Below are 130,714 nucleotides of genomic sequence, written 5' to 3'. Positions count from 1 at the left end.
GGTATTTGTGGATGAGGCTCTTTATCTTCTCAGATAGTAAAGCTGCACATTCCTCTTGGCAAAAAGCCTCCAGTTCCTGTAAATTCTTGGGCTGTCTTGCATGAACTGCAGGATTGAGATCTCTCCAGAGTGGCTCAATGATATTGAGGTCAGGAGACTGAGATGGCCACTCCAGAACTTTCATTTTATTCTGCTATAGCCAATGACAGGTCAATTCGGCCATGTGTTTTGGATCATTGTCATGTTGGAATGTCCAAGTATGTCCCATGCGCAGGTTCCTGGCTGATGAATGCAAATGTTTCTCCAGTATTTTTTGATAACGTACTGCATTCATCTTGCCAACAATTTTGACCAAATTTTCTGTGCCTTTGCAGCTCATCATAGGTTTTGTTGACTCCTCTCCAAATGTAGCATTTATGACTTTGTGCCAGAAGGTTTGAGGCTGATCTCTGTGCTGTTTGGAGTATTGTAAGTGGGATACTTTGTGGCATTCACGGTGAGCTTTGTCATAGAAGACCTTCAGTGACTGGGTCCCCCTTAATGTGGGGGTCCACTCCCCTGGACCTGTATAGCACCCAGTAGGAAAGCACCTTGGTCAGAACAGACACTGCATAGGGTTCCATTACACAGGCTCCAGCGCCATAAGGTCCCATTACAGACAAAACCTTGAGGAATCTTCTCTCCTTCCAATAAGGCTCAGGTACCATCCATGAGGTTTATATACCCCTGGTAGAATGAGCTCTCACCCTAAAAAGGGAGGAGCTTTATGTTTCAGACCATAGGCCTGAATGATCAACTGACAGACCCAATCGGCAATGAACGCTTTGGAAGCTGCTTGCCCCTTCTTGGGTCCTTTTGGTAAAACAAACAAAAAGGAGTCTGAGCCTTGGCTCTCCACAGATCTAGATAAATAAACCTTTGACTGCCTGGACAACGTCCAATGAATGCAGTAGTCTCTCTTTCATCGAGTGATAATTTATTTAAATGAAAGGCCAACACCACCTTTGGCAAAAAGGATAGAAAAGGTCGTAACACGACACTGTCGTACTGAAGGATCAAGTATGGTTCCCTGAACGAATGGGCTGCCAACTCTGACACCCTTCTAGCCGCTGTGATAGCCAACAGGAAGGCTAGCTTGCGTGACAGCAAGTCTAATGGAATTAACTTGATAGGTTCAAATGGTTGTTTCTGTAACACAGACAGCACTATTTCAAGTCCCAAGCACAAATAGGTGACCTAATGGGGGGAAGTAAACGAGTTGCCCCCTGCAAAAAAAAAGTTTCAGATCAGTAAATGGGAGGCTAAAGGCCTTTTGGAAGAATACCGACAGGGCCGAAACTTGACCTCTGATTGTACTCAAAGCCAATTTGATTTCCACAGCTGACTGTAGAAAAGAGAGAATTCTTCCAATCATGTATTTTCGAGGATGCCATTTTCTGGCTTCACACCAAGCAATATAAGCCCACGTACACACGGTCGGAGATTTCCGCAACCAAATCCGTCGGATTTTGCCCGTTGGATTTTGTCCGAAACTGTTGCATACACACGGTCGGGCCAAGTTGGCGAAAAATCCAATCTTTCAGAACGTGATGACGTAATTTCGTTACGATGGGACTACGTTCAGGCTAGTAGCCAATAGCTTTGATGTAGGAATTTGATCTGAGCATGCGTGGCACTTGGTCCGATCAAAATTCTCTACACATGATCGGAATATGTCCGACCGGCCCAGTTGGTCGGGAAATATTTCCAACATGTTGGAAAATTGGGTCCGATGGAGATTCAGACGGAATCAATCCGATGCATACCACACACAGTCGGATTATCTGACGACGCGGTCTGATAAGACGCATTCCGACGGATTCTCCGACTGTGTGTACGTGGCATATGTCTTCCAGACCTTATGATAAATTTTAGAAGTGACCGCTTTTCTAGCATTTACTATGGTAGACACTAAATGGTTCCGAGATGCCACGGTCCTTCAGCACCCTGGCTCCAATAGCCATCATCATATTTAGAGACTGTAAATTGGGGTGGAATATAGGCCCCTTATCTGACGCACCTGAACCTTCAGGGCACAGATCCTTACAGGTGGCAAGAATACTCTTGCTTGAACCGTATCTAGGATCAGACCTAAATACTGGTTTCAAGGCTGACTTTTCGGTATTTATGATCCAGCCTAAGCTTTTCAAATACCGCACTGTGCATAATATGTTACATTACAAGCTCTATCTGTTCTAGAGCCTGTAATGAGTGATCTCTGAGTAGGAGGTCATCCAGATACCCAAGCACTAGGAACCCTTGGGCCCTTAAAAGACCCAGCACTGGTGCTAGGACCTTTGTGAACACCCAGGGGGCTGTAGCCAGCCCGAAGGGTAGAGCCACAAACTGAAAATGACGTTCCTCTACTTCAAAATGTAGGAACCTCGGATGAGGCTGAAAGATATAAGATGCGCATTTGCACATGCCTATCAATGAAAGCTAGAAAGCCTCCCCTCTGGAGTGAGGCTACTGAGCCGAGAGACTCCACCCAAAAGGACAGTATCTGTAGATACTTGTTCAGGGATCTTAGGTCGCAAATGGACCTTGTGTCCCAGTTTGGTTTCTGAACCGTAAACAGGTTTGAGTCAAACCCTGTGCCTCTTTCGGATACCGGAACCTCTACAATCACTCATTGATGTACTAGATGATGTAGTGCCTGAACCAATACGTTTCTTTTTGGAGGATCCAAGGGAATTCTGGATCTTGAAAACCTCTGAGGGGGAACCCCCCACAACTCCAGTTTGTAACCGCAAGATATAAATTGAGGTGACCCACTCATCCTGAATTATAGTTCCCCAAATGTCTGAAAAAGTGCAGCAGCCTTACCCCCCCACTCAAAGTGGGGGCATTCCCTCAAAAGTAGGGCTTGGTGCTGAATTTAGCAGAATCTTGGACCCAGGGCATCTGGCCCTGGCCCTGCGGCTTGCCCCTGGCGCCCTGTTGGCGGCAGAACTGCCTTGACGCTGAGACATTGGAGGAAGCAGTTCCTGAGGTTTTAAATGAGTGACGTCTGGTGCTTTTCTTCACAGGAAGTAGAGAACTTTTGGATACATTTGTCCAAATGATCACCTAATAAATGTTCCCTATGAAAAGGTAAATCTGCCAATAACTTTTTACAAGGAAACTCGGCTGACCAGTTCTTAAGCCACAAGAGTCTGTACAGACAAGACGTCTGTACAGACTTGGGGAGGAACAAAAATCCTGTCTGGATGTTCCCAATCAGCATACACCACCTTTGGAACGGGGGTGTAGGGGAAAAGTTTGAGCAGCCTGAAGAGACCTCAAGGATCCCAAAGAGGACCAGGGGGCTCAGTAACCTCTAGAAGATGCAACTTAAAGGCAGAACGAACCATTTCGGTCAGAGTCAGGATAAAAAACCTCTGCGACTGAGAGGCAGACATCAACTGGATATCTTGTCTAGATTGCTTGAAAGCAGACTCATCTGCAGGGCCCGCCCCAGAATCCTGAGCTTTAAGCTCTTCCCCATCCTCAACCCATTCCTGCTCCAGACTAGGAGCCTCTGGGGAGGTGGATCTGTCACGCTTCCTGCTACCCTGCAGGATGGAGGCAATCATGCCGGTGTCTTGTCAATTAGGGTCCTCCATCAGATGCTGTCCTCTGCGTACTGCAGTACACAGGAGCACAGATTCCGAAAATTGCCGAGGACGAACGGCGCCTGCGCCGTGAGTCCAGGTTCTATCCCCACTATCCAAGTGGACATAGAGTTAGAATAAAAAAGAGCCGAGCGCAGCGAGGCCGAGCCCGAGCCCGAAGCGTGGCGAGCGAAGCTCGCCCGCGAGGGGCCCTCTAAAATTCTAAACCCTATGTCCGCTTGGATAGTGGGGCTACCTCCTCCACTCACGGCGCAGGCGCCGTTCAGCTTCGGAGATTTTCCGAAGCTTCGTCTGCTCCGTACTGCGCATGCGCAGTACGGAACGGACACATATCGATGGCCGGACTCTATTAGGCAGAACACCGGCAATCCTGTACTCTAATCCGGCTAGGGCCAAAGACAGTTCATCCTTAGTGATAAAGGGTGAAGCAGCAGCATTGACTGTAGGCACAATACCAGATAGGCGCTGCAGCACAGATTGCCTGGAAGCCTCTGGTCTTTCAGGGGATATGACTAGGTTCATCAGGGAATAATGACGACATCAGTGTGCCCTTCCCTGTAGCATTATGCCGCGTACACACGACCGGACTTTGACAGACTAGGACCGACGGAACGAATCCGCTGGACAATTCGATCTTGTGTGGGCTTCATCGGACCTTTGTCATCTAAAAAAAAAAAAAAAAAAAAATCAGACAGACTTTAGATTTAAAACACGTTTCAAATCTTTCCGACAGATTCGAGTCCAGTTGAAAAATCAGTTCGTCTGTATGCTAGTCCGACGAACGAAAACTGATGCTAGGGCAGCTATTGGCTATGAACTTCCTTATTCTAGACCAGTCATACGTCATCACGTTCGAATCCATCGGACTTTGGTGTGCTTGTGTGTGGCCAAGTCCGTTCGGAAAGTCCGTCGGGAAGACTACCGGACCTAGTCCGTCCAAAAGTCTGGTCGTGTGTACGTGGCATTAGTCTTTTTTGAAGACATTTACCAGCCACAAAAAGAGTACTTGGGTGTTAGCTCTCCAAGCCGCTTATTTAACAATCCTGCTAAGCACCTTTAGCCTGCCAAGCAATACTTAGTGACTCGGGTAAGGAAAAAAAATGAACCACTGCAAGTGTCTGTTCAGACCCTGCTCTGTGTCCCACAGCTGCCTTCTGGAAGCACAGCATGCTTGGCCTACACAACTTAAATAAGCTGATGTGTGCGACAGAACGTTCTGTGCGTGCATGGTCCCGGCGAACGGGCGTGGCTGTATTCGTGTATGACACAAATCCTTGTGCACCCAGATAAAAGGCTACTGCGCATGTGCAGTGCCGCTGCGTGTGCCATGGCTGCCAAACTGCTAACTGAGCATAGCAGCACTCTTGCAAATGCCTGTGCACCCTGGTGAGCCAAGGTAAAATGGCGCACCTTTGTGCGCCATCATACAGGTAAAAAAACAGCCAGACACAAAAAAATGGTACACCTTACAAACACCCACAGCTAGCCCAAAACTCCCCCCTCTGGTCACCGCACAAAGGTGTCCAGCCTATAGCTAGCTTGACTGATTGTTACAATTACTGGGACACCCCACAATAATAAGTAAAGGGGTTTCACTTATCCGTCCAGGCACAAGGAAGCTTAGAAACCAAGAGCCCAATCTTCACCCTTCACAGCGGGTTCCTCGCACTTGAGGACCTTCAAGGACTGGGTACCCTTTTCATGTTTAGGGTCCACTTCCTTGGACCTGTACAGCACCTTGCAGGAATGCCTTAGCGCTGTGGTGTCTAGGATTGCACTTTGCAGGGTCCAGCACCCAGAGGCTGCATTACAGGCAAAACCTTGCAGGCTTGGGTACCATTTATGTAAGCATATAAAGCCTGTATCAAAATGGATCCAATCGGTCAAGCCCTTGATTCATTTAAGAACAGTTTGTGGGACTAGAGACCTGGAGCTCAGGAGAGCTCAAACAAATCGTGCCATCCACCTTGCAGACACTGGAAAAAAAAACTAAAGTGCTTCCTTTGTGGGAGGGTTTATATAGGGTATTTCTTCCTGTCTAAAGACCTTTGGTCTACCACTGTCCATTCACCTGGAGATGGAGTATAACCCAGCACGTAATGAATATTAGCCTGACTCTGTGTCCCATGATGTATGAAAAAATAAAGGTCTTTTTACCTACCATATGCCTCATTCGAATGGCTCCTCCTTCCAAGCAACCATTCCCTGATGCCTTTTCGCTTTCATTCTCCAGCAGGTGGTCGCAACTGTGACATCAGCAAGTTTTGTGTTGCGAGGATGCCAAGGGCCTGCCCACAACCCAAACTGTTGTAGTGAAGAGGTGAGTGGGGAAGCAAGGAGTAAGGCAAGTTAGTCTTTTTTTATTATTTTATAGCACCCTAAGGATTTATTTCGAGCAGTGCATGGGAAGTCCCACTGGAAGGATACTTTTGTTAGTGGCTTGGAGTTGTTATTATTATCATTCACGATTTATATAGCGCCAACAGTTTATGCAGTGCTTTACAATGTATAGGGGGGACAACACAATTACAGTACAATACAAAAAGGTACAGATAGTCAGATTACAATCTGTCTTATCAACTTTAAAAATGTTGGAGAAAATAAGGTTGGCATTGTGTGTGGTACCACTGCCCCATTGTCTTCATACATTTTTGTGTTTATCAGACCTCACTATTATCACACCCTGCATGCACTGTTGCCAGTAAATACCAGCTTAGGCTGGGTTCACATATGTGCACATTTGTTGTGGGTTTCCCTGCATCCAATTTGCATGACATGCGAGTGTGCCCGGCTTGCAATGGATCTGGTTCACATAGGTCTGCGGCTGCCGCAATCTGCATTCCAAAAGGATCCTGTGCATCTTTGGGTCTGGTCCAGGTGCAAATTCAGGCAAAAATTCAGACCTGAATCACAGGACCCCCGGGAACCGCAGCCACGTATATGTGAATCCAGCCTTAGGGGATAAAGATTGTAGACACTCAATTTATGCTTATCTGCAATAGTGGCCAAAAAAAAAAAAAAAGGAGCATGTGTAAAGACACACCTTTTTGACCTGTGTATTAGATCTTGTAACATATAAAGTAATTTTATTGCACACTCATAATACCTGTTATCTTTCATCTGGAGTTGGCCAATACCAGTTTTATTGGCCACAACTTCCTGATGTTCCTCATCTTCAGTGGTATCGCTATGGGGGTGCGAACCACACCCAGATGACACCCACCAGAGGGGTGCCACCATGCTACTCTTGGGCACCTGCCCTACCCCACATATCCCCCGGGTACTGTATCGTTACCACAATAAACCGATCACTCTGTTTTTGTCCATCTATGAATGGCAGCCGCAGGCAGGAAAAGTGGCAGCTGGTGCATACCTACCCTCTCATTGGGGCATTGCACCAGGGGGATTAAGCTGGGGATGGCCTTCTACTGGGTGGTTGACAATTGGGGGGATACCCACTGGAGGTACAGTGCCTTGTAAAAGTATTCGGCCCCCTTGAACTTTTCAACCTTTTGCCACATTTCAGGCTTCAAAACATAAAGATATAACATTTTTATTTTTTGTGAAGAATCACCAACAAGTGGGACACAATTGTGAAGTGGAACGAAATCTATTGGATAATTTAAACTTTTAGCAAATAAAAAAAACTGAAAAGTGGTGTGTGCAAAATTATTCGGCCCCTTTACTTTCAGTGCAGCATTTGATATGGCCGTGGTATTAGGGAAAAGGGGAATCTCCTAGCTGATGTTTTAGAGACCTTTAAAAACTGGGGGGGGGGGGGGGTTAGAATCAAAACTACTACAGGCGGTCCCCTAGTTACATAAGGAAGGAGACAACAGGAAGCGAGAGGAAATCTCCCCCTAGGAAGGGAAATTCACTCCTGTAAAAGGTTAGGATAGGAAAAGGGTACCTCCACTGATGCTTTATCACAAAGGATTGTTTCCACAACAACACAACATTTTCCCAATCCAATTGTCATTGGGACAGGAAGGGAGGTGAAATTTTCTGAATAGGGGCATAGACCGCAAAATCTCCCCTTTGGCCTTTTTTTTTTTTAGACATGCTTTGAAATTTTAAATACAATGGATGTTAATTACCTCACCTAATACATGAAGATGCATTATTGATGCATTTGCATGGCATTAAATAACACTACCTCCTCTCTGTTGGCTTTGTAATGTATATAGATTCATGTACCATCATCTTGGTTAGTAATGTTTTCTAAATTACATAGTATGGTTGAATAAAGACACCAGTCCATCCAGTTCAACCCGAGTGAGTGTCTACAATTGTCCCCATCCCTGTACATTGCACACTCACATCGGTCCCTACCCTCAAGGAGCACACAATCCAAGGTCCCCATTCATATGCTAGGGCCAATTTTGGACAGAAGCCAATTAACCTACTAGCATGTCTTTGGAGTGTGGGAGGAAACCGGAGTACCCAGAGGAAACCCACGCAGGCACAGGGAGAACATGCAAACTCCAGGCAGGTAGTGTCGTGGTTCGGATGCATAAATGCATCTCAAATGTTACCATCCACCATAGGGGCATTTGAAGTGTGTTTACATTGACATTAATGGAGGTATTTGCAGACCGGTAAAGAAAGCAGAACTCTACATGCTGGATACATTTTGGCATGACGCAAAGAGATCACTGGTGCCTTGGCATTGCCAAGTGGTACTGAACCCAGAACTATCTAGGTACATCAGATGGGAGTTCAATCAACCACAGCTCAAGGAACTCCTAGCAATCTCTGGAGGAACCCTAGGATTCCATAGAACTCTGGTTGAAAATGGTTGGTCTAAAAGGACATACTCACACTTGAGCATCCCACGTTTTTGGGCTTGAGCATTGTTTTAGCCAACGGAAAGCTGGCTACTAGAAGGATGAGACGGTTAGTAGGTGCTAAAAACATGTTACACGCATTTTTTTGAGATGTTCTCATTTAAAGAGAAGTTCTGCCGCCCACAGAAAAAATGAAAAGTCAGCAGCTACAAACACTGCAGCTGACCTTTAATATTCGGACACTTACATGTCCAGGGTTCCCACTAGGGATGCACCGAAATTTCGGCCGAAAATGGCCCTTTCGGCAAAAAGCCGAAAGAGAATTTCCGCCGATACTGGTGCCGAAAATGGGGCAGGGCTTGCTGGGCTTGGCCCGGCCCCCGGTGCCGCCCATCACGGGGGTGTCATTCTGTCTTTAGCTCTCCTCCTCCCCCCTCACCTATGCTGCAGTCAGCCTGTGGGGTCTCGCTCTAAAGTCCCCCTCTCCACAGTGGTGGCTGCATAAGTCTCCTCAGCCGATGTGTAAATCGGCTGTGCAGGAGCTGGGCACGATGTTTACTGTGAAAGCGAAAGCAAAAGCGAGGCGTCTAGCAGTGTGTGCTGTGCTCTCTGCCTCCCCTTAGAGTACAGTACCCAGCATGGAGATTAATGTACAGAGCTGCAGCTGCCAATTTAAAAAAAACTGTGTGTGTGTGTGTGTGTGTATATATATATATATATATATATATATATATATATATATACATATACACACACACACACACACACACATACACATACATACACACACACACATACATACACACACACACACGTGTGTGTGTGTTTATATGCACTGGTGAGGCACAGGCAGGCTACATGGTGGGCACTGGTAGGCTGCATTGATCTCCTGTACCATGCCTGCAGTCTCTGACCATCTCCTGTAGCATGTCCCCAGTCTCTGACCATCTCCTGTATAAAAATATTTTTTAAAAATAGTCAATGTCGGTATCGATTACGGTTTTCGGGATCAAGGAAGATTTATTTTCGGTATCGGTTTTGGCACCAAAAAACCCATTCGGTGCATCCCTAGTTCCCACGATGTCTGCACACAAAGCTGATTTTCGAGTTGGCATTTGGGTGCTACCACTGCTATACAGCGTAAGGGAAACCAGCATTTAAGTCTTTTAGCTTCCCAGTCGGTTCCCTACTGCGCATGCGTGAAGCACGCTGCACTTTCTAACTGGCCCAGCGGCAGAGGTAGGAGGAGAGGGGGCTGAAAGTCTAAGGGGCAGTGCCATCTCATGGAAGGGTACCTGTCAAAAACCTCTCCCCAAGGTTCCGCTTTTGGGTGGAACTCCGCTTTAAGTATTTTGGGGTCAAAAATAACACCATCACGCCCCAAAGAAGCTCCTGTACTTTTTCTGAGGTTGAGCAGCAGTAGGCATCATTCACACTCGTTTCTTGTAAAACAGTTTATCCTGACAGGAGTAAATCAGCGTTTTTTTTATTTTTTTTTAAACCAGTTTAGCAGTTTACCAGGGTTTGGAGTTTGGGTGTTTATTTAATTAGGTCAGAATTTTAACTTTATTCTGCCCATTGAAATAAACACTGAAGTGCTAAAGGGGCCTAGCAGTTTTTACGGTCAAAATTTGACTAATGGAAACGTGATTTTAGGTTGTTCAAAAATACTTCTAAACGGTTAGAAATGTCCATGTGTGCACATGGACACATAGAACATCATTAGGGAAGTTCAAGGGCAGGAAAAAAAAAAAGGAGGGGCGCTTGAACTCACAAAAACGTGATTTTAAAAACAGAAGCAGTGTGCATGAGGCCTTAGGTGTAAGCAGAGACAATAGAATATCACAGCAATCTGTTGAGTGTTGAAGTGCTTCTGAAAATCATTTGAATTGCTCAAAGTGGTAGTTCTGGCACTTCTGTATACTTGTAAACAACATTTTTTCTGATGAAATTCCACTGTAGCCTTGTTTGGGTGTAATAAAGACAATTTATATTTTGCCACAGAATTCCATAGGATGATATATGTAGAATGTACACAAGTCCACACTTTGCTTTGAAAAATAAATATATATTACTTGAAGGTAGGGTTTTTTTGTACACTTCCCAAATAAATAGGTTGGCAATTTGTTAGTATTGACAGTTTTTTCTTTCTATCCTGTACACTAGTTAAAATATTTCTGGTCTGGATCCTCCTGGACGATGCAGAATTCGTGTACTGGTGTCCTATCACTTGCTTCCCAACAGCTCCTCTCACAGGTGAAAATGAGAACTGTCCCAAACTCTAACAGCAAGTCTAAAAGAATAAAAAAAACAAAAAAACAAAAACAAAAAACAAACACACCTTTGATAAATCACACTCAGGTACAGACAGACAAAACACAGTTGATGAACAATGTCACTAGATTAGCTTACCAGTTTTAGCTCCCTGTAGCATTGTTACAAGACCTGGCATTAACTGGAACTCAAATATTCTTCTGCCCCCACATCGTGGACATGGCTGAGGCTGGGGTGTGGCATCCAAGGGGCTTATACATAAAGGCTGGCCATTCCAAGAGTATCTGTAGATGGGAGGTTTATAAAAAAAAAAAAAAAAAAAAAAAAAAAAAAACGCATCTAGTATTTGGAAAAACAAGCGAGTAGACTTTTAAAAGAGGTTATTCAGGTACCTCAGTTTTTGCCTGCCTCTAGGCCACATTTATATGCTGCTACTACTGCTAACCAGCTATTAAGTTTTGCTTTAGTGATGGTTTTTAGTTTTGCATAAATTATTATTGTTTTGTTTATTCAAACTTATATGCCGAAAAAAATATAAAAGCAATGAATGAATGAAATACTTATATAGCGCACAATGCGAACTGAATCGCCTCTACACCTGCCATCACAATAAAAGCCCAACTCCATAAATAAAAATAAAATAAAAAAAATCTACCCTTGCAGCACCCCCTATCCCACCTCCCCCTTCTCCCAGGACACTTAAAGGGTTGTAAAAGTAAAAACGAGGGGGGGGGGGGGAATGGGGATTAGATCTTAATGTTAATCCCTTACCCACCCAAAATGTTTGTAACACCAAATTATGTTTTTAGGGGCTGCTTGTTGTGAGGCTAGTACCTTTGTTAAGTGAAAAATGGTTTTATAAACGAGTAGGGTGTGCTGTTTATCACTATCATAAATTGCAATATCATAAATGACCACTAGATGTCACTAGTGGATTACATGGGTTAAAGTGATTGTAAATAACAATCATACTTACCTCCACTGTGCAGCTCGTTTTGCACAGAGTGGCCCCGAACCTCGTCTTCTGGGGTCCCCCATCGGCTCTTGCGGCTCCTCCCCACATCAGATAACCCCCTAGGAGAAGCGCTCTCCCGAGGGTGGTTACCTTGTGTGTGCGTCCCAAGTCCAGAATTTGCATCCATATACACAAATGCCACACTCGTCCCCGCCTCCCCGCATCATTGGATTTGCTTGACAGCAGCGGGAGCCAATGGCTGCTCTGCTATCAATCTATCCAAACAGGACATGAGACACCGGCTGGTGTGCTTGTTCCCGTTGTGCAAATTTCAGGGCTCAGGGGCGCTGCTGCATTAAAAAAAAAAAATTAACTTTAAAGCGGGATTCCACCCTAAAGTGGAACCTCCGCTGATCGGATCCCTCCCCCCCTCCGGTGTCACAATTGACACCTTTCAGGGGGGAGGGGGGTGGAGATACCTGTCAAAGACAGGTATTTTCACCCACTTCCGGGCATAGACTCCCGTGGGAGTCTACGCCATTTCCTGCCCTGCCGCGCTGTCTGCTGGGACACACACGGGTCCCAGTGACAGCGCGGAGATTTCCTATTGCACGGCGCGGCTCGCGCATGCGCAGTAGGGAACCGGGAAGTGAAGCCGTTTCGCTTCACTTCCTGATTCCCTCACCTAGAATGGTGACTACAGCAGCCGAGAGATCGATCGGCCTCGGCATCGCTGGAACCCGGGACAAGTGAGTGTCCATTTATTAAAAGTCAGCAGCTGTAGTATTTATAGCTGCTGGCTTTTATTATTTTTTTTTGGTGGAATCCCTCTTTAATGCAATAAGGTGAAAAACAGTGAGGGTTTACAACCCCTTTAAATACCATTAAAGGGGAAAATATAGTGCACTCATATAAACAAACAACTCTAAAGTGCTTGTAAACAGATCTACATAAAAAGACCACCAGATATCTCCAGTGAATTTCAAAAAATTTTTAAAAAATTTGTGTCCAAAAGTTTCCTTTAAATGATTTCCAATGGTGCATAAGATTCCATTGATCCAACAGCAAAGTGACTTCTTCCACCAACACCTGTCACACAGCCTACTCACCAAATTTATATAACCCCCATTACATGAGTCAGAAACAGCAGATTGACAAAAGTTTACACCCGGTGTTCATCTCCGCAACTCAGCAAGGAAAGCTCTAAAAGGCAAATTGGATCAAAAGCCACCGAATCTGCGGACATGATGCAATTTGACAGGTCTATATATCGCATGACAAACTTCCCCCTATTGTCGGTAATGGAACTGTTCAAATCAGTGCAAAGCCGACTTTGAGGTGCAGCACCGATTTAACAGAGAAGTGCCTGCATGAAGTTGCACAGATGTCAGCCAAGTCGCACTGACGTGCAGCTTTAAAATCATGCGCTTTCAAAAGAAGTCGCACGGATTTCTAAGTCAGATTTGGTGTGAATGGCGGCTAAGAAATTTCTGTCTGCTGCTTCCTTCCTCTGTTATCGGCATGAATCACTTCTTAAAAGGTTTTTTTTTTTTTTTTTGACACCACTACTCACTGGGTATATGTACGGGTTTACAACCACATTAAGGAACATTTAACCCTTGAATTTAAGAGGGCACTGCAAGGGTCTAATCACTTGGAGATAGGCTTTAAAATCTGACCTCATTGTGCCCCTTGTATTGTTTCCACAATACCTGGTTTGATTTAAAAGGCAAAGTTTTACAAGTTCCTTGTGTTCTCTGGATTTGAGGTCAGTACTGCAACTTCATGTGCAAAAATACTACCCCCATCTAAGGCTATGTGGCCCTGGAATTTGTGGCCATTTCAAAAGGTGAATAACCTGAGAATTTGTTGTTGGCAAGGAGCGATCTTCTTTAGGAACTTGTAGAACATGAGGTCTCGACTCTCCAGGTCACTCTTCTCATATTTCTCACCCACTCCTTTCACGTCAAAGCTGCAGAACAACAAGAACATGACATAACTCAATTCTTATGACAAAGAGGGCAATCTGTGACAAAGACCTTAAGCACCGAACTGTATGCCGTCTACCGGGTGCTCTGGCAAACTGAATATTGGCATGCATAAAAAATAAAATAAAAAAAGTTAACTCCAGAGATAAAACGATAATTCTCCCGCTCTACAAGACTCTGGTCCACCTGGAGTATGTTGTCCAATTCTGGGCACCGGTCCTCAGGAAGGATGTACTGGAAATGCGTAAGCTACAGAGCCTCGCCAAGGCACCCCGGTATCTGTAGTCCTATCACTAGCTTATGAGTGACTCCATAGTGGAAGCACATGCAGGCTGGTCGGCAAGTTGGAATTTTTCCCTTGGATTTATCCTTTGCCTTGTTTATAGCCATTTGCCCGCCAATGCAGTTTATAGGCCAAAGGGTGCCATTTAAGGTTGCATTAGGGCAGGGCTTGACAATTTTGAATCTAGGAGACCGCTTTTAAAAAAAAAAAAAAAAAAAAAAAAAAAAAAAAAGTTAGGAGCCAGGTTTTTTTTAACCCTTTGCCTACTGGTCACACACTTTTTTTTGACAGATAGAGCTTTATTCTGGTGGTATTAAATCACTGGGGTTTTAATTTGTTTTCTAAATACTGTACATGAAAAAAAGACCAAAAAAAATAAAAAATTCTGTTATACAATTTTGCAATCTTTCTTCTTCACTAGTGTGCAGTGATGAGGCTGCTTTGATAAGGAAGCCTTGATGGGCACTGATAGATACTGATGAGGCTGCACTGATAGGTGGACACACCGGCTGTCCAGACCCAACTCACAGCAGGAGCCCATCCCGGGGGGACCAGAGGGCCCAGGGGATCCCACAGAGGTGGTGTCTGGCTCGGGCTATTGCTGAGCCTCTTCAGTTCCTGCTCCAGGGAGTCTCCCCGGACACTTCTATTTAGATGTGCAGAAGATTCAAACCTCCCTCTTGCTCCCAGCGGGAGGGAAGAGAGCCGCACAGGGGACACTTCCTGTCAGGGGCTACACGCCACCCGTTAGCTCTCCTCCTTCCCTGACACACCCTTCCTACTACCCTACAGCCCCGCATCTGCCCTAATCCAACCCTCTTCTCCTTTCACCTGGCTTCACAGCGCTGCCCCTCCCCACCCTCAGCATTAGAAAACCCACATTATACCTGTCGACCGCCTAGCAATGGTGTGCTCAGCTGCGCCCCCCCCCCCCATTCTAGCCGCTGAGGCTGACAACAGCCCAGGTGCCAGGCCGCATTTTCTATTCACCATGGTGACCTGGCGCTTGGGATTTGTTGAGCCCTGCATGGGTCATCAGTAGGTCATACCCACTATATATGCACTATACAGTTCCTGAGGGTAGCTGAGGTCTGTAGATCATAAGGAAAGGGAAAAAAGGATCTGGGGCACTGGAAAAAAAAGATTGATATATCTAATAAAATCTAATAACTGGAAATTTACACAGTATAGATATTAAAAAAAACTATTTTTTTGGCCGAATTCAGACCTGAAAATGAACCAAAAGATGCACAGGGCTCCTGTGCAAATCGCACCGGAGCCGCTGCGGAGATTTGTGAACTGGCTTCCTAGAGAGCCGGTCACAATCTCCTGCTGTGCAAATTAGATGCAAGGAAACCAGCATCTTATTAGCACTAGTGTGAACCCAGCCTAAAGGGGAAGTTCTGCTTTGTGTCCTCCTCCTCCTCTGCCACATTATGATTTTTTTCTATGGGGGAGCGGGGATCCCCAGTTTTGATAGTTACCCGCTTCCAGTGATCCAAGTTCAGCCCCACCCCCCTGCCCGCAGCTGTCTTGGACACATTAGAAGACCACAGGATCATTTACACAGTGCAGCTCACGCATGTGCAACAGGAAGCCGGCTGTGAATCCACAAGGAGTCAGTGTCAGCTTCCCTTAGTAAACATGGTGGGCAAGGGACCCGAAAATCGGCAAAGAACCGGCCCATCTGAGGATGGTGCTGGATCCCTGGACAGGTCCTTTTATTTAAAAAGTCAGCAGCTAGAGTATTTGAAGCTGCTGACTTTTCAGAAGTATGTTTTTTTTTTGTTTTTTTGTTTTTTTAAGAATCATACTTACCTAGGTGGATGCAGCATCAGTCCAATGCTGCATCTGTTCCCCTGCGCCTCTAACACTGAACACCGCCGATTAGTCAGTTCTCACAGCTCTGTGAGCAGAGAGCTCACTGCTCCCTCCTGGCTCACTGGAGCGCTGGGCTGCGGAGAGGCTATTTTTATTTATTTATTTTTTGTTTGGTTTAATATTAAGACTGAAAAAATTTAAACTGCTGTTAAGATGGTATAGCAGTGATTCTCAACCAGGGTTCCTCCAGAGGTTGCCAGGGGTTCCTTCAGCATTGGGCAATTTCTGCCTCTCAGATAAGTTCCCACTGACACCATTGATCTTTTTAGCCATCTGTAAGGAGGCAATTCTTCCCACTGACCATCACACTAATATATCACAAGTTGTAGATTTCAAAATTTTTAGCAGGGGTTCCCCTGAGACCGGAGAACTATTTCAAGGGTTCCTCTGTGTTGAAAAGGTTGAGAAAGGCTGGTATAGACGTTGGTTTCCCACTGGAAAGATTTAATCTTTCCATCTGTCCTGGTGTGAAACAAGAAGAAAGGTTGATGCCAAATTAAAGATTTTACAATTTTTGCTGGAACAGTCAAGAAAGGGGAAAAAAAATAAAATAAAATCTAATGGTACAACCATCTAAAATGGGACTTCCACTTACTTTATGTTGTGTCTCCAGGACAGGAAATGAAAGGAAATCTCCAAAAACAGGAAGCATAAAAAATAACCTGTTAACAGTTTTACCCCATCCAAAACTTAAAAAAAAAAAAGTTGGCTAGAGATTTTAAATGCACAAAAATGTGCGTCACCTCTCCGACTGCTCCACGAAGGATGCCTCTCTTTTCTCATATTCCTGTAGTAACCGACGGGCATGATGCAGATCTGCGTCCCATTCACACTCTTCCTCTTCTGCCACTGCCATATAATATGACCGAAAGATGTCACTAGAGTCACTAGACTGTACCGTCTGAGACGCATCAGAGAGTGAAAGGTTCTGGAGCTGAGATGTCCAGTCTGTGGATGGCACTTCTGTGGGTTCACTTGCTCCATGTGATACTGCAGGTGCCATCAGAGATTCAGCTTCATTGTCATCCATTCCCCAGTTGTCAGCCTCGTCACACCAATCCGTAGTGACCATCTTGTTTTCCTGGACAAGGAAATGTAATTGTAACTATAGGAGCCGTACAGCATAAGTTGTAGCAAAAAAATGAAGCTCTTGAATACCTGCTGTGATGAGACCTCTGTGACTTGTGGATTAGGTCCTTCGAGGCTTTGGGATCGGAAGGCCACCCAACTACGTGCAAAAGAAAAAGAAAGACCGAATAATAACAAAAGGAAAAAAGTGTCAGAGTAATAAAAGAAAAAAAAAAAAAAAAAATGGAAGCATTACAGTTAATATAAATAGCTTCATAGTTTCATAGTTAGTAAGGTTGAATAAAGACACCAGTCCATCCAGTTCAACCTGAGTGAGTGTCTACAATTGCCCCTGTACATTGCACACTCACATTGGTCCCTACCCTCAAAGAGCCTACAATCCAAGGTCCCCATTCATATACTAGGGCCAATTTTGGACAGAAGCCAATAAACCTACCTGCATGTCTTTGGATTGTGGGAGGAAACCGGAGTACCCGGAGGAAACCCACGCAGGCACAGGGAGAACATGCAAACTCCAGGCAGGTAGTGTCGTGGTTGGGATTTGAACCAGCGACCCTTTTTACTGCTAGGTGAGAGTGCTAACCACTACACCACTGTGCCGCCCAATTTGTATTTTGTAGTTGATTTGTATTTTAAACATAAACCAACAAAGGGGTCTTAGTGCTGGTTCACACTACAGCGACTTGGGATCTGACTTTTCGCTGGACATAAAATTCCATTATAGTTATTGAGAGCTGTCTTAATGTACACTACTATGGTCATTTCATAGTTACATAGTAGGTGAGGTTGGAGAAAAAAAAAAAAAAGACACAAGTCCAACCTATGTGTGTGATTATATGTCAGTATTACATTGTACATCCCTGTATGTTGCAGTCGTTTAGGTGCTTATCTAATAGCTTCTTGAAACCATCTATGCCCCCAGCTGAGACCACCATCTGTGGAAGGGAATTCCACATCCTTGCCGCTCTTACAGTAAAGAACCCTTTATGTAGTTTAAGGTTAAACCTCTTCTTCTAATTTTAGTGAGTGATCACGAGTTTTGTTAAACTCCCTTCTGCAAAAAAGTTTTATCCCTATTGTGGGGTCACCAGTACAGCATTTGTATATTGAAATCATATCCCCTCTCAAACGTCTCTTCGAGAGAGAATAAGTTCAGCCAAACTATAACAGAGCAGGCAAGCATAACATGTTTGTAAATGAAAAAATGTTTTTATTTTTATTTTATTTTTTTAAATAGAGAAATAAAAATCAATCACTTGAATTCTGAATACAAAAAGGTTCAGTAATTCAAAGAAAATTAGCCAGTATTTTTAGTAAACGTTAAAGGCTAAGTTCACCTTTTGGGAAAAAAAATAAAAGTTAAATTATGCACATATATTTTTGCAGAAAAAACAAAAACACACACACTTGTGCATTTTTTTTTTTCTCTCCTGAGCCTACAAAGCATTGCACCAATGATCAGTGGATCACAGATGCAACGTCAGAATCCTGCAAACAAGCCCTGCAGCTTTCAGCCCGCGCCTCTGAGATAGGCTGACGGTTTACAAGTTGCAGGGCTTGTGAATGAACTATGAGCGTTCATTTGCCATGTAGTTGCCCACCCCATTCATTTGCATGCAGTTCATTGAGAATTACAAGCAGCCAGCTGCAAATGAATGACGCAGCAGCGTGGGGGCGGAGCCCTGCAATTTTCAAAATGTGACAGCAGGTGCGGGAAGTACCCCCCGCCACAGGGAGGGGAAGAACTCTTGGGTGCGTGGGGCAAATCTGGAGCATGTTGCATGTTACATCCGAATTAGACTGTAACATGCTCTGATAAATGAACTTCTTTAAAATTTGAGATGCTGCACGCTTTACCAAGTAGATCACATTCATTTATAAAAGAACAACTTAAAAATACATTATTTGTAGCTTCCGCATAAAGCAGGCCATACACCATATTGATTTTCAAACAAATGTTTAGTACATTCGACTTGAAGAATGGCCTTCGAAAATACTTCAAAATGTAATTCGCTTTTAACATTCCATCTTGGAATGAATGGACTTTCTAAACAAAAACCACATTCACTGTCGGAAAATTTTCATCCTGCTCCTTCCAATTTTCTGATCACTGTGGTCAAAAATGAACATAGATTTTGACCACACTCACGATTAGAAAGATCGAACGAACGTTCTTAAAACACATATTGAATGATGTTCTACTAGTGTAAAACCAGCATCTCTAAGCCCAGGGTAACCTACCAGCATCCACCTAAAACCGGGTTATGGTTTTGGCTGTATTTAGAATTTAATATTCTGTAACATAGATCCGAGTGTGTTGCAGAATAATATAAAACGGATTTGTAAAGAAGGGCTTTTAAGCTCCTTTCACACTTGCGGATAGGGGGACAGTAAAAACAGGTGGTTAATCTGGCCTTTTAACCACCTTCCCACCGCCAACCTACAAGTGGACATTGCTGCATTGTGTACCAATTTAAGTGGCGCCATGTCAACACTACATGCATGCCAAGTATGACAGGCAGTACCAGCTGTCAAACTTTCCCATGTAGGTAAATGGGGCAATGCCACAACATCAAGTGTTTGCAGTACATAAAATAAAAAAAAAAAAAATAAAATAAAATAAAACCAAACACACACACGCACGCAAAACAACAAAAAACAGAAGCATTACCTACTAAATTCCTTACACTGTCCACTGCGCTTCACATTTCAGGGGGACAGTAGCCCCCCTTCAAGTGTGAAAGAAGCAGGATATGGTTTTAAAATGCATAGCTAGTGAAATAATGGCCAGACAGTGAAGAAAGTTGACACAATTCTGGGCAGAAACATGAACACTAGGGATGCACCGATACCGAGTATTTTCATAAGTACTCGTGAAAATGCTCCGATACCCAAAACAGATACTTTGCAGTGCGATTTGCATCCATTCAAGATGAATGGACGCACATCGCATTCGATTTGAACAGGAATGTAGTGCGATCCCCGTCTGAATCGCATGCGGTTTAGCACAATGCTCCTGTGTGAACCCAGGCTGAAATCACCATGACAAGCCTGGGTTCACACAGGAGAAGTGCAGGAAACCCCATGCAATTCGGACAGGAATCGCACCGCATTCCGGTTTAAATTGCATAAGATTCTTTGCAGTGTGATTTGAGCCCATTCATTTTATATTGGAGCAAATCTCACCTTAAAGTAGTGGTATTCAGTATCGGCAAGCACTTGATCGAGGGTATTGGTACTTAAAGTAAAAACACTATAAAATAATGCTCCCTTTTGGATAAAGCAGGGAGGAGGACTTGTTTTCAAGGTTTCATCGTGCCACCAAGACCCCTTTCACACCGAGGCAGTTTTCATTTGTTTTAATGCTAGAAATAGCGCCTGGAAACTGCCTCCCATGCCACCCGAGTGCTTCACACTTGCAATGAATGGGCAGCACTTCCGAAGCGTCTGAAAAGCGATTCAGAAGTGTCTCAACACAGGTGTTTTTAACCCCCTTCTTTTGGGATTAAAAGTAGCCCACTAGCGGCCAAAAAGCATCGCTTAAACAGCACTAAAGCAAGTGCCACTTTAGTGCCAACGCACAGGCAGCCCCAGAGTAATATTTGTTTTAAAAAAGGTATTACCTTTCAGGTTTCCCCCAGCAGGACTTCTTTCTGCATGCAAATACATGGATGACACGGTGGAAGAGAGAGCCCTCCAGGGGGCAGTATACCTGTACAACATGGCACAGGGGAGCGGAGCACAGAGGACAAGCAGGAAAGGAGAGCGTCACATGTGGCGGTGGGTCCTGTCAAAGAATCAAAATGACACGTGGTGACTGTCAAATACATTTTATAATCCCCTTTATTAAAACAAAGGTTTTTTTCAAACTGGACTGAATAATGTCTGATAATGCTGCACACGGATACATTACCTCTACCTGTATAGAAGTCATGACGTCGTCCCACTCTCATCCCCAATCTAAGTAAAGAGCGAAACACACAGCTCTTTACCCATGTGATCAGCTGCGTCCAATCACAGCCGATCACATGTAAACCAGAAAATTCCGGTTATCGGCTTTCCAAACATTGACAGCGTGTGAGGTGAGGCGAGCCAATCAGTGGCATTTCATCTCAAAAGGAGACCTGTACAGATAATCAGTGCCCCGATTATCAGTGCAGCCCCAACAGTGCCCAGTCATGCCAATCAGTGCTGCATATTAGTGCCTCCTCATCAGCGAACGAGAAAAAATATTTACTTACAACAGAAACGAATAATTTTTTTTATCGAAATTAATAAATAAACCTAGTGGTGATTAAATACCACCAAAAGAAAGCTATATCTGTCTAAAAAAAGTTATGATAAAAAGGTCATTTGAGTACAGCGTTACATGACCATGCAATTGTCAAAGTGTGACAGCTCTGAAAGCTAAAAACTGGTCTGGGCAGGAAGAGGGTGAAAGTGCCCTGTATTGACGTGGTTAAATACCAGTGTGCATAAGCCCTTAAAGCGGTAGTAAACCCGCGGCCGCTTTTTTTTTCTACCCCTTTAAGGCAAAAGGCATAATGAGCTAGTATGCACCGCATACTAGCTCATTATGAAATACCTTAGAACGAGGCATCGGTATCTCACCTGGTCCACGCCAAGGGAGCTGACATGTTGCCTCGGTGTGTCTTCCAGGTATCGCAGCTCCAGCGCTATGAGACTTCTTTCTGGCAGGGTCCGTCTGCCGGGCTTTCAGCCGAGAATCTCCTGTGCGCATGCGCCGCTGTAGTCAGTGGCTCATTGCGAGGGGAATATCGGTTTAGGAGCTTTTTTTTTTACCTACAGGAAAGCCTTATTATAGGCTTACCTGTAAATAAAAGTTAACATTTTGACTATACAACCGCTTTAACCAGTTCCCGACCGGCGCACGCCGATGTAAGTCGGCAGAATGACACGGGCAGGCATATTGGCGTACAGGTACGTCCATTTTTAAATGCTGGTTGGGATCCCCGTGAGTCCGGTTGCGGGTCCCGTGGACTCGATCGCCGCGGGGATACCTGCGATCGTCTCACGGGGTGGCTGAACGAGGAGATACCGTTGTAAACAGCATCTCCCTGTTCTGCCTAGCAACAAGTGACGCTGATCTCTGCTCCATGTGATTGGAGCAGAGATCAGTGTTCACTAACACAAAGCCCAGCCCCCCCACAGTTAGTAACACGCCCCTAGGAACACTTAACCTCTACCCTGCCACCCCCCTGGTTAACCCCATTCAGTGTCATTTACACAGGAATCACTGCATTTGTATAGCATTGATTGCTGTATAAATGACAATGGTCCAAAAAATGTGTCAAAAATGTCAGATACAAAAAAAACTAAATAAAAACGCTGATCACCGCCATTACTACCAAAAATATATAGAAGAATGCGTATCGTATATTTTTTTTTAAATATATTTTTTGGGGGATATTTATTATAACAAAAAGTAAAAAATTATGTGTTTTTTTTCAATATTGTCGCTCTATTTTTGTTTGTTTATAGGGCAAAAAATAAAAACCGCAGGGGTGATCAAATACCACCAAAAGAAAGCTCTATTTGTGGGGGGGAAAAAAAAAAAAAAGACGTCAATTTTGTTTGGGAGCCGCATCGCATGACCGCGCAATTGTCAGTTAAAGCGACGCAGTGCCGAATTGCAAAAAGTGGTCTGGTCTTAAGCCAGCAAAATGGTCCGGTCTGAAAGTGGTTAAGGGCCGGTTCACACTGATCCGACATGTGCTCTGACTTCCACAGCACAAGTCGCATGACATAACAAAATCAATTCCCTATGACAACCATCTTAACTGGTGAGTCAGTCAGACTTTGAAGATGCTTCCTGCACTACTTTAGTCTTAATTGGGCACAATTTCAGCCCATTGATTTGAATGGAAGTTGGGATCATCATCTTAAAATGATTCGATTTGTAGCATGTGTTGAGAATCTTGAGAGGGAACACCACGCCAAAAGACGGTGTGGACTTTGAGCCCCCACCCCAAGTTGACGCGGACAAGGGCCTCTTCCCAGCAACCATGGGCGGTGGTTGTGGGGGTCTGCAGGCGGGGGACTCATCAGAATCTGGAAGCCCCCAGATCCTGCACCCCCTCCCCCCCCATGTGAGTATGGGGTAGATTGTACCCCTATGAAAAGCAGCATAGTGTAAATGAAAAACAAGAGATGTTTTTGACAAGGCTTTTATTAAAAGTGAAGAATGTCCCCCATTATAGCTTCAACAGATCTTCTTTCTCTGGTTCCACCACTGCTGTGTTCTTCCTCTGGTCTTCTCCACGACGTTGGCTTCTGCCTTTGTGTCATCTTCCATGTCTGACAGTTCTTATATAGCCACGGAGCACGGCTGTCTGGTGACGTTGCCATAAGTCTCTGCCCCTTGTAACATCATGTAGCGTCACAAGGGGCGGAGTGTCAAGGCGATGCCACCGGATGGCCATGCCCAAGTGGCAGACATTTGAGATGACAGAAAGGTGGGAGCCAGCATCGCAGAAGGACAGGGTTGGCGGTGAAGAAGAAAGCACCGGAAGAGAAGAACACAACCGGAGGAATAACACAGGGGTGGTGTAACCAGAGAAAGACAACATGTTGGAGCTATGATGGGGGGGGGGGGGGGGGGGGGGGGGAAGACATATGTCACTTTTAATAAAATAACTTGTCTCTGGTTTTTATATACATTACACTTTTTTTTTAAGTGAATACCCCATACTTATTCACATAGGGGGTCCAGGATATGGGGGTTTTAAAGGGGGGCATCCGGATTCCGAAAACCCCCTGCTCGCAGACCCCCACGACAACCGCTCAGTTTGGAAGAGGCCGTTGTCCCCATCAACATGGGGACAAGGTGCAGAGTCCCTTCTGCCCCCAAGCACCCCCTACATGTTGAGGGCATGTGGCCTAGTATGGTCCAGGAAAGAGGGCGGGAGCGCTCCCTTGTCCCCCCCTTCACATCCCCCCTTTTTATGACCTGCCAGACTGCATTCACACTTTCTAACGGCTGAGAAAATAGACTAATAACATTATTTTTTTTCCCCCCATTAGCATAAAATAAATTTATGTGCCGTTTCAATAGATACCCAGCCCTTAGAATTTTACCAGCCCTTTCATTATCTTTTGATAGAAGAAGGGATCACTCACCGGCAGCCCGCCTATCTTGCTGACATCCCAGGAGGAAGATTTACCGTCTAAAGCTGCATCTTTAAATCCCAGGAGGACTCTCTGCTCACTGGAGAGCGCCATCACTTCAGACATCAGTAAAGCCTCATTTACCAAAAATCTGTGCCATCCATTTATCAGCCGGGAAACAGAATCACACTGCAGGAAAATCACATAATTATGAGATGACCAAAGCAACAGCTATATTAATTTATACCACAAAAACATTACAGACATACTATATAATGATACACTGCAATGGTCACTAAATCTCAGATTCATCATTTTCTACAAAAAAAAAAAAACATGTCTATAGTACGTGAAGCCCAACTTTATGCAATGTAGAATAAAAACTTCTGTCTGATTGCTGTGCAACCAGATTGGGGTGCTAATAGATTTGTTCACACCGATGCGATCCGATTCCTGTCTGAATCCACAGTTCGCACTATGAACCGATCTGGGGGTGTCAATAAGTTTGTATTGACACCCGCAGAGGTTCGCAGATGACAGTGTCAACTGCCTGCGAGAGAGATGCGATGCAGGAACCGGAGCTGGAATCGCACTGGTTCCCATATTGCAAGAGTTTGAACCCAGACTAATGCATTCTAGGGCCCCTTTCACATGGGCGTGTTCGTGCACGCACTCTGCTTTGCTTTGCTTAGCAGGGATCGTTCCGTTGATCCCCACTAAACAGACGGATGACAGGTCTGTCTCCACTCACTGTGCAGGGACGGACGTGTCACAGCCCCGCTCTCCTCTATAGGGGAATTGGATATATAAAAAAATAAAAAAATAAAAATAAAAAAAAAACCGACTGCCTGTCCATTTTCATCCAATCCGATCAACCAGACAGATGGAAAATAGGGTTTCCATCCGTCTGGATTTAGCAGATCGGGTGTCAGCAGACATGTCCCCCCTAACACCCGTCGCTCCATAGACCTGCATTCAGAAAAAAAAAAAATGCACAGCAGGACTTTTTCAGCCAACTTTCACCAAATCATGTGGTTTTTCTGCTCTTTACCGCCACCTTTGGTCAACCTCTGTATTGTTGTCTGATCTTCTGCATTGGTTCTGAGCATGCCGTTTGTACTTTGTACAAAAGTCCTATGGTTTTCTGTACACACGATCAGACTTTGCTCCATCGGATTTTTGTTGCCAAAAAGTTTGTGCGTTCGCACAGCCAACAAAAGACAGATGAAAACCAAAAAAGTTTGTCCGATGGAGCGTACACACGGTCGGATGTTGCTCCAAAACAGCTAATTTGCATGGTTGTTGTCAAAAAGTCTGATCGTGTGTATGGGCCTTAAGGGAAACAGGCAGTGGAGCCTTACAGCTTCACTGCCCATTTCCTACTGCGTATGCACGAGTCGCGCAGCACTTTGTGAATGGGGCGTGCTGTGTTCTGGAACACACAGTGCCCCATTACCCAGAAGATGACGCTCGGAGGAGAGAAGACCAAAGATGTCGGCGGAGTAGGAAGAGGCAGATTAGGACGATTAGCAACAGGCATTTCTGGTAAGTTTAAAAAAAAAAAAAGTAATTTTTTTTCAGATTTTTTGCAACATTTTAATGTACTTTGGTTTTTCAGGGTGGCCCTCCACTTTAAATATGCAACTATTATTGAAATACTGCTTGGTGATCCTACCAGAAAAGTCCCTATGCAGGCACTTCCTGTTACCGGATGACAACACAACAGGAATGAGCTCAGGCATGTGCAGATCCTTTTCAGAACACACCTGAGTAATCCCACCAGGAAGCTGTCAGTCTACTGGGCTACTCATAAGCAGCTCAGGCATTCCCTGCACCACAGCCCTTTGTATATGTGCGGCTGTAGGACAGGGAATGTCTCTCTGACCTACGATTGGCCCATTAGCCACTTCAATACTTAGGAAGTCATACGACGTCCTTGACATTGAGTGGGGATATCTGAAGGATGCCTGCAGCTACAGGCACCATTCAGATATTCTTTCCAGCAGGCGATTATGTGCATAATAATGATTATAGCGGCAGTTCCACCGATTGATCATTATTATAGGTGACGAGAGGGGATGTCCCCCTCTGGCCGCCATCCGGTGCTTCTCTGGGCTCTCCCTTGCCATTGGGGGCCCGGAGAAAGAATCGGCCAGCGCCGGATGTCGACAATAGAGATTTCCAGTGACCAGATGGTCACCAGTCAACTCTATGACCGTCGGAGACCCAGGCGTGAAATTATGATGTCACACCCAGGTTCCCGTAAGTGCGACGGTCAGTATGAGATCAGTGAATTTCTTTTCTCGATCTCATGCTTTCCAGCCTGGAGGAGAGATGTGGGGTCTTACTGACCCTGCATCTCTCCATAAAGAGGACCTGTCACAATAGATTCCCATTACAAGGGATGTTTACTTTGTAACATCATCTTTCACATTATACAAATAAATTGGGCTAACTTTACTGTTTTGCTATTTTTTAACGAAACCGTTTATTTTCCTAATAAAAAGGTGTTTGAAAAATGATTGCGCAAATATCGTGCAAGATAAAACGTTGCAATGACCGCCATTTTATTCCCTAAGGTGTCTGCTAAAAAAAAATAAAAAAAAAAAACACACACACCACAACATATAATGTTTAGGGGTTCTGAGTAATGGTCTAGCAAAATAATGAGGATTGTTAGGCCTCTTTCACGCGAACGATCCATTCAGGTCCGCCTGTCAGTTTTTTTAGGCGGACCTGAACGGATGCTCCATAGACCTCTATTGAGCATCGGATGTCAGTGTTGACATGTCCACTGACAGCCGACCCGAAAAAGCGTGACGGAGGAAAAACCTACTTTGCTATCAATCTGAGGATCGGATCGGGTGACTCTGCGGTCTGTCCTCATCCGATCTCCCATAGGGGAGAGCAGTGCTTTGACAGGTCTGTCCCTGCACAGTGTGCAGAAACGGACCTGTCATCTTCCTGCTCGTTGAGGATTGATGGAGCAATCCCCGCTGAGCAAGCGGATGTTCACGGGGAGGATCATCACGGATCCGTCCCGTGTGAAAGGACACTTACATGTAGGAGAATAGGGCCAGTAATGAAGTTGTTAGAGAGACAGCTTTCTGCCAGGATCACTCAGGTGTGTTCTGAACAGGATCTGCACATGTTTGAGCTCATTCCTATTTACCAGCAGTGATGAGCTCAGGTGTGACTGACCCCACCCCACTGGGCTACCTTGCCAGACCTAACTGCCAATCATAGGTGGAAGAGGCATTCCCTACATATAAATGCCCCCCACCGCTTATGATTGGCTGTTGGCAGCTTCCTGGCAGGATTGCTCAGGTGAGTTTATCTGAACACACCCGAGTTCCTCTCTAGTACCTGCTATGCTCTGTATTGTCACCATGGTAAGAGCTCTTAAACCAATTAAAGTAAAAAGCAGCCATGCTGATGCACACCACACAGGCACGTTCCAATATTGTCACTATCAGAAAAACTATCCTGAGAGATGACAGAAAGTGGCTGCATGAGATCAGCAGTACTAATTATCCTGGAGTTAACAATTGTTTATAACACAGAGGGGCCGATTTACTAAAACTGCTGAATCTGGTGCAGCTCTGTATAGAAACCAATCAGCTTCCAGGTTTTAGCCCCCGTTCATATTGGCGCCATTTGACCAGTGGCAGTTGGTGCTCAATTGTTGGGAGGCAAGGATGAGCTCCGGCGTGTTCGCAAAGCCCGCCAGGAAGTCGGCACTGTGCTGATCACAGGCAGTGAGACATTGTCCCGATGCGCGGCTGCAGAGATCGAGAAATGCCTCGCAGTGCCGACTTCCTGGCGGGTTTTGCACGTGGACTGTGCGAACACGCCGAAGCTCATCCTTATTGGGGGGGGGGCGCAAACAAACTGAAAAATTCTTTAAAAATTATTAAAACTCATCAGTTGCAGCCTCACTGTGCCCCATCAAATGCCCACTGTCTACCTGGCACTTATCCTGTCTCGGTGGTGGGTCAGGCATGCGGGTGACGGCAGCAAGACCTTACAGCGGGTCAGACAGAGGCTCCTGTGTCCTCCATGCGTCTCCTCCCCTCTTCCTTATAGGCATCCAACTGCAGTGCCTGTCCTTTGAGCCATTTAGGCGACAGGTAACAGACCCACGCACCAGATTGGACTCCGAGCGCAATGCTTTGTGCCACGAGTCCACTTTTTTTTTTTAAGCCTGCTAGAGCCTATGGCTCTAATCGGGTGCTTCAAAAACACCCCCCCCCCCCCGCCACTGTAATTCAGGTGCCCAAAAAGGGTCTGGACGCTTGAATAGAGGGTGGCAGCCATGGATAGATTCATGCAATGCATGAATCTATCCATTAGTCATAGGGTAGGGGGGGGTTGGTTGGAGAGAGGGGGCGGCGCCCATGCACCCTTAATAAACGCACCGCCACTGGATTTGACCAGCCAAATGGCATATCAAATCAGAGCCTATTACCGGCAATAGGAGCATCCCAATTGGTGGGGCGTTGACTTTGCAGCACTGCACCGATTCTCAAAAGTAGTTCCTGCACTACTTTTAGCGACTTTGGGGGCGATTTCAATAGACATCCGGGCATGAACCCGCACAGATGTCCTTCAAATCGCCCCCCAAGACGGACTGAAAAGCAGCTTTGAAATCGTGCGAGTTCAGCGGAATTCACGCGATTTCAAAGCCGTGTTCAGTGTGAACGAGGGCCAATCGTCAATTAATTACGCAAGCTGAAGTTAGAGGCTGATTGGCTACCATTTACAGCACAATCAGTTTAGTAAATCTCCCCCTACACTTTAGCAAACTGTCACAAGCCTATCACAGACACATGACAGGTCAAATCTGACTTTTATTTTAAATGCAGAGCTGTAGACCGATTACCTGAACTTCCACCTCCTTATGAGATCAGCTGCAGCTTCCATCTAGCATGACCTGTGAGCAGGCCTCATCCTTACCATGTGCAGTGTGCAGCGAGTTACACAAACTTCACAGTGCCACCTAACCTTCCGCCTACCACTACCAGCCGCCTCCTGATTGGTGAGCAGCTGACAGCTCTTCCAGCCTGCTTCTTTATTGACACAAAACTGGCCTATCCAGTGTGTCACCCTCAGACCAATCAGCGAGCAGTATGTAAATCCTTTCCCGCTTTTCACACGCGCTGGGCCCGGGGAAGTAGGCGGAGCCTCTTCTATTGACCCTTTCCCTGCTGTTGTGTACAGAAAGGAGGGAGAGCTGAGTGCAGAGAATCCTCGTGTGTGTGTACCGATCGGGCAATACAATCCACCCCCACAGACACAGCAATGATTATTTCTAATACAACAATACATTGAATAGTGTTTTAAACCCAGCACATACCTTACAATCTGATTGTACAATCAACTAATAACTAGTGCCTGATTGGATCTATTAGGGAGGTCCTCATATTCTATAGACTGAGTAGATCCAAGCTTGGTTGTACAATTAGATTATCGCATGTATGGCGACCAAAAAATGATCAATTTATTTTCCAATCGATTTGATTGGAATAATCAATCGATAGTCCACAACCTAATAGGAAAGACATCATTGGGATATTGATCACTTCTTCGTTTCCACCATGTAACCTCATAATCTGATCGATTGAAATCCAATCATTTTTATAAATACACTATCTCAGTGCAGCTTCTAATAATTGATCCATAGTCAACAACCAATAGGTGAAATAGAATTGAAATTTACCATCATAAGGTATCAATGACTTCTCTGTTTCTACCATCTAACCTAATAATCTGATCAATCAAAATCCAATCATTTCATGAAAAAAAACAAAAAACGTTCTCAGTGCAGCTGCCAATAATCAATAGTGTTCTGCCCTGGCTGATCGACTCAGATTGATGGAATCCGATCTAGATGAAGTGGATCAGAGGGGAAGTTATGGTTGCAGATTTGATCGTTTTGATCCGATCACACATAGATGAGATAATTGAAGTGTGTATGAGCGCCATTAGGTGTGGCCTTGTATCCAGCTGATTTCTGATATCTATACACAAATGGTGTGCCTTTAATTTCTAGTTTAATCTGAAGGGGTTATTTTACAAGGTGATCGTTTACAATCGCTTCAAACTTCCGTATACATTTTTCTGTGAAAATCTAGCCAGTTTTTCCCTACAGAGTTGTTGATAGATCCAAGGCTAGCCATACACACTACAATCTGTGTCGCTTTTTCCTTTACCATTTTCCTTTGTTATATGAGGACGAACCTTTCCAATCCAATCAATATCTATCCAATTGCAGAGGCCCATTTATTACATGGTTGTTGGCAGATATAAAGGAGATTGCATAGCGTATGGCTAGAATATAGGAGATTGTACAATCAGATTGGAACATGTATTGTGACCCTAAAGGCTGCTTCACTCCACATGCAGCACAGTGTTTGGGGTTGTTTTCTGCATTAAAAATGCATGGACAGGAGGTTTCCTGGTTTTCAGGGACAAAGTTCACACCAGTGCAGTTAAAAGTAGAACATGCTGCATTTTTTTCTGCATGGAACTGCACTGGAACATGGCACAACGCATAAAGAATGCGCCGGAAAAAAAACGTATAAATAATGCGCCGAAACATTTTACAGCAAAAAATAAATAAAAAAATAAACAGGACACTTTGGGGGGGGGGGGGGGGAATGCACTGGAACACATTGAAAACGCATCAAAAATGTGTTACAAACGTACTGGAATGCATCAAAAATGTGCATGCAGAAACACAGCCGGAATGCACTCACAGCTAGGCAACTTGAATCGCATGCAGTTTGCCGACATTCTGCCCACGATTTGGTAAAATATTGTTAAAAAATATTGCATTTGCAATGCCATCGCTACATAATGGCACCCCAATCTTGGTGCGACTTTTGCCACGATGAATTGCGCTGCAATCGCAGCAAAATCACAACCTGTGAAGCTTGTTGCTCAAAAAGGAACTGGAGCTGCTTTTAGGGCGACAGCTCCACGCTTTGACGTGATTGCCGCGCAATTTATCGGGCAGCAAAATCCCACCGCGATTGGGGTACCATTGAGAAGTAATGGTAATTGCAGGCAGAATGGCGGTGATCCCACCTGCGATTCAAGGTGCCTAGGTGTGAATGCAGCCTAAAGCTGGCTTCACATATGTCCAGCTGCGGTTTGCAGTGCGGGGCAGTTCTCTTTACAGGTTCTGGTGCGATTAGCCCAGGTTCACACTGCTGCGGGATTGAAATCATGCGAGTTGCGATTTCATTCCCGCATGTCAGCTTTCCTGCACAGATGTCTATTGAAATCGCACCTGAAATCGCCAAAAGTAGTACAGAAACTACTATTGGAAATTGGTGCAGCTCCTCAAACTTGGCGTTGCACCAATTTGGATGGTTCCATTGTGGGCAATAGCCACTGATTTTGCATGCGATTTGACAACTGCCAGCAATGGCACTGTCCGAATCTGTGCGACACTACATTTGCAGCGCCGCACCGATTCCCGAAGGTAGTTTCTGTACTACTTTTGGTGACTTCGGGGTGCGATTTCCATAGATGTCTGTGCAGCAACCCGCACAGATGTCTCTGAAATCGCAAAAAGGGTTTGCAATGGCATAGTTCACAGCAGTGCAGTCAGTTCCAGAAAAAGAAAAATGCTGCATTTTTCCTGCACTGGATTACTAGAATGTGGTAAATCACAGGAATGCACTGGATTAAAAATGCATTTAAAACGCACTGGACCCCAGCACAGTGAGAAAAAAGAAGAAAAAAAGCATCTGGATTGCATCCAGAAACGCATCAAAAACACACCAAAATCACAACACATTTGTTAAAAACATGCATGCAGAAATGCTCCTGGAACAGATATGTAGTGCGTTTTTGTGGTGTGACCCAACCCTAAAATCATACCAAAAACTCACCTCCCCATTGAAATACATTGAGGACCAGGTCACATCACAAAAACGCACTGCACTTCTGTTCTGGGTGCTTTTCTGCATGTGTGTTTTAAACACAATTTTGATGCATTCCAGCGCGTTTTTGTTGAGTTTCCAGGGGCAATCCAGATGCTTTCTTTTTTCTATTTTTTTTTCACTGTACTCTGCTTTTTTGATGTGTTCTGGTGCGTTTTTGATGCATTTTACTGTGTTCCAGTACAGAGCAGGAAAAATGCAGCATCTACTTTTTTTTCCTGGAACTGGCCGCACTGTTGTCAACTATGCCACTGGAAACCATATAGCCTACTTTTTTTGATGCAGAAAAAAAACACACTGGACTGCATGTGGTGTGAACTGGCCCTAAAACTGTACTAAAAACGCACATCCCCATTGAAATACATTGAGGGCCGGTTCACACTACGAAAACTCACTCCAGATCTGTTCCAGATGCATTTCAGCATGCACGTTTTAACACATATGTCTGAACTCGCTTTGGATTTGCACAGAAAAAGGTGCAGGGACTTGTTTTTTCCCAGCACAAGAAACGGATTGCATTGGGTGTTCTCACCTATGCAATCCGATTCCTGTGCGAGTTCGCACTGCGATCTGTGAACCGATCTGGGGGTGTCAATACCGGGTCCCACTGCTGCGATTCTACTGCAGGTTCCCGCATCGCATTTCTCCCGGCGGCAGTTCACACTTCCCTGTGCGAACTGCTGGGAGTGTCACATAGAAGTTAATGACACCCCCAAATCAGTTCGCATATCGCAGTGCGATATGCAAACTCGGACAGGAATCGGATCGCATGGTGTGAACACCCATTCTACTGCGGACCAAAGAAAGGGTCCTGTCCGAATGCAATGTGAGTACTATCTGTATGGCTGAAATCGCATCGCACAGATATCGCATGTGATTTGCACTGCAGTGCGGTGCAAATCACATCCGATCTCGGACATCGCAGCAGTGGGAACCCTGCCTACTATCTGTATGGCTGAAATCGCATTGCACAGATATCGCATGTGATTTGCACTGCAGTGCGGTGTGAATCACATCCAATCTCAGACATCGCAGCAGTGGGAACCCTGCCTACTATCTGTATGGCTGAAATCGCATCGCACAGATATCGTATGTGATTTGCACTGCTGTGCGGTGTGAATCACACCCAATCTCGGACATCGCAGCAGTGGGAACCCTGCCTACTATCTGTATGGCTGAAATCGCATCGCACAGATATCGTATGTGATTTGCACTGCTGTGCGGTGTGAATCACATCCAATCTCGGACATCGCAGCAGTGGGAACCCTGCCTACTATCTGTATGGCTGAAATCGCATCGCACAGATATCGTATGTGATTTGCACTGCTGTGCGGTGTGAATCACATCCAATCTCGGACATCGCAGCAGTGGGAACCCTGCCTACTATCTGTATGGCTGAAATCGCATCGCACAGATATCGCATGTGATTTGCACTGCAGTGCGGTGCGAATCACATCCGGTCTCGGACATCACAGCAGTGGGAACCCTGCCTAACATTGTATTGACACCCGCAGCAGTTCGCAGAGGGCAGTGTGAACTGCCTATGGGAGAGATGCAATGCAGGAATCGGCGCTGTAATCACGCTGGTTCCCGCATCGGACCATTGTGAACCCAGGCTGAAAATTGCATCCAAAACGCTACCGCGGTTGTGTTCTTTTTTTTCCTTAAGTCCATAATTCATAGGTGTTTGCTGATGTCAGGCAACCAGCAAACACACTGGAAACGCATCAAAAACGCATACGCGGTTTTACAACGGAGCAGTGTGAATGCTTTAGAAGCCAACCAAAAAAAGAGATCTCTTGTTTTGGTTGCTTTCCTGGATTGGTTGTAGAATGTTCTGCAGAATCTTGCTGCGATCGCTGGTTTTGGTTTCCATTGACTACTGACATAGAAATCGGCGTACAGAATTAAAATGGGTTGAACGCTGTAGGTGACATGCGTCTTCTAAGTATTAGAATTGAGTGTTTATGGAAGAAGCTGTCCCCTGGCAGTGTGAGAGTTAAGTGGGCGGAGCAGGAGTGTCACTGGTCGGGTGTGAGCTGCATGCAAGGACGGAAGAGGTTACCCTCTGCTGGGAATTGGGAAGACAGGTAAACAAGGGGTTAAATGAGTGTATATTGGGTGCGGGGTGTCCGCTGGGTGTAGACAGGGGGGATTCTGTGACCGCCGTGATTGTGCGATTTCCTTCCTGTGCGGTGCAGCTCATAGTATTATTATGTAGCCGGTGTGTAGGGATCGCCCCCTTTTAGTCCCATCTAGCACTTTGTACGATCGGTGCTCCTGTAGGACCAGAAGTTCCAGAAAGTTGAGTTTTGTATATGAGGAATGTGATTGGTTGTCACCAATGAGAGCGAGGATCTGCGATCATGACTCAGGGATCCTCATACACACCATGACTTCGAGGAACAATCCCACCACTGTTATGCCCCATACACACTATCAGATTTTCTGCAGAGTTTTTCCTTCAGATTTACCAAAACCATGTAGTGCAAGGGCCTGCCTGATTACATATACAATGAAACTCCTAAGGTTTGACCTCCTATTATATGGTTTTGGTAAATCTGAAGGAAAGAATTAGCAGAAAATCTGATGGTGTGTATGGGGCACCTCTGAGACGGAGGATCGGCTCTATACATCTATGGCTCAGATTTCCCGTCCAGGTAGGTCATTGTATAAAACTCACGTCAACCTACAGTATACCTTGTCATAGGGTGTGGATTGTGTCATCTCACAGGTAAAGGTGATCCAATCGTCTCTAAGTCCTCATTCACACTTGTGCAACTTGTCATGCGACTTTGCCCCCCCCAAGTTGCACCCCATGTTTCCCTGTGAGGACCATTCGTATCTGTGCGACTTCAGAGGGGTTCCTGCACTACTGTGGTCTGACTTTAATGCGACTTGAGGTCCAAAGACTTCAGTGTACCATGGGTGCTCAACCTGTGGCCCTCCAGCTGTTGTGGAACTACAAGTCCCATCATGCCTCTGTGTTTAGGAGTCATGCTTGTAACTGTCAGTGGCTTGCAATGTCTCTTGGGACTTGTAGTTCTGCTTCAGCTGGAGGGCCGCAGGTTGAGCGTCCGTGATTGTAAACCTGCAAAAGTCACATGAAAGTGAAGAAAATTGATCGACCGATTTGAATTCTGTGTGCAGAATAGCTGACTGTTAGGGGGGAGCGAGCTCAGTCCCCCCCCCCATGTGGAGGGCATGTGGCCTGGTATAGTTCAGGAAGGGGGGTGCTCACTCCTCTGATCCCCTTTCCTGATCTGTCAGGCCGCATGCTTGGTTAAAAATCTAAGATGGATTTTGGGGGTTCCCCTTAAAATCGGGTCTGGTATGCATGAAGGGGACCCCACTGCGTTTTTTTTTTATTGCCAGCATTCTTTTTTTTTTTACATTCAGCTGTCAGGGAGTAACCCCGCTGACAGCTGATGAGTCATCGGTTGTTAAGTACGTGGCGGCCGACTTCCCATCCCGCTTCTTAGCAACTAGCTATTCTTCACACAGAATTCGAATCGGTCGATCAATTTTCGACTGATTCAAATTCCAATCGTTTTGAAAATTTGGAATTCTTTAGAAAATAAAGAAACAGAACACATTTTTACATTCTTCATAAGTTGCACTCATCCAAAGTTGCGTCAAAATTGCATCAATGTCCAATCGAGTCGCATGGTAAAGTCGCAATGGAAATCGCACAATTTTTATGTTGCACAAGTGTGAATGAGGCCTAAAGCTAGCCATATACTATACAATGTGATTGTACAATCTCAAACAGCTATTTAATGTAAGGATCTGTGCAATTGGATAGAAGGTGCACGGATTGTAAAAAATGTTCTCATACCACATAGTTTGGTCAGTGGTCTCCAAACTGTGTCCTGTGGGCTGGATGTGATCCTATGCTTGACTCTATCTGTCCCTCGGAGCTTTATTCTCCCCACTGATACCAATAATGGGGCACTATTCCCCCACTGACACCAATGATGGGACACTATTCCCCCACTGACTCCAACGATGAGGCACTATTCCCCCCACTGACACCAATGATGGGGCACTATTCCCCCACTGACACCAATGATGAGGCACTATTCCTTCCACTGACACCAATGATGGGGCACTATTCCTCCCACTGACTCCAATAATGGGGCACTATTCCTCCCACTGACTCCAATAATGGGGCACTATTCCTCCCACTGACACCAATGATGGGGCACTATTCCACCCACTGAAACCAACGATGAGGCACTATTCCTCCCACTGACACCAATGATGGGGCACTATTCCTCCCACTGACACCAATGATGGGGCACTATTCCTCCCACTGACACTAATGATGAGGCACTATTCCTCCCACTGAAACCAACGATGGGGCACTATTCTTCCCACTGACTTCGAAATGGGGCACTATTCCGCCCACTGACTCCAATGATGGGGCACTATTCCTCCCACTGACATTTTCTACTCCCAACTGGCCCCCCCAAAGTGTGAAGGACAGTAAACTGACCCTTTAGGATTGGAGACCTCTTGGTTAAACTAGATTGTACAATCAGATTGTAGTGTATATGGCCACCCTTGGGTCTCATTCACACAGGTACTGACACCTATAATCTGTGAATGGGCTGAGTGTTTATGTGGCATGAGCTGCTAGGTGCTGCAGGCAGACAGCCCATTCAAGTCAATGGGGATGCAGCAGCCGTGCATCCTAAATTTGCAGCCATGCAGGTAAGCAGATCCACTCACTTACACCCACACAGCTGTCAGATTGGGAGGAGCTGTGCCCATGCAGCCGCTGCATCCCCATTGACCTGAATGGGCTGTCGGCACGCAGCACCTGCATGGCCCATTCATGCTGTACAGGTGTCAGTAGCTGTGGGAATGAGGCCTAAATCACCGACAGAGCAAGTATGAAGGTCTAAGACTTCCCCCGTCTTATGTGATTGGCGCGATTGTTCAAGGTCCATGTCTCAGAAAGTAGAGACAGCCCAGCGCCGGAATTTCCATACAGAGGTCAGCGTGCCTATTTTAGACAGAACTCCCTGAAAGCTCAATCCAGATCCAGAGTTGGAGCTCATAGCCCTCGTTCACATTGAGCGCGGCTTTGAAATCGATGCCATTTCACCTAAAATTGCGTGATTTCAAAGCCACATCTCAGTGCGACTTTGAAGACATCTGTGCGGCTTCATGCAATGATGTCTATTGAAGTCGCACCTGAAATCACCAAAAGTAGTGCATATGCCACATTTTCAAATCGATGCGGCACTGCAAAGCCGGCAACGTATCAATTTGAACACTGTCATTGCCGGAAATAGGATGCGACTTGTTATTCGATTTGACCTGTCAAATCACATGACAAATCGCTCCAATGTAAAGGGCTTATGAAAAAAAAAAAAGCCAAGATACTTACCTCTATGTTGCAGCTGTCAGGTCTAATATAATGAGAACCGAGCGGTCGCATGACCGCTGATCGCTCAATTCCCTGTCAGTCACCTGGTCTCTGCTCTTCCAATGCCCACTGAAGCACCACAATGTGGAAGAGATGGGAGCAGCTGAGTCATTGAGCAGCAGAACCAACTGTTGATCAGGAAGCTGAGGGGATCTCGACAATATTGTCAGGATTATTCCAGAGCCTGGAGCTGCTCCACCACATCAGCAATAGCTCGCTATCAGCTAACTCTGGGTTACAAAAGCTGGCCATATATGGATCAAAATTCAGCTTTAAAGCCTGGTACACACTACTAGTGATTTTTCAGAAAAAAAACTGCCAGCTCCGGTCGTTGTACTAACAATCCGATGTTAGTACAGTGATCTCCCCCCCAGCTGAGCTATTGTGTTTTGATAGGAGGATGGTCCCCCTGCCAGAACACTCCGGTCATCGATCTCTGCCATAAGCTGAGAGTGCTGTTTGGGAGCCGGTTGGCAGACCTTTTTCATTCATGAGCCGCCCATTCATTAGGACACCACTCCTTAAACCATGCGTCCGGCCCCTAATCTAAATGTAGGGCACCGGACGCATTGATTCCAATGGAGTTTTTTTTTTTTTAAGCACATGATTAGAGCCTGAGGCTCTAAATGGTTTAAAAAAAGGGTGAACCCGGGGCACAGAGCACTGCACCCCGAGCCCACCCACTTGCGTGACATTAGTGGATTTAATCTTTGCTACACACTGCCAGAATTAATTGCTTAGCTAGATCCAACTCCAATGATCCTAAAAGCCTACATGTACATGGACACACAGGCTTTTATGGTGATGAGTTTAGGAGCTTTGCCAAAAAAAAAAAACATGCAAATTCAAGTTACTGCAGTGTACATGAAGCCTAAAGAGGACGAATTGATTCACATCTAAGCATGTGCAGTTGATGCGTTTTTATAGCATGTTTTCCGGTGCGTTTTGCATTTTTGATGCATTTCACGTTTTTTGGGAAGTCGAGGTGTCTGTTGCCATGCAGGAAAACACACCAAAAACACATGAACATACATGTTGTGGCAATTCCATGGAAGTCTATGGAGCCAAAAACACACCGTGCTGTGTGTAAAAAGTTCCAAAAAAACGCATTGCAGGAAACTGCATAGATGTGAAGTAGACCCAAAGGAAATATGGTGAAATAAATTGCGGTGTTTATTTGTGGATCTACAAATGCACAAAAAAAAAAATGCAGATGTGATGATGAAATGTGAACCTTAGGGACTTGTTAACCGCTTCAGCCCTGGAAGATTTTACCCTCTTCCTGACCAGAGCACTTTTTGCGATTCAGCACTGCGTCTCTTTAACTGACAATTGTGCGGTCGTGTGACGTTGCATCCAAACAAAATTGACGTCCTTTTTTTCCCACAAATAGAGCTTTCTTTTGGTGGTATTTGATTACCTCTGCGGTTTTTATTTTTTGCGCTATAAACAAAAAAACGAGTGACAATTTTGAAAAAAAACACAATATTTTTTATTTTTGCTTTAATATCCCTGAAAAATATATATAAAAATTTATTTTTTCTTCAGTTTAGGCTGATGTGTATTCTTCTACAAAAAAAAAAAAAAAATCGCAATAAGCGTATATTGATTGGTTTGTGCAAAAGTTATAGAGTCTACAAAATAGGGGATCGTTTTTTTTTATTATTATTATTTTTTTTACTAGTAATGGTGGCGATCTGCGATTTTTATCGGGACTGCGACATTATGGCGGACAATTTTGATACATTTTTGGGACCACTGGCATTTTTACAGCGATCGGTGCTATAAAATTGCATTCATTACTGTAAAAATGTCACTGGCAGTTAACCACTAGGGGGCAGTGATGGGGTTAAGTGTATCCTAGTACAAGTTCTAACTGAAGGGGGAAGGGGACTGTGTAGGGGAGATGACAGATTGTCTGTTCATACTCTGTAGACGTGGGCGAGCAGGGGGTGCACATGCAACCCCTAGTGGCGATTCGCACAGCCGAGCCATTTTGCCGCAGTACAACTACGGCGGCTGTTCGGTATGCGGTTAAAGTAAATTTACTTACCTGATCCTCTGCTCCATCGCATTGCTAGACTGGTCCCTGCTCTTCTCCCCCATGCTCCAGCGTTCTAAGGCTACTTTCACACTGGGGTGGGGGTGTGTTAGCGGTAAAGCGTCGCTAGTTTTAGAATGGGTTAAAAGCTCCCGATGTGCCTGCCCATTTATTTCAATAAGCAGGGCATTTTGCCCCAAAAATGCACTTGCAGGACTTTTTTTCCTGTCCCACAAGTGCACCACCCCAGTGTGAAAACACTCGGGAGGCATGAGAGGCGCTTTTCAGGTACTATTTCTATTGCTAAAACGCCTGAAAAGCTCCTCAATGTGAAAGAGGTCTAATGCTGGCCATACATTATACAATTTTCTTCTATAGATTTCCTTTAGATTTACCAAAACCATATAATATGAGGTCAAATCGAAACACTTTCAATTTGTGTGCAATCAAACAGGCCCTTGTACCACACAGTTGAAGGTAAATCTAAAGGAAATTGAATAAGAAAATTGTATGGTGTATGGCCAGCTTAAGGTACTGACACCATCATGATTAATGCTGGGTCCATAGCAGGAGTCGACCAGTCCATAAGGGGCGCAGGGGGGAACCATCCCCCTAGTTTGCATGTGAGCCTCCAGACTGATACGTTTCTATGAGTTTTTTTTTTTTTTTTTTTGCAAGCCACATGATTAGAGCCTTAAAGGATCACTGATAGCATTTTTTTTTAGTTTTGGATATAGTGGAAAGGGGTTAGAACACCTGTCAGTTTTTATTGCTGTCTGTGCTCCTTTAAGGAGATTCAAGGCTAATGTGTGTGTTGTGCACTGTCACCTAATCCTAACTATAGTGAATGGCTGCTGCTATCACTATATGTGTGTTCCCACATAGGATTCAAGTATAATATTAGTGATGTGATAGCGCTGCTCAATATTCCTAAATAGACAAACATACATACATACAGTGCCTTGCAAAAGTATTCACCCCCTTGGCTTTTTTTTTTGTTTTGTTGCCTCACAACTTGGAATTAACATGGATTGTTCGAGGATTTTCATCATTTAATTTACAGAACATTCCCACAACCACAACTTTGAAGATTTTTTTATTATTATTATTATTGTGAGGCAAACAACAAATAGGACAACATAACAGAAAAAGTTAATGTGCATAAAATATTCACCCCCCCCGCCCTAAAGTCAATACTCCTTTTTTTGCCCATCCCTCCTTGCAAAACTGCTCTAGCTCCTTCAAGTTGGATGGTTTGCATGTGAACAGCAATCTAAGTCTGACCACAGATTTTCTATTGGATTGAGGTCTGGGCTTTGACTAGGCCATTCCAACACATTTACATGTTTCCCCTTAAACCATTCAAGTGCTGCTTTAGCAGTGTGTTTGGGGTCATTGTCCTGCTGGAAGGTGAACCTTCGTCCAACCTCTAATCACAGAGTGGTACAGGTTTTGCTCAAGAATGTCCCTGTATTTAGCACCATCCATCTTTCCCTCAGCTCTGACCAGTTTCTCAGTCCCGACTGCTGAAAAACATCCCCACAGCAGGATGCTGCCACCACCATGTTTCACAGTGGGGATGGTGTTCTTTGGGTGATGTGATGTGTTGGGTTTGCTCCAGACATAACTTTTCTTTGATGGCCTAAAAGTTAAATTTTAGTCTCATCAGACCAGAGCACCTTCCTCCATACATTTTGGAAGTCTTCCACATGTCTTTTCGCAAACTCAAAACGTGCCATTTTGTTTTTTGCTAAAAGTAATGGCTTTCTTCTGGCCACTCTGCCATAAAGCCCAACTCTATGGAACGTACGGTTTATTGTCGTCCTATGTACAGATACTCCAGTTTCTGCTGTGGAACTCCTCCAGGGTTACCTTAGGTCTCTGTGCTGACTCTGATTAATGCCCTCCTTGCCCGGTCCATGAGTTTTGGTGTGCGGCTGTCTCTTGGCAGGTTTGCTGTTGTGCCATGTTCTTTCTATTTGGTTATGATAGATTTGATGGTGCTCCTAGGGATCATCAAAGAATTGGATATTTTTTAAAGCCTAACCCTGACTTGTACTTCTCAACAACATTGTCCCTTACTTGTTTGGAGAGTTCCTTGATCTTTATGGCAGTGTTTGGTTAGTGGTGCCTCTTGCTTAGGTGTTGCAGCCTCTGGAGCCTTTCAAAAAGTTGTGCATATGTAATGACAGATCATGTGACACTTAGACTGCACACAGGTGGACATCATTTCACTAATTATGTGACTTCTGAAGATAATTGGTTGCACCAGAGCTTTTTATGGGCTTCATAACAAAGGGGGTGAATACATCCGCACATGCCAACTATCATTTTTTTATTTCTGAAAAATAGTTTTATGTATATATTTTGTAATTTTACTTCACCAACTTAGACTATTGTGTTCTGATCCATCGTATAGAATTCAGATTAAAAAAACATTGAACTAAAGGCTGTAACAAAATAGGTAAAAAAGCCAAGGGGGTTGAATACTTTTGCAAGGCACTGTATAGTTCATCTGGAAAGTATTCATAGCGCTTCACTTTTTCCCCATTTTGTTATGTTACAGCCTACAAAATGGATTAAATACATTATTTTCCTCAACATTCTCCAAACAATACCCCACAATGACAACAAAGAAGTTTGAGGGAAATCTTTGTAAATTTATTAAAAATGAAAAACGAAAAAAAATCCCATGTATATAAGTATTCGCAGCCTTTGGCATGACGCTCAAAATTGAGCTCACGTGCCTCCTGTTTCCACTGATCATCCTTGAGATGTTTGTACAACTTGATTGAAGTCCATCTGTGATATATTCAGTTGATTGGACATGATTTGGAAAGGCACACACCTGTCTATAGAAGGTCCCACAGTTAACAGTGCATGTCAGAGCACAAACCAAGCCATGAAGTCCAAGGAATTGTCTGTAGACCTCTTGAGAGAGGATTGTATCAAGGCACAGATCTGGGGAAGCGTACAGAAAACGTCTGCAGCATTTAAGGTCACAATCAGCACAGTGTCCTACATCATCCGTAAATGGTAGAAGTTTGGAAGCACCACAGTGGGCCACCCAGCCAAAGTGAGCGATTAGGGGAGAAGGGCCTAAGTCAGGGAGGTGACCAAGAACCCGATGGTCACTCTGACAGAGCTCCTGTGTTTCTCTGTAGAGAGCGAGGAGAACCTTCCAGAAGAACAACCATCTCTACAGCACTCCACCAATCAGGCTTGTATGGTAGCGGGGCTATACGGAAGCCACTACTCAGTAAAAGACACATGACAGCCCACTTGGAGTCTATCAAAAGGCACCTGAAGGACTCTCAGACCATGAGAAAGAAAATTCTCTGGTCTGAAACAAAGATTGAACTCTTTGGCCTGAATAGCAAGCGTCAAGCCTGGAGGAAACCAGGCAATGCTTAATCACCTGGCCAATATCTATATATCCCTATAGTGAAGCATGGTGGTGGTAGCATCATACTGTGGGGAGACTAGTCAGGATTGAGGGGAAAACGAATGCAGCAATGTACAGAGACATTCTTGATGAAAACCTGTTCCAGAGTGCTCTGGACCTCAGACTGGGGTGAAGGTTCATCTTCCAACAGGACAACGACCCTAAGCACACAGCCAAGATAACAAAGGAGTAGCTACAGGACAACTCTGTGAATGTCCTTGAGTGGCCCAGCCAGAGCCCAGACTTGAACCAGATTGAACATTTCTGGAGAGATCGGAAACTGGCTGTGCACCGACTCTCCCCATCCAACCTGATGGAGCTGGAGATTTCCTGCAAAGAAGAATGGGAGAAACTTCCCAAAAATAGGTGTGCCAAGCTTGTAGCATCATACTCAAAAAGACTTGAGGCTGTAATTAGTGCCAAAGGTGCTTCAATAAAGTATTGAGCAAAGGCTGTGAATATTTATGTACATGGGATTTTTCTATTTTATTTTTTTTCTTTTTATTTCATTTTAAAAGATTTAAAACACACTTTTTTCACATTGTCATTATGGGGTAATGTTTGTAGAATTTTGAGGAAAATAATGAATTGAATCTATTTTAGAATAAGGCTATAACAAAATTTGGAAAAAGTGAAGCGCTGTGAATCCTTTCTGGATGAACTGTATGTGCATAGAAAGTAATGGAAAAAAAAGTCCCAAAGGTAGTCCGCACAACCTGGTGCTCAAACAATAGTGCGTCTTCATATAAGTAACAACTGTGCATGTAATGCCGCGTACACACGATCGGAAATTCGGCCAGCAAAAGACCGATGAGATTTTTTGGTAGGAAAATGCAATCGTATGTATGTATGCTCCATCAGACTTTTGCTGGCCAAATTTCGGCCAGCAAAAGATTGAGAGCATGTTCTAAATTTTTCGGTTGGAAAAAGTTCCTATGTAAAAATCTGTTTGTGTGTATGCAATTCCGACACGCAAAAACTTCTGCATGCTCAAATTCAACTACGTGATGGAAGCTATTAGCTACTGGCTATTGAACTTCCTTTCTCTAGTCCTGTCGTATGTGTTGTACCGCGTTCCTGGCGGTCGGAATTTGGTGTGAGCGTGTGTACGCAAGGCAGCTTCAGTGAAATCCCGTTGGAATTCCGTCGGGAAAACCATCAGAGCATTTTCTGACCAAAATTCCGATCGCGTGTACGGGACATAACTCTTTAAATCTTCTCAGTGCTCCAACGTACCTTGTGAAAAGCGCGCTTACCTTCATATAAGCCCCAAAGTTGGGCCAACTCCCTGTTCTATACTGCCTACTTGGCCTTACTTTTGGGGCTTATATGAAGGTGAACGTGCATTTCACAAGGTATTTCACAAGGTGATGGCGCACTTTCAGTTATGTGGTGGAGCACTGAGAAGATTTAAAGGTGCTATTTCAGCACCCCCAAATATACAGTCCATGTTTGAATATCTAAAAAATTTAACCACTTGTCCATAATAATCAGCGGGGTATATCTACCCAGCCTAAGGCAGGGGGCCATACATGGTTCAAATTTCGAAAAAAAATTCATTAGTGGGCTGCAGCAACAGCCAATTTTTGTGTGGCCATCAAATTTGAGTAATCGGACATGTTGGAAATTTTTTGAAAACGACCGATTTTCTAATCAATGATGGGAGAATCGTGCGAGAAATGTAATCGAAAAAAGAAATGCGCAGGTGTATGAAAAGAAAAATCCCCGAAAGGAAAAGAAAATTCCCAGCCACGAAAATTATTTTCTGTAACAACATGGGGTGAAATTGAAGGCTTGGTTGGCCGAATCAACGGTGGCACCATCTGAACACAAAACACACAAATATTCTGATTTTTAAAAGAAATTTCTTTGAAATTCGACCATGTATGGCCAGCCTAAGGCAGGGGACTTTTTTCATTTGTGGAGGGATATAGAGCCACAGATGCCAATAGTGTTTTCATAGTTCTGGCTGTTCGCCAGATTAATATCCTTCTGTGATTACATAAGACGCGGAGCAGTGGCAGGATTGTGTTTGGGAGGGAGAGAAGGGGGGAAGAAGCTGATGAAGGAGGTTTTGTAGATGGTTCAGATGATGACCACGTGAGGTCAGTGACCAGACCAGCCTTTCTCAACCTTTTCAACACAGAGGAAACGTTGAAATAGTTCTCCGGTCTCGGGGGAACCCCTGCTAAAAATAGAAATCTACAACTCATGATACATTAGTGTGATGGTCAGTGAGAAGAATGGTCCTTACACTTGTGGTCATTGGGAGGACTTACCTTCTTACAGATAGCTAAAAAGATCAATGGTGTGAGTGGGAACTTATCTGAGAGGCAGAAATTGCCCAATGCTGAAGGAACCCCTAGCAACCTCTGGAGGAACCCTAGGGTTCTATGGAACGCTGGTTGAGAATCACTGGGTCAGACTGATATAAACCAAGACAGTACATTTGACCTAAAACTGGTCTACTCTCTGACCGAGTGCCTGATTTTCCCGTATGGGTGACAGAGGATGGGATCTGTGTAGGAGCAGCTATACAGTTCTTTAGAATTTGTGTTTGCACAGCTGTCTACAAGAAAGGGATTTCTTGGCTTCCCAGTTAAGAATTAACCACCTCAATACCGGGCACTTTCACCCCCTTCCTGCCCAGGCCAATTTTCAGCTTTCAGCGCTGTCACAATTTCATACCTCCCAACTTTTTGAGATGGGAATGATGGACACCTATCAGCAAAAGTATGCAGACATAGGACACACCCCTTCCCACGCCCCCTTAAAAGGAGAATTGTACAAAAAAAAAAAAACAGGATTCGTTGAACCCACAAGGGCTTTTTTTTTTACCACTACTATTCCTTTATATTGGCTTTTGGAATTTACAAATGCAGCAATTTAGAAATCAGATGAAAGGTTTAGCTCTGGAAAACACTTTTTGATAGATAAAAAGTTAATTTTACATACAACTATATAGATCAGACCAAAATGAGGGACAAATGAGGAGGAATGAGGGATAGAGGGACATTGCTACAAATCAGGGACAGTCCCTCGAAATCAGGGACAGTCCCTCGAAATCAGGGACAGTTGGGAGCTATGCAATTTAAATGACAATTGCGCGGTTGTACAGTACCCATATGACATTTTTATCTTTTTTTTTCCCCACACACAGAGCTTTCTTTTGGTGGTATTTAATCACCACTGGGGTTTTTATTTTTTGCTAAAGAAATAAAAAAAAAAGACTGAAAATTTTGAAAAAAAAAAGTCTCTTTGTTTCCGTTATAAAATTTTGTAAATAAGTATGTTTTCTCCTTCACTGACGGGCACTGATGAGGCAGCACTGATGATGAGGCACTAATATGCAGCACTGATAGGCGGCACGGATATGCAGCATTGATGGGCACTGATAGATGGCAGGGATGGGCACTGATATGCAGCACTGATGGGCACTGATAAGTGGCACTGATATGCAGCAGTGATGGGCACAGGTTGGCATGCCCGGTGGGCATGGGTTGGCATCCCAGGTGGGTCTGCACTGATAATCGATGCGCTAATTATGAGCACAGACCCACCCTGTCAGGAGAGCCGCTTATCGGCCCTACTCATGCCTTTTCAGCGCGAATAGAGGAAAAGCCAATAACTGTAACTTCCGGGTGTACGATGTGATCAATTGTGATTGGACACAGCTGATCTCATGGTAAAGTGTCTACGTCATAGGCTCTCTAGGCTCGGTTCACACAGGGGCGACTTGTCCAGGCGACTTAGCCGCCTGACAAGTCGCGCTCCGTTCTGTACTATGGAACCGTTCTAATAGGAGCGACTCAAGTAGCTCCGACTTAGAAAAAAGGTTCCTGTACTATTTTTGGGGCGACTTGCATTGACTTCTATACAGAAGTCGTTTTGCAAGTCGCCGCTGAAGTCGTGTGCAGGTCGCATCTGTGAGTCGCGCTGCAAGTCGTGCCGCCCCTGTGTGAACCGAGCCTTACCAAGATTGGAGATGCGGTGTGTCAGAGTCAGATTATGACGCCAAGTCAGGATAATGAAACCACCGCCCTCCCGTCATTTTGCTATAGGCCAGGTGGGATGTGGTTAAAAACACTTTGGGTTTATTTATAAAAGTTTGCAATCACTGTGACCAACAATCAATAGGAGAAACAGTGGCACAATATGCTCAAGGGAAGCCCCCAATGAAAAAAAAAAAAAGCCATATTCTTTAACCACTTCCCACCCGGCCAATGCATATATACGGCCGGGTGGGAGCCGTCTACTCCTGATAGGACGTTCAGGAACGTCCTTCAGGAGTAGCGGGATCGCGCGCGTCCGCGCAGCGGCGCGATCCCGATGTGCTCGTGTCACCCGGACACGGCACATCTCAGATCGGCAGGAGGGCTCTGTGATTGGCCCTCCTGATCACATGATGGCCGTGTCCAATCACGGCCGTCATGTGATGTAAACAAACAGCCGGTTGCTAGGCAATCGGCTCTCCTCTCCTCACACGGAAGTCACCGCTGAGGAGAGGAGAGCAGAACGCTGCAGCCGGCTGATGATCAGTGAGTATGGGCTGCTTTTTACAGCTTTTTACTCACTGATCATCAGTGTAGTGTAAACACACAACACACCACACAGTACAAACACAGTCCCCACATATGTCCCCAAAACACACATGTCCCCAAAACATACATGTCCCCAAATAATAAAAACACATGTCCCTAATAATAAAAACATGTCCCCCACATATGTCCCACTAAAATCACATGTCCCAATGATCATTTGCGTACATATGTCCGTGATCACACAAACCAATTATTATACACTTAACGGAATTTTTTTTACCAAAAACATGTAGCAGAATACATTTTGGCTTAAATTTATGACAAAATTTGATTTTATTGGATTTCTTTTCAAATAGAAAAAAGAAAATATTGTTTTTTTTCCAAATTTCCGCAATTTTTGCGCTTATATCGCAAAAAAAAAAAAACACGGAGTCGTGAATAAATAACACCAAAATAAAGCTCTATTTGTGCGAACAAAATGATAACAATTTAATTTGGGTACAGTGTAGCATGACCGCGCAATTGTCACTGAAAGCGCTAGAGCGATGAAAGCTGAAAATTGGGCTGGGAAGGAAGGGGGTGAAAGTGCCCTGTATTGTAGTGGTTAAATACCTCAATCAGAAAAAAAATACATTATAACTGTTAGATGGTGCTGACAATCATAGGAACCAACCAGACAAAATGTGGCACTTTTTTGTTGTGCCTATGCAAATGTATCATATTTGTACAGTGATTTAAGTAGAACTATAGACAAAACTTTATTTTTCATTTTGGACAGAGTAAGGGAGGATTATAGCCCCTGTCAGATTTTTTTTTTTTTTTTGCCATCTGTGTCTCCTTGTGGATATTTCCCTTCACTTCCTGTCCCATAGCCAAACAGGAAGTGGGAGGAAATCCCTGCAAATTAAGGGAATTCCTTGGGGACCCCCAGGTCACTGGAACAAAGTGTCCCCATTAGAAGATTTCTACTCTATTACTTTTCTGGAGACAATTCAAAATTTGGGATTTCTTTTACGTTCACTTTCAATTATAATGGTAAACAGGACACATAGAGAGGGTGAATCTCCTTAATGGGGAAACAGACAGCAATGTAAATTTACAGAAATATTATATTGTTAAGTTAATCTTTTTGGATAGATATTTCATGTTACAGGAGATATTTACTATACCTACAAGGAAGCCGTATTATAGGCTTACCTGCAGGTATAAATCAAGAAAAGGGACTTCACTACCACTTTCAAAAGCCTTTATGGGTTATCAAGTTATAACTAGGGATGCACTGATGACGTATTGGTATTGGTGCCTATACCGAGTATTTTCACGAGTACTCGTGATATGCTCCTGATACTGATACTTTGCAGTGTGATTTGTGCAAATCGCACTGCAAAGAATCGCATGGAATCTGAACAGGAATGCGGTGAGATTTCTGTCCAAATCGCATGCAGTGTGAACCCAAGCTGAAATCGCTATGACCAGCCTAGGTTCACACGGAGTGGTGGGGAAACTGCATTTGATTCGGACACAGCAATGCACAATGCATGCATTAATGCATTATGATACCATTAATTTTCAATGACGCACCAAGACAAGGCACCTCGGACGGTAGCACACCATTGTGCGTTGCATTGAACTGCACTGAACAAAATGCAGCATGTCGTTTTTTTTCATCCATTGCAGTGCTTTGGCAGTCCATTCATTTAAATTGGCTGCCCTAACGCAACACCCGATAACACACCACATAATGCGCATTCGTAAATACAACACGACAGTTGGACAGGTGTAAATGGACCCTAAATTAATTTATAAAAACAGTCACTATAAATATACGGATTGATCTTCATATTACCATTTGCACTCATTTAGCATAAATATTCAAAATAAGAAAGAAAGGGACAGCATTCTCAGTCAACCAGGCTATATTGCACATTGTTGTCAGTCTAACTCTGGGAAGATTTGTACAGAAGGAAATTGCACACATTAGTGTGCTTTTCCTTCCTCATTGTCCAATCAGAAGGCTTAGGGAGCAGATACAGTGTATCATAACCATGCTAAGGAAGCAGGACTTCATCAGCTATTATTTCCTATAATCATCGGTCAGATGATTAAGTACCATTTGTATGATTTCAGGGAGGCTATTGATCATGTGGAGGATGCGTGCAGCTAGAGTAAGTTACGACATGCAGTAAATACAGGGCATACACAGTACCTGGAACAATGAGATTACGATGTAAAAGTGGCTTCGCAGTTGGCTGAATTTGGCGCCAAAAGCACAAGTCCCTACCCCTGCTCCAGCCTTGCTAGAACACTATCCCTCCGCCATCTTGTACTCCTTGCCATAGACCTTCACGTGACATTCCCGGCCAAAGACCATTGTATCCCCGGGGAAGGAGTGTCCACACATAAAAGTAGTTTTGCTGCACTTTACAGGTGGTGTTCAGGAAATTACATATATTCTGGAGTTACTTGGCATTACACAGTCAATCACATTTAGTGGACGATCCGCAGTAGTCACAAATGAAAGCATGTGGAGCACTTTAGCAGCCTTCTCATTTTTAAACAAAACCAAAAAAAAATTGCAGCTCAACTTACCAACCAGTGTGCAACCAACCGAATTTTCTTTGGTATGCAGCGCCTTTCCATGTGCTCCTTGCTGCAAAGGACAGTTATAGGTGGGGGCAGTAGCCATTTGTTTGTACCTTCTCCCTTTTAGTCTCTCTCTGCCCAGCGTCTACACGGAGTTCCAACCTCAACCCGATAGAACACCCTTGGGATGAATTAGCGTGGAGACTGCAAGCCAGGCCTTCTCATCCATATCAGTGCCTGACCTCACAAATGCGCTTCTGGAAGAATGGTCAAACATTCCCATAGACACACTCCTAAACCTTGTGGACAGCCTTCCTAGAAGAGTTGAAGCTGTTATAGCTGCAAAGCGTGGGCCAACTCAATATTGAACCCTACGGACTAATGGCCTGTACACACGATGGGACTTTCCGACGAGAAATGATGTATGTGAGCTTGTTGGCTGAAAGTCCAACCGTGTGTATGCTCCATCGAACATTTGTTGTCGAACTTTCCACCAACAAATGTTGGCTAGCAGGTTCTCAAATTTTCCACCAACAAAACTTTGTTGTCTGACTTTCCAGTCGGGTGTACACATATCCATTGCACAAAAGTTCACGCATGCTCGGAATCAAGTACGAACCAGAAGCGCTTGATCTTGTAAAACTAGCGTTTGTAATGGCAGTCTCACATGACATACATCTTGTACCTCACTACGTTCGTAATTGTTGGCCAACATTTGTGTGACCATGTGTATGCAAGACAAGTTGGAGCCAACATCCTTCGAACTAAATTCCACGTTTTTTTTCTGGGAATGTCCGATCATGTGTACGGGGCATAAGGCCTGATTCACACCTATGCATTTTTAGTGCTTTTTGCAGATGTGCACTACAGCCCATTTAACATGGTTTCCTATGGAACATGTTCTGTAGTGCGAATCTGCAAAAAGCACAAAAAATGCATAGGTGTGAATCAGGCCTAAGAATGGGCAGTTCATGTACGTGTAAAGGCAGGTGTCCCAATACTTTTGGTGATATAGTGTGTATGTGTATATATTATTTATATATATATATATATATATATATATATATATATATATATATATATACGCTGACTGACTCATGCCTGACCTCACAGAACGGGCGCTCTACCTAAAAGAGGCCTAGCATCTGAAGACATTACCTAGTGGCAAAGTAGCTAGCTGCACTTGTCTACAAGGATACTGGCCAGAAGCTCTGTGTGATGGAGGTGTGGCTGAAACAGAACACACATGGAGATCAAGAGGGATTTTAGGGCCCCTGACCAAGGGGTCCCTTATTTTGGGGGGGGGGGGTTAAAAAACAGGGAGTCAGATACGGGGAAGGCTACAGAGCAATAATTCCAACACCGTGAGGGAAATGCAGAAATATAACAGTGGCAACAGGGCACATCAAGGGAGAGGCAAGGGGAAACAATCTGGGCACAGTAGGTTTGCCACCTTTTCTTCAAGCCAAACCGAAATACTTTAGTGGCGCATGGCATTTTTTTTTTTTGGAGTATACACTATAATATATTGTAAAAGATCTGGGACACTTTTGGTAGCCCCAAGGAGAGTAGTAATGCTACGCACATAGCTCACCAGGGCGAACAGTGCGTGTACATACCTCCCAATATTTTGAGATGGGAATGAGGGACACCTACTATCAAACATATGTAGGTATAAGACACGCCCCCTGTCACACCCCCTTAAAGGAGCATTAATCAAAAAAAAAAAAAAAAGTTAATCAAATCCACAAGGGATTTTTTTTACCACTACTATTCCTTTATATTGGCTTTGAAAATTTACAAATGCAGCAATTTAGAAATTGGATGAAAGGTTTAGCACTGAGAAACACTTTTTGAAAGATAAAAAGTGCATTTATACAAAACTATAAAGATCAGACCAAAATGAGGGACAAATGAGGGACAGAGGGGCATTGCTCCAAATCAGGGACAGTCCCTCGAAATCAGGGACAGTTGGGAGCTATGGCGTGTGGCCATATTGTGAGTGTTATGCATGGAATCCAGGGGTCAGATATGTGCTGGGGGGCACCAAAGATATGTGTAGGTGCGTTGTCAGATGGATGTAGAGGGAGGACGGATGCTCTGTAGGACCTCACAGCTAGCCTTAGAAAGGTCATACAATGTATTGCATACAATTTGTCTCCTGGGGAACAAAACACATAAATTAAAATGGAAGTGAAACTTATTTTTAATTTTATTTAACCACTTAAGGACCAGGCCTCTTTTTCAGACTAGGTGTTTACATGTTTAAATCAGTTTTTTTTTTCTGGAAAATTACTCCAAAAAATTACCCCAAACCTTATATATTGTTTTTTTTCTAACACCCTAGAGAATAAAATGGCAGTCATTACAATACTTTTTTCACACCGTATTTGCGCAGCGGTCTTACAAGCACACTTTTTTGGGAAAAAAAATCACTTTTTTGAATAAAAGAAAATAAGACAACAGTAAAATGATACCAATTTCTTTTTATATTGTGAAAGATAATGTTACGCCAAGTAAATTGATACCCAAGATGTCACACTTCAAAATTGTGCCTGCTTGTAGAATGGCGTCAAACTTTTACCCTCAAAAAACTCCATAAGCAACATTTAAAAAATTCTACAGGTTGCATGTTTTGCGTTACAGAGGAGATCTGGGGTCAAAAAGTCCTCAGATCTCATATTTGGACTTAAATGCAATAAGAATAAAAATAAAATGTAATTTGAAAAAATGACATTGAAAAAATGTTTTGTACCGTTTTGACTGCTATGGTATAGAGACGGTTGGGGGGCCATCTTAGCTTCACTCATCTCCATACCACAGACAAGGCAGGTCCCGATTGCCTCCGCCGCTACCGACGACTCCGGTAAGCGGAGGAGGGCACGGGAGAGCGGCGGGAGGGTGGGTGGCATCTCTCCCGCTGTCGATAACGGTGATCTTGCGGCGAACCCACCGCAGAGACCACCATTATCGTACACATGACCGGCACCTGAAGAGATGGATATCTCGGTTGTGGCAGCGGCTGCTGCCGTTACCGAGATATCCCTTTTCAAAACATGGACGTACATCGGCGTGTGCTTGTCGTAAAGTGGTTAAATTGACTAAGCTGTCTGTTATATGGATGTGTTCATCTTTAGGTTTTGTTTTTTTACTAGTCTCTTCTAGAACGTTATCTCTCCTCTAAACACATGTATCATTTTATACCACTCAATCAATGTCATTAATGTGGCACATGCTGTAAAGATTAAGGAAGTGACTTAGGCTGTAGGTGACCTAGTTGTTCTTGTGTGGCAGAGTCAAGGTCTACATGGGCAAATTTACTTGTGCTATTGAGAGATTTTACCACTTGTTGACAAATCGTACTTTATCGGCCCAAGCGATTTCAACGTGTTGCAAATAAAGTGACTGCCAACAAGTTATTATGTCACTCAACAGCCAAAGATTAAAGCCCAACTGTGGGCACAATGGAATTACTTGTGTTAAAGCAGTTGACTGTTTGCTGAAAAGCCACCTCCCTTGATAATTGCTATCTCTAAATCCTGCAAATCTTCTTGTCTATATATCAGTGAAGGCACAGCTTCCGCTTTACTTCTGTACCCACCGGGGTGTAAGCCCTGCAGGTCTCACAGGCTTCAGTACTACGGTTGCATCTCCAACTCCCTATTCTCCTGGAGGCAGGTGGAAATGTGATCGTAGTACTGAGGTCTATGAGACCTGCAGCACTTACATCCCAGCAGGCACAGAAGTATAGCTGGAAGTGGCTTCTCAGAGTATTAATCTGCTTTAACACATGTAAAGCCTCTTTCACACGGACAATCCGCTCAGGTCCGCCTGTCAGTTTTTTAGGCAGACCTGAACGGATGCTCCATAGAGGTCTATGGAGCATCGGATGTCAGCGGTGACATATCCGCTGACATCCGACCCGCTCCAATCCGAAAAAGTGTGATGGAGGAAAAACCTACTTTTCCATCCGTCATCGGATCGGGTGACGACGGACTCTATGGTCCGTCATCATCCGATCTCCTATAGAGGAGAGCGGCGCTCTGACCTGACAGGTCCGTCCCTGCACAGTGTGCAGAGACGGACCTGTCATCTTCCTGCTCAGCGGGGATCGCGGGAGCTAGTGGATATCCACAGGGCGGATCAGCACTAATCCGCCCCATGTGAAAGAGGCCTAAAGCTGATGTCAGAAACCGCTAGTGATCCTACTGCTTTCTCTAAATCAACAGCTGCAGGATCGCTAATAGGCTGCCTGTTTGTCCCTCGGGAATCGCTCCGTCTGTAGCTGAGCAGAAAGGCGTCGGGACCATCACCAGCAATCAAGATTCAGCAACGCTCATGCCAGCAATACAACAATATCTAGCAGTGTGTGGCTACAGAGGGAGAGATTATAAGGATATACCGGCATCTTGCCGCTGGTTATTTGTCTTGAGCCACAGAATCGCATACCTCCCAACTTTTTGAGATTTGAATGAGGAACACCTATCAGCAAAAGTATGCAGACATAAGATGCACCCCTTGACACGTCCCCTTAAAGGAGGATCATACAAAAAAAAAAAACAAGATCGGTTAAACCCACAAGTGCTTTTTTTACACCTACTATTCCTTTATATTGGCTTTTGGAATTTACAAATGCAGCAATTTAGAAATCAGATGAAAGGTTTAGTGCTGGAAAACACTTTTTGATAGATAAAAAGTGCATTTTATATACAACTATATAGATCAGACCAGAATGAGGGACAAATGAGGAGGAATGAGGGATAGAGGGACATTGATCCAAATCAGGGACAGTCCCTCGAAATCAGAGACAGTTGGGAGCTATGGAATCATCCCCATCTGACATCAGCCTGTAAGGAGGGGGGTGATAGGGTGGACGTCACTTCCTCCATGTTTCCCTCCTCATTAGGCGCAAAGCAAAGGTAACATGAAAGGCCTACCCGGGGGTGAGTTCTTCTGGGCTATGCTAGGCCAGGATCACGTTTACTACACATGGGGTACCTTTTCCTTTGTGCCTTTTCATAGAGTAAAGGCTAAGGGCGCTGTGGGGAAACCCTGCATAAAAAAAAGAAGCTTCTCTGCAAAGTTAAGGCATAAAGTGCTAGTATGCATCACATACGAGCATATTATGTGCCACTTACCTGCAAACGAAGCCCATTTCGTCCCCTCTGCAGGCCACATCAATCTTCGCCTATCTTCCCTCTGGGGCCACGGACTCTGGCTCTGTGACTGTTGGGAGCTGCGTGACGTCACTCCTGCGCATGCGCTTGGGAGCCGCCAGTCACGGCACACTTGCCCGAAGAAACGTCTGCCCATCATTGGCGCAGTATACAGTAAATGTCTCCTAAACACGTTTTGGAGATATTTGCAGTACCTATAGGTAAGCCTAAAATACGGCTTACCTATAGGTACAAATGTCTCAGGGAGGTTAACAACCTCTTTAGGGCAGGTCCCCACTGTTAGAGATGAACATACAACCCATGACAATGTACACCTTCTCTGTAATTTGCATTTAGGGGGGAAATGCTGATCCTTGTCCACATCCACCTGTCCAGCGTATCACTGCTACCTCATTCCCGGTAACAATATGGGGTCCCCCCATAAGCGACAAGGCTGAGGCCACTGTGGGGAAATACTTTATTTTTAGGCAGGTTCCCACTGTCACCCTGTACACTTGCTCTATAACTGTCCTCCAGTTACCTCTCGGGTCCCCATGACAATGTAAACCTTCTCTGTAATTTGCATTTAGGAGAGACACGCTGAGCCTGGTCCACATCCACCTGTCCAGCGTATCACTGCTACCTCACTCCCAGTAACAGTATGGGGTTCCATCGTGCACATAGCACGGATTCCATATGTGCACTTCACTTCACTTTTCCATACCTGGGCACAGACAGGGGGCCTCTGCGGCATGAGTCTGCTCCCACTGCTATGGAAGATGGACCACTCACAAAGAGAATGCCAACAACAACTCCCTCCTGCAAGAGGCCATCCCACCTATCTCAGGCACATGCTTAGAAAAAGGCTGCTTGGTGACCTTACGTTACCCTAGTTAACCCTTGTGTCTTCACGCCGTATTACTGTTGTACTGATGTCTTCATACCCCAAAGTACTTTAATAACCTGAACTCTGGAATGGTTCTGATTACTTGCATTACACCCCTTTTACTAACGTCAGACCAGCTGGGAACAAAGTTTCAAAGGTGAAAACATGACAGAGTTCAAATGCACAAGAAACCGTTCCTTCCATACGTCTGTCCCTAATCCTAACTCACGCTATGTGCTGCCCCAGTATACCTGTAAAGGTAGAGTCCATGTATGATGAATAGGATCCATTAGTGGTATTCCGCATTTCTGGAATCTTCATGGACAAGCCCCAAGTCTAGATGGCCTTCTACATGACGATAGTACTAGCAGTAGCTGACATCCCTTCACTCGTTGCAGGTGCAGTTTTCCGATCCTCTCTCTTACATGCTCACCTACTGGGCCTCCATGCTCGGGGTTCTCTTTCTCCACGCCACTCCCAAACCACAGGCTCTGGACCACTTTCCCTCTTTTATAATACAGGAGTAGTGGATCAAACCCAAGCATAACCCGTCAAAAATCAAAGAACCCGGAAAACGTTAACTCTTAGCCTCCCGTCTGTGGCAGCACCTAACTAGCATATCTTTAACCTGCTTACAAGCCTAATTGTTTTGTGTAATTCTTTTGCCGTTTTTTTTTGTCCATACATTTCTGCAAATTTGTCACAATCCTTGTCATTTAATCATAGGATCATAAAATGCAAAGGATAAAGGATAACTCCAGTAAAAACTGTATGACAATTATTTTCAGATCCAGTCTCGGTTCACACTGCCGTGACCTACAGTGAGACTTTGCCAGACAACTTCCTGGCAATTTGCTAGCGACTTGAGTATGACTTTGAAGCAACTTTAAAAGCGACTTTTAAGGAATGCCTGGGTAATCTTCCTGTAATGTCGGATCCAAATTACATCAATATAAATGAGGATCCGACTTTATTGGCAACTGCCAATAAAGTCTATGGGCACAAATCGGATAGAAGTCACTTTGAAGTAGTACACAGGAACCCTTTCTAAAGTCAAAGCGACTTCAGTAGTGCTGTATTTTTTTTTGCTTAGACAAGTCACGCTAAATTCTGTACAACGGAACCATTCTAATAGGACCGACTCAAATCACTCCTACTTAGAAAACGGTCCCTGTACTATTTTGGGGCAACTTCGGAGTGGCTTGCATTGACTTCTATACAGAAGTGGTTTTGGAAGTCACGCTGTATGGGGTGGCTTCAAAGTCGGCTGACTTTGAAGCCACCCCTATGTGAACCGGCTCTAACATGGGATTTCACGTCATGCCACTTGGGGTCTCACAAGTCAGAAACCAAGTCAGTGTGAACCGAGCTCCAGAGTTATAGGTAACTTATCGGTTTATATTATATAAGTGTTGACTTTTTTTAAAAAGTCAGGCTTGGCCCTTCCCCTTTCTGCCTCCCCAGAATTCCTTCTGGTCACCTGCTATGCTAAATTACTTATAGGGAGACAGTGGATGCCAGGTTATTAGCAATTTCAGAGCATAGTTATAAACAATAGCTTATATGTTTTTCTCAGTGGAGCTATTTAACTCCATTCACTTTCTCTTTCACAGGTATACATTCCATGCTCCTCAATTTTTTGTGTAAGTCCTTTTTGGCTTAACTGCCTAATTGACTTTTAATTGGCAGGACAGGTTCACTTTTAAGCCTGTTGTAGGGGCAGAAGGGCTAAAGTAAAAGTTAAATAATCATATATTATATACTGCAAATACAAAAAAAAATTAAAATTCTTAGTTTTTCTCCAAAATACATTTCCTTGGAACCCAAGAAAAAGTCCTGTGGCTCCAAGGCTAAGCTGACTGGCTCTTCAATATTTTAGAATAGAAAGGGCTGTAGTAATAACGAAGTCCTCCATTGCATTAGCACAGGGACTGTTGACTACTAGTTTTCTTTTTGCAGGCCACCATCTCTGGATAGAAGATTCAATTGGCTCAGCCAGAGCTGATTGGTGAAAATTGGCTGGTTATGGATTTACAACCGCCGGCTATTTAAGCCCCTGCCAAATCATCTGTGTTGCAGTCCTGTGAGGAGCAGCAGGGTGGGGGTCACCCTGCTGCTCCTCACAGGACTGCAACACAGATGATTTCCAATCCTCCCAGTCAGGGGCGTAACTAGAGATCACAGGGCCCCATAGCAAAATGTTGTATGGGCCCCCCCCCCCACCAAAAAAAAATGAACTAATGCTATTAAACAACAGACTACCACACCCATGTGGCACAGTACCCAGGCAACAGCTTATATAAATTTTGAACAACAAAGTATGCAGTATACTGTATGCAGCCCCTGAAGGGAACACATTGCTGACCTCCAGGCCTTTTAACCAATTTCTGTTCTGTTATATAAAATGAAATAGTTCAACTCACCATAATGCAAAATCAGTGGGATCCCTGAGCGTGTCACTTGCCATCATCGCCTGCCACCAGATGCAGATTGTAACTTGTCAAACGTTGCGGAATGTCACCTACCACATGTTGCGGATTGTCCACTTGCCACATCCCAGATTGTCACTTGCCAAGTCACCTGCCACACATTATGGATTGTCACTTGCCACATCCTGGATTGTCACTTGCCACACATTATGGATTGTCACTTGCCACGTCCTGGATTGTCACTTGCCACGTCACTTGCCACACATTATGGATTGTCACTTGCCACGTCCTGGATTGTCACTTGCCACGTCACTTGCCACACATTATGGATTGTCACTTGCCACGTCCTGGATTGTCACTTGCCACACATTAAGGATTGTCACTTGTCACATCACCTGCTACACATTGCGGATTGTCCACTTGCCACGTCGCCTGCCACCAGATGCAGATTGTCACTTGTCACACTTTGCAGAATGTCACCTGCCACATGTTGCGGATTGTCCACTTGCCACGTCCCGGATTGTCACTTGCCACGTTACCTGCCACACATTACGGATTGTCACTTGCCATGTCCTAGATTGTCACTTGCCATGTCTCGGGTTGTCACTTGCCACGTCACCTGCCACACATTACGGATTGTCACTTGCCATGTCACCTGCCACACATTACGGATTGTCACTTGTCTTGTCACGGATTTTCACTTGCCACGTCACCTGCCACATGTTACGGATTGTCACTTGCCACATCCAGGTTGTCACTTGCCACGTCACCTGCCACACATTACGGATTGTCACTTGCCACGTCCTAGATTGCCACACATTACAGATTGTCACTTACCACATCCTAGATTGTCACTTGCCACACATTATGGATTGTCACTTGCACGTCCCGGGTTGTCACTTGCCACGCCACCTGCCACACATTACGGATTGTCACTTGTCATGTCACGGATTTTCACTTGCCACGTCACCTGCCACATGTTACGGATTGTCACTTGCCACATCCAGGTTGTCCCTTGCCATGTCACCTGCCACACGTTACGGATTGTCACTTGCCACGTCCCTGGTTGTCACTTGCCACGTTGCCTGCCACACATTATGGATTGTCATTTGCCATGTCATGGATTTTCACTTGCCACATCACCTGCCACATGTTACGGATTGTCACTTGCCACATCCAGGTTGTCACTTGCCATGTCACCTGCCACACGTTACGGATTGTCACTTGCCACGTCCCGGGTTGTCACTTGCCACGTCGCCTGCCACACATTATGGATTGTCACTTGCCATGTCACCTGCCACACGTTACGGATTGTCACTTGCCACGTCCCGGGTTGTCACTTGCCACGTCGCCTGCCACACATTATGGATTGTCACTTGCTCTGCCACTTTCCTGCTGTGTCACAGAGTTAGGCAGCAGATTATCAGTCAGGCAGCAGAGAGATAATGTCATCTCTCTGCTTCCTGGCTGCCTGCACAGTGAGGGGGAACTGCACTACAGGGATGAGAGGGCAGCGAGAGATGATGTCATCTCTATGCTCCCCCGCCCGTCAGCTCCCTGATTGGCCAGCCCACTCATGCCCACTCTCATCTGCCTCCCAGTCCCACTATCACCCGCGGAGCCGCTCGCGGACCACCCGCGGAGCCGCTGACCACCCGCGGGCCGCCCGCGGACCACCCGCGGAGCCGCGGACCACCCGCGGCCGCCCGCGGACCACCCGCGGACCACCCGCGGCCGCCCGCGGACCACCCGCGGACCACCCGCGGCCGCCCGCGGACCACCCGCGGCCGCCCGCGGACCACCCGCGGAGCCGCGGGCCGCCCGCGGACCACCCGCGGACAGCCCGCTCTCACCCGCTATCTCCCGCGGAGCCACGGAGCCTATCCTCACCGGGCCCCACTTGACTGCGGGCCCCATAGCGCCCGCATGTGTTGCTATGGCGGTAGTTCCGCCACTGCTCCCAGTATGATCTTTGTCGTGGTATTTGTTACCTGGGTTGGTCATCCAGCCTAATGCTGGAAGGACAAAGATCATTTTGATTTTATGGCTAGGCTATTACATTTTATGCAAAAATGGATTACTCCATAATAAACATTGACATTTTTTTATGTCATACAATATATATGTATATTTTTTGAACCTTTTGTCTCACTAACCTTTATTTTATATCACATAGGGGATATAATGTTTTCTTTAATGAGATATGAGGAGTCCTTATCCCTCATGTCTCATCTGCCCGCCATTTGAGCTAATAAAGGGTGGATTGCACTCCATTAGCTTCTTCTCCAGCCACAGTGGTTGGGTAAAGTGACAGCCAAACCCAAAAGTGGTAGAAGAGATCAGCAAACAGACATTTGCTGGTCTCCTTCCCCTCTATCTGGCAGGACCCACCATGGGGTTCCTGGGCTTGCAGATAGGAGCATTGAGCCTTCGATACATGACGAGAGGAATGCTTAGGCTGCGTACACATGGGCGGATTGTCTGGCCAACTAAGTTCGTCAGACAATCCGACAGACAGTCCGTCCTACTTTTGAATGAACGGACTTGACCACACACGACGAACAGACAGTCCGCTGAAAGCTTGCGCGATGACGTGTACAGCACATACGACGGGACTAGAAATTCGACATCCAATACACTGCAATGCAACCTTCGGCCGTGTAAATCCTTTCTGAGCATGCGCCATACTTAGTCCATCCAACTTGCCTACTCACGAGCGGACTGTCCGCTGAAACCAAGTTTGGACGGACTGTATTACGGAAATTCCGAAAGACTTAGTCCGCCAGACTGTCCGCTGAAAAAGTCTGCTGAAGCCCACACACGAGCGGATTGTCCGCTGAAACACGTTTCAGCGGACTAAGTTGGCCAGACAATCCGCCCATGTGTACGCGGCCTTACATTGTACATCGTTACATTTGTACGTGTTACATTTACATATTTTTCCAACTGCTGTAGCTATTAGCCATTTAACAATTTATTGCATGTTTCTTTGTTTATTAATGTAGGTATTTGGCCTCCAGAGTCTCATACCATGTGTCATCCCTTGATCTAAAGCTTTTTCTTTGTGCAGCAGTCATCTAAACACATATTATGTAGTAGGTGGTAGCTGTGGTTTGGTAAATGCGGTCTTACTCGTAAATTAGGTCGTGAAATTACTATGTTAAGGCTGATTCCAGGTATTATAGTGACATTACTTCCTTGTATGATTGTACTCAGCTCATGCTCACTCATTCTCCCAGGAGACATCCTTCTCTACTTGAAAAGACTGGAGCAGGGGTAGGCAATCTTAAAGAGGTGGAGATTATTATTTATTTATTATTATTATACAGGATTTATATAGCGACAACAGTTTGTGCAGTACTTTACAACATGAGGGCAGCCAGTACAGTTACAATACAGTTCAATACAGGAGGAATCAGAGGGCCCTGCTCCTTAGAGCTTACAATCTAGGACAGCCTTTCTCAACCTTTTCAACACAGAGGAACCCTTGAAATAGTTCTCCAGTCTCAGGGAACCCCTGCTAAAAATTAGAAATCTACAACTCATGATACAATAGTGTGATGGTCAGTGGGAAGAATGGTCCTTACACTGGTGGTCATTGGGAAGAGTTACCTTCTTAGGCCGCGTACACACGAGCGGACTGTATGGCCTACTTAGTCCGTCATACAATCCGACGGACAGTCCGTCATACTTTCCACTGAACGGACTTGACCACACACGGATGCACAAACAGTCCGTCGAAAGCTTGCGCGATGACGTGTACAGCACGTACGACGGGACTAGAAATAGGAAGTCCAATACACAGCAATGCACCCTTCCGCCGTGTAAATCCTTTCTGAGCATGCGCCATTCTTAGTCCGTCGAACTAGCCTACTGACGAGCGGATTGTCCGCTGAAACCAAAGTATGACGGACAGAATTTCGAAAAATCCGAAATACTTAGTACGCCAGACTGCACGCTGAAAAAGTCCGCTGAAGCCCACACACGAGCGGACTGTCCGCTGAAATGTGTTTCGACGGACTAAGTAGGCCATACAGTCCGCCCGTGTGTACGCGGCCTTACAGATAGCAAAAAAGATCAATGGTGTGAGTGGGAACTTATCTGAGAGGCATAAATTGCCCAATGCTGAAGGAACCCCTAGCAACCTCTGGAGGAACCCTGGTTGAGAATCGCTGATCTAGGAGATCTCCCTGAACAACATGGTAGATGTCAAAGATCAACGTGCACAATGTTGCCTTCTCACACCTGATTTAAACCTCTAATTGCTGTACTACCATGTCGCAAACGCGTGCATTGCACGGTAATTATAGGTTTAAATTACGTGGTGAGTAGGGATGAGCTTCGCGTTCGAGTCGAACGTACGTTCGACTCGAACATTGGGCGTTCGGCGAATTCCGAACGTTTGGGCCGTTCGCGGCAAAATTCGCGTGGCCCACAATGCACTGCGATGGCGCAGTGCATTGCTGGCTCATGATTGGCCAAGCATGCACTGTGACCCCGCATGCTTGGCCAATCGCAGCGCCAGCAGCGAGGAGAGCCATGATTGGCCACGGGCGTCCTGCCTGTGGCCAATCATAGCTCAGGCTGTGTAGTGCACGCCCCACACTATATAAGGCCGCCTTTGAGGCGGCCTCGTGTAGTGTGTTGGCATCTGAAGCAGTGGGTGTTCTGTGTACCTTCAACACAGTTACACACCAATCGTTTTTGGCTGATTTCCTATCTTGCTCTTGTGTAGTGGTTACTGTCTGTGCCCTGACCGCAGTATACACCACTATATTCACCTCACCTATATAGCTAGTGATCTAGCTTTAATAATAGAGCTTGCAGTCAGTAGTGTTAGGAGATAGTGCGTGCTGTCTGCGTGCTCTGTACCCAGTACATACCGCTATAATCCACCTACATAGCTGTTCTCTATTTGAGCCCAATTGCCATCTGCAGGAGTTATTGGAAGTTGTGTGTGCTTCCAGCACAGCACAGTATACATCTGTATATACCCCTTTAACTCTGCTGTTTTCTGGTTATTGTCTGCGTGCCCTGACCGCAGTATACACCGTGATATTCGCCTCACCTATATAGCTAGTGGTCCATCTTTAATAATAGAGCTTGCAGTCAGTAGTGTCAGGAGATAGTGCGTGCTGTCTGCGTGCTCTGTACCCAGTACATACCGCTATAATCCACCTACATAGCTGTTCTCTATTTGGGCCCAATTGTCATCTGCAGGAGTTATTGGAAGTTGTGTGTGCTTCCAGCACAGCACAGTATACATCTGTATATACCCCTTTAACTCTGCTGTTTTCTGGTTATTGTCTGCGTGCCCTGACTGCAGTATACACCGTGATATTCACCTCACCTATATAGCTAGTGGTTCATCTTTAATAATAGAGCTTGCAGTCAGTAGTGTTAGGAGATAGTGCGTGCTGTCTGCGTGCTCTGTACCCAGTACATACCGCTATAATCCACCTACATAGCTGTTCTCTATTTGGGCCCAATTGTCATCTGCAGGAGTTATTGGAAGTTGTGTGTGCTTCCAGCACAGCACAGTATACATCTGTATATACCCCTTTATCTCTGCTGTTCTATAAAAAAGGCATCTGCAGGAGTTAGTGGGTGTTGTGTGCCTCCAGCACAATATAAACTACCCAACTACTGTTTTACCCAACTCCCTTCAGGCCATTACCATGTCTGGAAGGCCAGCAAGGAGAGGCAGACAGGCGCGAGCCGATAAAAGAGGGCAAGCAGGCTCTGTGTCTAGAGACAACAGTGCTGGTCGTGGACGCGGTGCATTGTCATCAGCACGTGGCCATGGGACATGCTTGTCCTTCTTTTCTGCAGCTGGACATGTTGAACCGCAACATGCCAACGACTTGGTCATCCACCAAGCCCTCTTCATCCTCCTCATCCTCTCTCACCCAGTCTCAGGGTAGTAGCAAAGCAGCTGCCAACACATCGTCTTCCCTCCTCTCAATGTCATCATCAGTGACTCCTTCCCTAGACCCACCACGTCCTCCTGAGGAGTCTCCTGAACTCTTTGAGCACAGTGTTGGGTACATGCTCCAGGAGGATTCCCAGTGTTTGGTGGGCTCTGATGATGACACTCAGCTAGAGGAAGGCAGTAGCGTGAGCGCAGAGAGAGGGGATGCTCAAGAAGGACAGCAATCTGGCAGTCATGTTCCACAAGCTGCAGCATACTGCCAGGTTTGCTACAGCGATGAAGAGGGAGGGGATGATGAGGGCACTGACTCCACGTGGGTGTCTGGAAGGAGGGAGGAGGAGGAGGAGGCACATGTCCAACGAGGCAGGATGCCCTCCGGGGGTCAGCTTAGGGGCAGCACACCAACTGAATCACACCGCAGAGCTCCGCCTGCGCAGAGCGCTTCCTCTGCGCGTTATTCTAAAAGTTCTTTGGTGTGGGCCTTTTTTGAGACGAGTGCATCAGATCGCACCGCTGCTATTTGCAACATATGTCTCAAGCGTATCTCACGTGGCCAAAACATCAGCCGCTTGGGCACCACATGCTTGACCAGACATATGTTGACCTGCCATGCAGCTCGTTGGAAAGCGTTCCTCAAAGACCCACACCAAAGAACAAAGCGGACCTCTCCTTGCTCCTCATCAGCTGGCATCTCCAACCCCACAAGACCTTCAGTCCTCTCTGAAACCTGCTCTGAGAGGAATGAAGGTGTAGAATTAGGTGTGTCACAGCCAAGTGCTTCCGGGAACTCTGCTAGTGGTACATCCACATCCGATTATAGCAGGCAAATGTCCCTGCCCCAGCTGCTGGACCGGCGGAAGAAGTTTACTCCCAGCCATCCACATGCCCAGCGGTTGAATGCTAGCTTGGCTAAATTGCTAGCACTTCAACTGCTGCCTTTTCAGTTGGTAGACTCGGCCCCCTTCCGTGAGTTTGTACAATGTGCGGTTCCTCAGTGACAGGTCCCCAAACGCCACTTTTTCTCACGGAAGGCGATTCCGGCTCTCTACCGGCATGTGGAAGGCAATGTCCTTGCCTCGCTGGACAGGGCGGTCAGCGGTAAGGTGCATATTACCGCTGACTCATGGTCCAGCAGGCATGGACAGGGACGTTACCTGTCTTTCACGGCCCATTGGGTCACTCTTCTGGCTGCTGGGAAGGATGCAGGACAAGGTGCAGTAGTGTTGGAGGTTGTTCCGCCACCACGCCTCCAAAATGCTACTATTGGTTGTGACACACCTCTCTCCTCCACCCCCTCCTCTTCTTCTTCCTCCATGGCCTCTTCCAGTGCTCTGTCCTCAGAACCAGCGGTGCTCCGTAGGCGTTCCAGGGGCTACGCAAGTACGCAGGCAAAACGATGCCATGCCGTGCTTGCGCTGGTTTGTTTGGGGGACAGGAGCCACACTGGGGCGGATGTTTTGTCAGCTCTGCAGGGGCAGGCCGAGAGGTGGCTGACGCCACGCCAGCTTAAGCCAGGAATGGTGGTTTGCGACAATGACACCAACCTCCTCTCCGCCCTCCGACAGGGACAACTGACCCATGTGCCCTGTGTAGCTCACGTCCTTAACCTGGTGGTGCAGCAGTTCTTGGGCAGGTACCCCGGCTTACATGATGTCCTGAAGCAGGCCAGGAAAGTCTGTGTGCATTTCCGCCGATCATTTAATGCCTGTGCTCGGCTGGCTGAGCTCCAAAAGGAGTTGAACCTGCCCAAGAACCGCCTTATATGTGACATGCCCACCAGATGGAACTCAACATTGGCCATGCTGCAGCGGCTGCACACGCAGCAGAGGGCCATCAATGAGTACCTGTGCGACTACGGCACCAGGACAGGGTCAGGGGAGCTTGGTTTTTTCTCACCACGCCAGTGGGGCATGATCAGGGATGCATGCACTGTCCTGTCACCGTTTGAGGAGGCCACAAGGATGGTGAGCAGTGACAGTGCATGCATCAGTGACACTGTACCTCTTGTCCACCTCTTGGAGCATACGCTGCGTGGAATAATGGACAGGGCACTTGAGGCAGAACAGAGGCAGGAAGAGGAGGACTTCCTTGCCTCTCAAGGCCCCCTTTATCCAGACAGTGTTCCTGCTGTGCCACCCATCACACAGGAAGAGGGTGAGGAGGAGGAAGAGGAGGAGGAGGATGATTGTGTCAGCATGGAGGTGGAGGCTGGCACTCAGCATCAGCATCAGCAGCAGCAGTCTTATAGGGATGATTTACAGTCCCAAGAAACACGTGGACTTGTACGTGGCTGGGAGGAGGTAGCTGCGTATCATGTTGTCCTTAGTGACCCAGAGGACTCCGGACCGAATGCCTCAGCTAACCTAAGCTGCATGGCCTCCCTGATCCTGCAAAGCCTGCGGAAGGATCCTCGTATTCTTCGGATCAAGGAGAGGGACCATTACTGGCTGGCCACTCTCCTTGATCCACGGTACAAGGGTAAGGTTGCCGACCTTATCTTGCCATCGCAGAGGGAGCAGAGGATGAGACATCTCCGGGAGGCCTTGCAGAAAGCTCTGTGCAACGCGTTCCCAGAGACTGGGAGGTCACAAACTCCTGGTCCTGGACAACGTGTTGGCGAGGCATCAGTCAGAAGGAGCGGTGGAGAAGGTGGCCGTCTGACTGATGCTTTCAGACAATTTTTTAGTCCGCAGCCCCAAGGTATGATTGGTTCCAGCACCCATCGCCAGCGTCTAATTTACATGGTGCAGGAATACCTAGGGGCAAGGTCAGACTTGGACACCTTTCCCACTGAAAATCCTCTGGCTTACTGGGTCTTGAGGATGGATCACTGGCCAGAGCTTGCACAGTATGCAATTGAGCTACTGGCCTGTCCTGCATCCAGCGTTCTTTCGGAACGCACCTTCAGTGCTGCTGGTGGCTTTGTTACCGATCACAGGGTGCGCCTGTCCACCGAATCAGTTGATCGACTGACCTTCATCAAGATGAATCAGTCTTGGATCACCCACAGCTACCAAGCACCTGAAGCTGATGTAACCGAATAATTTTCTTTGAAATACCACATCCCTTCAAGACTGCCTATGCTGATGCTGAGTGACTGTCCTGTTATGTTGATTGTCTATCCTCTTCCTCCTCCGCTGATATGTTGGAAGAACATTTTTGGTTCTGGGTGATGCCAGCAGCCCAATTTTTCTGCCCCTGTTTAACAGGGGCGTTTAATTACATTTTTTGATGCAATGCTTTGCAGCAGGGCTAATTCCTGCAATAAAACTAGAGTATATGGCAGAGGTTGGAGTGTGGTGGCACCAGCACCAGTGCCTAAGGCCCAATTTTTCTGCCCCTGTTTAACAGGGGCGTTTAAGTACAATTTTTGATGCAATGCTTTGCAGCAGGGCTAATTCCTGCAATAAAACTAGAGTATATGGCAGAGGTTGCAGTGTGATGGCACCAGCACCAGTGCCTAAGGCCCAATTTTTCTGCCCCTGTTTAACAGGGGCGTTTAAGTACAATTTTTGATGCAATGCTTTGCAGCAGGGCTAATTCCTGCAATAAAACTAGAGTATATGGCAGAGGTTGGAGTGTGGTGGCACCAGTGCCTAAGGCCCAATTTTTCTGCCCCTGTTTAACAGGGGCGTTTAAGTACAATTTTTGATGCAATGCTTTGCAGCAGGGCTAATTCCTGCAATAAAACTAGAGTATATGGCAGAGGTTGCAGTGTGATGGCACCAGCACCAGTGCCTAAGGCCCAATTTTTCTGCCCCTGTTTAACAGGGGCGTTTAAGTACAATTTTTGATGCAATGCTTTGCAGCAGGGCTAATTCCTGCAATAAAACTAGAGTATATGGCAGAGGTTGCAGTATGATGGCACCAGTGCCTAAGGCCCAATTTTTCTGCCCCTGTTTAACAGGGACATGTAATTACAATTCTTGATATAATATTTCACAGGAGGGCCCCTTCCTGTGCCCACCCAGAGTAACGGTGAGGACTTATAGTGTTGTGGCACCAGCACCACAACCACCAAAGGTCAATTTTTCTACCACTGTTCAACAATGGCATGTAATTACAATTCTTGATATAATCGTTCACAGCAGGGCGCTCCAGCGCCCACCAAGAGTCACTTTCAGGGCTTACAATGTTGTGGCAAAACCAACACCTTGTTCCGCCATTTCTGCAGAGCATATAGGGCAGGCCCCTACTTACTAACATCCAACTTACAAACATCAGACAGCAGCAAGTGAGATGAAAAAAGATGGACGACAAAACAAATTATACAGGGGTGATAACCCTTCCCTATGTTTTCCAAAAAGCTTAAAAATAGTATTTTTTGACTGGAGCTACACTTTAAAAATGTACCAGTTGAAAATTACAAACAGATTCAACTTAACACAACAAACCTACACAGTCCCTGTCTTGTTTGCACCGCCTGTATACTGCTGTTCTGAGTATATAGGGCCTGGGGGCCACACGCATTTCCTTTTTTTAATATGGGTACGGGGTTCCCCTTAATATGCGTACAAGACCCAAATAGGCTGGTAATGGTCAGGGAGGGCTACCCATGCCATTTTTCTGAATGATTTTCAACCATATTGCAGGAATCAGATATAACATTAAAACCGCAAGCAGTTTTAAATGGTGTTATTTCCGTTTAATGTCATTTTGTGCAGGGACTGTTCTAAACACGGGAAACACGTGGCACTTCACAGGCATACTACAGACACCCCCATGCACCATATTTAAAGGAATATTTCACTTTTTTTTTTCACTTTAATCGTCATTAAAATCAGTGCTCCCGCCAAAACGGCCGTTTATAAAACCTTTTTTTGCATTGACCGATGTCCCCTGAGGCAGGAGTCAGGTCCCCAAACCCTTTTTAGGATAGTATCTTGCATATTAGCCGTTAAAATGAGCACTTTCCATTTCGAACGTTCGAGTCCCATAGACTTCAATGGGGTTCTAACGTTCGTTTCGAACGTGGGGTCCGTTCGAAAGTTCTGGTGCGAACCGAACCGGGGGGGTGTTCGGCTCATCCCTAGTGGTGAGAAGGCAACATATCGCAACCTCCCCACCTATCATCACACACTGGGATTGCTTTTCAGAGGAGCAGCACTGAATGAGCCCTTAGGCGGCGTACACACGGGCGGACTGTCTGCCGAAACTAAGTTTGTCAAACAGTCCGCTCAAACTTTTGAATGAACGAACACGCCCACACACGGCACTTTTTGAGCGGACAAATACGGCAAACTTTGTTCGTCGTACTAAGTCCGCGCAACTTTTGAAATGAGCGGACTCGCCCACACACGAGGCAACAGTCCGCTCATTTCGAGCGCGTGTCAAGGTAGGCGGGGCCCGCGACGGAGACGTCGCGGGCTCCGCCGCCTGGAATGGACTTAAAGGGGAACCCCAACGCCGAAAAAAATCGGCGTGGGGGTCCCCCCAAAGTCCACAACAGACCCTTGTCCGAGCACGCTACCCGGCCGGCCAGGAAAGGGGGGCGAGCGAGCGCGCCCCCCCTCCTGAGCCGTACCAGGCCGCGTGCCCTCAACATGGGGGGTGCCTTGGGGAAGGGGGGGCCGCGCGGCCCCCCCACCCCAAAGCACCTTGTCCCCATGTTGATGAGGACAAGGGCCTCTTCCCGACAACCCTGGCCGTTGGTTGTCGGGGTCTGCGGGCGGGGGGCTTATCGGAATCCGGGAGCCCCCTTTAATAAGGGGGCCCCCGGATACCGGCCCCCCACCCTATGTGAATGAGTATGGGGTACAATGTAACCCTACCCATTCACCTGTAAAATAAAAGTACCCAAAAAAAAACACAACACACGAGATAAAATATTTTATTGCACAGCTCCGGGGGTCTTCCGTCTTCGGGGGTCTTCTCGCCGGACTCCTCCACTATCTTCTTGTAGCTCTTTTGCTAGCGGAGGAGTCCGGCTTTCTTCCTCCCCGCCGCCGGCCTCTTCTCCCGACTTCGGGGGTCTTGTCCCCCTCTTCGGTTCTTCTGCCGGGCCACCGCGCCTTCTTATAGCTCTTTTGCAGGTGGTGGCCCGGTCTTCTGTCGCCGCTGTCGCCGCCGCCTTCCGTTCTTGTTCTTCTTCTTGTTCTTCTTGTTCTTCTCCAGGAGATGTTGACACGTCACTCTCTCCGGCCGGAATGCCAGAGCCGCGCTGTGCGGCCACTTATATAGTGACAATGGGGTGGTGTCACATGGTATATGTCACATGGGTTGGTCACATGGGTTGATGTCACATGGGGACTATGACATCGTAAGGGGGCGGGGTCACCATGTGACCAACCCATGTGACATATACCATGTGACACCGCCCCATTGTCACTATATAAGTGGCCGCTCAGCGCGGCTCTGGCATTCCGGCCGGAGAGAGCGACGTGTCAACATCTCCTGGAGAAGAACAAGAAGAAGAACAAGAACGGAAGGCGGCGGCGACAGCGGCAACAGCGGCGACAGAAGACCGGGCCACCGCCTGCAAAAGAGCTATAAGAAGGCGCGGTGGCCCGGCAGAAGAACCGAAGAGGGGGACAAGACCCCCGAAGTCGGGAGAAGAGGCCGGCGGCGGGGAGGAAGAAAGCCGGACTCCTCCGCTAGCAAAAGAGCTACAAGAAGATAGCGGAGGAGTTCGGCGAGAAGACCCCCGAAGACGGAAGACCCCCGGAGCTGTGCAATAAAATATTTTTTTTTACAGGTGAATGGGTAGGGGTACATTGTACCCCATACTCATTCACATAGGGTGGGGGGCCGGTATCCGGGGGCCCCCTTATTAAAGGGGGCTCCCGGATTCCGATAAGCCCCCCGCCCGCAGACCCCGACAACCAACGGCCAGGGTTGTCGGGAAGAGGCCCTTGTCCTCATCAACATGGGAACAAGGTGCTTTGGGGTGGGGGGGCCGCGCGGCCCCCCCTTCCCCAAGGCACCCCCCATGTTTAGGGCACGCGGCCTGGTACGGCTCAGGAGGGGGGGGGCGCGCTCGCTCGCCCCCCTTTCCTGGCCGGCCGGGTAGCGTGCTCGTACAAGGGTCTGTTGTGGACTTTTGGGGGACCCCCACGCCGATTTTTTTCGGCGTTGGGGTTCCCCTTTAAGTCCATTCCAGGCGGCGGAGCCCGCGACGTCTCCGTCGTGGGCCCCGCCTACCTGCACACGCGCTCGAAATTAGCAGACTTCCCTCCGAGCGGGAACAGTTTGCTCATTTCGAAAGTGGCCTACACACGGGCGGACTGTTCGCTCAAACCAAGTTTCAGCGGACAGTTTTTCGGAATTTCCGAAAAACTTTGTTCGTCAAACTGTCCGCTGAAACTGTCCGCTGAAGCCCCACACACGAGCGGACTGTCCGCTGAAACACTGTTCAGCGGACAAAGTTGAGCCAACAGTCCGCCCGTGTGTACGCGGCCTTAGTTGCATTTAGCAGCAGCACCTTAAAGCTTATTCACTTGTAAAGTTGGGGGTGGTAAAACTGCAGGATATTATGGAAGTCTATGGTTAAAGGGATTGTAAAGTTAAAATTATTATTTTTTTAAAATAACAAACATGTTATACTTACCTCCACTGTGCAGCTCGTTTTGCACAGAGTGGCCCCGAACCTGCTCTTCTGGGGTCCCTCGGCGGCTGTCTCTGCTTCCTCCTGCAGGTGCTTCTCACGTTCATGCGAGCTCCCTCGCATGGTGAGAAGCACCAGCGGGCGCGCTCCCGTGATACAGCCGGCGGCTATAGCGGCTCGCTGTATCACACGGCCCCGCCCCCCGGCACTCCGCATCAGTGGATGTGATTGACAGCAGCGCGAGCCAATGGCTGCGCTGCTTTCCATCCATCCACTCCAGCCAATCAGTGGCCAGGCTGAGTGGTGAAGAGGAAGTCGGGGACAAGCACGGGACTTTCGAGGGGTGAGGTAAGTAAAACGGGGGGGGGGGGGGCGCAGGCAGTGTCAGATGTTTTTTCACCTTAATGCATAGAATGCATTAAGGTGAAAAAACATTTACCTTTACAACCCTTTTAAGCGCAGCACCTGCACTGCGGTGTGGATAAACCGCAGCACATCAGTGTGAAAGCAGCCCTATACTATTATGCCCAGTGTATTGTTTCACATTGGCCTGAAGATCTCCTTTTTCCTGTTGCTGGCACCACTCTAGAAACCACTAGCCGGATAGGAGGGGGGGTGCAGTTGGTATCACTTTCCGCATGGTACAGGAGCCACAACTACAGTGGAGACATTGGCTTATGTGGCACTTGCTCCCTTCTACAACTCTAAAGCCCTGTACACACGATCAGACTTTCCGACAACAAAACCGTGGGTTTTTGTTCGAAGGATGTTGGCTCCAACTTGTCTTGCATACACAAGGTTACACAAATGTTGGCCAACAATTATGAACGTGGTGGCGTACAAGACGTAGGACGAGCCGAGACAAAGGAGGTTCAATAGCCAGTGTGGCTCCTTCTGCTTGATTCCGAGCATGCGTGAACTTTTGTGCGTCTGACTTGTGTACACACGATCGGAAATTCCGGCAACAAAGTTTTGTTACAGAAAAAATTGTTATGGGGACTTTATGGACTTTATAGGCACCAGGAGGAGAACAAGTATTTCATTAGTAAATTTTTATTAATACAAACAATACAAAATTTAATTAAAAACACAGATAGAAAAATACGTCAATGAGGCCATATTCAGCACAACAGGTGAATCAACAGTGTCACATAATACAAATCCTTGACTTAATAGCCATACTTGTGTCACAAGTTAGAACATGGTATACATCCAAGTCGGCAAAATGCTGATAAGGGTCCCATGCCCGACATGTTTCGCGTCAGATTAACACTTCTTCGGGGGCTTAATTAGTTAAATTCCTTTGAGTGAAGAATCGCGGCCAATTATTGAATATTAGGAGGCTCGAGAAAAATACAAAAATTCTAACTTGTAGGCCAGGCAGAGGTGCTCGTTTACGTTCCCGGAATACAAGGTAGATTATGGTAAGACGCAGTTAGAGGGGTGGTATAAACCAACCCTTGTAAAAACAGCGTTCCATAAAAAAATCAAAGGTAGGGAACAAGCAGGCGAGCCAGAGTCTCCATCCTTGTTAAATGGATATCTTGAAGTATCATATACCGCCAGGTTCGGTCATTCAGGCGTCCCTGGGAAAAGGACATGGCTGTACATAGATCCCCTGTCAACAAAGTTTTGTTGGCGGAAAATTTGAGAACCTGCTAGCCAACATTTGTTGGCGGAAAGTCAGACAACAAATGTTCGATGGAGCATACACACGGTTGGACTTTCAGCCAACAAGCTCACATCCAACATTTGTTGTCGGAAAATACAACCGCGTGTACGGGGCATAACTTTACAAGTAGTCCCTCTGGATTGCACTGTTTGATGCTCTGGAAAGGCCCAGACCGAGATCTACCAGTCACCTGTCCCCAATCTACAGGTTGCTGAACCGTGATCTGGAGTTTCTAGTTCATCATTCTTTTCTGTCAGCAAACAATAACATCAGAAATGCCTTTCTTGTTTCCCTTGAGCCTAACCTTCTTTAGTTTAGAATGAAGTATGCTAGGCTGCATGTCAACAACATAGTTCCTCAGGTCCCAGTTGCGAGGTCTTTGTGGAAAATTAAGAAATATGTGAAGGTTACATAACAAGGGTTGTGAAACTATAACTTGCTGATCAATACAGATAAGGGTCAGGGAAGTTGTGGTTTTTGTGGAACTGCAGATTTTTGAAGTCTATTAGAGGACAACAGCTGAAAAACCTCAGGCTGACGAAGGCAAGCCATACATGAGGCTAGCTTACCAGGATGTTAGGCCTGGTTCACACCTATGCATCCAATTCACATGACATTTTAAAATACGTTCATTTGAATGAGGATGGTTCACGTATGTGCGTTGCATTCGCACTCCGCATTGCCCAAAAAAGTGTGCGTTTTCTGGGCATTGCGGTGCGAATTGCAAGCGCATTATCTTCTATGGAAACGCATCTGATTCACAAATGCATTCCGTTGTGAACAGGATAAAATCCTGATGTAAACCTGACCTGATACCCATGCAACCCTGACCTGATCCTGATAAAAAAAACTGACGTGAAACGCTGAACAACTGATTTTTCTCTTCGCAGGGAAACCTGAGCTTCAATTCGACACGTACCCCCTTCCTGACTAGAGCACTTTTTGCGATTCAGCACTGCGTCGCTTTAACTGACAATTGCGCAGTCGTGCGACGTTGTACCCAAACAAAATTTATGTCTTTTTTTTTTCCCACAAATAGAGCTTTCTTTTAGTGGTATTTGATCACCTCTGCGGTTTTTATATTTTGCGCTATAAACAAATAAAGATCAACAATTTTGGGGAAAAAAAAGCAATATTTTTTACTATTTTGCTATAATAAATATCCCCCAAAAATATATTTAAAAAAAAAATAACACATTTTTTCCCTCACTTTAGGCCAATATGTATTCTACATTTTTTTTTTAACCAAAAATATCGCAATAAGCGTATATTGATTGGTTTGCGCAAAAGTTATAGCATCTACAAAATAAGAAATAGTTTTATGGCATTTTTATTATTATTTTTTTATTATTAGTAATGGCGGCGATCTGCGATTTTTATCATGACTGCGACATTATGGGGGACACATTGGACACTATTTTGGGACCATTGTAATTTATACAGCGATCAGTGCTATAAAAATGCACTGATTACTATGTAAATGACACTGGCAGAGAAGGGGTTAAACACTAGGGGGTGATCAAGGGGTTACGTGTGTCCTAGGAAGTGAGATCTCTGTCATGACACAAGGCAGAATGGGAAAATGCCTTGTTTACATAGGCATCTCCCCGTTCTACCTCTCTACACCACAATCGCGGGCTGCCGGCAAACAGAGTTCCCGGGACCCGTGGGCACGCACGTGCCCGAAAGGTGACAAATTTAACCGCCCATTTGCCTGCCTGTGCCATTCTGCTGACGTATATGTGTGTGTGGCGGTCAGCAAGCGGTTAACCACTTTAAAATACAGGGCACTTTTACCCCCTTCCTGGTCAGGCCATTTTTCAGCTTTCAGCACTGTCGCACTTTGAATGACAATTACTCAGTCATGTAACACTATACCCCAGTGATGGCGAACCTTGGCACCCCAGATGTTTTGGAACTACATTTGCCATGATGCTCACCTACACTGCAGAGTGCATGGGCGTCATGGGAAATGTAGTTCCAAAACATCTGGGGTGCCATGGTTCGCCATCACTGCTGTACCCAAATACATTTTTAATAATTTTCTTCACACAAATAGAGCTTTATTTCGGTGGTATTCAATCACTGCTGGGTTGTTTATTTTTTAATAAAAAAAGAAAAAGATCTAAAAAAAAAATATTGGATCGGACAATTCGATCTTGTGTGGGCTCCATCGGACCTTTGCTTGCCAAAAATCCGGCGGACTTAGAACATAGAACATGTTTTAAATTTTTCCACCGGAACTCTGCCGGACCGAGAAATCCGTTCGTGTGTATGCTAGTCCGACTGACAAAAACCGACGCTAGGGCAGCTATTGGCTACTGGCTATGAACTTCCTTATTCTAGTCCGGTCATACGTCATCACGTTCGAATCCGTCAGACTTTGGTGTGATTGTGTGTGGCTAAGTCCGTTCATTCGGAAAGTCCGTTGGAACTCCGCCGAAAGTCCGTCGGAAAGACCGTCAGACCTAATCCATCGAAAAGTCCGGTCGTGTGTACGCGGCATAAGTTTCTGTCAGTAAATATTGTAGATAAGTAATTTTTCTCCTCCACTGATGTGCACTGATGGGCACTGATTAGGTGGCACTAATATGCCGTACAGATGGGCACTGATAGGCGGCACTGGTGAGCACTGATAGGTGGCATGGATAGGCAGCACTGATGGGCACAAATAGGCGACATTGATGGGTGGCACTGATGGGCAGCACTGATGAGCATGAATCTTGTCAGAGTTTTAAATTAGCTAAACGTAAACGTAAGCTCATCTCTAACAGGAGTCGACATTTTCTGACCGGAGACTACCAGGTCATCCTTAACTAGGCTATCTATACAGGTGTGGCAAACTGCTTTTCTCCATAAGAAGCTCAATTTGTTTCCGCAAACCGCACATTTCCTTTTTGTTGGTTGCGCTTCAGCCCTGTCCCGAGTCTTGGCCTACACTCCATAACACCCCATGCAGGAGGAAAGGAAAAACAAGCCCCCTTCACCTAGTCCCTACTGGTTACAAGGGGGAGAACACTCACAGGATGTGCAAGTAAGTAGAATACACTTCAGGCTTACCTGTGAGGTGCCGGTGTTAGGGCTTCCACCGCCTTGCAGGTACCGCAGAGGAGTCCATCATGCCCCATGTAGTGGTCCGCAGCCTCTGCTGGGTTTCACTCTTTTAAACACCAGTTTCCCAGCTTCACTGTGCGCGCCATTTAGAGACAGGAACTAGCGTCTCCAGCGCCCGCTGATGACGTCACACGCCCCGGAAGTGACCCTGCCAGGTACTTCCTGTGGGTCAGCTTGGAACGCGTAAGTTCAGCCTCTTCATGTGCGCGGCTTCCTCTCTTAGCCCTTGTACACACGATCGGAGATTCCAACGGAATGTGTCCGATCGGAGCGTTTTGTCGGATATTCCGACTGTGTGTGGTCTGCATCGGACTGTTTCCGTCGGAATATCCGTCGGTCCAAATTTTCCAACTTGCCGGAAATATTTTCCCACAAAATGCTCCGATCGGACATACTCCGATCATGTGTAGAGAATTCCAATCGGACAAAGTGCCACGCATTCTCAGATCAAATTCCTACATCAAAGCTATTGGCTACTAGCCTGAACGTAGTCCCATCGTAACGAAATTACGTCATCACGTTCTGAAAGATCGGATTTTCCGACAACTTTGTCCGACCGTGTGTATGCAACAGTTTCGGACAAGATCCGTCGGACAAAATCCGACGGATTTGGTTGTCGGAATCTCCGACCGTGTGTACAAGGGCTAACCCTGCACAATCCAGACTTGCTGTTTAACAGGGAGTGAACAGCTGACTGCAGCCATGCGGCTTACAGACCGGAGCTCCGATGTACACTGCGGTCCTGGCATTCCCCATGCACTGAGAAGCAGGGACAGCGGCCACAAGCCTACTCCTCTGGTGGATATGCCACTCTGGGACCTAAGAAGGTAGGAATACCACCCCAAAACGCCACAGGAGCTAGAAAAAAATATCCAGCAGAAAGTTTACTCTTACGCCCCAAATATGTCTCCTATTCTTTCCTATACAAGACATTCCAAAATATAACACAATCCTAATCCATACATTCCTTAGCTCTATACATTGGGCCATAGCTTTTAATTGGCGCTCCACTACGGTATCTTGGCCACAAATCCTTACCCGCATGAAGTACATCAAACTTTCAGAAAGAATTCACCACATGTTATACGATTCAATGCCCCTCTTTCAAAAGAAGAATTCTATGGCACACTGCTCCTATAACTTAGGAGGGAGATGGAGGTATGAGGTGAGGGAGGGGGAGCTTTGGTCCGGTTCTTCACTTTCTCCCACTTCCCCGTCTCAACATATACGCATAAGTCGTTATTTAACTCCTCCCTCCACTACCACTCCCGAATAGCCAAAACTACAACACTGTGTAAGTATATATGTGTATACAAGTGTATATATATATATATATATATATATATATATATATATATATATATATATATATATATAATTTCTTTTATTCATTTTTTTTTCTATTACTCATCTAACCTGTACTACACTTATTGTCAATGTTATTTGTATGTATGCCTGTACCATCATTGTATCCATTTTATACTCTGACCTTCCACATAATAAAAAACCTTTGTAAACAAAACAAAAAAAAAAAAAAACGCCACTAGGTCAGGAGCCATGCTCATGAGACCTAGGAAACATGTTACCTCCCCGTCCGGAGGAAACACTAATACTGACATGGGGCCTGGAGGACCGCTCTTTGGAAACACTAATACTGACATGGGGCCTGGAGGACCGCTCTTTTATCTGGTGGGGAGAGCCATAGGTCTCATGGGCTGTCCTGGACGACGCTTAGAGAAAAAATGCATAGGTGTGAACCAGGCCTAAGTGTTATGTTGTATTAAACGCGGTTTCCGACTGCTAAGGTTTGACTCACATTAAGGATGAGCTCAGGTGTGTTCGCACACTTCACGTGCAGAGCCCGCCAGGAAGTCGGCATGGCGCTGCGCTAATCACAGGAGACATTTCCTGATGTGCGGCTGCAGAGATCGGGAAATGTCCCACTGCCTGTGATTAGCGCAGCGCTGCGCCAAATTCCTGGCGTGCTCTGCACGAACACACCTGAGCTCATCCCTGATTCACACCTATGCATTTTTCACGGTCAAAAAATTTCAATTTATTGAAGAAAAACAAGTATGGTACAAACAGAGTACACCTATGCATTTTTAGTGCTTTTTACATTTTGCAGATTTGCTATACATAACGTGTTCCATGTTAAATGGGCTGCGGTGCAAATCTGCAAAATGCAAAAAATGCATAGAAATGAATCAAGCCTAATGCTTTGTACACACGATCGGATTTTCCGACGGGAAATGTTGGATGTGAGCTTGTTGGCGGTAAGTCCGACCGTGTGTATGCTCCATCGGACATTTGTTGGCGGACTTGGCTAGCATGTTCTCAAAATTTCCACCAACAAATGTGTGTTGTCGGATTTTCCGATCGTGTGTACACAAGTCCGTCAGACAAAAGTCAAAAGTACAAACGCGCAAGCTCGGAAGCAGAAGCGGTCGGTCTTGTGAAATAGCTTCGTAATGGAGAGTTAACATTTGTGACGTGGCAAATTATGACATCTCCAAATGCAGCGCACATTCTCTTCTTCTTTAATGGGATAATAATGAAGCTGATTTGCTGGTGATACTGATGGAGTTATTACAAATTAATTTTCAAAGGCTTTTTTTTTTCTAGTGATATCAAGAATAATATTATTATGTTTTTTTTTTATTTGTGCAAGTTACCACAACACCATTATCCCGTAGTTTTTAAGATCAAAGGTCAATGTTGGTGCCCCTTGTCAATTTTACATTGTATTTTTTAAAATGTAACTGCCTACTCCCAAATTGTCATTTGAAGTAAAACACATAGCCAAGAATTATTCTACACATTTTTTTTATTGTGCATTAAAAAAAGAAAACAAATAAAATTAGACATGCTATCTGCCAATAGAACTTAACCAAAAAGTGCATTCTATGCATCCAAAAATATAGAAAATATACCAAATAAAATCATTATTTAACCAAAAATATAATGTCAAAGCAATAACTCCAAGGCCAATAATAAATAACACGTTATCTCCTCCGATTCCGCAACATGTCTGGTTGACGAACGGCCATTCAGAAACGAACTGAAAAGTGCAAAATGAAAAGCGCTAAATGAAAAGCGTGAAAATAAAGTGTGAATCAACACTTCTACCAACACGAAATTAGCAGAAGGAGCCCAAACGGTGGCGCTAAAGAGCTGAAAAACCACGTTCGTAGTTGTTGGCCAACGTTTGTGTGACGGTGTGTATATAAGACAAGTTTGAGCCAAAGTCCCTCAGACAAAATTCCACGGTTTTGTTGTCGGAAAGTCGGATCGTGTGTACGGGGCAATAGAGTTGTAGAAGGGAGCAAGTGCCACATAAGCCAATGTCTCCTCTGTAGTTGCGGCTCCTGTCCTATGCGGAGTGATACCAACTGCACCCCGCCTCTTATCCGGCTAGTGGTCTCCAGAGTGGTGCCAGCAGCAGGAAAAGGAGATCTTCAGGTCAATGTGAAACAATACACTGGGTATAATAGTATAGGGCTGCTTTCACACTGATGTGCTGTGTTCCTTACCACACCGCAGGTGCAGTGCCGTGTACACCATTAGGCACACATTATGTTCATAACGCATGCCTGCTGGTGTGCACTGTGAAGGGGCAGTGTGATGCGTTCTTACAATGCATTGTACTATTGACTTTTTCTGTTTTTATTTTATTTACTAAAATGTCACAAAATTACATTTCATTTAACTTCATGCAGAGCAGCATGTTGCGAAGCGGCTTAGTGCGCTGCAACACATTGGCGTAAATTTACTAAAACTGTTGCACTCAAAATCTGGACAAGCCTTATATGGTAGCCAATCAGCCCCTAACTTCAGCTTCTTTAATTAAGCTTTGGCCATAAAACCTGGAAGCTGATTGGTTGCTGTGCAGAGTTGCACCAAATTTTGCACTCTCCAGTTTTACACCTATGCATTTTTAGTGCTTTTTGCATTTTGCAGATTTGCACTACAGATCGTCTTCCATAGGAAACCATGTTAAATGGACTGTAGTGCAAATTTGCAAAATGCAAAAAGCACTAAAATTGCATGTGTGAATCCATCCTAAAAATTAATCTGCCCTCCGTATTTCTAGTGCACACCAAAGCGGCAGGTTGTTGTGAACTGAAACAATAGGACATAAGGCAAATTGCCTTGTCTATACATTGGGAATGCACAATGCAATTAATGGGCTCTAATGCCCGCGTACACGCGACCGGACATTCCAGCAGAAAAGGTCTGATGGAGTTCCGACGGACTTATGACCAAACTGATTTGCCCACGCACGAACGGACCAAAGTCCGTTAGTTTTGAACATGATGACGTACGACAGGACTAGAAAAGGACGTTCAATAGCCAATAGCTGCCCTTGCGTCGTATTTGGTCTGTCGGACCAGCATACAAACGAACGGTTTTCCTGATAGGAATTGATTCCGTCTGACAGATTTGAAACATGTTCTGTTTCTAGGTCCATCTGAATTTTTGAAGAAAAAAGTCAGATGAAGCCCACACACGATCGTAATATCCGACGGAATGAGCCCCTCAGACCTTTTCTGCCGGAAAGTCCGGTCGTGTGTAGCCTTGGTCAGTGGGCCCTAAAATCCCTCTCGATCTCCATGTGTGTTCTGTTTCAGCCACACCTCCATCACACAGAGCTTCTGCCCAGTATCCTTGTAGACAAGTGCAGCTAACTACTTTACCACTTGGTAATGTCTTCAGATGCTAGGCCTCTTTTAGGTAGAGCGCCCCGTTCTGTGAGGTCAGGCATGAGTCAGCGCATATATATATATATATATATATATATATAATATATACACATACACACTATATCACCAAAAGTATTGGGACACCTGCCTTTAAACGTACATGAACTGCCCATTCTTAGGCTTGATTTACACCTATGCATTTTTAGTGCTTTTTGCATTTTGCAGATTTGCTCTACAGAACGTGTTCCATAGGAAACCATGTTAAATCAGCTGTAGTGCAAACCTGGAAAAGTGTGAAAAAAAAGTGTGAATCAAGCCTCAATGGTTGCATTTATTTTAGGCACTATAACAAAAAAGTAGTGTTGACAAAAGTTTCTGTAGATATATGTAAGGCCTGATTCACACCTATGCATTTTTTGTGCTTTTTGCATTCTGCAGATTTGCACTACAGTCCATTTAACATGGTTTCCTATGGAACATGTTCTATAGTGCAAATCTGCAAAATGCAAAAAGCAGAAAAAATGCATAGGTGTGAACCCAGCCTAAGTGGTCAGTTTTTGTGCGCGATTTGCTTCAGCTCACATATGGTCAAGGTGAGGCCTTTACCTTTTAGGCCTGATTCACAGCTATGCATTTTTAGGTGCTTTTTGCATTTTGCAGATTTGCACTACAGAACGTGTTCCATAAGAAACCATGTTAAATGGACTGTAGTGCAAATCTGCAAAAATGCAAAAAGCACTAAAAATGCATAGGTGTGAATCCAGCCTTATAGCTTGTCTTTACAGAAGTCCCTTTTTACTAGAACATTTTGTGGTTGGTGTATATTCAACATCTCTGAGCTAGCTGACTGCTCTAATGAAATAAAGCCAGTGGTATGTGGAGTAGAAGCCAAAATAAACATATAAATGAAAAAAAATTGAAATAAATGCAACATGATTGCTTTACATGCACACCGTCAGCTGTCATTTTACACATTTTTTAGAAGAAGGAAAGCAGTTTATGAATAAATTAGGTAGCTCCGTCGTAGTAATTTTACCTACAGGGCTCTGCGTTGGAATCTGGGAATGCCCAGTATGATTTACAGGAAAAGGCACGCCTTTCCCAGCAAGGAGATTAACAGCGATTTTGTGTTTTATGAGCTGGGAAATTAAAGCGGACCTTCGCCCGTCAAAAAAAAAATACTTTTCCCCTGCCTTCGCCCCCCCCCCCCCCTTCTTAAATTTGGATAATATTATTATCAGCTTCAGCTTGTTCAGCTAAGCTTTGAAAATGACAGCTAGAAGCTGATTGGTTGCCATGCTCCAGATTCTGACAGCTCCAGTTATGATAACTTGCCCTCTGTGTGTCCCCCTTTTTGTCAGTGGGGACAGATTGAGTGTCCTGTCATTTGTTCAGAGGAGCTTGCAAGTCTTTCTGAGGCCTGCCCCAAGCACCTAGAAAAGGTAAGAAATCGTTTTTGTTTTAATTATTTTGCGGTATTCTGTGTGATTTGGAACACATAACAAAGCTATAGCGGGGTTATCTCCAATTTGACTGCGAGGCCTCATGCGTACTGGACGTTTTGCTATCTTTCCTAGATGTCTTTCCTCCTGGCAGCAGCGTTTTGGCAGGAAAAAAAATGCTTGACGTTTGTAAACGCGTGTAAGATGTTTAGATGCGCCAAACGCTTGGATGTTAAAGGGGTTGTAAAGGTAAATGTTTTTTAACCTTAATGCATTCTATGCATTAAGGTGAAAAAACATCTGACAGTGCCTGTGCCCCCAGCCCCCCCCCCCCCGTTTTATTTACCTCACCCCTCGAAAATCCCGCGCTCGCCCCCGCCGTCCTTTCCACCGTTCAGCCTGGCCGCTGATTGGCTGGAGTGGATGGATGGAAAGCAGCGCAGCCATTGGCTCGCACTGCTGTCAATCACATCCACTGATGTGGAGCGCCTGGGGCGGGGCCATGTGATACAGCGAGCGGCTATAGCCGCCGGCTGTATCATGGGAGCGCGCCCGCAGGTGCTTCTCACCATGCGAGGGAGCTCACATGAACGTGAGAAGCACCTGCGGGAGGAAGCCGAGACAGCCGCCGAGGGACCCCAGAAGAGCAGGTTCGGGGCCACTCTGTGCAAAACGAGCTGCACAGTGGAGGTAAGTATAACATGTTTGTTATTTAAAAAAAAAAAAAAAAAATTCACTTTACAATCCGTTTAATTCATTTCAGTGGCCAGAATAATAATGATTCTGACCACTGAAATGAATGAATACTCAAGCCCTAAGCGAGCGTAGTGTAACGTATTATGCCCTGTACACACAGTCGGACATTCCGACAACAAAATCCGATTTTTTCCGACAGATGTTGGCCCAAACTTGTCTTGCATACACACGGTCGCACAAAGTTGTCGGAAAATCCGATCGTTCAGAATGAGGTGACGTCAAACACGTACGACGGGACTATAAAGAGGCCAGTAGCCAATAGCTTTCGTCTCTTAGTCTATTCTGAGCATGCGTGGCACTTTGTCTGTCGGAATTGTCTACACACGATCGAAATTTAAACAATCAGATTTTGTTGTGGGAAAATTTTAGATCCTGCTCTTAAACTTTGTGCGTCGGAAATTCCGATGGAAAAAAGTTCGACACACGATCGGATTTTCCGACAACATAATCCGATCGGACATTTTCCAGCGGAATTTCTGACTGTGTGTACAGGGCATTAAACGTTTCTTTTCTGCCAAAACGCAGCTGCTCCTGAACATGCTGGCTGTTTTTTTTTTTTTTTTTTGTAATAGAAAAATAGGGCGTTTGGTCCCCAAACGATCCCTCAAAAACAAAGGGAGAAATGGACTATCGCGGTACAGGTTTGAATGATGTAAAAACCAATAGTAATATATATATATATATACAGTGCCTTGCAAAAGTATTCGGCCCCCTTGAACTTTTCAACCTTTTGCCACATTTCAGGCTTCAAACATAAAGATATAACATTTTTCTTTTTTGTGAAGAATCACCAACAAGTGGGACACAATTGTGAAGTGGAACGAAATCTATTGGATTTTTGAAACTTTTTTAACTAATAAAAAAATGAAAAGTGGGGCGTGCAAAATTACCGTATATACTCGAGTATAAGCCGAGATTTTCAGCCTCTTTTTTGAGGCTGAAAGTGCCCCCCTCGGCTTATACTCGAGTCATCGCTGTCTGCCCGCTCGATCAGCGTGTCGAGCAGACAGACAGCGGCCATTCTATAATTCAAAAGCCGCGCCTCCGGCTCCGCCTTCGCCTGTGATAGGCGGAACACTGAATTTCCCAGCAGCCTGTGTTCCGCCTATCACGGACATCGTATCATCCTTGTACTACGGACGAGGATGATACGATGTACGTGATAGGCGGAACACAGGCTGCTGGGAAATTCAGTGTTCCGCCTATCACAGGCGAAGGCGGCGGCGCAGCTTTTGAATTTTACAATGGCCGCCGAGGCGCCGACGAAGAGGGCACGGGACGGAGGCAAGGCAAGGCACGGCACGGGACGGGACGGGACGGAGGCAAGGCACGGCGGCAAGGCACGGAGGCAAGGAGGCAAGGCACGGGACGGAGGCTCGGGACAAAGGCTCGGGACACAGGTAGGCTGGACACACACACACACACACACACACACACACACGGATGGATGGATACACACACACACAGGGATGGATGGATGGATGGAGACACACACACACAGGGATGGATGGATGGATGGATGGAGACACACACACACAGGGATGGATGGATGGATGGACACACACACACACAGGGATGGATGGACGGACACACAGGGATGGACGGACACACAGGGATGGACGGACACACAGGGATGGACGGACACACACACAGGGATGGACAGGCATGTCTCACCCTTGGCTTATACACGAGTCAATAAGTTTGCCAGTTTTTTTGGGGGTAAATTGGGGGCCTCGGCTTATATTCGGGTCGGCCTATACTCGAGTATATACGGTATTCGGCCCCCTTGCGTTAATACTTTGTAGAGCCAGCTTTTGCTGCGATTACAGCTGCAAGTCGCTTGGGGTATGTCGCTATCAGTTTTGCACATCGAGAGACTAAAATTATTGCCCATTCTTCCTTGCAAAACAGCTCAAGCTCAGTGGAGCATTTGTGAGCAGCAGTTTTCAGCTCTTTCCACAGATTCTCGATTGGATTCAGGTCTGGACTTTGACTTGGCCATTCTAACACCTGGATACGTTTATTTGTGAACCATTCCTTTGTAGATTTTGCTGTATGTTTGGGATCATTGTCTTGTTGGAAGATAAATCTCCGTCCCAGTTTCAGGTCTTTTGCAGACTCCAACAGGTTTTCATCCAGAATAGTCCTGTATTTGGCTGCATCCATCTTCCCCTCAATTTTAACCATCTTCCCTGTCCCTGCTGAAGAAAAGCAGGCCCAAACCATGATGCTGCCCCCACCATGTTTGACAGTGGGGATGGTGTGTTGAGGGTGATGAGCTGTGTTGCTTTTACGCCAAACATATCGTTTTGCGTTGTGGGCAAAAAGTTCGATTTTGGTTTCATCTGACCAGAGCACCTTCTTCCACATGTTTGGTGTGTCTCCCAGGTGGCTTGTGGCAAACTTTAGACGAGACTTTTTATGGATATCTTTGAGAAATGGCTTTCTTCTTGCCACTCTTCCATAAAGGCCAGATTTGTGCAGTGTACGACTGATTGTTGTCCTATGGACAGACTCTCCCACCTCAGCTGTAGTTCTCTGCAGTTCATCCAGAGTGATTATGGGCCTCTTGGCTGCATCTCTGATCAGTCTTCTCCTTGTCTGAGCTGAAAGTTTAGAGGGACGGCCAGGTCTTGGTAGATTTGCAGTGGTCTGATACTCCTTCCATTTCAAAATGATCGCTTGCACAGTGCTCCATGGGATGTTTAAAGCTTGGGAAATCTTTTTGTATCCAAATCCGGCTTTAAACTTCTCCACAACAGTATTACGGACCTACCTGGTGTGTTCCTTGGTCTTCATGATGCTCTCTGCGCTTTCAACAGAACCCTGAGACTATCACAGAGCAGGTGCATTTACACAGGTGGATTCTATTTATCACCATCAGTCATTTAGGACAACATTGGATCATTCAGAGATCCTCGCTGAACTTCTGGAGTGTGTTTGCTGCACTGAAAGTAAAGGGGCCGAATAATTTTGCATGCACCACTTTTGAGTTCTTTATTTGCTAAAAAAGTTTAAAATATCCAATAGATTTCGTTCCACTTCACAATTGTGTCCCACTTGTTGGTGATTCTTCACAAAAAAATTAAAATTTTATATCTTTATGTTTGAAGCCTGAAATGTGGCAAAAGGTTGAAAAGTTCAAGGGGGCCGAATACTTTCGCAAGGCACTATATATATATATATATATATATATATATATATATATATCTCTTATATAATTTTATTAAGACAGAGAATTCATATAAAATCCCCCAAAAAAACACATGATCAAATACATATTAAAATGCATAGAAAAAATTGTGTATAACTGCGCAAAACAAAAATCAAATACAAATATTCAAAAAATTATTTTGCCCTGTACACACGATCGGACTTTCCAAACGGAAAATGTGCGATCGGATCATGTTGTCGGAAAATCCGACCGTGTGGGCTCCATCTGACTTTTTCTGTCGGAATTTCCGACGCACAAAGTTTGAGAGCAGGATCTAAAATTTTCCCACAACAAGATCCGATCGCATAAATTCTGATCGTGTGTAGACAATTCAGACGGAAAAAGTGCCACGCATGCTCAGAATAAACTAAGAGAAGAAAGCTATTGGCTACTGGCCCGTTTATAGTCCCGACGTACGTGTTCGACGTCACCTCGTTCAGAACAATCGGATTTTCCGACAACTTTGTGCGACCGCGTGTATGCATCACAAGTTTCGGCCAAAATCTGTCGGAAAAAATCTGACGGATTTTGTGGTCGGAATGTCTGACCGTGTGTACAGGGCATTAGTGTAAGACAAACACAAGCAAAAGTGGAAAAAATGGGAATCGTGCTAGTTAATAATATGAACCAAAAACAATTATTAGAAAAAATTACAAATGGATGTGATAAATATGTGAATTAGAAAAATGCAACAAAAAACGTGAAATGTCCACAATAAATTGATCTGTTGAAGATACCACTGAAACTCGATAGGGTCCATCATCCATCATCAAACCACTTGTGAATCCATCACCAGCTGTAGAGAACTTACCAGCTCTGGTGAACTCCTTGTTATAGGGGGGCGCGAAGGACCCGTGGCTTCACACCCAGCCGGGGCCTTTTCCACGTCTCAATGATGTTTCACACTTCCGGTGTCACCCGTCAGGTAGAGATGGAAAATGGCACCAAAAAGAAGACCAAGAATCTCCACATAGTGCAAAATCCTTTGGATTGATAAAATCCATAGTACTCAAAGCGGAGGTCCACCCTAAAGTGGACCTTCCGCTCATTGGAATCCTCCCCCCCTCCGGCGCCACAATTGGCACCTTTCAGGGGGGAGGGGGGTGCAGGTACCTGTACAGTACAGGTACCTGCACCCACTTCCGGCGTAGATTCTGCAGAAGGTACGCCCCTTTCCGCAGAATCTACACCCTTTTCCGAAAGTCCCCCGCTGCCTGCTGGGAAACACACGGATCCCAGAGACAGCGGGGACCATCCTTATTGCGCAGCGCGACTCGCGCATGCGCAGTAGGGAACCGGGAAATGAAGCCGAAAGGCTCCACTTCCTGATTCCATACCCAAGATGGCGGCGGCAGCACCCGAGAGACGATCAAGAGATCGGCTTCGGGTGACGACATCGCGGGCGCGCTGAGCGGGTAAGTGTCATTATTTTAAAAGTCAGCAGCTGCAGTATTTGTAGCTGCTGGCTTTAAAAAAAAAAAAATGGCAGAACTCCCGGTTCAACATGTAAAGTACAGCACCTGGTGTGTCGGCCATACACAACCAAAGATAACCCGTCTGTTTGGACACAGGGGTGGTGATGACGTCACCAGCATAATGGTCCCCAAAGAGGACTAGTTGTGAGACATGTTTTCCATGAACAACTATCCCAATGTGATCCTCCCTCCTTGGGAATTGCTACCATACATTTTAATATGTATTTGATCATGTGTTTTTTTGATTTGATATTAATTCTATATTAATAAAATTATATATTTTTACTATCTGAATTTACATCATTCAAACCAGTACCGTGATAGTCCATTTCTCCCTTGTTTTTGGGGGATCGGTTGACTGAACTCCCTATATTTATATTTATTATACTTTGGACGATGGTGCACCCCCTTCCCATTCTACTGAACCTATGGTTCTAGGGGTTATATATTTCTTAATTTTTTATTTTTTTGTCTCTAAATGCCTATGTGGGCACAGACACATAGGCTGACATAGAGGGGTGTTTAGGGGCAGATAAAAACAAAAAACAGCAGCGTTAAAACCGTCCATTGTGCATGAGGAGTGGGAATACAAGTTAATAGTTCCCTGTCTTTCCAGTTGACTGCACTAGAAGTCTTTATTCTTTTGAAAAGCTACCACTGCAGGTATTGTAAGCCTAGGGTTTCACCCGGACAGTCCGTGTTTTGAATCATGTGTTTGGGTTCCAGGCGGACTGAAACCCGGACATATTATTCAGACTGGGCTGTGGCTCCCCAAGTAACCAAGATAGTCACACACAAATCTGTTGCCACCCAGGAGCTGCGGGCGGCCCTCTGGGGGCAGGTTTGGCATCACTGGGGGGCAGGGTGATGATGTCAGCAACTGCAATTTGGCCACACCCATTGTTTTCTGTGGCACACTATGCGCACAGAATTGCTACTCTCCTTGGGGCACCCAAAGTTGTCCCAGACCGCTAAAGTGTTCGGGTTTGGCTTGAAGTAAAGGTGGCAACCCTATGTAGGCCCCCCCATTTAAAACCAGTGTGAAATACCTGATGAACCTGGTGGCTTAGGGTTATATAAACAGATAAAGTAAATTAAATAAGCTTTCTGTTGTTTTGTGTCTTTCAGGCCTCTGAGATGGCGTCACATCCCACCGAATGGATTGGGAGTGTTTACCTCTTCATACATACTGATCCTAACTCTCTGTGTGCGGCGTATGACACCAAAAAACCCTTGATGTACAAGACACTCTGGGATGCCTTGTCAGGTAGAGCAAATTAAAGAACCTGTTAGTTCAAAGGACTTTTTCACATGGGAGTCCATAAGGCGGTAAAAAAACAGGCAGTTGAGCCACAGTTTTACTGCCCTCCAATCACCCAGATAAATTCTACCATGGCAGCCAGAGGGAGCGGCACAAATACTGCAGCCTTGATGCTTTAAATAAAGTGTGCGTAAAAAAATAAAAATAAAAAAAAGATATACATATATATTAAAGTTAAAATAGCTTGGTCAGGTTTGATCTAGGTCAGTGTCAGGGTTAGGGACAAAGGGTCAAAGACTGTAGATTGTAGATAGGATTTTAACCACCTCGCGCCCGCCCTATAGCCGAATGACGGCCGTAGGGCAGGCACGTTCGTCCGGGTGGCCGTCCCTGGACGTCCTAATGTTTACTTCCGCAATGCGCGCCACCGCGGGCGCGCATCGCGGAAGTTCTGTGTTCGCCGTGTCCCCCGGGGACAGGCAAACACAGATCGCTGTAAAGGCCAATCACAGCGGCCGTTTACAGCGCGATCGGCGTGTCCAATGGGAGACGATCTCATATGTAAACATATGAGATCATCTCTCAGCGCCACTCTCCCTCCTCACACAGAGTGTGAGAGGGGAGAGATGAATGGCTGCAGCGGCAGCCGGTCTGCTTTGCTAAAAAAAAAAAAAAGTAAAAAAAAAGTGCCATCCTCCCCCAGCAGTGCCATCCATCCTCCCCCAGCAGTGCCATCCATTCTCCCCCATCAGTGCCATCCATCCCCCCCCCCAGCAGTGCCATCCTGCCCCAGTGCCATCCGCCCCAGTGCCATCCACGCCAGTGCTACCTGCCCCCAGTGCCATCCACCCCAGTGCCACCTGCCCCCATTGCCATTTGTCCCCAGTGCCATCTGTCATCAGTGCCACGTATAAGTGCCATCTGTCATCAGTGCCACGTGTCATCAGTGCCACATAGTGCCATCTGTCATCAGTGCCACGTATTAGTGCCATCTGTCATCAGTGCCACGTATCAGTGCCATTTGTCATCAGTGCCACCTGTCAGTGTCACGTGCCATCTGTTGTCAGTGTCACGTGTCATCAATGCCACTTATCAGTGCCATCTGTGATCAGTGTCACGCGTCATCGGTGCCATGTATTAGTGCCATCTGTCATCGGTGGCACGTATTAGTGCCATCTGTCATTAGTGCCACGTGTCTTCAGTGCCACGTATTAGTGCCACGTGTCATCAGTGCCACATATTAGTGCCATCTGTCATTAGTGCCATCTGTCATCAGTGCCACGTATAAGTGTCATCATTGCCACGTATCAGTGCCATCTGTCATCAGTGTCACGTGTCATTGTCCTGGTGCTTCAAAAGTGTAATAAATAGTCAACAAGTTAGATGTGTAATTTATGTTCCTAGAACATGTGATGGCACTCCCTGCATGTTGGGCCTCTCTATGTGGCCAGCCTGTGAAAAAGTCCCACACATGTGGTATTGTAATACTCAGGAGGAGTAGCAGAATTTTTTGGGGGGTGTCATTTGTGGTATACACATGCCATATGAGAGAAATAACCTATTACAATGACAATTTTGTGGAGAAAAAAAAATGAAAAATCTTAATTTTGCAAAGAATTGTGGGAAAAAAATGACAACATCAAAAAGCTCACTATGCCTCTTACTAAATACCTTGGAATGTCTACTTTCCAAAAAGGGGTCATTTGGGGGGTATTTGTACTTTCCTGACTTGTTCGGGTCACAAGAAGCGAGATAGGCCACCAGTACATCAGGTGTGATCAATTTTGTGCGATTCGCACCACACCTTGTAGACTCTCTAACTTTCACAAAGACCAAATAATATCCACTAATTTGGATTATTTTTACCAAAGATATCAGGCAGTGTAAATTGTGGCCAAAATTTATGAAGAAAAATTAATAATTTGCATAATTCTGTCACAGAAACAAAGAAATATGCGTTTTTTTTCAAAATTTTCGGTCTTTTTTCATTTATAGCGCAAAAAATAAAAACCCCAGAGGTGATCAAATACCACCAAAAGAAAGCTCTATTTGTGGGAAAAAAAGGACAAAAAATTCATTTGGGTACAGTGTTGCATGACTGAGTAATTGTCATTCAAAATGTGAGAGCGCCGAAAGCTGAAAATTGGTCTGGGCAGGAAGGGTGTTTAAGTGCCCAGTAAGCAAGTGGTTAAAAACATGCATTTTTTATTTATTTATTATCAGTATCAGTGGGGATGATTTTACTAACACTAGAGCACTCAGAATCTGGGGCAGCTGTGTATGGTAGCCAATCAGCTGCTAACTTCAGCTTGTTCAATAAAGCCCCCATACACATGGAATCGACATGCGATTTGACCTGTCAAATCGCATTTCAAATTGCGCTGATGTGAACGGGGGCTTTACTAATTTCAAAAGTAGTTCCTGTACTACTTTTGGTGACTTTAAGGGCAATTTCAATAGACATCTGGGCATGAACACGCACAGATGTCTTTCAAGTAGCCCCCTGGAGTCGGACTGAATTGCGGCTTTGAAATCGTGCGAGTTCAGACGAATTTGCGGGATTTCAAACTCGCCTTCAGTGTGAACGAGGGCTTAACCATTTCAAAACTGGACATTTTAACCCCTTTCTTGCTCAGGCCAATTTTCAGTTTTCAGCACTGTCGCACTTTGAATGACAATTGCGCAGTCATGCTACACTGTACCCAAATAATTTTTTCCCCACAAATAGAGCTTTCTTTTGGTGATATTTGATCACCTCTGCGTTTTTTATTTCTTGCGCTATAAACAAAATAAGAGTCACAAGTTTGAAGAAAACTATATTTTTTACTTTTTGCTATAATAAATATCCCAATTAAAAGAAAAAAAGTTTTCCTCAGTTTAGGCCGATATGTATTCTTCTATATATTTTTGGTAAAAAAAAATGCAATAAGCGTATATTGATTGGTTTGCGCAAAAGTTATAGCGACTACAAAATAGGGGATAGATTTATGTCATTTTTAATTATTATTATATTTTTTACTAGTAATGGCGGCAGTCTGCGATTTTTATCGTGACTGTGACATTGTGACGGACATATCGGACACTTTTGACACTATTTTGGGACCATTCAGATTTATACAGCGATCAGTGCTATAAAAATGCACTGATTACTGTATAAATGTCACTGGCAGGAAAGGGGTTAACACTAGGGAGCGATAAAGGGGTTAAATGTGTTGCCTAGGGAGTGATTCTAACTGTAGGGGGAGGGGATTCACAAGGGGAGGAGACCGATCGGTGTTCCTCTGTACTGGGAACACACAAGCTCCTCTCCCCTGACAGGACGTGAATCTGTTCATTGTCATGAATTTGATAATGATGTTCCTAGGTGGGCGGAGCCCCGAACAGCTGCATTTTTTAAACAATTTGACAGCTAGCGGGTGGAGAATATTTCCCGCCAGCTGGTACTGGGATTGGGGAGATGCTGGGTCCGGTGCATTTATAGCATCTTATACCCTGAATATGGGTGTAGCATAATGGAAGGTGAACTTATCCTTTAGCATAGGTTCACATTGGTGTGATTTGACATGTCAAATCGCATGCCAAAATCGGCGGCTATTGCCGGCAATGGCACCGTCCAAATAGGTGCGGCACCGACTTTGTGCACCTGTTCCCAAAAAGTGGTTCCTGTACTACTTTTGGAGACTTTGGGGGCAATTTCTAAAGACATCTGTACAGGAACCCGCGCAGATGTCTGTCAAATCGCCGTTGATGTGGGACTGCATTGCCGGGTTAGAAATCACGTGAATTCAGCTGAACTCACGCAATTTCTAACCCACTCCAATGTGAACCTAGGCTTAAGCTTTGACAATAAAACCGGGATGCTGATTGGTTTCTATGCAGAGCTGCACCAGATTTTACACCCTGCGGTTTTAGTAAATCGCCCCAAGTGTGTTTCAGGTAGCATAAAAAAAGCAATGTGCGTTATTGCTTCCGGGCCTTACTACGGGTACAAACAACAAATAACATACAGATATGTGATAATGCTCTGATCACCAGGAGCTGGAGATATTATTTTGGGGTTGTTCTTTAGTGGTAGGTTATGATAATTAAAAGAAACGGAAAGGTAGATTTTTTTGCAATGAGCTTCGACATGCCACTTGAATTCTCTTTTGGTATGAGTGGGTGACAATACAGGAGGCCAATTAGGAGATAGGGGCATGGCATTGTCACCCTTTAACAGGGCTTTTTCTCAAACTACGTTGTACATGAGCTCAAAATAAATATACTAATAAAAAAATAAATTCATTTTTCATTTAATAAGCATGCAGTCTTTTCCAGTTCTGCTTAAATACTTGGATTCGATTATTAAAAAAAATGACCAGTAGCCACCTAGACTGTGTAGTGTGATATGCATTTATGTAATAAAAAAAAAAAAAAAAGACTGAACTATATTTTGCGATTTTTTTTTTTTTTTTTTTTTTTTTTTTTTTAGTATAATTCTTTATTCAAGAGATTTTTTCAATTATAACAAAACTTAATGACAAAAAAGGGAATAAAAAAGCAAAAAATTAGATTGCGCTATGGACTAAACCAGGAAGAAAGAGAATGGGTATGAGCTGCCTCTACTTAATACCTCCTCCCAAAATGGGGGGGGGGGTAACGCTTATGGAAGAAGGGGGGGGGGGGGAAGTAGATTTGGCGCTATACCTGAAGGTCACCTATAATTGTATACTTATAGTGGAACACCAGTAAAATCCCATATAAAAGTGAATCCCTCTATATAAAAAATGCAACCCTATGTGGAATGGGTAGACTTAACGTGGTACCGTATACCGTATAAATTAAAAAGTGTAAATGATTGGTATTATAGCATGTATCAATTGACCAGTGATTTAGTGACCGTGATTAAATCTATCAGAATGTGAGAAAAAAAAGGGTAAATTATTCCTATTATAGCATGTACAGTGCCTTGCGAAAGTATTCGGCCCCCTTAAACCTTTTGCCACATTTCAGGCTTCAAACATAAAGATATAAATGTTTTATTTTTTGTGAAGAATCACCAACAAGTGGGACACAATTGTGAAGTGGAACGAAATCTATTGGATTTTTGAAACTTTTTTAACTAATAAAAAAATGAAAAGTGGGGCGTGCAAAATTATTCGGCCCCCTTGCGTTAATACTTTGTAGAGCCACCTTTTGCTGCGATTACAGCTGCAAGTCGCTTGGGGTATGTCTCTATCAGTTTTGCACATCGACAGACTGAAATTCTTGCCCATTCTTCCTTGCAAAACACCTCGAGCTCAGTGAGGTTGGATGGAGAGCATTTGTGAACAGCAGTTTTCAGCTCTTTCTACAGATTCTCGATTGGATTCAGGTCTGGACTTTGACTTGGCCATTCTAACACCTAGATACGTTTATTTGTGAACCATTCCTTTGTAGATTTTGCTGTATGTTTGGGATCATTGTCTTGTTGGAAGATAAATCTCCGTCCCAGTTTGAGGTGTTTTGCAGACTCCAACAGGTTTTCATCCAGAATGGTCCTGTATTTGGCTGCATCCATCTTCCCCTCAATTTTAACCATCTTCCCTGTCCCTGCTGAAGAAAAGAAGGCCCAAACCATGATGCTGCCACCACCATGTTTGACAGTGGGGATGGTGGGTTGAGGGTGATGAGCTGTGTTGCTTTTACGCCAAACATATCGTTTTGCATTGTGGGCAAAAAGTTTGATTTTGGTTTCATCTGACCAGAGCACCTTCTTCCACATGTTTGGTGTGTCTCCCAGGTGGCTTGTGGCAAACTTTAGACAAGACTTTTTATGGATATCTTTGAGAAATGGCTTTCTTCTTGCCACTCTTCCATAAAGGCCAGATTTGTGCAGTGTACGACTGATTGTTGTCCTATGGACAGACTCTCCCACCTCAGCTGTAGTTCTCTGCAGTTCATCCAGAGTGATCATGGGCCTCTTGGCTGCATCTCTGATCAGTCTTCTCCTTGTCTGAGCTGAAAGTTTAGAGGGACGGCCAGGTCTTGGTAGATTTGCAGTGGTCTGATACTCCTTCCATTTCAAAATGATCGCTTGCACAGTGCTCCTTGGGATGTTTAAAGCTTGGGAAATCTTTTTGTATCCAAATCCGGCTTTAAACTTCTCCACAACAGTATTACGGACCTGCCTGGTGTGTTCCTTGGTCTTCATGATGCTCTCTGCGCTTTCAACAGAACCCTGAGACTATCACAGAGCAGGTGCATTTATACAGAGACTTGATTACACACAGGTGGATTCTATTTATCACCATCAGTCATTTAGGACAACATTGGATCATTCAGAGATCCTCGCTGAACTTCTGGAGTGAGTTTGCTGCACTGAAAGTAAAGGGGCCGAATAATTTTGCACGCACCACTTTTCAGTTTTTTATTTGCTAAAAAAGTTTAAATTATCCAATAGATTTCGTTCCACTTCACAATTGTGTCCCACTTGTTGGTGATTCTTCACAAAAAATTAAAATTTTATATCTTTATGTTTGAAGCCTGAAATGTGGCAAAAGGTTGAAAAGTTCAAGGGGGCCGAATACTTTCGCAAGGCACTGTATCAATTTGCTAGTAATTTAGTGGCCGTGATTAAATCTATCTAAAAAGGAAAAAGATTAAAAATTAATTTACTAAATTAATTTACTATTCGTGCCTAAAAGTAATGTGTTCTCATCTCACTATTGATAAACAATCGGTGTACATAAAATTCATACAAAAAATTCATAAATATAACCAATAATATAAATATATAATCCAGTGCAAGTGCCAGAATAAATAAATGAATATATATATATAAGTGACAATTGATAAAAGTCCCGCACAAAAAGAAAAAAGGAGAAAGGTGACTTGTGCAAAGATCCTTCGTTTTTCACAATAGGACAAGCTTCTCCCGGTGCGCTTCTCAGTGCTCAGTAATGTAATTGCCCTCACCAGCACGACGTCTTCTGGTGGCCAGCAGAACAGATGGGGCTGGCATTCCCTTATGCCGCGTACACACGGTCAAACTGTTTGACGTACTTAGTCCGTCATACAATCCGACGGACAGTCCGTCGTACTTTCCACTGAACGGACTTGACCACACACGGATACACAAACAGTCCGTCGAAAGCTTGCGCGATGACGTGTACAGCACGTACGACGGGACTAGAAATAGGAAGTCCAAGACACAGCAAAGCACCCTTCCGCCGTGTAAATCCTTTCTGGGCATGCGCCATTCTTAGTCCGTCGAACTAACATACTGACGACCGTATTGTCCGCTGAAACCAAAGTACGACGGACAGATTTTTGGAAAATCCGAAATTCTTAGTACTCCGGACTGCACGCTGAAAAAGTCCGCTGAAGCCCACACACGAGCGGATTGTCCGCTGAAATGTGTTTCAACGGACTAAGTACGTCAAACAGTTTGACCGTGTGTACGCGGCATTAGTAAGGATGTCTTGCTTTGCGCAGGCGCGGTAGAGCACTGCACCCTATTTAAACTGAGAGGTGCACCAATATGGCCACTCCAGAAGACGTTGTGCTGACGAAACACGTAGGGAGTGGCCATACGACGTGCACTCTCCACACAGACAGCAGCGGCCGGCGGCAATTTTAAAAATTAGCGATTTTAAATTCAGCTACATGTGAGTAGTTTTCCATCTTAATAAAAGCATATTATAGTTACGTACTACACCATGGATATGTCCTTTTTTCTATTACACATATAAACGAGGATACAATATCATTGGATGAACGCCAGAGAGCAGCACAGGGGCTTATACTATGGAGGCTTATCCACCCCAACAGGGGTAGGATTTCTGGTGAGGGCAATTACATTACTGAGCACTGAGAAGCGCACCGGGAGAAGCTTGTCCTATTGTGAAAAACTAAGGACAAGTCACCTTTCTCCTTTTTTCTTTTTGTGCAGGACATTTATCAATTGTCACTTATATATATATAAATTTATTTATTCAGGCACTTGCACTGGATTATATATTTATATTATTGGCTAAATTTATAATTTTTTTGTATGAATTTTATGTACACTGATTGTTTATCAATAGTGAGATGAGAACACATTACTTTTAGGCACGAATAGTAAATTAATTTAGTAAATTAATTTTTTCTTTTTTTTCCTTTTTTTTTTTCTTTCACATTTTGATTTAATTACGGCCACTAAATTACTAGCAAATTGATACATGCTATAATAGGAATAATTTACCCTTTTTTTTCTCACATTCTGATAGATTTAATCACGGTCACTAAATCACTGGTCAATTGATACATGCTATAATACCAATAATTTACACTTTTTAATCCATACGGTATCACGTTAAGTCTACCCATTCCACATAGGGTTGCATTTTTTATATAGTGGGATTCACTTTTATATGGGATTTTACTGGTGTTCCACTATAAGTATACAATTATAATGTGTTTTGTAGTTCCATTTTTCTTTAACCACTTGACCACTGGGCACTTAACCACTACAATACAGGGCACTTTCACCCCCTTCCTTCCCAGCCCAATTTTCAGCTTTCAGCGCTCTAGCGCTTTCAGTGACAATTGCGCGGTCATGCTACACTGTACCCAAATGAAATTGTTATCATTTTGTTCGCACAAATAGAGCTTTATTTTGGTGTTATTTATTCACGACTCCGTTTTTTTTTTTTTTTTTGCGATATAAGCGCAAAAAAAGCGGAAATTTGGAAAAAAAACTATATTTTCTTTTTTCTATTTGAAAAGAAATCCAATAAAATCAAATTTTGTCATAAATTTAAGCCAAAATGTATTCTGCTACATGTTTTTGGTAAAAAAAATTCCGTTAAGTGTATAATAATTGGTTTGTGTGATCACGGACATATGTACGCAAATGATCATGTACATATGTGTGCAGGTGATCACGTACATATGTGTGCAGATAATCATTGGGACATGTGATTTTAGTGGGACATATGTGGGGGACATGTTTTTATTATTAGGGACATGTGTTTTTATTATTTGGGGACATGTATGTTTTGGGGACATGTGTGTTTTGGGGACATATGTGGGGACTGTGTTTGTACTGTGTGGTGTGTTGTGTGTTTACACTACACTGATGATCAGTGAGTAAAAAGCTGTAAAAAGCAGCCCATACTCACTGATCATCAGCCGGCTGCAGCGTTCTGCTCTCCTCTCCTCAGCGGTGACTTCCGTGTGAGGAGAGGAGAGCCGATTGCCTAGCAACCGGCTGTTTGTTTACATCACATGACGGCCGTGATTGGACACGGCCGTCATGTGATCAGGAGGGCCAATCACAGAGCCCTCCTGCCGATCTGAGATGTGCCGTGATCCCGCTACTCCTGAAGGACGTTCCTGAACGGCCTGTCAGGAGTAGACGGCTCCCACCCGGCCGTATATATGCATTGGCCGGGTGGGAAGTGGTTAAACACCCTTAATAACCAGACCAATTTTCAGCTTTCGGTGCTCTCGCATTTTGAATGACAATTACTCAGTCATGCAACACTGGACCTATATGAAATTTTTGTCCTTTTTTTCACACAAATAGAGCTTTCTTTTGGTGGTATTTAATCACTGCTGGGTTTTTTATTTTTTGTGCTATAAAGGAAAAAATACCGAAAATTCTGTAAAAAAAATGAATTTTTCTTTGTTTCTGTTAGAAAATTTAGCAGATTAGTAATTTTTTCTAAATAAATTTTGGCCAAAATTTATACTACTACATATCTTTGGTAAAAATAAGTACAAATTGGTGGATATTATTTGGTCTTTGTGAAAGTTATAGAGTCCACAAGCTATGGTGCCAATATCTGAAAATTGATCACACCTGAAGTACTGACGGCCTATTTCAATTCTTGAGACCCTAACATGCCAGAAAAGTACAAATACCCCCCAAATGACCCCTTTTTGGAAAGAAGACATTCCAAGGTATTTAGTAAGAGGCATGATGAGTTTTTTGAAGTTGTCATTTTTTCCCACAATTCTTTGCAAAATCAAGATTTTTTTTACTTTTTTTTTTTTTCACAAAATTGTCATATTATCAGGTTATTTCTCACACACAGCATATGCATACCACAAATTACACCCCAAAACACATTCTGCTATTACTCCCGAGTATGGCGATACCACATGTGTGAGACTTTTACACAGTGTGGCCACATACAGAGGCCCAACATGCAGGGAGCGCCATCAGGTGTTCTGGAGCACCCAGGACAATTCTGACATTTCTCTCCTACATGTAAAAATCATCATTTATTTGCTAGAAAATTACATAGAACTTCAAAACATTATATATGTTTTTTTAGCAAACACCCTGGAGAATACAATGGTGGTCTTTGCAACTTTTTATCTCGCACGGTATTTGCGCAGTAATTTTTCGAATGCTTTTTTTTGGAAAAAAAAACAGTTTTGGGCTTAAAAAAAAAACAAAAAAAAAAAAACAGTAAAGTTAGCCCAATTTTTCCATAATGTGAAAGATGAAGTTACGCTGAGTAAATAGATACCTAATATGTCACTCTTCAAAATTGCACACGCTCGTGGAATGGCGCCAAACGTCGCTACTTAAAAATCCCCATAGGCGACGATTTTTTTTTTTTTTACTGGTTATATGTTTTGAGTTACAGAGGAGGTCTAGGGCTAGAATTATTGCTCTCGCTCTAACGTTCGCAGCGATACCTCACATGTGTGGTTTGAACACCGTTTTCATATGTGGGCGGGACTTACGTATGCCTTCGCTTCTGCATGCGAGCACATGGGGACAGGGGCGCTTTAAAAAAAAAACTTTTTTTATTGTTCATTTTACTTTATTTATTTTAGTTTGACATTTTTTTCCCCAAAAATAATTTTTTTGATCACTTTTATTCCTATTACAAGGAATGTAAACATCCCTTGTAATAGGAATATGGCATGACAGGTCCTCTTTACAGTGAGATGTGGGGTCAATAAGACCCCGCATCTCACCTCTAAGCTGGGAAGCCTGAAAAAAAAAAAAATAAAAAAAAAGATTCTGTCTTTGATCGTATTAGCGATTCGGTAGAAGCACCGGAGGGCGGCGGGAGGGGATGTCTATGGCTGGGTATTGCAGGGTATCACCGACTATGGCTGGGTATCTCAGAGTATGGCGTTGCAGAGTATTGCATTGCAGGGTATTGGCGGGTGTTACAGAGTATTGCAGAGTGTTGCAGGGTATTGGCGGGTGTTGCAGAGTGTTGCAGGGTATTGCAGAGTGTTGCAGGGTATTGCAGAGTGTTGCAGGGTATTGCAAAGCGTTGCAGAGTGTTGCAGAGTATTGCAGAGTGTTGCAGGGTATTGCAGAGTGTTGCAGGGTATTGCAGAGTGTTGCAAGGTGTTGCAGGGCATTGCAGAGTGTTGCAGGGCATTGCAGAGTGTTGCAGGGCATTGCGGAGTGTTGCAGGGCGTTGCGGAGTGTTGCAGGGCGTTGCGGAGTGTTGCAGGGCGTTGCAGGGTATTGCAGAGTGTTGCAGGGTATTGCAGAGTGTTGCAGGGTATTGCAGAGTGTTGCAGGGTATTGCGGAGTGTTGCAGGGTATTGCCGAGTGTTGCAAGGTGTTGCGGAGTGTTGCAGGGTATTGCAGAGTGTTGCAGGGTATTGCGGAGCGTTGCAGGGCAATGCGGAGCGCTGCAGGGCAATGCGGAGCGCTGCAGGGCAATGCAGAGTGCTGCAGGGTATTGCAGAGTAATGGGGGTATTGCAGAGTAATGGGGGTATTGCAGAGTAATGGGGGTATTGCAGAGTAATGCAGAGTAATGGCAGGGTAATGCAGAGTGTTGGCAGGGAATTGAGGGGTTAATTTTCGGTGCGCAGCGATGTGGGAACTGCAGATGCAGCCCACATCGCTGCTGACACCGATCTCTTCCCCCTCCGCTGTACCGATCGGTACAGAGAGGGGGAGGGAGGAACCGGCGTCATAACATGACGCCGGTTTGTTTACAAGTGATCACTCCGTCATTTGACGGAGCGATCACGTGGTAAACGGCCGCGCTGAGCGGCCGTTTACTGTGATTCGTGATGCGCCGGGTCCTGTGGACCCGGCGGTCACGGATGCTCTCGAGTGCGCGCCCCAGGGGGCGCGCGAGAGCAGAATTCTGGGAGGCCGTTAATTAACGGCCTCTCAGAGTTAAACAACCGCCCTGAAGCCGTTAATCGGCAATGGGCGGTTGTTAAGTGGTTAATAAACTTTAAATGTGAAATAAAAATTATAGGTGACCTTCAGGTATAGCGCCAAATCTACCCCCCCCCTTCTTCCATAAAAGGGAATAAACCTATTTTAGAATAAAAAAAAGTCAAGACCAGCATCGCTAAGCAAATATAACAAATAGACCAGCAATTAAACATATTAAAGCGGGAGTAAACCCGCTGACTTTTTTTTTTTTTTTAAACCTGTAAGGGAAAAGGCATAATGAGCTAGTATGCATCGCATACTAGCTCATTATGAAATACTTACCTTAGAACGAGGCAGGTTTAGTACAGGTTTAGGAGATATTCTTTTTACCTACAGGTAAGCCTTATTATAGGCTTACCTGTAGGTCAAAGTTAAAAATGTAACTTTACAACCGCTTTAAATTCATAAACTAAAAATAGGAGGTTGATAAATTATAACACCACCCTAATGAAAATTCATTATCAAATCGAAAAGTAACCTCCAAAGTATATCTTATATGCGAAAATTACATCAATTGTTAACCTATAATACATATACCTTGACTTATCTACTTTAGGATAAAACAGGGGTCTCAAAACTGCGACCCGGGGGCCAGATCTGGCCCTTTGCTAGCCTTTATGCGGCCCTTGGGGCACAACTCCTTCCACTGATATGAGGCACTATTCCTCTTACTGACACCAACAATGGGGCACTATATCTTCCACCGATATCAATGATGGAATACTATTCCTCCTACTAATAGGGGGAATATGCCTCCTATTGACCACCGACCCTGAGACCATATTTATTCTCACTGATGCTGGGCCAGGGACATTTTCTACCCCTGCTGGCCACAATCCGACCCTCCTAAAGTCTGAAGGACAATAAAGTGGCCCTTTGTTTGAAAAGTTTGGAGACCCCTGGGATAGAAGAAACCTTTCTCCTAACCCCAACAATGGGGGCCGGAGACTAAATCTAATATTTTGCTATTTTGAACACAGTGACTGATTAATCTGAAACTGTATTATTTGGGTATCTGTTTTTAATTGTGCTTCTCTGGTTTTAGTGTTCTCCAGAAATTCAAACTCTCCAGAGATCCTAAAGGTTCTTATAAGTGACCCACATCTGATTCTCCACCTTAAGTTCAATGGAGAAGACATCTGTCTAGGATTTCTTCGAGATTACAGAGAGAGAAGGGTTCACCTGCACATACAAGAAGAGCTGAGTCGTTGCTTAGGCATAGAGTCTCTACAGGTCTTTCTGGAGCTCAAAGTGGACAACATAAAGCTTGACATGTTCCTCGATGACGAAGAAAAATGTCTGGGACAGATTTTCTCATGTAAGGTAATTCAAAGAAACAAGAGCCATGAAAACATTTATTGCATGAACATCATTTGTATAGAATCATCTGTCAAGTTTTTTCCAGTCTGTGTCCCCATTGGGGACATTCATCCTTTGTAATTGTCCTGGTGACCATTCTCCACAGGACCGAAATTGTAAGAAAATCCTACATTTTTAGTAGTTACTTGAACAGGAATAGAAGTGAACTCTTCCAATGATGCCACGTGTTGTAAGAACATCTAGGAGAGGATTTACACTCCCTTATCCCTTGTACACACGGTCGGACATTCCGACAACCAAATCCGTCGGATTTTGTCAGACGGATTTTGTCTGAAACTGTTGCATACACACGGTCGGACAAAGTTGTCAGAAAATCATTCAGAACGTGATGACGTTATTTCGTTACGACGGGACTACGTTCAGGCTAGTAGCCAATAGCTTTGTTGTAGAAATTTGATCTGAGCATGCGTGGCACTTTGTCCGATCGGAATTCTCTACACATGATCGGAGTATGTCCGATCGGAGCATTTTGTCGGAAAGTTGAAAAACTTGGTCCGTCGGATACTCCGACGTAAACAGTCCGATGGAGACCACACACAGTCGGAATATCCGACAAAACGGTCCAATCAGACACATTCCGTCGGAATCTCCGACCGTGTGTGCTAACTTTATTCTTCTGATGTGCTAATGGGACAAGAAGTAAAGGGAAACCCTTCCTTGTGCTGGCCATACACTATACAAAAAAAACGAAATTCAGTCATTTAGTAATTTCGGTTGGGAAGCTTTTGAGACAAAAAAAATAAAAATGAAGGACAAGTTTGGAAATTTTCTGAACTGCCTTAATTCTTCATGGCAAAGATTCAACAAGGTGTTGGAGACATTCCTCTGAGATTTTGGTCCATAGTGACATGATAGCATCACAGTTGCTGCAGATTTGTCGGCTGCACATCATGATGCGAATCTCCCATTCCACCACATACCAAAGGTTCTTTATTGCAGTGGTCATCCACTCTACTAACCCACTAACAGGCCAGGTTTTATGTATTACCTTGGGGAGATGCAGACTAGAATACTGCAATCGCTGAGCAGCAAATGATATCACCTGTGATGTATTTCAGTTATCTTCAAGCCTGGCCTGTTGGTGGGCCCTGATGAGAGGGTTGATGACCACTGCTCTATTGGATTGAGATCTGATGACTGTGGAGGCCATTGGAGTACAGTGACCTCATTGTCATGTTCAAGAAACCAGTGGTGAGATGATTTGAGCTTTGTGACATGGCTACTTCCAGCAAGATAATGCACCATCAGAAGATGGGTACACTGTAGCCATAAAGGGATGGGCATGGTCAGCAACAATACTCAGGTAGGCCGTGGTATTTAAATTATGCTCAATTGGTACTAAGGGGCCCAAGGTGTGCCAAGAAAATATCCCTAACACCATTACACCACCAGCCTGAACCGCTGATATGAGGCAGGATGGATCCATGCTTTTTATGTTTACTCCAAATTCTGACCCCTTCATCTGAATGTTGCAGCTGAAATCGAGACTCTTCAGACCAGGCAATGTTTTTCCAATCTTCTATTGTCCAATTTTGGTGAGCTTGTGAGGGACCCATAGGGCCTGGACAGGGCAACTGGTGACAGAGATAGCAGACAATATAACCCACTATTTTCGGGAAAACACCACAGATGACCTCAGTGAGGTAGTGGTCAGGTAGCGTTGATCTCCATAGGCTCCAGATTCAAAAAGGCACCCTGGGATGATTTTCAGAGAGTACTTACAGCCCTTCAACAGGCGGAACTCCAACACAAAACTAATAGGGACCCTGAGGCATTGAACAAACTAACCAAACTGAGGGAGCTGTTCCTACGCTTGCTAGACAGTAAATTGTAAACAGTTTAGATACATGTCTCATAAATTTTACAAACATGGAAACAAATGCAGTCGTATACTCACAAGGGCACTCTGGAAAAAGCAGGCTCAGGCATAAATACAAAAACTCCATTCCTCCTCTGGAGAAATGACGGTGCAGTGTTCTAAAATTAAAATGAAAAGAGAAAAAATACTGCGCTACTATTTAACAAAGGTGATAGAGCAGCTAACACTCAAGCAAACAAAGCTAAACAAAATGATAAAAGATTAGTGTAGCGCTAAACATTATGTACATAACTATAAGTACAAGTGTGATACAGCACTTAAAGTGGTTGTAAACCCTTCCAAACCACTTTGACCTACAGGTAAGCCTAGATTAAGGCTTACCTGTAGGTCCAAGAAATATCTCCTAAATCTATACGGTTTAGGAGATATTTACCTGAAGACAGCCACCGCTATCTACGGTGCATGCGCCGTAGACAGCGGCGCGCAGGCGCACTGGGTAAGCTGCAGATCGCGGCGATATGCCGCGAGTGTAGGCTCCCGTGTGAATGCGCGGGAGTGACGTCATTGCTGCTCCAGCGAATCACAGCGCCGGAGCAGCGAGACCCACCAAGAAGATGGACGCTCCGAACTACATGGGACAGCGGTGACTTCACTGGCTCCTGTGTCAGGTAAGTGAAACATAATGGACTACTATGTGATGCATAGTGGTCCATTATGCTTTACCTTTGCAGGGAATCAAAGAGGAAGTAAACCCATCAGGGTTTACTTCCTCTTTAAAACAACACTGCACAATGTGATAGAATTTACATAAAAGTGCAAAACAATATATGAAAAAAGTAAACAAAGTGAAGGACTTGGTTCACATTGAAAAAATTAACTCCAGTGTGTCCTATATTGGGAATAGTCCGCATAAGCCCGAATGTGCAGGTTAATGTTCTCTTTGTGTTTGGCACAAACACAAAGAAAAATCTGGGAAAAGCGATGCCAACAATGGAGGCTAGGACTAGTTGTCTGGAGTCACATCAACATCGACCAGTCAAGAAAAAAGGTGGGTACTCTTACCGGTATAGTTGGACACACATGTCATACGACAGTGGGTCATAAAGGCTTGCAATCACGATCTAATGCCGTGTGGGAGCAGTGGTTAGATGGATCCTTACAGAAGGTCCTCGACTCTGTATCCGCGAGCTCCAATGAGCTAATACTCCAAGATGGCCGTATTTGGGACCAGTTCACTTGTTGTCCTCCAATGCTCAGGCTTGATGGCCCTGTTGAAGACCTCTAGAATCGAAACGTGCGTCGGGCAGCTTTCTTGTACCCCACATTGCTTTTACTATTGTTTTACCATTGTTTGTGATCGCTTTTTATGGATATTTTTTGGTGTGTCATTTTATTTATGACATATCGCAATAAACCTATGAGTGTTTTTTGACCTGCACCATTTGGAGCCCCTCTGTTCCTTTTTTATATCTCAACCTGAGCATTGGAGGACAACAAGTGAACTGGTCCCAGATATGGCCATCTTGGAGTATTCGCTCCTTGGAGCTTGCGGATACAGAGTCGAGGACCTTCTGTAAGGATCCATCTAACCACTGCTCCCACACGGCATTAGATCATGATTGCAAGCCTTTATGACCCACTGTCGTATGACATGTGTGTCCAACTATACCGGTAAGAGTACCCACCTTTTTTCTTAAATGGTCGATGTTGATGTGACTTCAGACAACTAGTCCTAGCCTCCATTGTTGCCATCGCTTTTCCCAGATTTCTCTGTGTTTGACATTATCCTACAGGAACATTCACCTGCACATTCGGGCTTATGCGGACTATTCCCAATATAGGACACACTGGAGTTAATTTTTTCAATGTGAACCAAGTCCTTCACTTTGTTCACTTTTTTCATATATTGTTTTGCACTTTTATGCAAATTCTATCACATTGTGCAGTGCTGTTTTACATGCTGTATCACACTTTTACTTACACTTGTGTACATAATGTTTAGCGCTACACTAATCTTTTTATCATTGCCTGATGGGAAAAGCCCTGGCGGATTCACCAAGGCCTATTACAAGACCTTCTTTTCCCTCCTAGCGACACTTATGTTCAAATATTTCCACTCCATAGCAGAGGGCAATTCTATCCCCCCAGAGGCACTCCTTGCTCACATTACGGTGACACGGTTCACTGGGCTCGTACCCGTCAAGACCCCCGACCCTAATCTAATACTATCCACCGATTTGGAAAAAGTTTTCGGTCATGTTGACTGATTCTATTTGAAAGCAATACTAGAGTCCCTGGGGCTAGGGCCATGAATGCTGACATTCAAATTGCGACAGTGCTGAAAGCTGAAAATTGGCTTGGGCAGCAAGGTTATAAGTGCCTGGTATTGAAGTGGTTAAGATAAACTACACAAAGCCAGAAATCCTACCCATCCACCTTACCTCCTCCTTAACAAATAGCCTCCAGACTGCCTTCCCTTTTACATGGGCTAAATCATCTCAATCAAAGATATCTAGGAATACAACTCACAGACCGCTTCGATGCCCTATACTCTGCCAACTAGGGATGAGCCGAACACCCCCCGGTTCGGTTCGCACCAGAACTTTCGAACGGACCCCAAATTCGAACGAACGTTAGAACCCCATTGAAGTCTATGGGACTCGAACGTTCGAAATGAAAAGTGCTAATTTTAACGGCTAATATGCAAGATACTGTCCTAAAAAGGGTTTGGGGACCTGGCTCCTGCCCCAGGGGACATGGGTCAATGCCTAAAATGTTTTTTAAAATGGCCATTTTGGCAGGAGCACTGATTTTAATGAAGATTAAAGTGAAAAAAAAAAGTGAAATATTCCTTTAAATATGGTGCCTGGGGGGTGTCTGTAGTATGCCTGTGAAGTGCCACGTGTTTCCCGTGTTTAGAACAGTCCCTGCACAAAATGACATTAAACGGAAATAAAACCATTTAAAACTGCTTGCGGTTTTAATGTTATATCTGGTTCCTGCAATATGGTTGAAAATCATTGAGAAAAATGGCATGGGTAGCCCTCCCTGCCCATTACCAGCCTATTTGGGTCTTGTACGCATATTAAGGGGAACCCTGTACCCATATTAAAAAAAGGAAATGCGTGTGGCCCCCAGGCCCTATATACTCAGAACAGCAGTATACAGGCGGTGCAAACAAGACAGGGACTGTGTAGGTTTGTTGTGTTAAGTTGAATCCGTTTGTAATTTTCAACTGGTACATTTTTAAAGTGTAGCTCCAGTCAAAAAAACTATTTTTAAGCTTTTTGGAAAACATAGGGAAGGGTTATCACCCCTGTATAATTTGTTTTGTCGTCCATCTTTTTTCATCTCACTTGCTGTTGTCTCCTTCCGTTTGCAAGTAGGAGATGTTTGTAAGTTGGATGTTTGAAAGTAAGGGCCTGCCCTATATGCTCTGCAGAAATGGCGGAACAAGGTGTTGGTTTTGCCACAACATTGTAAGCCCTCAAAGTGACTCTTGGTGGGCGCTGGAGCGCCCTGCTGTGAACGATTATATCAAGAATTGTAATTACATGCCATTGTTGAACAGTGGTAGAAAAATTGACCTTTGGTGGTTGTGGTGCTGGTGCCACAACACTATAAGTCCTCACCGTTACTCTGGGTGGGCACAGGAAGGGGCCCTCCTGTGAAATATTATATCAAGAATTGTAATAACATGTCCCTGTTAAACAGGGGCAGAAAAATTTGGCCTTAGGCACTGCTGCTGGTGCCACCACACTGCAACCTCTTCCATATACTCTAGTTTTAATGCAGGAATTAGCCCTGCTGCAAAGAATTGCATCAAAAATTGTAATTAAACGCCCCTGTTAAACAGGGGCAGAAAAATTGGGCCTTAGGCACTGGTGCTGGTGCCACCACACTGCAACCTCTCCCATATACTCTTGTTTGATTGCAGGAATTAGCCCTGCTGCAAAGCATTGCATCAAAAATTGTACTTAAACGCCCCTGTTAAACAGGGGCAGAAAAATTGGGCTGCTGGCATCAACCAGAACCAAAAATGTTCTTCCAACATATCAGCGGAGGAGGAAGAGGATAGACAATCAACATAACAGGACAGTCACTCAGCATCAGCATAGGCAGTCTTGAAGGGCAGTCTTGAAGGTATTTCAAAAAAAATTATTCGGTTACATCAGCTTCAGGTGCTTGGTAGCTGTGGGTGATCCAAGACTGATTCATCTTGATGAAGGTCAGTCGATCAACTGATTCAGTGGACAGGCGCACCCTGTGATCGGTAACAAAGCCACCAGCAGCACTGAAGGTGCGTTCCGAAAGAACGCTGGATGCAGGACAGGCCAGTAGCTCAATTGCATACTGTGCAAGCTCTGGCCAGTGATCCATCCTCAAGACCCAGTAAGCCAGAGGATTTTCGGTGGGAAAGGTGTCCAAGTCTGACCTTGCCCCTAGGTATTCCTGCACCATGTAAATCAGACGCTGGCGATGGGTGCTGGAACCGATCATACCTTGGGGCTGCGGACTAAAAAATTGTCTGAAAGCATCAGTCAGACGGCCACCTTCTCCACCGCTCCTTCTGACCGATGCCTCAGCAACACGTTGTCCAGGACCAGGAGTTTGTAACCTCCCAGTCTCTGGGAACGCGTTGCACAGACCTTTCTGCAAGGCCTCCCGGAGATGTCTCATTCTCTGCTCCCTCTGAGATGGCAAGATAAGGTCGGCAACCTTACCCTTGTACCGTGGATCAAGGAGAGTGGCCAGCCAGTAATGGTCCCTCTCCTTGATCCGAAGAATACGAGGATCCTTCCGCAGGCTTTGCAGGATCAGGGAGGCCATGCAGCGTAGGTTAGCTGAGGCATTCGGTCCGGAGTCCTCTGGGTCACTAAGGACAACATGATCCGCAGCTACCTCCTCCCAGCCACGTACAAGTCCACGTGTTTCTTGGGACTGTAAATCATCCCTACAAGACTGCTGCTGCTGATGCTGATGCTGAGTGCCAGCCTTCACCTCCATGCTGATACAATCATCCTCCTCCTCCTCTTCCTCCTCCTCATCCTCTTCCTGTGTGATGGGTGGCACAGCAGGAACACTGTCTGGATAAAGGGGGCCTTGAGAGGCAAGGAAGTCCTCATCTTCCTGCCTCTGTTCTGCCTCAAGTGCCCTGTCCATTATTCCACGCAGCGTATGCTCCAAGAGGTGGACAAGAGGTACAGTGTCACTGATGCATGCACTGTCACTGCTCACCATCCTTGTGGCCTCCTCAAACAGTGACAGGACAGTGCATGCATCCCTGATCATGCCCCACTGGCGTGGTGAGAAAAAACCGAGCTCCCCTGACCCTGTCCTGGTGCCGTAGTCGCACAGGTACTCATTGATGGCCCTCTGCTGCGTGTGCAGCCGCTGCAGCATGGCCAATGTTGAGTTCCATCTGGTGGGCATGTCACATATAAGGCGGTTCTTGGGCAGGTTCAACTCCTTTTGGAGCTCAGCCAGCCGAGCACAGGCATTAAATGATCGGCGGAAATGCACACAGACTTTCCTGGCCTGCTTCAGGACATCCTGTAAGCCGGGGTACCTGCCCAAGAACCGCTGCACCACCAGGTTAAGGACGTGAGCTACATAGGGCACATGGGTCAGTTGTCCCTGTCGGAGGGCGGAGAGGAGGTTGGTGCCATTGTCGCAAACCACCATTCCTGGCTTAAGCTGGCGTGGCGTCAACCACCTCTCGGCCTGCCCCTGCAGAGCTGACAAAACATCCGCCCCAGTGTGGCTCCTGTCCCCCAAACAAACCAGCGCAAGCACGGCATGGCATCGTTTTGCCTACGTACTTGCGTAGCCCCTGGAACGCCTACGGAGCACCGCTGGTTCTGAGGACAGAGCACTGGAAGAGGCCATGGAGGAAGAAGAAGAGGAGGGGGTGGAGGAGAGAGGTGTGTCACAACCAATAGTAGCATTTTGGAGGCGTGGTGGTGGAACAACCTCCAACACTACTGCACCTTGTCCTGCATCCTTCCCAGCTGCCAGAAGAGTGACCCAATGGGCCGTGAAAGACAGGTAACGTCCCTGTCCATGCCTGCTGGACCATGAGTCAGCGGTAATATGCACCTTACCGCTGACCGCCCTGTCCAGCGAGGCAAGGACATTGCCTTCCACATGCCGGTAGAGAGCCGGAATCGCCTTCCGTGAGAAAAAGTGGCGTTTGGGGACCTGCCACTGAGGAACCGCACATTGTACAAACTCAAGGAAGGGGGCCGAGTCTACCAACTGAAAAGGCAGCAGTTGAAGTGTTAGCAATTTAGCCAAGCTAGCATTCAACCGCTGGGCATGTGGATGGCTGGGAGTGAACTTCTTCCGCCGGTCCAGCAGCTGGGGCAGGGACATTTGCCTGCTATAATCGGACGTGGGTGTACCGCTAGCAGAGTTCCTGGAAGCACTTGGCTGTGACACACCTAATTCTACACCTTCATTCCTCTCAGAGCAGGTTTCAGAGAGGACTGAAGGTCTAGTGGGGTTGGAGATGCCAGCTGATGAGGAGCAAGGAGAGGTCTGCTTTGTTCTTTGGTGTGGGTCTTTGAGGTACGCTTGCCAACGAGCTGCATGGCAGGTCAACATATGTCTGGTCAAGCATGTGGTGCCCAAGCGGCTGATGTTTTGGCCACGTGAGATACGCTTGAGACATATGTTGCAAATAGCAGCGGTGCGATCTGATGCACTCGTCTCAAAAAAGGCCCACACCAAAGAACTTTTAGAATAACGCGCAGAGGCAGCACTCTGCACAGGCGGAGCTCTGCGGTGTGATTCAGTCGGTGTGCTGCCCCTAAGCTGGCCCCCGGAGGGCATCCTGCCTCGTTGGACATGTGCCTCCTCCTCCTCCTCCTCCCTCCTTCCAGGCACCCACGTGGAGTCAGTGCCCTCATCATCCCCTCCCTCTTCATCGCTGTAGCAAACCTGGCAGTATGTTGCAGCTTGTGGAACATGACTGCCAGATTGCTGTCCTTCTTGAGCATCCCCTCTCTCTGCGCTCACGCTACTGCCTTCCTCTAGCTGAGTGTCATCATCAGAGCCCACAAAACACTGGGCATCCTCCTGGAGCATGTACCCAACACTGTGCTCAAAGAGTTCAGGAGACTCCTCAGGAGGACGTGGTGGGTCTAGGGAAGGAGTCACTGATGATGACATTGAGAGGAGGGAAGACAATGCGTTGGCAGCTGCTTTGCTACTACCCTGAGACTGGGTGAGAGAGGATGAGGAGGATGAAGAGGGCTTGGTCATCCACTCTACCAAGTCGTTGGCATGTTGTGGTTCAACATGTCCAGCTGCCGAAAAGAAGGACAAGCATGTCCCATGGCCACGTGCTGATGACAATGCACCGCGTCCACGACCAGCACTGTTGTCTCTAGACACAGAGCCTGCTTGCCCTCTTTTATCGGCTCGCGCCTGTCTGCCTCTCCTTGCTGGCCTTCCAGACATGGTAATGGCCTGAAGGGAGTTGGGTAAAACAGCAGTTGGGTAGTGTATATTGTGCTGGAGGCACACAACACCCACTAACTCCTGCAGATGCCTTTATTATAGAACACCAGAGATAAAGGGGTATATACAGATGTATACTGTGCTGTGCTGGAGGCACACACAACTTCCAATAACTCCTGCAGATGGCAAGTGGGCTCAAATAGAGAACAGCTATGTAGGTGGATATAGCGGTATGTACTGGGTACAGAGCACGCAGACAGCACGCACTATCTCCTAACACTACTGGGTACAGAGCACGCAGACAGCACGCACTATCTCCTAACACTACTGACTGCAAGCTCTATTATAAAAGATAGATCACTACTACTAGCTATATAGGTGAGGTGAATTTAGCGGTGTATACTGCGGTCAGGGCACGCAGACAATAACCAGAGAACACCAGAGATAAAGGGGTATATACAGATGTATACTGTGCTGTGCTGGAGGCACACACAACTTCCAATAACTCCTGCAGATGGCAAGTGGTCTCAAATAGAGAACAGCTATGTAGGTGTATATAGCGGTATGTACTGGGTACAGAGCACGCAGACAGCACGCACTATCTCCTAACACTACTGACTGCAAGCTCTATTATAAAAGATAGATCACTAGCTATATAGGTGAGGTGAATATAGCGGTGTATACTGCGGTCAGGGCACACAGACAATAACCACTACACAACAGCAAGATAGAAAATCGGCCGAAAACGATCGGTGTGTACTGTGTTGAAGGTACACAGAACACCCACTGCTTCAGACGCCAACACACTACACGAGGCCGCCGCGATGGCGGCCTTATATAGTGTGGGGCGTGCACTACACAGCCTGAGCTATGATTGGCCACAGGCATCCTGCCTGTGGCCAATCATGGCTCTCCTCGCTGCTGGCGCTGCGATTGGCCAAGCATGCGGGGTCACAGTGCATGCTTGGCCAATCATGAGCCAGCAATGCACTGCGCCATCGCAGTGCATTGTGGGCCGTGAGCGCCACACGAATTTGACGCGAACGGACCAAAATGTTCGGATTTCGCCAAACGGACGAACAGCCAATGTTCGAGTCGAACGTATGTTCGACTCGAACACGAAGCTCATCCCTACTGCCAACTACCCCCAGCTGCTTAATGTGGTTAAAAGGGACCTCTTAGCCCTTGTACACACGGTTGGACATTCCGACGGAAAATGTCCGATTGGACCGTGTTGTCGGATAATCCGACCGTGTTTGGGCTCCATCGGACTGTTTCCGTCGGAATACCCGACCGACAAAGTTTTAGAGCTGGGCTATAAACATGGTCCGATGGGACTTTGTCCTATCATTTGTAGAGAATTCCGATCGGACAAAGTGCCACGCATGCTCAGATCAAATTCCTAGACCAAAGCTATTGGCTACTAGCCTGAACGAAGTCCCGTCGTAATGAAATAACGTCATCACGTTACGTACGATCGGATTTTCTGACAACTTTGTCTGACTGTGTGTATGCAACACAAGTTTCGGACAAAATCCGTTGGACAAAATCCAACGGATTTTGTTGTCGGAATGTCTGACCGTGTGTACAAGGGCTTACAATGGATGCGGATCGCCTTCACGTGGTTGGGACGGGTAAACATCATAAAAATGAATATTCTGCCATGTATACTCTTCTTCCTACAAATGATACCAATAACCCTACCTAGACTTTTCTTCGACCGTCTGTCCAGCATGCTGTCTGAGTTTATATGGAACGCACAGAAACCCAGAATAGCCCTAAGGGTGCTGAAAAGCCCAAAACGTGAGGGTGGTTTGGGAATCCCAGATATATGCCGCTACTACCGGGCCATGGTCCTCCAGGGGATACTCAATTGGCGCTTCCATACCCACTCCAAGCTATGGGTCTCCCTGGAGAAAAGCTTAGCATGCAGGAATGTAACCTACGCACCATGGCTAACCCGGGAAACACAGGTAGCTGTCTGAAACAAGCTCTCCGCTGACAGCTCACGTGCTCTTAGTCTGGGACAGGATCAATCCACTCCTGAAAACAGCCACCCCCCATGTCCCCGCTGGCCCCACTGGGCGGGTACCTATGGTTTCGCCCAGACAAGTAAATGGCCCTTTTTGGGCCATGGGTAGATGACGACAACTCCAGTTGTGGCAAACTAATGAAGGATGGTAAGCTTTTAAGTTTTGACACCCTCCAAGCCAAACATCAGGGCTCACGCATTAACTTCTGGAGGTATAGACAACTACACCATTTTTTTGAGACACATGGCCACTCCATCAGGGACCCCTCTTCCATCACCCCATTCAAACAACTCTTTGTAGATGATGAACCAATACCTCACATGGTGTCAGAACTGTACCGACTACTGGGCTCTTCCACACACAAACCTAAGCCCGTCTATATTCGAAGGTGGGAAAGGGACTTAGGTCACGAACTTACTGAGGCACAATTAACTCACCTATATCAGCTCACTCACTAATCCTCAATTGACTCCAAAACGCAGGAAAAAAACTATAAGATACTGTCCCGGACTTGGCACGTATTTATCCCTCCGGGTCAGAACTTTTTTGGAGAGGACATAGAGGTACGCTTATCCATATATGGTGGGAATGTCCCCTAATCAAATCCTTTTGGGAAGATATCAAGGACCAAATAAAAGATATACTGGGGCTAGACGTTCCTCTATCTCTGACACACTTCCTCCTACACATCCCCCCCGATCCCAGTTAGCCAATATAAAAAAAGCACACTGCCCCATTTACTAAACGCAGCAAGGCGCCTGCTTCCAGCTTATTGGAAACAGCCCAGAGTCCCTACCCGGGAAGAGTGGATCAACAGGTTGAGTGACATCCGGGAGGTGGAGGAGTGGATACCAAGTCACATGCCCTCCAGTTTAGACACAGCCTTGCTAGAACTGGCAGAACCATCCCTTAAGACTCGTAGGCTTTTGAAAACCTCACAAGACTCCAGGTATGACCTGATTGTTCCCTCTTTCCTCCTCTCTTTCCCTCATTCTTTCTTTTAAACCCCTCAGGAATGGCACGTATCTTCCATTGTACGAAGGTCGGTTTAGTATTTACACACCACGATGTTAATGGACATGATGCCTGATGCCTCTGCGCTCACGGGGCGGGCCCCTTCTTTAAGGGGAGCACTGTTTATCCCCACGGAGTGTTCAATATATTGCTCTCTGGTGCCTCTGGCATGCGCGTGGTGCAAGGGGAGGTTGGCAGGAGGCTGTTTTGTCCCCCCTCTTTCTGCCCCGGTCTAGGAGACCATACTTTCATTAAGGAATTAATGACAGCCCCTCCTGGCTTAACACCCATGGTGAGGCTGCCAAGCCGAGGCCTATACGCATCAATTGTCTCACACGCATATCTAAGATATCCTCTGGGACATCCCCCACTATGACCTCCTTAAACCCTTTACGGGGATAGCCTTTCGGCTACCTCATAAGATATTCCCACTGTACTTTTTTCTTTTACTGTATTCCTACTTCTGTGTTCAATCTACCTGTATGCAATGTTTATGTACAATGAGCCCATTTTATTTAAATACAAATGTTGAACATGACATGTCACTTGCCTTTTGCAAAAATAAAGATTATACAAATAAATAAGGGCACTCATGCTGGCTCAATTCTGAGCTGGGCTGTGTGTGTCTATTGACCTACACAGTGCAGCTCAGTTCTGCCCCCACAGGATTTGATTGAAAGCAGCAGGAGCCAATGGGCTCTAAATCCTGTGAGCAGAGAGAGAGCGGCACATGACTGTGCTATCGGGCACAGTCATGGATCAACATTGGGCTCAGAAAAGTATTTGGGGGGAGCTTACCATGGAAGGTTTTTACCATAATGCATGCTCTGCATTAGTTTTAACCTTTACAACCACTTTAACACATATTTATACTGATCTAAAATGACATGTTTATATTTTAGCCGAGTTACGTGAAGGATGAAGGCCTTGCTAAGCTGGAAGAAAACTTCAGAAATTTGTCTCTGGGATCCAGCAGCTCCACGGAGAACAGCTCCTTTTCTACCTCTCCATTAGAGAACTCGAGTCAGGTCTCTCCTCCCCTCCCCCTCCGCTCATTCTCATCTGAACCCAGCACATTCCATTTCCAAGGACAGGATTATGGTAAGTAGAAATGCCAGTATGTAAAAACAATTAATTCACTGAGCAATGTTTCAGAGTGTTCAGATGACATATTTGAATATCACAATGTGTGTAATCTTTAATCACACTTTAACAACTGCAAGCTTTTAAATCCTATGAACCTGAATTTTTCTTTTCATTAAATATTTTTAACATAACCTAGAACAGTAATAGTGAACCTTGGTACCCCAGATGTTTTGGAACTACATTTCCCATGAAGCTCCTCTACACTGCAGAGTGCAGGAGCATCATGGGAAATGTAGTTCCAAAACATCTGGAGTGCCAAGGTTCCCCCTTCCCTGTAGAAAATTTTAAAACAATATATTCGGTTAAAAATACACAAAAATAAATATTACAAAAACATAACTTAAAAAAATTTCAATTAAAATTTCAATTAAATCTAAAAGATAAAACTGTACTGAATTGTATAGCAATCGCGGTAAAGCTGGACGGCAAAAAAAAAGCATTTTTTTTTGGGCGACAAGCTTAGTGCGATGCTGTTTGCCACAATTGCCGCGCGATTCTGTCACTCAACAATCGCGTTTGAGGTGCTATTAATAATGAACATAAACAACACGCGTTGTGTTTTGCCATGATTGCAACGCCATTTGGAATCGTGGCGATTCCACCCGTGATCCCAAATCGCCTGATGTGAACAGGGCCTTTTAAATCAATTACAAAGATCAGTTCCAGAACCTTCCCCCTGTAGTAGTTACAATCTGTGAATGGTCAGGTAACAGCAGTGCACACTCTTTTTATAGTGTGTCCATGAGCTGACCTGATCCTCCTCTGTGTGCTCCTGCAACAGCTGCAGTCAGCAGTAATGAGAGAATGAGAGACAGTGTTCTAATTTAATAGTGCATCTCGTCGGATAATGCCTCTGACGATATGCTCATGCGCAGGACATAACTGTCAGAAACCATAAATCAGCTGAGACAGAAGTACAGTTAAATCACACTTGTTTAATAATAATAAAAAACAGGTAAACAGAGTAAACGTAGTCAAAACATAACCAGAGTTCAGGAACCGGAATGGACAGTCAGACAAGCCAAAACGTCGGGGAGCCAGAGGGGAGTGTAATAGAACAGTAAGCAGGATCTGGAGCTAGAAGGAATATCAGCCAAGCAAGTCTTTAACAGGAACACAGGAGAGTGTCTCTAGAGATGTGACCAAGGCAAAGGCAGACATCATCTGGGCTGGACGGCTTAAGTAGGCAGGACTGACGAGCAGGATATCATCAACCGGTGAGTCACTGTGGAGAGATAGGAGCTGGCAATTAGCTGACAGCTGTGCGGCCAGCTTTGAGAAGGAAGGGCTGAGCCCAGCCTTGACATTAACGTCACTCCAGCTGATATGTTGATCAGCTGGCGTGATGTCAACACTGCGCATGCGCATATCATCGGAGATATTATCCGAGGATCTACAACCCGCAGAGGGAGAATCTAGTTGTCAGATTCGGCATCGCTGTCTCTGCGCATGTGAGAGACTTGACATCATCCTGCAACACACCAAAATCTGCCCCAAATCCTCCTGTGATGTAGCTCAAGTCTCCCGCATGCACAGAGAGAACGAGGCAGAATCGAACAATTTGATTCTCCCTCTGCTCTTTGCAGATTGTTGGATAATGCCTCTGACTATGTGAACATGCGCAGTGTTGACGTTATACCAGCTGATCAACATATCAGCTGGAGGGACGTGCATGGGGGGGGGGGGGGGCACGGATCCTGGAAGCAATTAATTACCCTTTGTCTTTTTCCCGCAGCAGGTGAAAGGTGGTGGAAGGGAGAGGAACAGAAGTTGTGGGCTTCAGGGGGAGCCACAGAAGGATTTGTTTCTGCTCATCAGGTGCCCAGGTCCCCCTTATGAACTGATGGGGCCTGGTATTGGAGGGCTGTCTATACTGCCTTATGAGTAGCCCTGCATAGGGACTATCATGAGCAGTTTATTGCTCCCTTTCTCATGTCACAACTTTGTCAATCCCTAGATAGCAGATGTGAAAACTCAGTGTAGCACTCAACTTTACCTTCTAGAAATCTGATGGGTATAAAGTCTGCCCTATGGACATACTACTTTTTTCCTATAATAAATATTCCTATCGACTGACAACTTTAGGCTGCCTGATCATATGTATATTAAAAATATTATTATATTTTATATTTTTGAACGTTTTCTTTTTTTTTCAGAAGACATATACACTGTATGTAATTTTAACTTCTAGCTGTTCTCTGCTTTGGTTAAAGTATAAAACTTAGCTGCCGTGGGTCCACAGAAATACCTGCTGCCATAATGTAGAAGTATACCCCGCCTCCAGCAAATAAAGGTTAGATATCCCCATCGCTGATCCAGCACTGTTGCTGCTACGCTCTTCACCACTTCTTCCAGATCCTGTGCCTCCTATCTTTGGACATTGGCTGATCAGTGGTGATGTAGCTTGCGTGCTGGAGTTACATTATTCTGCCACTTGGCTCATTTGCCGGCAACTTGCAGATGTGCCCCGGACAGCACACGACTAAAAGATTGCTAGCAAGCAGTTTGTTTTTGTTTTTTTGCCTGAAGACATACCAAGTATCATGCCAAAAGCTATACCTACTAGCATTTTTGGGGGCTTCAATTGCATTTTGCTAGTGGTTTACCAGTTTTATGGTTGAAGCTATCAGCCATAACCCCTGTATTTTTTATTTTCAGCCAGGAATTAGCTTTCTCATGAAAGTGGGCAGTCCAAGCAGCTAATTAGCCGCTGGATTGTTTTCAGAAGCCACCTGTCTGTGTTTCTCGGGCTTACGTTTTTTTAACGGTGTGCCCAGGAAACAATCCGAGGGTTCACGTGGCTGGCTATAGAGGTGACCAGAGACCAGATTGTCTCTGATCGCCTTATAATGTTGGAAGATGGGTGCAACATCATGACATCACTTCTGGTCTAGGGCAGAATTAACTTTTTTTTTTTAAACAAAAGATCATCTTTTTTTGTTTTTTTCCTTTTTGCTTTTAAAGGCAAAGAGGGATTTGGGGTCTTATACTGTAGACCCCAGATCTCTCCATAAAGAGGACCTGTCACCCTTATTGCTTTTGCAAGGGGTGTTTACATTCTTTGTAATAAGACTAAAACCAATCAGAAAAAAAAGGGACACAAAAAAAAAAAGGAAAGCGCCTCTATCCCCACGTGCTTATGCGCAGAAGTAAACTCATGCATAAGTAGCACGCGCATATGCAAGAGGTGTTCATACCACACATATGAGGTATCATTGCAAATGTTAGAGCGGGAGCAATAATTTTACAGCTAGACCTCCTCTGTAACTCTAAACAGGTAACCTATAAAAGATGTTAATGGAGAATTTTAAGTAACGTAGTTTGCTGCCATTCCACGAGCATGCACAATTTTAAAACGTGACATGTTATGTATCTATATACTCAACGTTACATAATACATAATCTTTTATATATTATCAATAATTGGGTCATATATTGTGTTTTTTTGCATTAAACTTCATTAAAGTATATTTAAAAAAATAAAATAAATGCTGCGCAAATATCATGTGATATAAAAAAGTGCGATCGCCATTTTATTCTGTAGGGTTGCTACTAAAAAAAACTATACCTATAATGTTTTTACTTTTAAACAAAAAGTGTCAGAAAAGACTTGGTCTTCAAGTGGTAAAAATTGACATACTACAACTGGTTCTGATCCCGGAGTGCCTGACAGTAGGACCCAGAGTGGTCTTTAAAGAGGAAGTAAACCCCATCAGGGTTTACTTCCTCTTTGTTTTCCTGCAAGGTTAAAGCATAATGGGCTACTATGCATCGCCTCGACTGGGCCCCTATTGGCCTTGGGCCCACGGGTCGGCGCCCGAGTGACCGACTGGTCAGTCCGCCCCTGGGAGTCATCCTCTTAGGACTTTCTTGTAATTTCCATTGACTGCTTTTCTAATTTCATCCTCCAATTCTTTTTTACAGCTGACAAACCTCTGACTTCAGAACACCAACAGCGGTTTGCAAATTTGGTGGGCAAGTCTTGGAAGAAGGTGGGACGGTCATTGAAGAAAAATTGTCGGGCTCTAGAAGACCCCAAAATAGACAACCTAGCATACGAATATGACAAAGAAGGTCTTTACGAACAGGCCTATCAGTTATTGAGATGTTTTATGGATGGTGAGGGCAAGAAGGCCACATTAAAGAGACTGGTGGATGCACTCATGGAATGCGAACTCAATGTAATAGCTGAGAAACTTTTGTCTTCGGAAGAAATATGATTGGATTAGGAATCTCTATAAGAACCCTGCTTAGTTTAAAATACCGTTTTCTCAGATGTATAGAAGGTGATTTGGAGACTAACCCTCTGTTTATGCTCTACAGCACTATGGTCTCCAGTCAAATATGCCATCATGGAATTTTATCGGCTGTACAAAATAGTAAAATTTGTCATATAATTACAGCTCATTATGTTTGTTACATCATTGCATTGCTAGATTTTTTTATATAAGGTATGTGGGAAAAATCTTTATTTGTTAAAATGTTTATTCTTTTATGAAAGCAACAGTTACCTACCTAATCTGTATATACCGAAGCTGTGTCATGGCATACATCTAATGTCATGTACAAGATAGACTCTTCAATATAGGAAAAGTTCCCTATGTATGATCTGTGTAACTGACATTCAGGATTATTTTTAAAATGTCTTTAATAAACAGCAAGCACACTTCTTAAAAAAATAATGAAAAGATGTATAATTATGTCCACAAGTATATGAAACGCACAAACTTGTGTAGTCAGATTGTGGACTGGATCTGGATGGAGATGGAAAAATTGCTTAGTCCCATTTGCAGAGATACTGAATCTATGCTGCACCATTTCCTCCGGTCAGCAGGGGCAGAACTGAAGCCAAGCAAACCCATAGACTTCCATGCAGGATACTGGGAATCTTGGGAGATGTGGTCCAAAGCAACAGCCATATAAAAGGGATGACTGGGTTTCTAGACAACAGATCCCTGGGTGCTTTGGGGCACAGGAGGAGCCAAGAAGTAGAATCACCTAAGAAAAGCTGCTCTCTTGGCAACGCTGAAGTGCTGGCAAATACATTTGTGTGGTGGCTTTGCACAGAGCAGCCCCGATTCTCTTCTTCTCAGGTTTCTCGCCGGCGCTCCTGTCCCCTCCCTCCTGTCGAGTGCCCCAGGGCAAGCAGCTTGCAATTGGGGCACTCAAGCAGGCTTGCTTCTGAGCTGCGGCTCTGCATGTCCATTCACACACAGAGCTTCCCCCTCTTTCTTCTGATTGGCTCAGTGGCTGTAATTTAACACCTGATTTCTCCTGCTGCTGTCCCAGCCAATGAAGAGGCAGAGTCCCTGGAGAGCTGAGGCACTTGTGCACATCGCTGGATCGAGAGGAGGCTCGGGGGGGGGGGGGGGGGGATGCTGCACAGAGAAGGTTTTTTAAAAAAAACCTTGAGCCTTTAGAACCACTTTAATCCCAGGGGTTCCTTGGGTCTTTCATAATCCTAGTCATACTCACATTTCTCACAATGTTTTGACTTTTAATTGTAAAGCTGGGCAGATCACTTATGGGCAGTTTTAAAGCGGAGCTCCACCCAAAAGGGGAAGCTTCCTCCAAACCCAACACCCCCCCCCCCCCCCCTCCACAGCCACATTTGGCACCTTTCGGGGGCAGCAGATACTTTTTTACAGGTACCTGTTCACCCTTCCAAGAGACCTCCCCTGGAAGCTCGGTCCCCTCCTCCATCCCCCGCCGGGGCTATTCACAAAACGCAGCGCGATTCACACGTGCGCAGTAGGGAGCCGGCTGCGGAAGGAATGGCAGTGGCAGCACCCGATGGCCGATTGAAAAATTGGCTGGGGTGCTGACAATGCGGGATCTCAGGACAGGCAAGTGTCCTAAAATTAAAAGTTTTTTTATACTTTTAATTTTTTGTGTTTTATATATATATATATATATATATATATATCAATTCATTTTATAATAGGACTTTCTGTCATATTTCAGGTTGTCGGTAAAAAAATGCGCTGTCTGTGAAAATTTTTTGGTTTTCAGTATACAAAAGCTGAAGGCGGGGGGGATTTGGCAATCCTGTTGAGAAGGATCATGGATGTAACCAGCAGGTTCTACCTAAAGCCACTGAAAACCACAACCAATGTTTGCCAATTCTTTTTCTGGCAGGAGGGCTCAAGTTATGATCTTGCACACTGCTTTCATAAAACACTCCTGTTTGTACAATTAAGTCAAAAGGTAGAAAAGGAGAGGTTCATGGTTATAGTTTACAATTACTTTAGAGGGTTAGTTCACCTTTTCAGGAAAAAATTAAAAGATGAGCTAGCACCCTTCACCCCCCCCCCCCCCACAATCCCCACTACTGTACTTACCTCCATGGGTGATGAGCTGTCAGTGCCCACGCAGCCAGTTTAGTGGGTCAGGATTTAAAAATCTCCGCTCCTCTTCAACTTTTTTCTGTAGGGCTTTCGGGACAGATTGCATCGATTCTGACCACGTGGTCAGAATCACTCTGATCCATCCCAGAAGCCTTACAAGAAGAACAGCTGGGATTTAAAATCCCTGTTCTGCTACACCAGCTGCATGGGCACTGACAGCTCATCACCCATGGATGTAAGTGCAGGGAGGCGATGGGGAGGTTGTAGAGTATGGGTGCTCAACCTGTGGCCCCCCCAGCTGTTGCAGAACTACAGTTCCCATCATGTCTCTGCCTTTGGGAGTCATGCTTGTAACGGTCAGCCTTGCATTGCCTCATAGGACTTGTAGTTCCGCAACAGCTGTTGTAGAGTGTTCAACTTTTAATTGTTTTAATGAAAAGGTGAACTCACGCTTTAAAACACAGTTTTCATACAGTGTAAAATATGTTCATGTGAGGTTTACCCTTGTTAGGAGTACTGACCCGCCCCCTCTTCTCTCCTGCTGCTGATCTAACAGCGATGAAGGAGACGGCCGATGCATAACTGCAGCTTGTCTTGGCTGTGAATGGCAAGCAATGGCAAGAGGAATGCAGAGGCATACTGTCTCCTTTTGCAGGCTGGTGACTGGTTCTTTACCCTCTGCCTGCCTTTTTTTGGGAAAAGCTTCTGGAGTTCAGCACAACTACAGGTTTGTATGTTTCTATTCACTGCTTGCTGTTTAGAAAAAAAAAAAAAAAAGTTTTCAAAAATGTCTTTTGTACAAACCTGGCTGCCTGTCCTCTAAAAGGATGAATAGATCCCAAGGCCATTCACCACCTTTCTTCTGATCCCAGGCTGTCATAGATAAACCCCTGGTGGTGTATCATCATGCAGCCTCTGCTGCAGAAAATGGCACTCACATCTGAGCACTGTTCTCTGCAGTGATGAGGACCACCAACCATTGACACCAGAGGAAAGACCATGCTTGTCAGGTGACCAACTCAGAGAAAAGAGAGAGAAGAGGTTTATTGTAAGTATGCACATACATTTTAAGTGTATGGAGAATGGGGAGAGGGTGCAGGGAGAAAGGGAGGAGGCTTTTGCGGGGAAGGGGAGAAAAGATGGAGTTGGACTTTAAATCTGATACCAACCTGATGGTTGAATGAAAAAAAAAAAAATCATGTATGGCCTGCCTAAAACATCTATAGCATGAAGACTCATGTAAAAGTATTACATTTCACTTGGCCAATAGCAAGGATGATAGGGCTAAGGAGCGTAGCAATTATGCCGCGTACACACGACCGGACTTTCCAGCAGACTAGGTCCGACGATCTTCCCGACTGACTTTTCAGCGTTCAGAGTTCCGACGGACTTTCCAAAATAATAGACTTGGCCACACACAATCACACCAAAGTCCGACGGATTCGAACTTGGTGACGTATGACCGGACTAGAATAAGGAAGTTCATAGCCAGTAACCAATAGCTGCCCTAGCGTCGGTTTTTCGTCCGTCGGACTAGCATACAGACAAACTGATTTTTCGACCGGCTTGAGTCAGTTGAAACATGTTCTAAATCTAAAGTCCGTCTGATTTTTAGACAGCAAAGGTCCGATGAAGCCCACACACAATCAAATTGTCTGGCGGATTCATTCCGTCGGACCTTTGCTGTCGAAAAGTCTGGTCGGGTGTACGCGGCATAACAGTAGGCTCCAAACAACTTCACCTTTGGAGGCTACCATGAGTATGACTACCTATAGGAATTAATGGAACCATGGTGCACATTCGCATTATGAAGTGGAGCCAGCCAGGACCTGGAACATGGATGGATCAGTGTGGAAAGGAAGAACAGGATTCAGCTGTCTGTACTCGGTGTTGTGGCAGCATTTTATAAAGGACCTTCACCAATGCTCCCTTGTGTCAAGTAAGGTACGGGTAAAACACAGACATGTGAGACGTGTTACTGCACACCGGTTATGCCATGTGTTCACGTGACAAGGGAGCACAATGCCAGGTGGGACAGGTTGATATAATTAGACCTAATTAAATAACTCTGCTGGGTCTGGACTGTTGGATACAATGGCCTGTACACATTAACCCGAAAATCGCATAAATCGCAGTTGTACGATAATCAAACCGTTAGTGCGCGGCTTTCGAGAGCCAATCGCAACAGTTCATCCGATATTATTCAATAGGATGAGCACAAACATTTTTCTCGTACGATACAAGATCGTACGATTTTCATTTAATCAGTACAGTTGTCATTCGAAAATACAATACAAATACACTACAACACATTACATCACTTGTGAATTTTTATTCTGTCGTATGAGAATTTTTGTAAACTCTTCATTTTCAATATAAGACTAGGAACCAAAAAAAACCCTGACAATCTGTCGTACGATTTTCGGATCGTGTGTAGGGGCCATTAGTGATAAGTAATTAAACAGGCATGTGGGAAGGTGGTCCAGATTTATTGAGTCTTTGTCCAGTTTGGCCTTTAAATGCCTCCATGACAAAAATCTTGCAACCATATTTGTTTCAAACCAAATGAAACAAGCAAAATCAGCAGTATATAATATTTATTTAGGGACCCTGTTTTAAGCTGGAGTGTCCCTAACTGACCACCACAGAAGGTTTTACTCCCTTCATGACCCGGGCATTTTTTTTCTATTCAGCACTGTGCTAGTTTAACTGGCAATTGCTTAGTAATGCAAAGCTTTACCCAAATTAAATGTATATCATTTTTTTCACACAAATAGAGCTTTCTTTTGGTTAGTATTTAAAGAGGAAGTAAACCCTGATGGGTGTTACTTCCTCTTTGTTTCCCTGCAAAGGTAAAGCATAATGGGCTACTATAGATTGCATTGTAGCCCATTATGTGACACTTACCTGCAGGAGAAGCCCGTGATGTCCCTCGCTAGTAGCGAGCGTCCATTCTTCACCCCTCTTCCTTTCCGGGGCCGCAAACTCCAGCTCTGTGACTGGCCAGAGTCGTTTGACGTCACGTGACGTCACTCCCACGCATGCGCACGGGAGCTGCCTTTAACAGCATGACCCGAGCTAGAAACGGCACAGCGTGCGCTTTCTAACTCCGGCGCATGCACAGAAGAAAACGATGTACGGCGATTTGCAAATATCTCCTAGACCGTGCAGGTCTGGGAGATATTTCAAGCACCTACAGGTAAGCCTTAATCTAGGCTTACCTGTAGGTTAAAGTGGTTGTAAAGGGTTTACAACCACTTTAACCACCACTATTTTTTGGGCATTTTTTGGCTTTATAAATGGGAAAAAAAAGCATGTTTTTTCTTATTTTCTGTTATACAGCTTTGCAAACAAATAATCTTTCTTCAAAGATTTAGGCCAAAATGTAGTCTACTATATTTCTTTGGTATAAAAAAAATAACCCAAATCAATGTATATTATTTAGTCTATGCAAAAGATATAGAGTCCACAAACTATGGTATATACAATATATATTTGACAATTCATCAGTCCTTAATATGTACTGATAACTTATGTCCTAATGCCCTAAAAGGCCAGGACAGTACAAATACCCTCCAAATTACTCCTCTTTGGAAAGTAGACAGTCCAAAGTATTTAGTAAGAGGCATGACAAGTTTTTTGAAGTTGTATTTTTTTGTCATTTTTTTGGGGAAAATGATCTTTTTACTACAGTACATACTTTCAGTATAGTGTCATAACATGACTGGTGTGGCGGTGATCAGGGATACTGTCTGATGACCGTAAAATAAAAAAAGAATACATTTGTATTTACTGTTTAACACTTTTTTTCTTTTCTTTTTACATTTTTTTTTCTTTTTTTACACTGTCATGAATTGCTTTCATGAATGACGTACTGGTTCATCGTCTGAAATCAGCTCCCAGTAAGCAGTAAAGTTACTACTGCTCACCAGCAAGTGGTTGAATTTTGTGTGTTTTGCAGCTAAGCTGTAATCAGCCCGAAATCTTGGCTCTGCTGGTCCTCCTACACTCAATATACAGTGGGAAAAATTATTATTTGAGCCCCGGCAGATTTTGTAAGTTTGTCTACTTACAAATAAATGAAGGGAGAGAGAGAGAGAGAGAGAATATTAACCAAAAATCCAGAAAAAAACATGATACAAATGTTATGAATTGAGTTTCAGTTCAGTGAGCAAAATAAGTATTTGATCCCCAAGCAAAACACGACTTAGTACTTGGTGGAGAAACCCTTGTTGGCAAGCACAGAGGTATGATGTTTCTTGTAGTTCGTTACCACGAACCATCTCAGGAGGGATTTTGGTCCAGTCTTCTCTAAATCCGTAAAGGTTTCTTGGCTGTCGCTTGGCAAGTTTCAGCTCCCTCCCATGGTGACTGGTAGGTTGTTTTTTTTTGGAGGGGGGCGTGGCAAACAATTACCCCAGGGCAGCCAGTGGCACTACCCCCTTTGTCCCCCCACTGTCTGTTAGTCAGTCCGGCACTCACCCCATCTAGCTGGTGAGTGGCGGACAGCTGCTCCGACGTTCTCAAGCACGGCGGACCCCATCCGTGTCCTCTACTCCTCTACTCCAGCAAGGCAGCTTCCGCTGTGCGTTTCCTCTCTCCTCCTAGGTGCTAGGCATCCAATAGGATCGCCTGACGTTTTGGCTAATCGGGAAACGGGTCTCTCCACCCACTTCCTGAGAGGAGGAGATTTTGTGTGAAAATAGCAAATATTCATTCGCTATCTTCACACAACTGAGTGGGATTGGGGTGCAGTGCTCTGCACCCCGAGCCCACCTTTTTTTGGGTCATTGCTATGCTGGAAGAACTGTCCATGATCCATCTTCAGTGAGGAAGGAGGTTTTCATCCTAGATTTTACAATACATGGCCCCATCCATTGGCCCCTCAATGCAGCAAAGTCAGCCTGTACATTTAGCAGAAAAACAGCCCAAAAGCTTAATGTTTCCACCTCCGTGCTTGACTGTAAAAATTCTGTTCTTAGGGTCAAAGTCAGCATTTTTATTCCTCCAAACACAGGAGTCCCCCCTCCTCAAGAAACCATGTGTACAGTCATGCCAATGAACATCTAAATGATTCAGAGAAGGACTGAAAGAAAGTGCTGTGGTCAGATGAGACCAAAATTGACCTCTTTGGCATTAACTCGACTCAAAATGGTGTGTGTTTTTTCACAGGTGTTCACACACACACACACACACACACACACACAAATTGCTAATCAGCCAATCACATGGCATTTTCTGAAGTTCAAACTGAGCATCAGAATAGGGAAAAAAGATTATTTAGGGGACTTTGAACGTGGCATGTTGGTTTGCGTAACAGGCTGGTCTGCGCATTTCAAAAACTGCTGTTCTACTGGGATTTTCACACACAGCCATCTCTCGGGTTTACAGAGAATGGTCTGAAAAAGAGAAAATATCCAGTGAGCGGCAGTTGTGTGGAGGAAATTGCCTTGTTAATGTCAGAGGTTACAGGAGAATGGGCAGACTGGTTCCAGATGATAGAAAGGCAACTGTAACTCAAACAACCAAGGTATGCAGAATACCATCTCTAAACGCACAACACATCAAACCTTGCAGATGGGCTGCAGCAGCAGAAGACCACACTGGGTGCTACTCCTGTCAGCTAAGAACAGGAAACTGAGGCTACAATACACACAGTCTCACCAAAATTGGACAATAGAGGATTAGATGAGTCTCGATTTCAGCTGCAACATTTAGATGGTAGGGTCAGAATTTGGCATAAACAACATGAAAGCATGGATCCATCCTGCCTTGTATTAACGGTTCAGGCTGGTGGTGTAATGGTTGGGGGATATTTTCTTGGCACACTTTAGGCCCCTTCGTACCAATTGAGCATCATTTAAACACCACAGCCTACCTGAGTATTGTTGCTGACAATGTCCATCCCTTTATAACTACAGTGTAGCCATCTTCTGATGTCTCCTTACAGCAGGATAATGCACCATGTCACAAAGCTCTGATCATCTCACCACTGGACAATGAGGTCACTGTCCTCCAATGGCCACTCTGAGGAATGTTTCCAACACCTTGTTGAATCTATGCCAATAAGAATTAAGGCAGTTCTGAAGGCAAAAGGGGGTCCAGCCTGGTACTAGCAAGGTGTACCTAATAAAGTGGCGTGTGTGTATATATTTATTAGGCGTGCACCGAATGGAAATTTTGGTACCGAAAATGAAGGATACACTAGGCCGAAAACCAATACTGAAAATGACAGTTTTAAAAAAATATTTATATTTTTTATACACAATTGTATTGTATTTGATTTTTAAATTAATATCATCAATTTAAATTCATATGAATTTATTGTTGGCCATTATATTGGCACCTTTAGTGCAAGAAGAGCTCAAGAAAAATGCAGTCTGCAGTCTCTAACCATCTCTTCTATCATGTCCTCAGTCTCTAACCATTTCATACAGGAGATGGTCAGAGACTGCAGACGTGATACAAGAAATCAATGCAGCCTCACCAGTGCCCGTCAGATGCAGCCTCACAGTGCCCGTCAGATGCAGCCTGCCTGTGCCTGTCATATGCAGCCTGCCTGTGGATGCAGCCTCACCAGTGCCCGTCATGCAGCCTAACAGTGCCCGGATCAGAGCAGCGATCTCCGTGTGTTACGGAGCTGTATTTGAATTGCCCAGGCCACAGTAAAAATGTCACGCCTCCTGCAATCACATCACACTGATTCAATGTCCCACCATTGGATCAGTGTGCCTTCTGTCACAGGAGGCGGGACATTGTTACTGCGCCCCAGACAATTCAGCTCCATGACACACGGAGATCGCTGCTCTGTGGGAGGGAGGGGAAGGAGAGGAGAAGGAAAGACTGGGGTAAGCCAGGATGGCACCCCGCAAAGGGCAGCACCAGGGGCCCCCACGCCCCATTATCTGCAATATTTTCCTTTCAGAAATGTGCCAAAAACACAATTTTTGGCAGTTTTTCAGCCACCGAAATTTCGGTGCATCCCTAGTTTATGGACTCTATAACTTTCCTACAGAATAAATACACTGATTTGGGTTATTTTCACCAAAGAAATGTAGCAGTATACATTTTGGCTTAAATTCATGAAAAAAAAAATTGTTTGCTAAATTCTATAACAGAAATGAAGAAAAACACATTTAAAAAAAAAAAAAATCAGTCTTTTGTTTGTTTTGGGAAAAAAAAAGCAGTAATTCCATACCACCAAAGAAATCTCTTTTTGTGTAAAAAAAAACAATTCCTATGGGTACAGTGTTGCACCTCCAAACATATATTTTTTTTTAGTAGAGACCCTAAGGAATAAAATTGCAGTCATTGCAATGTTTTTATGTCATACTTTATTTGCGTAGCAATTTTTCAAATGTGATTTTTTTTGGGGGAAAAAAAACACTTTCATTAATTAAAAATACCCCAAAACACTAAAGTTAGCCCAGTTTTTTTGTATAATGTGAAAGATGATATAACGCAGAGTAAATAGATACCTAACATGTCACACTTTAAAATTGCCTACATTAGTGGAATGGCGCCGTACTTCGGTACTTATAAAATCTCCATAATGATGCTTTAAACATTTTTACAGGTTACAGAGAAGTTCTTGCACTAGAATTAATTGTTATGTGATAGTTATGCGCTGCCACCTAGTGGTGTGTAAATGAAAACACAATATGTATATTAAATTAATAAACTGCTGCCATCACCTAAAAGTATTCACAAAACTGCAATAGGTATATTA

General features: G+C 45.0%; 2 protein-coding genes across 3 annotated transcripts; one reads left to right on the top strand and one right to left on the bottom strand.

The window, feature by feature from the left end:
- Positions 1–10,498: 10,498 nt before the first annotated feature.
- PDCD2L (programmed cell death 2 like) lies at positions 10,499–29,073 on the bottom strand. Its single transcript, XM_077455208.1, has 8 exons — positions 28,921–29,073; positions 24,051–24,227; positions 20,534–20,697; positions 16,980–17,049; positions 16,565–16,902; positions 13,528–13,641; positions 10,853–10,998; positions 10,499–10,733 (listed from the first exon to the last, which is right to left on the bottom strand). Exons 2-8 carry the CDS (start codon positions 24,162–24,164, stop codon positions 10,603–10,605), a joined length of 1,077 nt encoding a protein of 358 aa, XP_077311334.1. The 5' UTR covers positions 24,165–24,227; positions 28,921–29,073; the 3' UTR covers positions 10,499–10,602.
- Positions 29,074–33,994: 4,921 nt separating this feature from the next.
- Positions 33,995–121,040, top strand: TRADD (TNFRSF1A associated via death domain). 2 transcript variants are annotated; one of them, XM_077455186.1, is made up of 5 exons: positions 33,995–34,080; positions 89,488–89,626; positions 102,828–103,105; positions 116,395–116,593; positions 120,563–121,040. In XM_077455186.1, exons 2-5 carry the CDS (start codon positions 89,497–89,499, stop codon positions 120,856–120,858), a joined length of 903 nt encoding a protein of 300 aa, XP_077311312.1. In that variant the 5' UTR covers positions 33,995–34,080; positions 89,488–89,496; the 3' UTR covers positions 120,859–121,040. The 2 variants fall into 2 exon arrangements, with proteins under 2 accessions (XP_077311312.1, XP_077311321.1); XM_077455195.1 differs by lacking the exon at positions 33,995–34,080 and adding an exon at positions 82,781–82,914.
- Positions 121,041–130,714: the final 9,674 nt, after the last annotated feature.

This window comes from Lithobates pipiens, unplaced genomic scaffold (assembly GCF_037356315.1).
Source record: "Lithobates pipiens isolate NorthernLeopardFrog02 unplaced genomic scaffold, aLitPip1_a1.2 Scaffold_10, whole genome shotgun sequence".
NCBI lineage: Eukaryota > Metazoa > Chordata > Amphibia > Anura > Ranidae > Lithobates > Lithobates pipiens.
This window is presented reverse-complemented; position numbering and strand designations above follow the sequence as displayed.

Coding starts and splice junctions, on each gene's coding strand:
- PDCD2L (XM_077455208.1), bottom strand. CDS start 24,164: ATGTCTGAAGTGATGGCGCTCTCCAGTGAGCAGAGAGTCCTCCTGGGA. Junction 20,698..24,050: donor GCAAGATAGGCGGGCTGCCG/GTGAGTGATCCC, acceptor ATTCTTTGACAG/GACCCACCGCCACATGTGAC. Junction 16,903..16,979: donor CAGAGGTCTCATCACAGCAG/GTATTCAAGAGC, acceptor TTCCTTGTCCAG/GAAAACAAGATGGTCACTAC.
- TRADD (XM_077455186.1), top strand. CDS start 89,497: ATGGCGTCACATCCCACCGAATGGATTGGGAGTGTTTACCTCTTCATA. Junction 89,627..102,827: donor ACTCTGGGATGCCTTGTCAG/GTAGAGCAAATT, acceptor CTCTGGTTTTAG/TGTTCTCCAGAAATTCAAAC. Junction 103,106..116,394: donor GACAGATTTTCTCATGTAAG/GTAATTCAAAGA, acceptor TTTATATTTTAG/CCGAGTTACGTGAAGGATGA.